A 144179-nucleotide genomic window follows, 5' to 3' on the forward strand; every position below is an offset into this window, starting at 1 on the left:
GGTGTTTTAACCCCCCCATACTATGATTTTGTTAATGTCTCCTTTCTTAAATAAATAAATAAATTTAATAAAAAAAAGAATAGAGGGGGGAAAAAAAGGAGACACAAGCTACCAAAGTATTTGGGACACAGCTAAAGCAGTATTGAGAGGGAAACTCATAGCCATACAATCACTTATTAACAACCAGAAAAACTCAAATAAACGACCATACTGCACACCTTAAGGACTTAGAGGAAGAGGAACAAAGGAACCTTAAAGCAACCAGAAGGACAGAAATCACTAAAATTAGAGCAGAAATAAACAACATTGAAAATAAGAGAACCATACAAAAAAATCAATGAAGCCAAATGTTGGTTCTTTGAAAAATAAACAAGATTAGCAAACCCCTAGCCAAACTACTAGACAAAAAAGGGAGAAGACTCAAATTCATAGAATTGTAAGTGATAGAGGAGATTTCGCAACTGACACTATAGAAATCCAGAAAATCATGCAAAACTTATATGAAGAACTATACGCCACTAAGCTAGAAAATCTGGCAGAAAAGAAAAATTTCTTTGAATCATATGACCCTCCAAAACTGAACCAAGAAGAACTACAAAACCTAAGTGTACCAGTTACAGACAAAGAAATTGAAACAGTTATTAAGACTCTACCCAACAATAAAAGTCCTGGATCAGATGGCTTCACAAAGAATTCTACAAAAACTTCAGGAAACATTTAATACCCATAGTTCTAAAGCTTTTCCATAAGATCAAAGAAACAGGAACAATGCTTTCCATCTTCTATGAAGCCAACATCACCCTGATTTCAAAAGCAGATAGTGACACAACAAAAAAGGAAAATTACGGGCCAATATCTCTGATGAACATAAACACCAAAATATTAAACAAGATCCTGGCCAACCAGAAACAGCAGTATATCAAAAAGATTGTTCATCACTTCCAAGTGGGATTTATCCCAGCAATGCAAGACTGGTTCAACATACGTAAGTCAATAAATGTCATTCACCACATCAATAAAAGCAAAGCCAAAAACCACATGATTATCTCAATAGATGCAGAGAAAGCCTTTGACAAAATCCAATACCCATTCATGCTCAAAACCCTAAAAAAAAATGGGAATAGATGGGAAATTCCTCAAGATAGTGGAATCCATATATAGCAAACCTACAGCCAACATCATACTCTATGGACTGAAGCTGAAAGCATTCCCCCTCAGATCGAGGACTAGACAGGGCTGCCCACTATCACCATTACTCTTCGACATAGTATTGGAAGTTCTTGCCATAGCAATCAGGCAAGAGAAAGACATAAAAGGAATACAGATTGGAAGTGAAGAAGACAAGCTCTCACTATTTGCAGATGATATGATAGTATACATAGAAAAACCTAAAGAATCCAGCAGAAAACTACTGGAAGTTATTAGGCAATGTAGCAAGGTGTGAGGCTACAAAATCAATGCACAAAAATCAGTGGCATTTCTTTATGCAAACAATAAAACTGAAGAAGAAGACATCCAGAAATCACTCCCATTCACTGTTGCAGCAAAATCAATAAAATACCTAGGAGTAAAGTTTACCAAAGAAGTGAAAGACTTGTATACAGAAAACTATGAATTACTATTCAAGGAAATAGAAACTGATACTAACAAATGGAAAGACATCCCATGCTCATGTATTGGAGGAATAAATATCATCAAAATGAATATTCTCCCTAGATCCATATGCAAATTTAATGTGATACCTATCAAAGTTCCACCAAACTTCTTTAAGATAATGAACAAAAACTGGAACCAGAAAATACCTAGAATTGCCAAAACAATCTTGAGGAAAAGAAACAGAAATGGAGGCATCACACTCCCAGATCTCAAACTATATTATAAGGACATCATCATCAAAACAGCCTGGTACTGGAACAAAAATAAGCACACAGACCAGAGGAACAGAATTGAAAGGCCAGATCTAAACCCCCACGCCTATGGACATCTAATCTTTGGTAAAGGGGTCCAAAGTATTAAATGGAAGAAGGAGGCCCTCTTCAATAAATGGTGCGGGGAAAACTGGGTTTTAACATGCAGAAGAATGAAACTGAACCACCTTATCTCACCAGAAACAAAAATCAACTCAAGGGGCCAGGCGGTGGTGCACCTGGTTAAGCGCACACATTACAGTTCACAAGGATCCAGGTTCAAGACACTGGTCCCCACCTGCAGGGGGAAAGCTTCACAAGTGGTGAAGCAGGGCTGCAGGTGTCTCCCTGTCTCTTTTCTGTACTATTTCCCCTCCCTTCACATTTTCTCTCTGTCTCTATTCAAAATCAATAAAGATTAAAACAATTTAAAAAAATCAACTCAATATGGATCAATGACCTGTATGTTCGACTGAAAGCTATCAAATACCTAGAGAAAAACATTGGTGGAACACTTTCCCACCTAAACCTCAAGAGTATTCTTGATTAAACAACCCAATTTCAAGGAAGACTAAAGCAGAAAGAAACCAATGGGACTACATCAAATTGAAAAGCATCTGCACAGCCAAAGAAACTATCACACAAACAAAGAGACCCCTCACAGAATGGGAGAAAATCTTCATATGCCATACATCAGACAAGATACTAATCACCAAAATATACAAAGAGCTTAGCAAATTTAGCACCAAAAAAGCAAATGACCATAGTCATAAATGGGCAGAGGATATGAACAAGACATTCACTCCAGAGGAGATCCAAAAGGCTAACAAACATGAAAAACTGATCCAGGTTGCTGATTGTCAGAGAGATGCAAATAAAGACAACATTGAGATACCACCTTACTCCTTTGAAAATAGCATACATCAAAAAGGACAGCAGCAACAAATATTGGAGAGGCTTTGGGATAGAGGAAACCTTCTGCACTGCTGGTGGGAATGTAAACTAGTCCAGCCTCTCTGGAGAGCAGTCTGGAGAACTCTCACAAGGCTAAACATAGACCTTCCATATGACCCAGTAATTCCTCTCCTGGGGATATACCCCAAGGATTCCATAATGCCCAAACAAAAAGATATGTGTATACCTATGTTCATAAGAGCTAAAACCTGGAAGAAACCCAGGTGCCCAACAACAGATGAGTGGCTGAGAAAGCAGTGGTACATATAAACAATGGAATACTATGCAGCTATTAAGAAAAATGAACCCACCTTACCTGACCCATCTTCGGCAGAGCTAGAAGGAATTATGTTAAGTGAACTAAGTCAGAAAGACAAAGATGAGTATGGGATGATCCCACTCATCAACAGAAGTTGAGAAAGAAGAAAGAAAGGGAAACTAAAACAGGTTCTGATTAAATTGAGAGTAGGGCGCCAAATTAAAAATCCTGTGGTGACGGGGACTGTGGACATTTAGCTTCCAGGGTGGTGGGAGGGGTGGAAGAGTTGGAGGGTGAGGGGATTGGGGAGTGGGCTTGGGTGTGGGGGTGGGTGGGTTGGATGGGACACAGTCATTTGGTGATGGGAATGGTATTTATGTACACTCCTATTAAAGTGTAGTCATATAAACCACTATTCTATTAATATGAGAGGGGAAAAATTGATCATGTCTAGAACTTTTTAAAATACAGACTGGGTCTTTTTAATACATAAGCTGCATCTTTGATATGTTGACTATCTCAAAAGCCTAGACCAGGGAGAACAGAAGCAATCAGTGGCACAGCTATATACAAGATTGTGGGTATTATACCCCAAACCCTAACAAAGGGACATTTCAAAGTTAAACCAATTACCAAATAATGTGATGATAACTACCCATTGTCTTCTTGAACCCTAAGACTGCAGGAGCCTCACATTTCCACTATAGAGGCTATATTTCCTCCAGTCCTGGAACCTTAGGGTGGGGCACACTTTCATGCATGCTTCTCTCAATTCATATCAAATAATAATTGCATCTGCAGATCGCAACATAATCAACACAATGAGTGCCACCCCAGCATGCTTCACTTCAGACTGTGTCCAGAGACTTCAGGTGTGGAATGACAACCCTTCAGCTTCATCACTCGGGTGAGACCTTTCCTTTCATAGTATTCTCTAATTCCATTCCAGGTGTTCCACTCTCCAATAAAGTCCCCAAACCTAGATATAGACCAGGTCCCCTGAGATAGAGCATATGTTCACACATGTCCATAAGCCAGGGAAAAATATATACCTGAAAGCAGAAGTACACAAAAGTCTACAGAGAGTACCCCCCAACACTTCATCTGCACTATTCCAGCCTTTAGGTTCAAGATTGTTCAACAATTTGTTTGGCTTTGTATGTTAACTCTCTTTTCAGCCACCAGGTTCCGTATGCCAGCATGATGCCGACTAGACTTCCCTAGACTGAAGACCCCATCAGTGTGTCCTGGAGCTCTGCTTCCCCAAGCCACACCCTACTAGGGAAAGAGAGGCAGACTGGGACTATGGATCAACCAGTCAACACCCATATTCAGCGGGGAAGCAATTACAGAAGCCAGACCTTCCACCTTCTGCAACCCACAAAGACCCTGAGTTATAGACTCAGACTCCCAAAGACATAGAGAATGGGAAAGCTATCAGGGTAGGGGATGGGATATGGAGATTGGGTGGTTGGAATTGTGTGGAGTTGTACCCCTCCTATCCTACGGGTTTGTTAATGTCTCCTTTCTTGAATAAACAAAAATAAATAAATAAATAAATAAATAAATAAATACACTTACCTGCCTCTTAAAGTATGAAATGTGCATTGGGCCTATCTTTGTCTGACACATATGAAATTAAGAAAACTAATTAAGATCATTCAGCAAGTCTCAGAAAATGCCAGAAATAAAAGTAATGTCTTATGATTACATTGCCTTACAAAGATTATAAAATCATCATAATAAATCTCTTTTATAGAACATTTCTTCACTAAGTGAAGACTGTCATTACAAAACTTATTTGTTCTCTTATGACCGTTATCATGGGGAAAAGTCATTACTTCCACCCTACTGTAGATTGAATAGAAAGGTCAAGTGAATTATTGAAAGACTGGCAGTGACACTGCAAACAAAAGCAAGGGCTTTCAAAATTAAATTTCAACTACTAGGGTAAAACTAAAAAGTAAAAGTCTGAATGAGAAGAAAATGTTGGATTTTTTCTTCTGTAGTGATTCATCTATGACGCAGGGAATGGTAGATGTACATTTGAATACCTCACAACTGAAGCTGATAATTCAATAAAATGAAGAAAGACAAAGCAAAAAAAAAAAAAAAACTTGTAACTTTTCAGATGAATTATACAATAAATAAATAATTAAAATTGCTAACAATTTGTAACACTTAACAATTGGTATTGCTGACCAACTAAAATTCTTAATTATTTTATATTATGTTATATAAATATTTGTATAGGGAGTTGGACGGTAGCACAGTGGGTTGAGCGCATGTCGTGCAAAGCGCAAGGACTGGCGTAAGGATCCCGGTTCGAGCCCCCGGCTCCCCACCTGCAGGGGAGTTGCTTCACAAGCGGCGAAGCAGGTCTGTAGGTGTCTGTCTTTCTCTTCTCCTCTCTGTCTCCCCTCCTCTCTCCATTTCTCTCTGTCTTATCCAACACCAACCACAACAATAATAATTACAACAACAAAACAACAAGGGCAACAAAAGGGAATAAATAAAATAAAATAAAATTTTAAAAAATTTCTTTAAAAAAATACTTGTATAAATATTTTAGCACACATAGAAAACATAGAAAAAGGAGGTCATATGTAAACTGGGAAGGAAATTGCCTGTGCTTAATATTTTTCTAATTTCTCAAGAGTATGATAGGTATTCCCAACATAGTCATTTCAATGTGTATTTTTATCAATTATTTTTTATTTTATATTGTTAAAGTATGAAAATTTGGAAGTTAAATTGTGTTAATTTTTTTAAAAAAATTTATTTATGAGAAAGTTAGGAGGAAAGAGAGAACCAGACATCACTCTGGCACATGTGATGCTGGGGATCGAACTTGGGACCTCATGCTGGAGAGTCCAAAGCTTTACCACTGTGCCACCTCCTGGACCACAAAATTGTGTTATTTAAGTAGTTGTTAGATATGAATTTTGCTGTGGCTTAATTTTTTTTTTTGACTCCAAGGTAATATTGCTGGGGCTTGGTGCCTACACTACAAATCCACTGCTCCTAGACGCCGTTTTTTCTCATTTTGTTGCCTTTATTGTTGTCGTTATTATTGTTGTCTTTGCTGTTGTTGGATAGAGAGAAATCGAGAGAGGAGGGGATGACAGAGAAAGACAGACACCTGCAGACTTGCTTCACCTCAGTGAAGTGACCCCCCTGCAGGTGGGGAGCCGGGTACTCCAACCCAGATCCTTAGGCCAGTCCTTATGCTTTGTGCCATGTAAGCTTAACCCGTTGTGCTACCACCCAATCCCCACTATGGTTTAATTTGTATACCTATTACTAATATTGTGAGGTATGTAGTTAATAGTTTGGAAACATTTTATTATATTTATCTACCACTCATAGTTCATGTTTTCTGAAACTCCTGTTTCATATTTTACCTAAACATTTCTTAGTGTTTTAAACTTGTGCAGATTATATGCATGTAGGCAGTTAGGAATATGTTTGTGTAACTTAAATTATAATACTTTGATGCTTATCAGTGTGACAACTATCAATTCTCAGTATCTTAACCTTTATATTTCCTTATTGTACCTCTAAATTTAATTGAAGTCTTTATTACACAGTAGTTAAGTATGTTATTTTTGTTCATATGGCCCTACTTTGTGTCTTAAAGAATCTTTTTAATTGTTGCATAGTGGTTTACATAATAATCTTTAATGCATACATACAACCTTTCATATACCCTTGATTGGGTTTTGGGAGACACAACAGGACCCCAATATTCCTTCCACAATATCCTGTCTCTTTCCTTCCTTCTTCAGTCCTTTGCTTTGGTGCAATATATCACACTCAGTCTGAGTTGCGTCTTAAGTTTTCCTTTACTCTCCTTAATTACATTATTATTATCATTATCTTTATCATCATCATCATCATCATCATCATCATCATCATCATCATCATCCTTAGGGCTTGGTTCATTGGGGAAACTGACGATCCTTCCTAGCCGACTGAATCCACATGGATCCCAGTCACTTTCAAAGCCAGCAACAAGCAGCTCCTGACGGCTTTCAACCTGACGCTGTTGACTGGCTATGGAAGAAGGGCAAACGCTAGAAGAAGAAGAAGGGCTTGGTGCTGGCACTACGAATTAATCACTCTGGCCACCATCACCCCCCACCCCTAATTTTTACTAGATAGGGCAGAGAGAAATTGAGAGAGGACGGGGAGATAGAGAGAGAAAAAGAAAGATGCCTGCAGAACTGCTTCACTGCTTGTGAAGCACCCCTCCCCACATGTGGAGAGCGGGAACTAGACCCCAGTTCCTTACACTTGGTAAGTATGCACTTAATCAGGTGTGCTGTCACCCAGCCTCACTGTCCTTAATTCCTAAATTCCACCTATAAATGATATCATTGGTAATGGTCTTTCTTTTTCTGAAATGCCTCACTGAATATACTATCTTCAATATTCACCAAAGTATTTCAAAGCTGATGACCTCATTATTTTTTACTGGTGCATGGAATTCCACTGTACATAAGCCACATTTCTTAGCGATTCATATGTTGTAGTATACCTGAATTGCTTCCAAGATTAAGCTATTACAAACTATGTTACTGTTAATACAGATGTGCATAAGACTTTGTGGATAGATATTTTTCATATTTTTTGATTTGTTTTATTTTCCTTGGATAAATACCAAGAATAAAATCCTTGGTAATAGATAATAAGGTAGGTCCATTTCAATTGCTGTGATGAATTTCTAGACTGTTTTCCACAGGGATACACAAATTTACATTCCCTCCACTAATGTAGGAAGTTCCCTTTCCTTTTACAACTTCTCCAAACTGTTAGATTCCAATCATCATAGAATCAAACACAATCAATTACCTAGCAAAAAAACCTAACAAGAGAGGTGAAAGAACTCTATACTGAAAATTATTAAATACTTCCCAAGGCAACAGAACAAGATACAAAAAGAAAAAGAAGAAAATGGAAAAATGTCCTATGCTCATGAATTGGGAAAGCTAATATTGTCAAAATGATGATTCTGCCCATGATTTAGAGCAATTCCTATGAAGATTCCACCAAATTTCTTTAAGAGAATAGAGGAAACGTTAGAGATGTTTATCTGGAGGCAGAAAATACCAAGAATAGCCAAAGTATTCCTGAGAAAAAAAAAGAGCAAGAATAGAAGCATAAGTCTTCTTGATCACAAAACTTATTATAGAGCCACACAGGCCTGCTATTAAAACCAAAAGAGACATACAGACCAGTGGAATAGAACTTAGAGTCCATTAATACATAGGCTGAGTCTCTGATATGTTGACTATCTCAAAAGCCTAGACCAGGGAGAACAGAAACAACCGGTAGCACAGCTATATACAAGATTGTGGGTATTATACCCCAAACCCTAACAAAGGGACTTTTCAAAGTTAAACCAATTACCAAATAATGTGATGATAACTACCCATTGTCTTCTTGAACCCTAAGACTGCAGGAGCCTCACATTTCCACTATAGAGGCTATATTTCCTCCAGTCCTGGAACCTTAGGGTGGGGCACACTTTCATGCATGCTTCTCTCATATCAAATAATATTGCATCTGCAGATCACAAACTAATCAACACAATGAGTGCCACCCCAGCATGCTTCACTTCAGACTGTGACCAGAGACTTCAGGTGTGGAATGACAACCCTTCAGCTTCATCACTCGGGTGAGACCTTTCCTTTCATAGTATTCTCTAATTCCATTCCAGGTGTTCCACTCTCCAATAAAGTCCCCAAACCTAGATATAGACCAGGCCCCCTGAGATAAAGCATAGGTTCACACATGCCCATAAACTAGGGAAAAATATATACCTGAATGCAGTCATACATGCATGGCATACCCCCCAACACTTCATCTGCACTATTCCAGTCTTTAGGTCCATGATTGTTCAACAGTTTGTTTGGCTTTGTATGATAACTCTCTTTTCAGCCACCAGGTTCCAGATGCCAACAAGATGCTGACCAGACTTCCCTGGACAGACAACCCCATCAATGTGTACTGGAGCTCCAATTCCCCAGAGCCCCACCATACTAGGGAAAGAGAGAGACAGACTGGGAGTATGGATCAACCAGTCAATGCCCATGTTCAGCGGGGAAGCAGTTACAGAAGCCAGACCTTCCACTCTCTGCAACCTACAACGACTCTGGACCCATACTCCCAGAGAGATAGAGAATGGGAAGGCCATCAGGGGAGGGGATGGGATATGGAGATCGGTTATGGGAATTGTGCGGAACTATACCCCTCTTATTCTATAGTTTTGTTAATGTCTCCTTTCTTAAATAAAAAAAAAATAGGAAAACTATCAGGGGAGGGGTTGAGATTCAGACTTCTGGTAATGGGAATTGTGTGGAGCTTTGTCAGTGTTTCCTTTTTATAAATAAAAAATGATAATAATAAAGAACTGAGAGTCCAGAAGCAGAATGGTGGCAGACCTGGTGTGTACACTTGCTACAATGCACAAGGAGCCAAGTACAGCTCCCAGAAGGAGGTCACTTGGTGGCACACCTGTTGAGTGCACATGTTACACTGTGCAAGGGCCTGGATTCAAAGCCCCAGTCCTCACCTGCAGGGGGAAGCTTCCTGAACAGTGAATCGGGGCTGCAGGTGTCTCTCTGTCTCTCTTCCTCTCTATCTCCTCTGCTCCTCTCAATTTCTGCTTAGATCTGTCCAATAAATAAATATAATAATAATAATAAAAGAGAAAGAAAAACTAACTTACTATTGATGTAGGGAAAATATGGTTGGAACATGAAGAATGAAACTTGACGATCTCAACATATACAAAGGTAAACTTCAAATGGACCAAATGTTTATGTTAGGCCATATAAATTCTTAGAAGGAATAATACAGGCAGAACCTTCTTTCATGCAAGTTTTAAGAACACTTATGCTGATTCAAATTCAATTTAAGGGAAAGGAAAAACAAAAATAAACCAATGCGGGAGTTGGGCGGTGGCCCAGTGGGTTAAAGGCACGTGGTGCAAAGCGCAAGGACAGGCATAAGGATCCCATTTCAAATCCCGGCTCCCCATCTGCAGGGGAGTCGCTTCACTAGTGGTGAAGCAGGTCTGCAGGTGTCAATCTTTCTCTCCCCCTCTCTGTCTTTCCCTTGTCTCTCCATTTCTCTCTGTCCTATCTAACAGTGTCGGCATCAATAACAACAATAATGATGACAACAACAATAAAAAACAAGGGCAACAAAAGGGAAAATAAATAAAATTTAAAATAAACAAATAAATAAATGAAAACCAATAAGACTATATAAAATTGAAAAGGTTCTGCATGGTGAAAGGCATCACCAACATAACAGATAGAGCCCCACAGAATGAGAGAAAACCTTTATGTATCATACACTGAAAAGAAGACTGTTAACCAAAATACATAAAGAAATCAATACAAGAACAAACAACACTTTTGAAAAATGAGGTGAAGCCATGAGAAGAATCTTCTTCAAGGAAGGGACTTAAAGGGACAACAGACACATGGAAACTTGCTCAGTCAATGATGATAAGGGACATGCAAATAAAAACAAGCTATCACTTTAAACCTGTGAGAATGTCATACATCAGAAAAGAAAGGATAGGGAGTTTGGCAGTAGTGCAGCGGGTTAAGTGTACATGGCACAAAGTGCAAAGACCCACAGGTATAGTTCCAGATTTGTGGGAGTGTGCTTCTAGTCTTTCTCTGCAGTGCCATTAGCTAATTTACTTAGAAATTCACATTCATTACAGGAATTCAAATTCATTTGATCTTCTTCAAGTATCTTAGCTGTTATTGCCCTGTCTTTTTCTATATAAACTTTAGAGTAAGTTTGTTAAGTTCCATTCAAACCTCTGCCAGAATTTAATGTTAGAGTTTTAAATCAGTGAATTGTTTTGACGAAGTTTTATATTCTTAGAATATTGACTTTACATATTCATGAAGAATTTTATTTCCTCCTTTTCTTATTTCATCCTTAATGTATTCCCAAAATTATATAACTTTCTTCAGCAGGATACGAGTTTTTATTCAGTGAATTTCTTATTTCCTTAATTTTTGTGGTTAAAAGTTTTATCTTTTTGTTACATTTCTAACATTCTCTTCCAGATCATATTCATACAATTATATTTTATTATTTGACTAATTATGTTGCTAATTTTTGCATATTAATTTCCAAAATTTTTAGTTCTTTTATTTTCCAGCTATGGTATATATTTGATTTCACTCCTTACTCTTTCCCCTCTTCCCACCTTCCCCATCTTCCTCCTCTTCCCCCTCTTCTTAATGATGAGTAGAAGGATTCAAAGTGGATGTACTTATCTTGTAATTTTGTATTTTAAAGGTAATGTTCTTACATTTCTGTATTTACTACTATTTTTTCAGATGTCCTTTTTCAGGATCAAGAAGGTCTTTTTTATTTTGGTTGTTAAGAGCCTTTTATCAGGAGTAATATTGAATGTTATTATGTGTATTGACTGCATCCTCTTAAATGATAGATTATTTTTCCCTCTATAGTCTTACAATCTATTACTCTACCTTACTGCATATATATATTTTATCCAGGCAAACTACTTTGTATTCTTGAATAACCCATTGTGTGTTAGTTAATTGAAAAATGTGATGGTGAAAGAATACCTTTTTTTTTTTTTTGCCTCCAGAGTTATCCCTGGGTCTCGGTGCCATCACTACCAATCCACTGCTCCTGACGGCCAGATTTCTTTCTTTTTTTTTCTTCCTTCCTTCCTTTCTTTCTTTCTTCCTTTCTTTCTTTCTTTCTTTCTCTCTTTCTTTCTTTCTTTCTTTCATTTCTTGCATAGGACATAGATAAATTGATAGATGAAATATGATAGAGGGGGAGAGAGACAAAGAAACACCTGTAGATCTACTCCATGGCCTGTGAAGCAGCCTCCCTGCAGATCAGAAGTCCAGGACTGGAATCAGGATTCTTGAGCAGGTCCTTGTGCTTCATAGTATTTGAGCTAAAACCTGCAAGGCACTGCTTGGCTCCGGTGAGACAGTATCTATAACAAATCCTTAAAAACTATTGGTATTGGCTTACCAAGTCTATACAATTACATATATAAATTTTATTTTTAACGGGAAAGTATAGCAATTTAATTTTATATTATATATCAGCTTCTGAAAAAATAAAAAGCATCTTCTTGTAAGTTATTCTGAAAGCAGTAATAATATATACTCCAATGTATAGAAATCCCACATTAAAGTAGACCAAGTAAATGTTTATGAAGTTTTCAGACATTATAACACTGAAAATGTGTAGTTATTTACAATAGTCAGGGTAGGAAAACAACTCAAGTATCAAGTAGCAGGTGAGAAGATAGAAAAGATATTGTGTATGTGCACAATAGTATATCACTGAATTATAACAAAAATTTACCTTTTGCTGCAACATGAATGGAACCATGCTGACTATAATGAGTCAGAAAGATAAAGACAAATACTGGAAATGGTTTATACTCACATGAAAAAAAACATATTTATAGATCACTACATTCTGACCAGAGGAAAATATTTTTAGATAATTATTATGTTTTAACATATTTCATTTTATTTTATTTTCTGTGTTAGATAGAGATAGGAAGAATTTGAGAAGGAAGGGGTACCTAGAGAGGGAGAAAGAGAAAGTGTACCTGCAACACTGTTTCACCACAAGTGAAGCTTCCCCCACTGTGGGTGGGGAGTGGGGGGTCACACTCTGTTCCATGGCAATAAGATAAACAGCTATATGACTGTCTAGACCAGAAAAAAAAATTAGTTAGTTATTGGCTAGAAACAGAGAGAAGTTTACATTGAAATGGGAGATAGTAAGGAAGAGAAAGAGAGATACCTACAGGAGTGATTCACTGCTTGTGAAGCTTGTCCCCTGTAGGTGGGAAAGGGGGGTTAAACCTAGACCTTGTACATTATAGCGAGTTCAAACCACTGCCTGGAGCCAGAAAAAAAATACTATATTGCTAAATACTATTTTCTGAAAGCAATGTAACTGGGCTAAAGGTATATTGTTTCATTCCTTCTCCTCCTCCTCCTCCTCCTCCTCCTCCTCCTCCTCCTCCTCCTCCCCCTCCCCCTCCCCCTCCCCCTCATTCTCCTCCTCCTCCTCCTCCTTCCCCTTCTCCTTCTCCCTTCCAGGGTTATTTCTGGGGCTAAGTGCCTGCACTACGAATCCAACGCTCCTGGAGGCCATTTTTTCCCTTTTGTTGTCCCCCTTTTTTAAAAATTATTGTTATTATTACTGTTGTTATTGCTATCATTGTTGTTGGATAGGGCGGAAAGAAATTGAGAGAGGACGGTATACAGAGGGGGGAAGAGAAAGACACCTGCACACCTACTTCACCGTTTGTGAAGCGACCCCCTGTCCTGCAGAGGAGGAGCCAGGTCTTGAACCAAGACCCTTGTTCTGGTCCTTGCCCTTTCCAACAGGTGCTCTTAAGCCGCTGCGTTACCGCCTAGCCTCCTGTTAAATTCCTTTGGATATTTTAACCTGTATCCTTGAATCCATCCCTATAATCTTTTCAGCAAGCCATCCCCTTTTACTACACCTGTTTCCTTGACTTGTTTCACGCATGAATATATATTTTAAAAATTAGGTGGAAGAGTAACAGATCTGAGTTAATAACTGTGGGGAATCTAACTTTGTGATTTCTGGCATGTAATTTTAAATTTTGCCAAGGTAGTTTCTTCATGCATATGTGAGTCTATCTATATGTTCATGTGAATACATATTTGATTTGAATATATCTCATTCATTTCATTCTCTATGAAAGTTAAACTAGTATCAACATGCACACAATCAATTCATAAGATTTTGATTTTTGGATCAACTCTAGATGTTATTTTTCTTTTTTTATCCCAAGTACATCATATTCCAGAGCCTTTTTGCTCCTTTGTATCCCTCTAAAATAAAGTACTATTGTTTTTATGTTGTCCTTCAAGGGACATCTTAAATTAAATAATTTTGCCATGGTTATACAAATACTATGGTGTGATATATGTATTCAAATGCAGTCAAATTAGTTTGAGTCATAGCTATTTTTTTATATTTTTAATCAAGACATAATTTGCATACATTAAAATGTACAAATTGTAAATGTTCTATCTGATACTTTCTGGCAGTTGTAGATACTGGTATAATTACAGACTAAAGAGAATTATAGAATATTTCTGGCTTCTCATCAAGTGTCCTCTTGCCTCCTTATAATCTCATGGATGTAACAACTGTTGTTATTTAGCTTTTGTTTTTTCTTACACTGTCCTTACATATGGAAATAGTATTTATTTATTTATTTATTTATTTATTTATTTATGATATGGGCTTCTTTCACTCAAAATAAAAGTACTCAGGCTTAACACATGCTTCAGAGTATCTGACTGTTCTGCATCAAAAAAATAATAATAACCTAACAAGTATCTTGTTGCATAATATGCCACATGATAGATGGCGTGGGTTGTTTCCCATTTTTGCTGAGGACAGGACACTGTTATCAAGAAAGATATTTTGAAAATATATGTACAGGATATTTTGTGAACCCATAGTTTTCTTCTCTAATATGTATAACTTGGAGTAGATTACTGAGTTAAGATAGTTGTTAAAAACTGCCATGTACTTCTACCTAAGTAGGTAAGTATATTGTTCAAGTTTTACATACCAATTAACAATGTCTAAGTCTTGATTGCTGCACATTCTCCTCAGCTTGTTACTTTCTGACTTTGAATTTTAGCCATTTTTAGAGACTAGAGTAAGTAATCTCATTTTCAGAGAGCTTTCTTTTTTGCTTTGTTTTATTTATTTATTTATTTATTTATTTATTTATTTAGCAAAAAAGGCCAAGAGACAGGGAAAGAATTTACATCAGGAAAGCTGCTTTCAGTACAACGGAAGCTGGGCTTAAACCTGGGTCGTGTACATAGCAAAACAGTGCACTGTTCAAGTGAGCTATTTCACCATCCCATACTTCTTGCTCTTATTTGTAGGGCTTTCTGCCCTCCTGTAAGATGCGCAGAAATCTTCCAGTTTCAGTCAGCATATTCTCATCTGAAAATTTGTGAAGATGGCAGCAAGGCTGTAAGACATGCTATAATTTCAGCGAGATACTAAAAGAAATCACTAAAATATACTCTAGAAATAAATAAAAACAAAATGTTGCTTATTGAGGATGTGACCATCATTGAACCTGAACTTTTTTTACAAAAGAAAAGCGGAAATATCTTTCATACAATGATCCAATTCTTTTAACAAGCTTTTAAAAAATATTTATTTATTTATTCCCTTTTGTTGCCCTTGTTGAATGATCCAATTATTAAAAGCATATTTTAAATGAATAAAGCCCAGATCATTTAAATTTGACCCCAAAAGTTAGCTTTATTTTCTTTTAATAGATGTTTGTCCTCAGGGGTTCTGTCAAAAATCCTGACTGTGACACTGCTTAAGTAAAAGAGTTGGAAAAGACACAGACAGAGGTGAAGAGACTAGCTCCATAAGTTAAATCCTCTAGGGTCCAATTACTAGTTGCAAAATTGAAGAAGTCAAATTCATTTTTTTTTACTTCAGATATTCCATTTTCAATATATTTTCTACCATATAAAAAATATTAAGAAACCATATGTTTTATTTACAGCCTAAGTTATGGTTTCTGATGCTGCATGTTATATTTTAAATTCATCATTTATTTTACTATGAATAGATATTTATAATTTAGCTTAATTGCTAGCCCTACCATTCATTGTTGAAATCAGAATCAACATTATAAATTGTAGGCTTTAAAAAATTGGGTAACACTGTCCAAAGTTTTAGAAGTTGCTTTCTAAACGAAAAAAAAAAAAGTTTCTCTAACAAACTTTCAAGAAGTTTTTCTTGAATTTAAAATTGATACTTTTCACAATTTGATAAGAAAATCAGTATAAACTTTTCTTTCACAGGACAATCACCTGAAAACTTCTCTGGTAGTTTATGATTGGAATTTTTATTACAGTTTGAAAAGATGAAGTAAATCTACTCTTCTGTATATTTACTAGACCAAATTTTTGTTTACTGTGATTCCATAAAATAAGATACAGAAATTATATTGACTGATTCATTTTTCTCAAATGAGTATATGAAATATATACAAGGAATTCTTCAATTTACATGCTGAAGAAGAAAAAAAAAGTAGTGTTCAATGTATATCAATGTATTTTAGTGGATTTGACAAGTATAAATAAAAACTAAAAGGTATTAAATTCTGAGCACAAATCAAAATATTGAGCTATAAAGTGAGAATGATGTAAAATCTGTAACAGTATATATACTTTAGATTAAAAATAGTAAAATGTGAATATTATACATTCAACTACCATTCCACTGAATATTTCAAAAACATATGTTACGTTATGGAGACTGATACCATCAATGTAAAGAGTCTGTCAATGAATCTATACTTTAGATTTCACTATTTGATACAAAATACATTTATGGACTTAAGCTATCAAGATATAAAACTGCCTGGTTGTAAACATCTTGCTTTCATCATTTTACTATCATTTAGGCAGCACCCATCAGGTAGACTGATGCCTTTTTTTTTCCCTATAATTACAATATAGAAGGAATTATTTCAATGAGTTAAAACTTCTGTAGCTGTAAAATGAGTATTTTGAAAAGAATTAAAAAATAATAAAACTATCTTGTTTGTTAAAGATCAACTAAATTAACTTCAGATGTTTTTGAAATAGTTCATAAAATTAATCTATAAAACAGTTGGTAACTTTAATAATAACAATTTGAAAAGGCCACATAAAGACAACTCCATAACACCCACCAAAAAGAGGTGTGTACTCCTATGTTCATAGCAGCACAATTCATAATAGCTAAGTCCAGGAAGCAACCCAGGTGCCCAACAACAGATGAGTGGCTGAGAAAGCTGTGGTATGTATACACAAGGGAATACTATGCAGCTATCAAGAACAATGACCCCACCTTCTCTGACCCATCTTGGACAGAGCTAGAAGGAATTATGTTAAGTGAGCTAAGTCAGAAAGATAAAGATGTGTATGGGATGATCCCACTCATCAACAGAAGTTGACTAAGAAGATCTGAAAAGGAAATTAAAAGCAGGACCTGACCAAATTGTAAGTAGGGCACCAAAGTAAAAACCCTGTGGTGAGGGGTAGACATGCAGCTTCCTGGGCCAGTGGGGGGTGGGAGTGGGTGGGAGGGATGGGTCACAGTCTTTTGGTGGTGGGAATGGTGTTTATGTACACTCCTAGCAAAATGTAGACATATAAATCACTAGTTAATTAATATGAGAGGGGGAAAATGAACTGTATGTCTCAAATTTTTTCAAAACACAAACTGAATCTTTTTAATATATAGGCTGTGTATTTGATATGCAGACTCTCTCAAAAAACCTAGACCAAGTAGATCAGAAGCATTCAATAGCACAGCTATATAGAAGATACTGGGTAGTGTACAGCAAACCATAACAAAAGGACTTTTCAAAGTTAACCCAATTACCAAATAATGTGATGATAACATTAACTATCAATTGTATTTTTGAACCCTAAGACAACAGGAAGCTCACATCTCCACTATAGAGCCTCTACTTCACCCAGTCCTGGAACCCTTGGATAGGGCCCACTTTCCTGTATGCCTCTCCCAATCCATATAAAATAATATTGCATCTGCTGATCACAACCTAACCAACACAATGATTGCCACCTCAACATGCTTCACTTCAGACTGTGTCCAGAAACTTCACGTGTGGAATGACAACCCTTCAGCTTCATTACTCAGGTGAGACCTTTCTTTTCATAGTATACTCTAATTTCATCTCAGGTGGTTCACTTTCTAACAAAGTCCCAAAACCTAGATATACACCAGTTTCTGTGAGAGAGAGCTTATGTTCACACATATCCATAAACTACTGCAAAATATATACCTGAAAGCAGAAGTACACTAGAGTTTGCAGTGAGTACCTCCCTAACACTTCCTGTCCACTATTTCAAGCTTTGGGTCCATGATTGCTCAACAATTTGTTTGGCTTTGTATATTAACTATCTTTTCAGTCACCAGGTTCCAGATGCCATCAGGATGCCGGCCAGGCTTCCCTAGTCTGAAGACCCCACCAATGTGTCCTGGAGCTCAGCTTCCCCAGAGACACACCCTAGTAGGGAAAGAGAGAGGCAGACTGGGAGTATGGACCGACCAGTCAATGCCCATGTTCAGTGGGGAAGCAATTACAGAAGCCAGACCTTCCCCCTGCTGCAACCCACAATGACCCTGGGTCCATGCTCCCAGAAGGATAGAGAATGGGAAAGCTCTCAGGGGAGGCGGTGGGATATGGAGATTGGGTGGTGGGAATTGTGTGTAGTTGTACCCCTCCTACCCTATGGTTTTGTTAATTAATCCTTTCTTAAATCAATAAATAAATAAATAAATAAATAAATAAATAAATAAATAAAGACAATTGCAGCCTAACTCTTCCCAAGAAATCTCTTCAGATCTTAGCATTTCTGAGTGGAAACAAGATCTGAAGCCAGTAGGAGAGAAGCAGCAGTGGAAAGAATACAATGAAACCACAAAGAACACTTGTGGCATGCATATGACCAGCAAATATTACCCAAAAGGAAAAAGGCAATTGATGAGTTTTCTGCCTTTCTCCCCACACATACCCCTAAACCCAGTAACTTGCTGATTCAGGAAGTCTTCTGCATTCCAGAGAACCCACTCAGTGGAGTTGACTGGCTATATTTCAGACCAGACATAGCTACACTCAAACCATCAGTCTTCAGCACAAAAATAGAGAGCTATTGTACAACCCTTTGAACTCTTTTAAATGAGACCTTGTCAGCCAACAGCTTTCTATCCCCCCAAAAACTTTTGGGGAGGTGAATTGTGAGTAGAACTGAGGAGAAAGTATAGCAGATTATTTGTGGCAGCCGGAGGTCAGGGGATTGAATCTCCTAGAGAGAGTTTTATTTGTCAAAACTATCCCTTGAAAAAATCAGGTAGCCACCCTGTTAACCAAATATTCATTACTGTAGCAGAGTCTTGCAAATATAAGTTCTTTGGAAATTGGAGAAACTTCATCAGACAAAAATCATCTCACCAATGATAATAAGATATCTAGTTTGACACCTACCTATGACAAGACCTCAACATATTAGCACCACTACCACCATGAGGTATGTTGAGTGCATGCATGTATACTCTTATTTGCTTTATTTCCTCTCTTTTCTTTCAGACAAATTTGTTATTCTTCTTGTTTTGTATATTTTCTGTTCATTTATCTGTGTTAGTTCATTCCTACACTGTGTAGTTCTTCTGTTCACTGACCCAGCTGTCTATTTCTCTCAGAAATTTGAACATAGGAGACCCACCTGCCTTTACAAGTGTGACCCCCCAACCTCTTATCTTCCAGAGGCAGTGGTGTCACTACTAGAACAACAGATCCATTCATTCCTGAAACACATAAAATTATGACTGGCTTCAGGTGTCCTGGAACCAACAGGATAGAGATCACATTAAGCTAAATCTTAACAACAATATAAAGGTCTAAGAGCTTCTGCTGCTATAGGGAATCACAGTGCATATTTACTGGTTTTCCTGGAATCTTTGGCAGCAAAACACTGATTTTCAAAGGCCTCTTGCTAGAAATTTCACCCACAACCAGTATGTACATCATAAGTGATTAATAGTTACCGTGGAACCTAATTTATGATTAAAGAAACACCACAAATATTACTCCTAGATACAGAATCTAATCTGATCCAGGATTCAGTGATAAATCCCACTTAACTGGTACATTATTGCAAGAGAAACTTGAAGATTGGTGTGTACTATTTTGTTACTTGGGAGTTGCTCACTTGAACTGATCTGTCTTTATAGACCTGCCTCAGTATACATCACTTTCAACCATTCTAAAACAAAGTCCTATCTCTGTAGGGTTCCTATAAGACACTTTCCTAGGACTCAGTTGCGTCTACAGAGGAAACAGGATAAACACATCCTGCACAGAGATAAATACACTGAAGATAACGTGAATGCAAGCATACATAAACATCCAGGACACAAATTTCAAAAGACACCGAATATAATGGCTAAAAAAAAAAAGATAGATAGAAAAGTTCTTCTGCAGAAATAAAACAGGATAGAAGGCTAAAACAACAACAACAAAGTCTCAATGAGCCAAAAGCAAACAAGAATGAGGAAAACAGCCAAGCATTAATGAATGTGATAACCACAGGAGTGGAAAAATCTTTTGGTAGAAATATTATCAGAAATGTGGAAACAACAGGTGAGAGTATGAAAAAAATAACTATCCTGAGGTAACTAAAGAACTACAAACTGAAATAGCAAAGAGTCCAACTAACTGAACCAGCAACTAATTGTTGTAACAAAATAGCTGAACTAAGGAATAGAGTTGAGAGAAGTGAGAGAAAAATAACTGAGGCAAAAAAAACAGAATTAATTAACTAGATTGAGGATCAATTTTAGAAAACCAAGGAAAAAAAATAAGAGAATTAAAAAAGAAGTTCAAACATTCACAATGGAGAGACAGGATGACCTCAAAAGAAATAGTATATGTATTATTGGCTTGTCAGAGGAAGAAAGAAAAAAGCATATTATAGATGATAATAACAAAGAACTTCCTCACTCTACACAACAGAAAGAAAATAAATACCCAAAAAGTTCAGATAGTACTAAACAGAATTGACCCAAACATAGACACCAAGACACATCACAGTTAAAATAGAAAGGATCAAGGATAAAGAAAGGGCTTTGTTGGGAGTCAGGCGGTAGCGCAGCGGGTTAAGCGCAGGTGGCGCAAAGCACAAAGACCGGAGAAAGGATCCCAGTTTGAGCTCCCCACCTGCAGGGGAGCCGCTTCACAGGCAGTGAAGCAGGTCTGCAGGTGTCTGTCTTTCACTCCCCCTCTCTGTCTTCCCCTCCTCTCTCCATTTCTCTCTGTCCTATCCAACAACGAAGACATCAATAATAACTACAACAATAAAACAACAAGGACAACAAAAGGGAATATATATATATAAAGAAAGAAAGGGCTTTGCAGGCTGCAAGAGAAAAACAGAGTCACATACAGTGGAAACCTCATAAGATTATCAGTAGATTTCCCCATGCAAACTCCAAAGAAGAGAATGGAAAAATATATATTAAGTGCTCAATGAGAAAAGCATTCAGCCAAGAATGTTGTATTCTGCTGGTCTGTGATTAAGACTAGATGGAGTGATACAACCCTCCATACACAAGCTGCAGTTGAACAGCTGAAGGAATCTACTATCACCAAACCTGCTCTGCAAGAAGTTCTAAAAAATATCTTATAAACAATGATAACATCACCAAAACATGCCACATATAAAAATACTCAGGGGGCCAGGTGGTAGCACATCTAGTTAAGCAATCACATTACAGTGAGCAAAGACCCAGGTTCAAGCTCCTGGTCCCCACCTTCAGGGGCAAAGCTTCATCAGTAGTGAAGTAAGGCTTCAGGCATCTTTCTGTCTCTCTCCCTCTCTAAGTACTCTCTTTTTCTCAACTCCTATTTATCTCTGTCCATTTATAAATTAATTAAAATATTTTAAAAATACTCAGAAAATTTTAGAATAGTGATATTTATATATATTAAATTCACAATATCATTCATTACCAATGGCCTGAATTCACCCAGTAAAAGGCACAGAATAGGAATATGGATTAGGAAACACAACCAATCATATGTTATCTCCAGGAATCCCACCTAACTCACAGCACATAAATAGACTCAAAATGAAAGGATGGAAAACTATCATACAAGTTAACAGACCACAAGAAAAGAAAAAAAAAAGATAAAATAGGTATTCTCTTATCTGACATGAGATTATAAAATAAAGTAATAAAATATAGGCATGAATATTACATAATGCTCAGGGGGTCAGTCGTTAAAGAGAACTTAACAAATTTTAACAATTATGCACCCAGTGAGTGTGGCCATAAAATCACACCAAACATCTACTGAAAATACATTTATAGCAATACAGTAATAGAAGGAGACTTCACTCTCTCAAATAATGTCTAAATGAATAAACTTGGTAACAACAATGCCATGACAGAAAATAGAGAAATAAAGCATGCAAAGATCTTGGGGGGCATATCAGGAACAGAATTCAGAAAACTTATGAAGGTGATTAAAGAATCTAAACCTGACATACAGATACAAATTCAAAAATTCAGAGATAATTTCACAAAAGAATTAAGAAATGCAGGGAGTCGGGTGGTAGCACAGTGGGTTAAGTGCACGTGACACGAAGCACAAGGACTTGTGTAAGTATACCGGTTTGAGCCCCAGGCTCTCCACCTGCAGGGGAGTCGCTTCACAGGTGGTGAAGCAGGTCTGCAGGTGTCTATCTTTATCTCCCCCTCTATCTTCACCTCCTCTCTCCATTTATCTCTGTCCTATCCAACAACAATGGCAACAATAATAACTGCAACAATAAAACAAGAAGGGCAACAAAAGGGAATATGTAAATAAAAAATTTTAAAAAAAGAATTAAGAAATGCACACACACATGCACACACACTGAACAGAGCTACAAAATTGTGAAGAACACTTTATATGTTGGTAAGGCTCACATTTCAGGCATAGAAAGTAGACTCAGTCAGGTTGAGGAAATAACATCAAGGCTAGAATTTACAACTACCATACTCTGTGAGTTCAAAGCTGTTGCAGAGGAAAGGGTTAGAAAAAATTAAGCAATTCTCTGTAAAATAAACTCCACCCAAAAAACGAATGTGAGAGTTATTAGGATTCCTGAGGACAAAGAAAGTTCTCCACACTTGTGCAATGTTCAAAATATAGGTAACCAGGAATCTCAATGAACACACATGTTCCCAAATCCAAGACAACTCACACCAATATAAATCACACTAAAGCTATCCAAAACCAAGAACCAGGAAAACATATTTCAGGCCAATATTAGTGAACCAGTCACATTAAAAAGTCTTTTGTAGATATTGTAAGTTAAACACAACATTATCAGTAACTCAGTGACATTTTCTAAAGAAATTAAACAACTTGCCCAAAATTTTATTTAGAACCACAAAAAACAAACAAAACTGTGACTAGCCAAAGCATTTCTGAGAAAAAAAAAGTAAATAAATGGAACTATCACACTCCTCAACTTCAGTTTATACTATAAAGCAACAGTAGTTAAAATAGTGTAGTATTGGGATAAAAATGTATACTTTGGGGGAGCTGGGTGGTAGTACATTAAGTTGAATGCACATGACGTGAAGCTCAAGAATCATCATAAGGATCCTGGTTTGAGACCCTGGCTCCTCAGCTGCAGGGGGGTCACTTAACAAGCAGTAAAGCAGGTCTGCTGATGTCTATCTTTTTCTCCCTCTCTCTGTCTTCCCCTCCTCCCTCAATTTCAGTCATATCCAATAATAATGACTGCAACAACAACAACAATAATAATAACAATAACAACAGCAACAATAATAAAACAACAAGGATAAGCAACAAGGACAACAAAATAGAAAAAAATAGCCTTCAGTAGCAGTGGATTTGTAGTGCAGGCACTGAGCCCCAGCAGTAAAACACGATTGAGAGATACTTCGATCTATAAAACACAATATGAGTCCACATATATACAGTCACCTATTATATGACCAATAGACCAAAGCTATTTAGTGGTGGATAAGCAGGTGTCTTCAATAAATGGTTCTGGGAAAACTGGAAGTCTTATGTAGAAACTAAAACTAGGCTACTACTTAACATCATGCGCCAGAATCTGTCAGGTGAACGTGATAACCACTACACTATGGAAACCTCATGAGCTAGAATCTGAATAAAAAAGATTATAGGTCTGCATATTTTACCAGAACCTCTAACATACCTAGATGAAACATTCCTCATCTTTGCCTCACCTTAGATGGGGCTTGAAGGGGTAGTTTGGAGTGAGACGATCAAAAAGGATGAAGGAATACTAGATAATCCCACTCAAAGGCAGAATTTGGGAGGCAGATATATAAAAGGAAAATACCAAGTTACACTTGGACTTGCACCAGAGCAAAGGACACTGGAAGGAGAGAGGATGAGAATGATCTAAGATTTTGGTCTTAAATTGGGGATGAGATTGTGTTATAGATGCCTATTATTGGGAGCTGGAAAAATGCATTCATGTGTCAAAAACTACTGTAAACTGTTAACACTCCGATGAAAGGAAAACAAACAAAATCTTCCTCTAGTACCCTGTACCCTTTACCAAAGTCTAAAGTTGCTTTATCATTTTAAATGTTTGTTTTAGAACCAACCCACATATTGGGACATCAATATATGTATTAATCAGCTCGAGTTGCCATAACAAAATCCCATAGATTGGAAAGTTTAGAATGGTATATGTAGTTCTGGTGGCAGGAATTGTGTGAAATTATGCCACTCTTATACGGTCTTACCAGTGTTTCCATTTTATAAAAAAAATAAAACTTTAAAAAAGAAAGTTATTGGGAGAGCACCAGAAAATGGCGGACTGAGGAGCTGCTAGTGGCTTGAGCTATGACCACATCCTCTGGAAATGGTAGGATTTTCTGCCTTTAGTAGGCCAGTCAATAAGGGGTCCTAGCGGTGACAACAAGGAGGTGACTATAACTTAATTTGGGTTAAAAAATAGAGTATAAAAAAAGAGAAAAAATTTTTTTTCTTTTAAATTATTATCTCCAAAGTGCACCTCCTCTCCCTCCCCATAACCCCCCCATAACCAGGCCCTGGGGACCAGCTCCTATCAAGCTCCCCTGCTGAGCTTCTTTCTTTACAAAGATCCCTGTCCCACCAGGGAGTATCATTCACTCTAAGTCTAGTCCCTACTGAAACCTCTGGACCTTTTTTCTTTCTAAGTAGCCAACACCTCCCCCCATAGCTAATTAAATATTTTAAAATTTTTTTTAAATAAAAAACTCTTTCCTTCCACCACTCTTTTATTACTGTTCTTTTTCTTTTTTTATTTATTTATTTATATATTTTTATTTTTTTTTTCTTTTTTATTTAAGAAAGGATTAATTAACAAAACCATAGGGTAGGAGGGGTACAACCCCACACAGTTCCCACCTCCCAATCTCCATATCCCACCCCCTCCCCCGATAGTTTTCCCATTCTCTATCCCTCTGGGAGCATGGACCCAGGGTCATTGTGGGTTGCAGAAGGTAGAAGGTCTTGCTTCTGTAATTGCTTCCCCGCTGAACATGGGCGTTGACTGGTCGGTCCATACTCCCAGTCTGCCTCTCTCTTTCCCTAGTAGGGTGGGTCTCTGGGGAAGCTGAGCTCCAGGACACATTGGTGGGGTCTTCAATCCAGGGAAGTCTGGCCGGCATCCTGATGACACCTGGAACCTGGTGACTGAAAAGAGAGTTCACATACAAAGCCAAACAAATTGTTGAGCAATCATGGACCCAAAGCTTGGAAAAGTGGAGAGGAAGTATTAGGGAGGTACTCACTACAAACTCTAGTGTACTTCTGCTTTCTTACTTTGGTGCCATACTCAAAAGAACTACTGTTCTTTTTCTTTTCTTTTCTTTTTTCTCATTCTTGTCATCCTTTCTTCCTTAATCCTACAGCTTCCAAAGACACAGGCCCCAGCACCCACACCACCAAACACTGTGCTTTCTCTGAATTCACTGATACACGTTTGGGAATTATTTTGGGGAAGAATTCTGACTCAGAGTGGACTCTCACTGCGAGTATCTCTGCTCAACTACCCTGCCTCCTTTAGATACCCCTAGAATATACAGTGGATAGTAGATTTGCATAACTGTCTATTTCAGCTATCCTTGTCTAGTCCTGAGGGTTTGTTTGTTTGTTTGTTTGTTTTTCTTTCTTAACAATCAGCAGAGGTTTGAGGTAATCTGGGACAGGTTTTTTTTTTACCATACTCTACTTTATTATTAATATTATATAAAGGCATATATCTCCCACCCCCCTTTAGGTTAATCAGAATTAACTCTTAGGGTATCTTTCATTGCTAGGGTAGTGGGCATCTTATCTATTGTGGGAGAAATTTTTCTCGATACTCCTACCTCCTCTACAGAATCTCTCTTTCCTCCTCCTCCTAGCTAATTAAAAAAAATAAAATATAATTAAACTGAATTAAATTAAAAATAAAGTAATAAAAAAACTTTCCTTTCACTGCTCTTTAATTACAGCTCATTTTCTTATCTTTTCTCTTTTCTCTTTCTTGTCTCTTTCCTCTTTTTTTAATCTTGTCATACACTTCTTCCTTCTTCTTTGCTTTCTGAATTTGTGAATTATTTTGGGGGAGAAATCTGACTCAGAGTGGACTCTCTATGTGTGTATCTCTGCTCTACTTCCCTTTATCCTCTTGTTACCCCTAGAATATACAGTGGATAGTAGATTTGCATAACTGTCTATTCTTGCTATCCCTTCTTTCTTTTCTCTTTCTTCTTGACTGGGATTTGGTTACTATTTCTTCATGGACAGGAGAAATTGTTTGGCTAACTGGTAACGATTAAACTACTTCAATACTTGCTTCAGTTGCTATTGTAATTACAGAGATTGGTGAGTGCAATTGTCATAAAGATATTTAGAACAGTGTTGCTTGTGCTCCAGACACAACAACTGAGGAACAACAGAGCATTAAAAAAGAAACACATGAATAAAAAAAATGGGTAGATCAAAAACAAATAAAACTGCTACTCCAATGAATGAAGACAAGAGCCCAGAAGAAACTACAAATCAGCCAGAAGTAACCATAGAAAAGAAAAGTATGCAAGCAATAATAAACTTATTAATCACAGAAATGAAAACAACATTGGAGGAAAGGAATGGCAGTATTAGGGAAACAACAGTTGAGACCCCCAAGGAAAATACTGATTATCTTGAGGCAATTAGAGAACTGAAAGCTGAAATAGCTGTAATGAAGAAAGAAGCTGAGGCAAGGGAAAGCAGACTAACAGAAGCAGAAGACAGAATTAGTCAGACAGAGGACGAGTTAGAGAAAATGAAGAAAGAGGTGAAAGAGCTTAAAAAGATATTGAGAGACACTGAAAACAAAAACAGAGACATATGGGATGATCTCAAAAAAAGTAACATTCGTATAATTGGCCTGCCAGAGGAAGAAAGAGAGGAATGGGAAGCAAACATTCTAGAGGATATAATAGAAGAAAACTTCTCAGACCTGAATAACAGAAAGGACATCAAGATTCAAGAGGCCCAGAGAGTTCCAAACAGAATCAACCCAGACCTGAAGACAGCAAGACACATCACAGTCACAATGAAAAGGAGTAAGGATAAAGAAAGGATCCTAAAGACTGCAAGAGAGAAACAAAAAGCCACATACAGGGGAAAACCCATAAGATTATCTGCATACTTCTCCACTCAAACTCTAAAAGCCAGAAGAGAATGGCAAGATATCTATCGAGCCCTAAAAGAAAAAGGGTTTCAAACAAGGATAATATATCCTGATGGCTTTCATTCAAACTAGATGGAGGGATCAAAACCTTCTTAGATAAACAACAGTGAAAAGGAAGCAACCATAACCAAACTGGACCTGAAAGAGGTTCAAAAATACCTCTTATAAACAAGAACATAACTATAATACTTGCAATATATCAGAGTAAACAATTTTTTTTGAACAACGGCACTACAATACATTAAATCCATAATATCAATAAATGTCAATGGCTTAAACTCACCCCTCAAAAGGCACAGAGTGGGGGGATGGATCAGAAAACATAACCCAACTATATGCTGCTTGCAAGAATCCCATCTGTCACAACAAGATAAACACAGACTTAAAGTGAAAGGATGGAAAACTTTCATGCAGGTTGATGGACCACAAAAAAGGGCAGGAACAGCCATTCTCATCTCAGACACGATAGATTTTAATTAAATAAAGTAATAAAAGATAGGCAAGGACGTTACAAAATGATGAGAGGATCAATCAGCCAAGAAGACTTAAAAATTATTAACATCTATGCACCGAATGAGGGACCATCTAAATATGTCAAGCACGTACTGAAAGACTTTCAAAAATACATCTATAGTAATACAATAATAGCGACTTCAATACCACACTCTCACACTTAGACAGATCAAGAAAGCAGAGAACCAACAAAGATACAAGAGAATTGAATGAAGAGATAGACAGACTAGACCTCTTGGACATTTTCAGAGTCCTTCACCCCAAAAAAGTGGAATACACCTTCTTTTCAAATCCATGTAACACATACTCCAGGATAGACCACATGTTAGGTCACAAAGACAGCATCAATAAATTCAAGAGTATCAAAATCATCCAAAGTATCTTCTCAGACCACAGTGGGGTAAAACTAACATTTAACAAGAAACAGAAAATTATTAAAAATCAAAGAATTTGGAAATTAACAAAATACTCCTTAAGAACCACTGGGTCAGAGATTAATTCAAGCAGGAAATGCAAATGTTCCTGGAAACAAATAAAATGAAGACACAACCTATCAAAATATTTGGGACACAGTTAAGCAGTGCTGAGAGGGAAACTTATAGTCATACAATCACATATTAAACACCAAGAAGAAGCTCAAATGAATGACCTTGCTGCACACCTCAAGGACTTAGATGAAGAGGAACAAAGGAATCCTAAAGCAACCAGAATGACAGAAATCACTAAAATTAGAGCAGAAATAAACAACAGCGAAAATAAAAGAACCATATGAAAGATAATGAAGCGAAATGTTGGTTCTTTGAAAGATAAAAAAAATCAACAAATCCCAAGCCAGACTCACCAAACAAAAAAAAGAGAAGACTCAAATTAATAAAATAGTAAACGATGGAGGAGATATCACAACTGACACCACAGAAATCCAGAGAATCCTGCGAAATTTCTATAAAGAACTATACGCCACCAAGCTAGAGAATCTGGAAGAAATGGAACATTTCCTAGAAGCATATGCCCATGCAAAACTGAACCAAGAAGAACTACAAAATCTAAATGCACCAATCACAGACCAAGAAATTGAAACCGTTATTAAAAATCTCCCCCAACAACAAAAGTCCTGGAGCAGATGGCTTCACAAATGAATTCTACAAAACTTTCAGGAAACAGTTAGTACCCATACTTCTTAAGCTTTTCGATAAGATTGAAGAAACAGGAATACTCCCTTTCACCTTCTATGAAGCCAACATCACCCTGATATCAAAAGCTGATAGGGACACAACAGAAAAGGAAAACTACAGACCAATATCTCTGATGAACATAGATGCCAAAATATTAAACAAGATCTAGGCCAACCAGATACAGCAACATATCAAATAGATTGTTCATCACGACCAAGTAGGATTCATCCCAGGAATGCAAGGCTGGTTCAACATCCATAAGTCAATCAATGTTATTCACCACATCAATAAAAGCAAAGCCAAAAACCACATGATTATCTCAATAGATGCAGAGAAAGCCTTTGACAAAATCCAACACCCATTCATGTTCAAAACTACAAAAAAAGTGGGAATACATGGGAAATTCCTCAAGATAGTGGAGTCTATATATAGCAAACCTACAGCCAACATCATACTCAGTGGACAGAAGCTGAAAGCATTCCCACTCAGATCAGGGACTAGACAGGGCTGTCCACTGTCACCGTTATTCTTCAAAATAGTACTGGAAGTTCTTGCCATAGCAATCAGGCAAGAGAAAGAAATCAAAGTAATACAGATTGGAAGGGAAGAAGTCAAGCTCTCACTATTTGCAGATGATATGGTAGTATACATAGAACGACCTAAAGAATCCAGCAGAAAACTACTGGAAGTTATTAGGCAATATAGCAAGATATCAGGTTCCAAATCAATGTACAAAAATCAGTGGCATTTCTTTATGCAAACAGTAAATCTGAAGAAGAAGAAATCCAGAAATCACTCCCAATTACTGTTTCAACAAAATCAATCAAATGCCTAGGAATAAAGTTGACCAAATAAGTGAAAGACTTGTATACTGAAAGCTATGAGTAGCTACTCAAGGAAATAAAACTGATATCAAGAAATGGAAAGATGCCCCATGCTCATGGATTGGAAGAATAAATATCATCAAAATGAATATTCTCCCCAGAGCCATATACAAATATAATGCAATACCCATCAAAGTTCCACCAAGCTTCTTTAAGAGAATAGAACAAAAACTACAATCATTTATCTGAAACCTGAAAACACGTAGAATTGCCAAAACCGTCTTGAGGAAAAGAAACAGAAATGGAGACATCACAGTCCCAGACCTTAAACTATATTATAAAGCCATCATCATCAAAATAGCATGGTACTGGAACAAAAATAGGCACACAGACCAGTGGAACAGAATTGAAAGCCCAGAAATAAATCCCAACACCTATGGGCATCTAATCTTTGATAAGGGGTCCCAAAGGATTAAATGGAAAAAGGAGGCCCTCTTCAATAAATGGTGCTGGGAAAACTGGGTTGAAACATCCAGAAGAATGAAATTGAACCACTTTATCTCACCAGAAACAAAAATCAACTCCAAATGGATCAAAGACCTGGATCTCAGACCAGAAACAGTCAAATACTTAGAAAAACATTGGTAAAACAGTTTCCTACCTACACCTCAAGGACATCTTTGATGAATCAAACCCAATTGCAAGGAAGACCAAAGCAGAAACAAACCAATGGGACTACATAAAATTGAAAAGCGTCTGCACATCCAAAGAAACTATTGAACAAACAGAGAGACCCCTCACAGAATGGGAGAAGATCTTCACATGCCATATATGAGACAAGAAACTAATCACCAAAATATACAAATAGCTCAGCAAACTTAGCACCAAAAAATCAAATGACCCCATATAAAAATAGGCAGAGGATACAAACAAAACATTCACTTCAGAGAGATCCAAAAGGCTAACAAACATGAAAAACTGCTCCAGGTCACTGATTGTCAGAGAAATGCAAATTAAGACAACACTAAGACACCATCTCACACCTGTAAGAATGGCATACATCAAAAAGGACAGCAGCAACAAATGCTGGAGAGGATGTGGGGACAGAGGAACCCTTTTACATTGCTGGTGGGAATGTAAATTGGCCCAGCCTTTGTGGAGATCAGTCTGGAAAACTCTCAGAAGGCTAGACATGGACCTTCCATATGATCCAGTAATTCCTCTCCTGGGGTTATACCCCAAGGACTCCATAACACCCAACCAAAAAGAGGTGTGTACTCCTATGTTCATAGCAGCACAATTCATAATAGCTAAAACCTGGAAGCAACCCAGGTGCTCAACAACAAATGAGTGGCTGGGAAAGCTGTGATATATATACACAATGGAATACTATGCAGCTGTCAAGAACAATGAACCCACCTTCTCTGACCCATCTTGGGCAGAGCTAGAAGGAATTATGTTAAGTGAGCTAAATCAGAAAGATAAAGATGAGTATGGGATGATCCCACTCATCAGCAGAAGTTGACTAAGAAGATCTGAAAGGGAAACTGAAAGCAGGACTGGACCAAATTATAAGTAGGGCACCAAAGTAAAAACCCTGTGGTGAGGGGTAGACATGCAGCTTCCTGGGCCAGTGGGGGTAGGAGTGGGTGGGTTGGATGGGTCACATTCTTTTGGTGGTGGGAATGGTGTTTATGTACACTCCTAGTAAAGTGTACTCATATAAATCGCTAGTTAATTAATATGAGAGGGGGAAAATTAATTGTATTTCTCGAGGTTTTTTAAAACACAGTTGATTTTTTTTAATATATAGGCTGTGTAATTGATATGCAGACTCTCTCAAAAGCCTAAACCAAGTAGATCAGAAGCAACCAATAGCACAGCTATATACAAGATACTGGGTACTATACAGCAAACCCTAACAATAGGACTTTTCAAAGTTAACCCAATTAACAAATAATGTGGTGATAACGTTAACTATCGATTTTCATTTGGAACCCTAAGACAGCAGGAACGTCACATCTCCACTATAGAGCCTCTATTTCACCCAGTCCTGGAACCATTGGATAGAGCACACTTTCCCATATGCCTCTCCCAATCCATACCAAATAATATTGCATCTGCCAATCACAACCTAACCAACACTACGATTGCCACCTTAACATGCTTCACTTCATACTGTGTCCAGAGACTACACGTGTGGAATGACAACACTTCAGCTTCATTACTCGGTGAGACCTCTCCTTTCATAGTATACTCTAATTCCATCTTAGGTGGTTCACTTTCTAACAAAGTCCCAAAACCTAGATATACACCAGTTTCTGTGAGAGAGAGCATATCTTCACACGTATCCATAAACAAGGGCAAAATATATACCTGAAAGAAGAAGTACACTAGAGTTTGCAGTGAGTATCCCCCTAACACTTCCTCTCCACTATTCCAAGCTTTGGGTCCATGATTGCTCAACAATTTGTTTGGCTTTGTATATTAACTATCTTTTCAGTCACCAGGTTCCAGATGTCATCAGGATGTCAGCTAGGCTTCCCTGGACTGAAGTCCCCACCAATATGTCCTGCAGCTCCGCTTCCCCAGAGACTCACCCTACTAGGAAAAGTGAGAGGCAGACTGGGAGTTCGACCAACTAATCAATGCCCATGTTCAGCGGGGAAGCAATTACAGAAGCCAGACCTTCTACCTTCTACAACCCACAATGACCCTGGGTCCATGCTCCCAGAGGGATAGAGAGTGGGAAAGCTATCAGGCGAGGGGGTGGGATATGGAGATTGTGTGATGGGAATTGTGTGGAGTTGTACCCCTCCTACCCCATGGTTTTGTTAATTTATCCTTTCTTAAATAAAAATAAAAGAAAGTTATTTTTTCACTGGTTTTCGATTGGAAAATCAATATCAAAATGTCAATGTGATTGCTTTCTGTTGAGTGTTCTTTTGCTCACTTGCAGATTATTACCTTCTTGATGTGCAGTCATGCCCCGGCCTGTGAGGTTATATAGAAACCTAGGGTAGGGGGCCAGAGAATGAGGGGACAAGAGACACAAAAAATGAGAGCAAGACAGGAGGTCTGATCAAGCTCTGAAGATTTTATTTTGCAGCCGCAATATAAGCACAAACAAGTAGGAAGTTCTGCTAAGGTAGTGGGGGGAGGGAGGTTCGTGAGCAACTTTCCAAACAGCTAGATGGTAATCTCAGTTCCAATGGTCGGAAAGTCCTCTCACTGGCTGTATGAGAGTCTTAGCTAAGGCCTTGGCTCCCAGCATGTCCTCCCTTTTTACAATTTAAGTGAGGTGTGCAAATGAGGGTAAAAGCTAGGAATCTTATCAAGAGATAAGCGGGTATTAACCAGAGGGGCGAAGTATTGATCTGATTCCTCCTGTGGTGTAATTATAGAACTGATCTTCCCGCATCTCATATGGAACTTGGTGTCTTTTGGGGAGGGGAGGCAGAGCCACTATTTCCAAGGTGAGGAAAACTCAGGGCAAAGAGTTCTGATGACTGACACCAACCTCCATGCAAATCGGGTTTGCTTCACGGGGGACTCAGTGGCGGACTATAGGGTCTTCATCCTGCAGTGCTTAGCCTTGTACCCCTTACCAGTGCCCACGCCATACCAAGGCTGGCGTGCATAAATCTGAGTTTTATGCAGCTCCTAAAAGAGGTCTGTCACCCTCAGGTTCAGCCAAGCCTCTGTCAGCCAAATCAAGTCTGTGGTAATATTTTTGTAAGGGTTTCAATGCCAAGGAGTTAATTTGTTGTTTTATAAAGCCAGTAATCTTATTAAAAATAAAAGGTCCCAAGGTAATCATTAACAAAAAACTAATCTAGGGTCCCATAAGGGCCATCAAAAGGGAGAACATGGAGGATTTCCACCAACTATCAGTGGCAGCAGAAAATTTTTGTTTTTGTAATTCAAGTTCAGCTTGTGTAACTGCTGAACCCGGGTCTCCACTAAACCAGCAAGTCTAAGGGGAACAGTCATTGGATGTGATGTCCAGGGGAAGAAACACAGCATGTCTGGTCCTCTAGTGGTCTTCAGCACCAACTGATGAAATTTTTCTTCTTCATAGAGGGTCAGCTGTGGAACAAGCAAAACTAGGAGGCAAGGACCACGTGGAGAAGAATTGACATGAAAATATAGGGTGGTGTTGTACCAAAACACAGAGGAGGTGCATACATATTAGGTGAGGTTCCTTGAACATGAGGAATATTGGTAGAAAAGTGAGCAGTCAATAAACATGCAAGGACGAAGTCAGCAGTGGTAGGTCAGATGAAAGAGAGGACTAGGATAGGCTGGTGAGGTTAGCTGGAGTATATACTGCCATAGCGTCCTTTGTGATAAGGACTTGCCAACAGGGACTCTGTGGATTTTGCAAGAGCAATAATGTCATCCACCATAATAAAAGGAAAACAAACATGGACATCCAGTGTTGAAAAAAAGAAAAAGGAAAAAATATGTCTCTATGAGTTACTTCATTGACACTTTAGCCAACTGAATACTGGGGGGTGCATTCCCCTTCTTTTTTTTTATTAATTGAGCTTAAGGGTTTTAGTTTTTCTTGTTTGAGCTGTAGTCCACAGAAATTTAGAAAAAGTACCAATTGAGAAAAAAACCAAAACAACAACATATTTTTGTTTACCAAACATGGGCAGGTGAGTTACATCAATCTGCCAGAGAGCACTGGCTTTTATCAATGGGGATTAATCTTAAAAGTCTGAATAGCAGGATCTTAATTAAACAATGCAGGAGCCAGTAAAGTGCTCTCACTATGGCAGGTCAAGCGTTAAAATTTTAAGAGGCTTGTAAAGAAATGAGGAAAATTTTAGGATATGAGTGACTTTAGGAGTCACCATACACCCATAAATAAGAAAGAAAAATGTTTAGTTTTAAATCATACCATATGAGCAGTTGGTTCTTCATCTGTAGATTGTACCTATAATTATTTACTTAGGGAGAGAACTTATACCAAGTTAATTGATGATATAATGGTTAGAATTGGCTTGAGTTCTTTTATATGATTTTACAAGGCTCTTTATTAAAATATACCAATATGTTATAGAAAGTCAATACCTAATGTGTTGAGATGATAAAATGTTTTCCATTTTTTGCATTATTTTAAACTGATTAGACAGTTTAAGCACACTACTATAACTTAGTTTACTAAGATCTTTACTCATCACAAGGCTATCATGAGTAAGTGTAGATATAAAACTCTTAATAGATTTTGTTCCTTAGAACTCTAATATGGCAATTTAAATGGCTAAAATAAAACCTCATAGCTTAAATGTTCAAAATACTAATTTTGTTAAATCATGATTTGCCAAAACAAATCAGACCAGAAGCATCATGTATTACCTTAATTTATCAAGAATAAACTTCTGATAGTGTCTTAAAACAAGCCAGATCATTTTTTACTCTCTAAAAGAACTAATTAAAGTTTGACATGTAGAATCTGTACTCTCAAAAGCCAATTATTTGATAATAATTTTTGTAGTCTTTCTAAATAAGGGAGTTATCTCAGTAACAACTTTATCAGAAGGAGTAAGTCACTGTAAAAGCAAAAGTAACTAACTCATGAGTAAGATTTAAAAGTCTCTTAACAAGTTTCAAAATAAAAGTTTTAACAGGAACATTTTCTTCTATATCAGACATAAAAATCTCTTACTTTTTACCTAGTCTCTCTTATGTTTTAATATCTAAAGTTTTTTCTCAGGGAAACCAGGGGCATACTTTTTGAATAAAATGTAAAAAGGTTAGCTAAAACATCTATACAGCTCTACATTAGGCCGCCCCATATTTATTTGATAAGTTTTTTTTGAAAAAAAATTTTTTTACATATCATATTTAAATTAAACCTCATTTATAAGAGCAACAACCTTAGGCATAAACATAACTATTGTGTTATCTTTCACTAACCCAAGCCAGTTTTGCCTGTTTATTTGAGAAAGTATTTTAAAACCATTTTTTTTTACCTATCACAGTCAAGATCTAGACACATATTCAGTGTGTGATACCTAATTTTAAGATGCTCTGTTTGAATTTTAAAGAACATAAATTTGAAAGTTATCTTTAGACAAATGCCAAATTTGCTGTGGACCAATATCCACAAAACAGTTCACAGGACATTTTGGGGGCCCTCCAGAATGTACTGGAACTTTTTCAGTTAAATACATAGATAATTTGCATATCAATTTGGAGAAGAAGAATTTTTACGTTAAATACTTAAGACTTTTACTTTAAAGCTTTAGCTGTCTTAGCAAATGAATTTTTACCTTTATGTTACCACATAAGAACTGTGTTGGAAACTTTTTTTTTGAGTCACTTAAACAATTTTAAGTAAAATGTTAAACTTTGTTAGGATCTTTGCTTAGCACAAAGCTATCACACCCTCAGGGAAGCTATGAACAAGGGTGGGAACACAACTTAATTGATCTTTCACTTTGATTTGGATAGGTAACTTAAAAAGCTAAGATAAACCTTCTAGCTGAAATGTTCAAAATAAATTTTTACTGTTAACATTTCTTTTAGATGACCATTTTGCACTAAATAATCTTGTTGAATCACATCTGCCAAATGAAATTTTTTTATCAGGCCAGGAATACCACATTTGACCCTTTTTTTCCTGGCAAGGCCACTGCTCTACCCAGACTGGGTTATTAGAAAGCCTGTCCAAACGTGGAATTTGTTACAAACAGTGGCAGTTGGTATTGGGGTGCTGGTAAGATTTAGAATTCTCACAAGAGTGAGAGAGACTGCAGGGGCGTCTTACCACACCTTGAGATCTCATAAAATTTCTAACTAATGAATTGATGTTGATATTAGCTATCAGAAGAACAAAACTGTCTTATATTTTAGTCTGGTAAAGGTGTCCCAACTCTATGAGTCAGGATCTTTAAAACCACATTTAGCTTAACTAAATCTTATTTAAAACTTAAAACAAACTTTAGTTACTTAGAGGTTAACACACATTAATGAAAACAAGGTTATCACACAGACTTAAAACAGACATTCTTGGTGAAAAGAAAAATTTTCCCTTTGAAAGCGGCTTTTGGATTTCTAACTCACAGCCTCTCCACCCCTCCCCCTGGGGACGTTTGTGGCTTAGGGGATGATTGACTGAAGTGTTTGCCAATCTGTGGAGCAGGAGCTCTGTGCCGTGATTGGCTGCACGGATGGAACAGGTGGGCTTAGTTTACCAAACACGGAGAAAAATCTTTGGAAGTTCTTTTTCTGGGCTAAGGTGCATTTTTAGAGTTTTAAAGAAACAAATCATTAAATTTCTATCAAAAGTGTCTGATGGTTCTCTGATTAATAGTTTTTAAGTTAGAGAGAATGTCTTATTTGATTGATTTCATTCTTTCTTTAAAGAATAGCTTGTTAGCCAGATAAGATCTCACTCAGAACTGGTTTAGTGCTTTCTGAGAGTAGAGGAAAAAAGCTGGATCTTTTTGACTGGCTAATTTTAAGATAATGTCAAATCAAGAGCCCACAGTTCTTTAACTAATTGTAACTGCTCTCATTTTTCTTCTATTAATTTACTAAGGGAAGCTGTTTTTTGTGCTAGTTGAGTTTTAGCCTTGTGGTATAGTCAGTAATGTCAGCCAAGTCATGGACCGGAGCACAAAATGGAGGGGCGGTGGTGTAGGGAGGCAGTCTGGACAAAGAAGAGCGTAGGGGTGGCCAGTCAGGATTATGATATTTGGCTATCTCTTCATCAAGGGATAAGGCCTCTACAGGAGAAAGACTATCATCAGGCCCATCTTTGGCGGGGGTCTTAAGGTTGTCAAAGAGGGGTAAATCTTAACAGGAGGGGACTTAGCAGGCGCCATTTCTATTATGGCGGCCTCAGGGGCAGGGTCTCCTGAATCAGGCATGGGAATAGAGATGGAATCACAAACAGAAAGTGGCTGGGAGTGTCGTTGTAAGATTTTTTTTCTCCCTCTCTCATGACTCCCTGTACATCAGAGCTATGTTTATAGACTTTGAGTATATCGTTTACTAAATTCCAATAAGAAAAAGCCTGAACTGGAATCTTTTCTGGACCAAAAGTCTCATAAAAATCTCTTAAACAGTTTCCTACTCTGGCCCATCTTTTTTCATCAATAGTCCCCTCTAAGGGAAACCATGGACAAACATCACTCACAAAATTGAAAAACTTCTTGAGATCCTTTTTCTTAACCCTAGTTCCTCGTGTCTTGAGGGACTCTTTGAGGCCCCTAAGAAATAAATCATGCTTGCTCAACGCTTGTCCCATAATTGTGTCGCTCTTTCTTACCTTAAAATGGATCAATCTCACAGACGGGCAAATCTGCGGTGATCACCACGTGGATCTTCACTCACTCTGGGCTAAAGCGGTGATCCTATCCAAACCTTCACTCACTCCTTCTCTGAAGTGGCAGTCCTATGCTCCTTGGTTGACCATTGGGGAGCGACGTTCTCTCAGACCCCAGACCCAAAAATGTCCCACATCAGGCGCCAGGTGCCCCGGCTTGCAGGGTTATCGACAGAAACCTAGGGAAGGGGGCGAGAGAATGGAGGGGACAAGAGACACGAAGAACGAGAGCAAGACAGGAGGTCTGATCAAGCTCTGAAGATTTTATTTTGCAGCCGCAATATAAGCACAAACAAGGAGAAAGTTCTGCTAAGGTAGTGGGGGAGGGAGGTGGGTGAGAAACTTTACAAACAGCTAGATGGTAATCTCAGTTCTGATGATCGGAAAGTACTCTCACCGGCTATATGAGAGTCTTAGCTAAGGCCTTGGCTCCCGGGACAGTCATATGGTGAAAATGTAACGTCTCTGGTTTCTATTATAAATATCAAATTTTCCGGAAGACTCCTGTCCTTAAGACCTCATCTAACCTTATTATTGTTCAGAATGTATATCTCAAATATCACAGTGGGGACTGAAGTTTCCAATATGAACTGCGTATGAGATAATTCAGTCCATATCAGTCACTTCTGAAGATAACTTGGCAGTTTCTTAGCAAGTTACCATGGAAGTGAAATATGCTCTGTGTTTGTTTGTTTTTGATATTTATTCAAATAAGTCGAAAATGTATACATATACACACATAGAAAGAATCCTGAACAAATATGTTTATAGTAATTATATATGTAATAGTATAATCCTAAAAGCAAATAAGTTGTCTTTATGTTTAGTAGGTGAATGGATAAATAGACTGTTGTATCCTAAAGAGATATAGAATTATATGGTGGTAAATTAAATAATAAAATAAACAGAATATGAAACTATAGCAAGACACCAAAGAAACTGAGACATGTGTTTCTAAATTGCATGAACTATTCCTAAAGGGCTAGACATTATATGATTCTAACTTTGTGATATATCGGACAATGTAAAAATACTGAATAATAAACAGATTTGTGGTTGCCAGGTATTAAGAAAAATGATATACTATAATATTTTTTGTTTAGAAACCTACAACACAGATAGTCGGTGCTTTTCATCACAGTATTTTTAATGTTATTAATTCAGTGGGTGTCAATAAATGTATAATGACATATACATCATGCTTTGATGTGGTATATTGACAGAGGGATGGTGAAAGAGTTATAAAAACTACTTTTTGCTAATTTTTGTATAAAAGTAAACCATCAAAAGTAAAGTATTTTAAAAATAGTTAATGGTGAAGTCTAGAAGGATGTTTACTATAATAGTTTAAATATTTTTTTTATTCTTGAGCTTTTTTTTTTACAATAAAACTTAAAGAAACTAACCTGTCATATCACTTCACTTACCTGTAGTAATGGTGTTTATCCTGTACTGCTTTCCTTATATCTTACCTCAACACGTACACATTCCTACACACATCTGAAACACACTGCCTTCTTTTGTAACATGAATTTTTATTTTAAACTTTTTTGCCTTAGATTTTCACATAGTTGAACTCACATTCATTTATATATTATGTTTAGACTTTGTTTAGTGAGGGGAAAACAATTTATATATTTTAAGGAAATAGAAGTTATTTTATGTTTGCTTTATTATTACTATTATAATATTATTACACTTATAATAAATGTTCTATTGTCCAATGACAAGATTCTTTTTGCATATTTAATTTTTTTGTCTGAGAGACTGAGATGCCATGAGTCAGGGTTAGAATAAAAAAAACCACAGCACCAACATGTCATTTAATGTGGTGGGGCAGGCCTGGAACCTGGGTTGCATACATGGCAAAGTATATTTCAAAATTTGGCCCAGAACAAGATTTGTTCCCAATTTTACCCACAGTGATTCTAAATAGTAGACCTATTGAGTCCTGCTTGCTTGCAGTTTCCACTTAAGAAGGTATAAGATCAAAAGAGTCATTTGCTGATGTTATATAACGTGCAAATTGTTCTTCTCAATCACTCATTAGTAGAACTTGTTTTTCAAGTCTTAATTTTTCTTAAATTTACATGCAAAGATGATGTTATTTTGTGAAAATCTTTGTCTGGGGGCTGGGCACTAGGTAAAAGGCACACCTGGTACAGTTCATATATTACCATGAGCAAGCCTCCAGGTTCAAGACTTTAGTCCCCACCTTCAGGGGGGAAATTCACAAGAGGTGAAGCAGTGCTGCAGGTATAACTCTTCCTCTTTCTCCCTCTTCTCCATAGATTTCTCTTTGTCTTTATAAAAAATATGTATGTCTGAATAATCCTTGTTCAGATTATTTAGAGATGCTGTGAACTATTGTAAGGCTCCATGTTAAACTATGTTTCTAGATTTCCATAGGATTTAAATTTATCACTAACACATGTAAGAAGATGAGTGTAATAACTTGTTTTCTTTTGACAAAGTAGAATAAATGGAATATTAGGTATATAACATATTAATATTAAATATAGTATAAAATGTATAACTGTAAGGGATAAATAAGTTTATAAGATTTTGCCTTTATATTTTAAATTTATTCTTTAAAAATACAACATACCTATTGATTATAGAGAAAATTCAATTTGTCACTTGTCTTCATGAGTTCAAATTATTGTTATTCTCTAAGTCTTCTTTTGGCTGCTTTTTCTCAAATTTAAGCTAAACCACATAAATAAGAACTTTGAAGTAATCTTTTAAAACTTTATAGATTTTTGAAAATAATATATCATTATCTAAAATTCATTTTCAGATCATATTTAAAACTATAGTTTCAAACTGAAAATATATGTTGTGTTTCAAGTAAAAATAGTTGTCTCAAAGTACTCTGTGGAGTGAAGTCATATATGTTAGGGCATTGACCAAATAATTTGAAGGTCCTTTTGCATTGCATTATTGTTATTTTCTTTTCATGACTAACCAAGTTGAACTGATTGTCTAAGAAGAGGTTAATGGAAAGCATCCATTGAAACTGCTGGTAGATTCAATTTTGTTGACTGATTCAATTCTTTTAAATAAGAATCGAACAAAATTAGTGAAAGGTATCATAATAAACAAAGAACATCAAATATGATTTCTGCCAACTCCACCAAAAATCTCTCACACAAATGACACACTGATTTCACAGAGGAATTATCCTCAGGTAGGTAAACATGATATTCATGCAGTCCTAATGTCAGTGTAACAGCCAAGAATAAGATATGCAAAACTAGTATATAAAGGCTTCATATTTTATTCTCTCAGTATTTATATGTTCATCTTTTTTCATGTGGTGTTTTCTCATGGCCAGGTTGCCTCCATTTAATGCCATTCCAGCATTCTCAGACCTTCATATTGTGAAAAACCACCACATGTGACTGGAAGTAAGAGACTAGATCAATGGCCAAACAGATGGTTAGGAACAGCTAATTGACCCTCTTGAGAAGATTACAAGTAACTCAGATTCTGTATTCATCAAGGGGAATGAATAATAAATTACATCTGTTTTAATGCATTCAAGAATGAAGTGGGTTTGTAACTATTTATTTTAAATAATGAATTAGGTGGATTATATACTTAAAGTTCTAGACAGTTCAGATATGTTACTCTCTTAATTCTGATGACAGGTTTTTTTTTTTTGGAGTAACAATACAATATTATTATTCTTATTTTCAAATGAAGAGTCTAAAGCATTAAATAATAAATTACCCAGACTCACATAAAATATAATGAGGTAAGTTAAGTATCAAAGCTAGATAAATTTCCTGCAAAATGCTTAAATAACTACACATTTATGCTTATAATATTAGAAAGTTACAAAATACTTTTAATTATGTTAAATTTATTAACATAACTAAGAAGCCATTTGATAAATATTCAAAGGTGAAATTATAGAAAACCCTCTGTAACTCTCCATCTACAGGAAGTATTATAGGTTTTTACAATTTATTTAAAGATAACTGCTTTATTTTTAAATATTATTTGGAAATCTTGGGCTTTTGACATTAGTTACAATAAGTATGGGACTTAAAACTACTATTTTTAGGACAATATAAAAATAAAATAACAAAAAATATCAATGACTTTTCTTAGAGCAGTCAAAGAACTGAAGTCACAGAGAAAACTGCTAGTCTGAAATCTGGAGACACAGGTTAATCCAAAAACTAGAGTTGAAGCCAGGTAACATGGAATAAAATCTGCTGGGATCATTAACAGTCTAGAACAAATTCGTGAAAATGGTGGTGCTTATTGTTGGTAGGGTAAGGACAAAGAACTTTGGCATGGGTGTAATATGGAACGATACCTTATAATCTTACAATCTTGTAAACCACTAGTAACCAGACATTAAAAAAAAAAAAGTTTTGGGAGTCTGGTGGTAGCGCAGCAGGTTAAGTGCATGTGGCACGAAGCCCAAGGACCAGCTTAAGGATCCTGGTTTGAGCCCCCGGCTCCCCACCTGCAGGGGAGTTGCTTCACAGGCAGTGAAGCAGGTCTGCAGGTGTCTGTCTTTCTCTCCCCTTCTCTGTCTTCCCCTCCTCTCTCCATTTCTCTCTGTCATATCCAACAACGATAATATCAATAATACTACAACAATAAAACAACAAGGGCAACAAAAGGGAATAAATAAATAAATAAATATTTTTTTAAAAATCTTGTAAATACAATAACACTTTTGGTGTAATTTTGAAAAATGGATGAAGGTTGAGTGTGGAATAGGAGGAGCTTGAGTGTGGAATAGGATGAAAATAAGAAACTTCTGGAGGCCAGGTGGTGGCACACTTGGTTGAGTGCACATGTTACAATGCTCAAGGACCTGGGTTAGAGCCTCCAGCCTCCACCTAAAAGGAGACATATTTGCAAGTGGTGAAATAGGGCTGCAGGTGTCTCTCTGTCTCTCTCCCTCTCTATCACCTCTTTCCCTCTCAATTTCTGACTGTCTCTATCCAAAAACTAGAGAAAATGCAAAAAAAAATTTTAAAAAGAAACTTCTGAAATCTGCATTTTTATGAGTACCCCACAGTTATATAAATTTTACCATCAGATGTTGTTGTGTGCAGGCCACAGAGAAGAGAGAGAGGGGGTCCGGAGTGAAGAGGAAACACAAATCTGTATTTGCGCTGGCACCTCAGAGTTGGGTGCTAGAGAGGCAGGTTGGGCCATGTGGAGGTAGTGAAAATGGCCGCCTCACACAGTAACCTTTCCTGCGTCTGAACACAGGAGTGAAGCACTGGCAAGAGAGTGAGGTGCAAAAGAAGAAAGGCTTTTATAGGAGCAGCTTTCATGAGAATGGGAAGGGGGAGGAGTAACCATAGCACTCCAGGATAGGATAATAACTCTCCTGAGAATGGGAGGGGGGAGGAGTAACCAAAGCACTCGAAATATCGCGGGGATATACACAATGCCCTGAGGGCACAACATGGCTGAACAGGCACTCAGAGAATGTCCCAACTCTCCTGGGAACTAGCAGTAGCCTGAGGGGACAACATGGCAGATGTGACTGCATCGGCACAATTTCCCAGAATCAGACACCCCATCACCTTGCATGGTGAAGGGTTTAAAAAAATGTATCAGGATGCTGGCCAGGCTTCCCTGGATTGAAGACCCCACCAATGTGTCCTGGAGCTCAGCTTCCCCAGAGACACACCTTACTAGGGAAAGAGAGAGGCAGACTGGGAGTATGGACAGACCAGTCAACGCCCATGTTCAGCGGGGAAGCAATTGCAGAAGCCAGACCTTCTACCTTCTGCAACCCTCAAGGACCCTGGGTCCATGCTCCCAGAGGGCTAGAGAATGGGAAAGCTATCATGGGAGGGTGTGGGTTATGGAGATTGGGTGGTGGGAATTGTGTGGAGTTGTACCCCTCCTACCTTATGTTTTTGTTCATTAATCCTTTCTTAAATAAAAAAAAAGAAGAAAAAAAATTTAAAAAAATTAAAAATGTATCACAAGTTTCTTTGCAAAAGGACAACAAACAGTATTGTGAAATAATCCACAAAATTCTCTATAACAAACATAACATAGCAAAAGTCTATTCTCCATGGGAAAAGGCTTCAACAGCATTATTGTTCCTGGCAAAAGGACAGTTACCCACTTCAACATCCCCCCAACACACACAAACACCCAGCCTTTCTGTCTTATCTAAGTTAGGAAGAAATAAAGGAAATAGTTAAATTGTCACCACACCTACAGTTAGATTTACACACACACACATACACACACACACACACAATGAATATGAAACTAATGAAAAGACTAATTTTATAAATCATTATTAAATTATTGAAATAGTGAATATAATGCAGGGAGAGAGAGAAAGGGTGACTAGGGGGGAGAGAGGCATTTGCACTAAGGCAAAGGACTGTGAGGCAAGAGTGGGTAGGAGGGTGTGGAGATAAGGCTTAGTTGTTCCAGTCAGGACCTAATTTGAGGTTGAAACTGTTTTTCAGATACTTAGCACATGTGTCTGTTGACTTTATTGTAAACGTTAATATAATGGCACAGCAAATAAAGGAAGATTAAATATTATTAAAAGATATATCTTATAATAATTTTGTAATATTTAATAATTGGATATGAAATATGCATACAGTTTATATGATGTATAGTTGAACCTTCAATCACTGAGAGTTAGAGTTGATCTCTTTGATTGGGATATAATAGAACTTAAAATAAACATAATGTTAAATTTAGACAATAACAGGAAATCAGTTTTGGATGATAGTAGCCTGAGTGGAGTAAGGTAAATTTAATGAAGTGTGAAGAGTATATTTGAGTAGATATGTATACTATACTTAACTGTTTTGAATTGATATCATGATAAAAAGTGAAAAAGCAAATAAACACTTGCATAAAACAACTTTTAAATTATTTTTATATGTATTTACTTATTATATTTTGTCACCCTTGTTGTTTTATTGTTGTAGTTATTATTGATGTCATTGTTGTTAGATAGGACAGAAAGAAATGGAGAAAGGAAGGTAAGACAGAGGGGGAGAGAAAGATAGACACCAGCAGACCTGCTTCACCACTTGTGAAGCGATTCCCCTACAGGTGGGGAGCCGGGGTCTTGAACCGGCATCCTTAAGTGGGTCCTTGTGCTTTGCGCCACCTGCACTTAACGCCTGACTCCCATTAATCCCATTTTTTTAAAAGTCTGATTTGTTTATTTATAAATATTAAAAACTGAAATGAAAATGCTGATATATTTAGCAATGGAAAATATCGAGGGAGGCTGGGAGGTAGTGCAGTGGGTTAAGTGCACATGGCTTTAAGCACAAGGACCAGCTTGAGGATCCCCAGTTCCTTACCTGCAGAGGGGTCGCTTTGTAAGCAGTGAAGCAGGTCTGCAGCTGTCTGTCTATCTCTCCTCCTCTCTGTCTTCCCTCCTTTCTCAATTTCTCTCTGTCCTGTTCAACAACAACAGTGATAATAACTACAAGGGGAACAAAAAGTACAGCAAAATGGGAAAAATAGCCTCCAGGAGCAGTGGATTCAAAGTGAGCACTGAGCACCAGTGATAACCATGGAGACAAAAAAAGGGGGGGGGGGATGGTACCAAGTACCCAAAGTTTAAAAAAAAAATAAGGGAGGGGAAATATTGAGTAATATACTCTAGTCAAAACTGTTGAAATAGTTTCTTTATACTAAAATGAACCTTAATATTTTTATAACTTTTGTTAATCCAGAAGATATAGTTACTCCTAAATCCAGTACTAATATAAATACATTCTTAACATGTGCTAGTTTTCTTCTATGTCTTTATTAACTTATTTAACATTCATATAGCTAAATGTAAGGACTATTAGTGATGTCATTGATGGAGAAGGTAATGGCTACAAAAATGATAAATAACTAGTTCCTCATAGCTAAGAACCATCAGAGTTGATATATGAGCTTGATTATTTTGATCTAGAAAACTACTATCAATCCTAATGTTTGGTTACTTGTCTAAGATTATATACATTCTTGTGAGATGATTCAAAGCCATTGGCCATCAAAAGCACTTGAATAAGATATGAATAAGTGAATATGCCAATTGTATTCTTTTTTTCTTATTTTATTTATTATTTATTTATTTAAGAAAGGAGACATTAACAAAATAATAGCATGGGGGGGTACAACTACACACAAGTCTCACCACCCAATCTCCATATCCTATCCCCTCCCCACTAGCTTTCCCATTCTCTATCCCCCTGGGAGGATGGACCAGGGTCATTGTGGGTAGCAGAAGGTGGGAGGACTGGCTTCTGTAATTGCTTCCCCACTGAACATGGGCGTTGACTGGTCAGTCCATACACCCAGTCTGCTTCTCTCTTTCCCTAGTAGGGTAAGTCTCTGGGGAAGCGGAGCTCCAGGACATATTGGTGGGGTATTCAGTCCAGGGAAGCCTGGCCAGCATCCTGATGGCATCTGGAACCTGGTGGCTGAAAAGAGAGTTAACATACAAAGCCAAACAAATTGTTGAACAATCATGGACCCAAAGGCTGGAATAGTGGAGATGAAGTGTTGGGGGGTACTCACTGCAAACTCTAGTGTACTACTGCTTTCAGGTATATATTTTCCCTAATTTATGGATACCTGTGAACATATGCTCTATCTCCTGGAATCTGGTCTATATCTAGGTTTTGGGACTTTGTTAGGAAGTGAACCACCTGGGATGGTATTAGAGAATACTATGAAAGGAAAGGACTAACCCGAGTGATGAAGCTGAAGGGTTGTCGTTCCACAACTGAAGTCTCTGGACACAGTCTGAAGTGAAGCATGCTGGGGTGGCACTCGTTGCGTTGATTAGGTTGCAATCAGCAGATGCAATATTATTTGATAAGAATTGGGAGAATCATACAGGAAAGTGGACCCTACCCTAGGGTCCCAGGACTGGGGGAAATATAGTGGAAATGTGTGGTTCTTGCTGTCTTAGGGTTCAAGAAGACAATGGATAGTTACTGTTATCATCACATTATTTGGTAATTGGGTTAACTTTGAAAAGTCCCTTTATTAGAAATACAATCAATTTTCCCCCTATCATATTAATTAAATGGTGATTTATATGACTACAATTTAATAGGTGTGTACATAAACACCATTCCCATCACCAAAAGATTGTGTCCCATCCCACCCCCCATCGCCCCAACCCACACCCCCCCCCACCAGCCCATGAAGACGCATGTCCACCCTCCCACTCTCCACAGGGTTTTTACTTTGGTGCCCTACTTTCAGTTTAGTCAGATCCTGCCTTTAGTTTCCCTTTCTGATCTTCCTTCTGACCTTCTGTTGATGAGTGGGATCATCCCATACTCATCTTTGTCTTTCTGACTTAGCTGACTTAACATAATTCCTTCTAGCTCTGACCAAGATGGGTCAGAGAAGTTGAATTCATTGTTCTTAGCCCACTTGGTCATGATGAACAATCTTTTTGATATGCTGCTGTATTGGTTGGCCAAGATCTTGTTTAATATTATGGCATCTATGCTCATCAGAGATATTGGTCTGTACTTTTCCTTTTTTGTTGTGCCCCTATCTGCTTTTGGTATCAGGGTGATGTTGGCTTCATAGAAGGTGGTAGGGAGTGTTCTTGTTTCTTCAATTTTATGGAAAAGCTTTAGAAGTATGGGTACTAACTGTATCCTGAAGGTTTTGTAGAATTTGTTTGTGAAGCCGTCTAGTCCAGGACTTTTGTTGTTGGGGAGATTCTTAATAACGGTTTCAATTTCTTTATCTGTGATTGGTGCATTAGGTTTTGTAGTTATTCTTGGTTCAGTTTTGGAAGGGCATATGCTTAGGAATTCTTCCATTTCTTCCAGATTTTCTAGCTTGGTGACGTATAGTTCTTCATAGAAGTTTCATATGATTTTCTGGATTTCTCTGGTGTCAGTTGTGATATCTCCTCTATCGTTTACAATTCTATGAATCTGAGTCTTCTCCATTTTTTGTTTAGTGAGTCTGGCTAGGGGTTTTTCAATTTTGTTTAATCTTTCAAAGAACCAACATTTGGCTTCATTGATCTTCTATATGGTTCTCTTATTTTCGATGTTGTTTATTTCTGCTCTAATTTTAGTGATTTCTGTCCTTCTGATTGCTTTAAGGTTCCTTTGTTCCTCTTCCTCTAAGGCCTTAAGGTGTGCAGTAAGGTCGTTTATTTGAGCTTTTTCTTGTTTAATATGTGATTGTATATGGCTATGAGTTTCCCTCTCAATACTGCTTTAGCTGTGTCCCAAATATTTTGATAGGTTGTGTCTTCATTTTCGTTTGTTTCCAGGAACATTTGAATTTCTTGCTTGAGTGACTCTCTCTATTCTTAACGTGTTTTTATTGCAAGCTCATAAGGTATCTGATAATGAATGATAATTCACAATCAATTATTATTAACAATCAGTCTCTCATTTCTTTGACTTTCTCACTTTGATGTTATGTCTTAGAAAAATGTGCTGTCTCCTACTAGTATATGAATATAGATCTATAGCTTCTAATTATAATTAAATTATTAATGAATAATTTATGTTTTTTCTTTTATTTCTTATTCCATGTGGATGATGGAAAGGTGGGTATGTGTTTTAGAATATTAGCCTCTCCCCACTCAAAGGTTTAGACAGTCCTTTTTCAACTTGTCCAGAATTTAACTTTCTTTTTTTAGTATCTTTTACTTTAGCCTGTGAAACTTAGGTCAGTTGAGGTCCTGTGGGCTTCTTAAGAAACTTACCAATGATGACCATAAAAAGTAAGGACTATTCACCGTTTCTGTAACCTTCAGAATATCTTTATTATCTGAAGGAGAGTGAAATACTAATTTGAGGAGACATATACACCCTTATGTCCACAGCTGCATCATTCACAGTAACTAAAGATTGGCATCAGCCTAAATGCTCATCGGTCTAAGTGCTCAACAGAAAATTACTGGATAAAGAAGTTATGAAATGAATATTCATGGAATACTACTCCTCAATCAAAAGATGAAATTGTGTCCTTTGAAACAAAATGAATGGAATGAGAGATAATTATTCACCGTAAAATAGATGAAAAACAACTACTAGATGGTTTCACTCACATGTGTAGTCTAGAGAACTGATACACATAAACTGAAAAAAAAAAAGCAGAAGCAAGTAACTTGTTTCTCAGACTCTTGAGAACTATGGTGGCTGTCTTTGGGAGGCAAGAGCATAGGAAAAAAAAACTTCAGTGGTGGATGTGGTATATAAGTATCCGCTGTAATCTTACAATTCTGTATAAACACTATTAATCACACACACAAAATAATTTAGGAAATAAACCTAACTGATAGCAAAGAAAACACTGAGAATTCTGAGTTTATTTATTTTTTATTATTTTTCTTTTTATCAATTTAATAATGATCAATAATCATAAGATAAGAGGGATATATTTCCCACCACCAGAGTTTTGCATCTCATCCCCTTTCCTGTTCTTTATCCCTCTGGAAGTATGGACCCAGGATACTTATGGAGTGCAGAAAGTAAAAGGCCTGGCTTCTGTAATTGCTTTTCCACTGAACATGGGCATTGGTAGGTCAATCCATACTCCCATCCTATTTCTATCTTTCCCTAGTGGTGTAGGGTTATGGGGAGGTTGGGTTCCAGGACACATTGTTTAGGTCCTCTCTGCTCAGGGAGGTCAGGCTGTCCTCGTGGTAGAACCTGCAACCTGGTGGCTGAAAACTCATCAAGATATAAAGCAGACCAAATTGTTTAGTAATCAGGAAACTAAATGTAAAAATAAACCAGATGAGATTTGGGGTTTTCATTTTGGAAAAAGTTAGTTGGTCTATTTTAAATATATTCCATTAGGCCCATGTCTTTACTATGAGTCATTCTCTCATAATTGAGGACCTCCCTTGACAATGAAAACCCTTTTCTTATCCAGTATCCCAAGAACCTAAACACTGTTTCATGTTCTCTAGAATTCAGAGCCTTGCAAGTTCACCATAGATACATGATTAAGTTTTTCCTAAATTCTTTTATAGGATTTTGGTCTATGATCATACCACCCCAAAAATGCCTGATCTCCACTGAATTTGTTCCTTTAACTAGGCCAGAAATTACCCTAGTGGGACAAGAGGGTTTCTCCTATAGTCCTACAGTGTTTTTTTTTAACATAGCAATACTAGAGCCCATGTCTCATGTGCATAAGGCCCTCAGTTTAATTCCTGGCATGGCCTTAAAATAGTTAACACTGGAGGTCGGGCAGTAGCGAAGCGGGTTAAGCACACATGGAGCAAAACTCAAGGACCAGCATAAGGATCTCGGTTCAAGCCCTGGCTTCCCACCTGCAGAGGAATCACTTCTCAAGCAGTGAAGCAGTTCTGCAAGTGTTTTTCCCCATCTCTTTCTTCCCCTCCTCTCTCCATTTTTCTCTGTCCTATCCAACAAGGATGACATCAACAGTAACAACAATAACTACAACAACAATAAAAAACAATAGGACGGGGAGTCAGGTGGTAGCACAACAGGTTAAGTGCAGGTGGCACAAAGTGCAGGGACCTGCTTTACTATCCGGTGGAGCACCCAGCTCCCCACCTGCAGGAGAATAGCTTCATAAGCTACTCTCTGTCCTATCCAACAATGACGACATCAATAACAACAGTAATAATTAGAACTATTATAACAAGGGCAACAAAAGGGATTAATTACAACAGTTACAACAAGAGCAACAAAAGGGATTAATTACAACAATTACAACAAGGGCAACAAAAGGGAATAAATAAATAAAAAGGGCAAGAAAAGGGAAAATAAATAATAATAAAATTTTTAAAAGTTAATATTGATTAAATTTATACTAAATGGTAAAAATAATATTGTAAATTCATACATATGATCCTACAAATTATCATCTACTCTGATTTTATTGAAACAGTAAATGATTTCACAAATATCTACAACTGCATTTTAAAGTACTTTTTACCTCAGTTTTATATGTCCTGACTTAAGATAGATTTCTCAAAAGGTAAAAGAAAGTGCATCGTTTCTGGAGATACCCTTAAGCCTATGCAATTTTCATTTTACAAGTAAAAGTAACTGCTTCTTACAAGCCTCACATTGCTTTAGTTGATCTCAGTTATCTATATTGAGATAACATATTAGAAAAAAGTTTACTCTGAACATAGAGAGAAAAAACCTGGCTGTCTATTTTTGGTAATTGAATCCTAAAATATCATAGTGGGCTGTATTTTAAAAATTATTTTATTGGGCTCTTTATGGTTTACAGTCCAGTTTTTGACATGCGTGTACAATTTTTCATCTTCCCATGATAGATGCCTGCAAATACTCTCACCTCAATTTAGGTCCTATTCCACTAGGATTCTATTGCCCTCTCTGCACCCTCCTCTCTACATTTTCCCCAAAGTCTTTAGTTTGCTACATCACATATATTCCATTTTCATCCTGCTTCTTTTTCTTTTGTTCTTTGTTTATTAACTCCATCTATAAGTGAAATAATTTGATATTCATCTTTCTCATCTTGACTTATCTCACTTAATATGATTCTTTCCTAAGAGATGAAGAAGGAAGTGACTCCATTGTTGTTAACATTACTGAGTAAGTAATCCACTATATATGGGTGCTACTATATAGCCACTCATCTGTTCTTGTATATCTGGGTTACTTCCAAATGTTAGAGATTACGAAGTATGCTGCTATGATCATATATATAACAAAGAATTCCTTGGACAAGTGTTTTTGTTTCCTTTGGATAGATCCCAAGAGAAATTGCTGGGTCTTAGCATTTATAGTGTTTTAAGAAATCTCTAGACTTGTTGTTTTTCTGCTACATCCTCTCCAACATTTATTGTTTCTGTCCTTTCTGACATACGAGATTATCACAGGTATAAAGTTGTATTCCATTGTTGTTTTTATTTGCATTAATCTCATAATCAGTGACTTTGAGCATTTTTATGTGTCTATTGGTGTTGCTATGCTTCCGAGAGATAGTGGTTTAGTCTTTGCCTTTTCACGCACTTCTCCCTTCTCCCCGCCCCTGCCCCCTACAGACTTCAAGAGTTCTTGCTGCTGCCTCCAGAGGAGAAGGAGGCAGGACAGATCTGTGTGGTGATTAGTTTGGGGAGTCCCTCTCTGCCACTGGAGCAGAAAGACAGGAGAGCACATGTTTGCCCACTCGTGAATAAAGATTAAACTGCGTTCTCAGCTCAGCCATGTGTCTCTGGTCGTCTCTGTTACCTGCCCATGAAGCCAGACCTGTTAAAACAACATATGGTGCCCGTCAGGTGTCGGGCTGCGCCGCGGAGAAGAGAGAGAGGAGGTCCAGAGCAAGTGGGGTATGCAAATTTTTATTATTGGATCAGGAGGGGGTGGCTCAGGCCAAAGTGACCTCAAGAGAGAGATAGAGAGAGAGAGAGAGACAGAGAGGGCGGGCACCGAGAGAGAGAACGAGGGGGGAGGAGTGAGGGCTTTTATTGGGCAACAACCAAGGGTGACGTGTCGGGACAGGATTGGTTGAAAAGGGCACTGCTAGGATATTGCAGGGGGGTGGTAAAACCTGGGGGCATAGACTGCATCTGAATAATTCCTCAACATCATATTGGCATTTATCTCCTTTGGTGATAAAAGTCCTAGTTCTTGCTCTTCTTTTTTAAACTTTTATTTATTTATTTATTTATTTATTTATTTATTTGTTGGAGAGAGACATCCAGAAATCAAGAAGGAAGGGAATGATAGTGAGGGAAAGAGACAGAAATGTACCTGCAACGCTGCTTCACCACACACAAAGCTTTCCCCCTACAGGTGGGGACTGGGGGCTCAAACCCAAGTCCTTGTGCATTGTAACATGTGCACTCAAACAAGTAAGCCACCACCCAGCCCCCCTTTTTTCTAATTAAAGACATATTTCATTTAAGGTGCAGTTTAAAATTTGGAAAGTTATATATTTCTAACTATGCTATATCAAAATTATCCTTTACCGAAACAAAAGACTTCAGTTCCCTTTTCTTTGTTTTCTTTTTAAAAATATTTATTTACTTATTTATTCCCTTTTGTTGTCCTTGTTGTAGTTAATATTGTCATCGTTGTTGGATAGAACAGAGAGAAATGGAGAGAGGAAGGCAAGATAGAAGGGATAAAGATAGACACCTGCAGACCTGCTTCACCGCCTGTGAAGCAACTCCCCTGCAAGTGGGGAGCTGAGGGGCTTGAACCTGGATCCTTATGCCAGTCCTTGCACTTTGTGCCATGTGAGCTTAACCCTCTGTGCTACCGCCCGACTCATTTCTTAACCTAGTTCAAAATGTCATCTTGTATCTTTCATTAAAAAACAAATATAAATAAATAAAATACTTAAAAAGTAAAAATTGAAATAGGATGATTTCAAGGACTTACTTAAGTCCCTTCAGTGACTTTGCTGAGAAGATTTTCTTCAGCAGCAACTAAATGAAAATAGCGATTTGAGTTAATTGCTGCCTGCTGGACTAGTTGTACCATAAAACAAAGACCTTATAGTTTTTCATGTCAACTAGTTTGGCCTTCATTCTCTAAGTTACATTATTTATTTTCATTTCCAGGATTTCAAAATTATGAACTTATTCTTTTGAAATTCTTCCCAACCTCTGAACACTAACTTGTTTTTAGTAAAAGTTCAGGTGAATTTTTCTTTTATCCATTATGGTATGGAATTAAATTTTGTCATTGACCTTAAATTTTGTTCTCACAATACTTACACAAATATGCAGATAAAGAAAAAGAGATACATATGAAAAAAAGAACTTTGTTGAAGCTAAAATTATTAGTACTAAAATAATACAATTCATCATAGAGAACACATTTGCCAAAAAAAAAAAAAAAAGCTGAGATAGTCTTCTCTCAAAATACTCAGAATAGATTTATTCTAATAAAGATCACTGTGGCACAGGTACTAAGGTCAAAGAAGGTCCTGAAGAACTCAGAAAACCTGCCATCATTATTAAAGTATACAAGGTCTTCAAGGCAGTCAATCTATTCCTTCTTATATTGATTAAATAGTGATTTGTAAGACTAAAAGTTAATAAGAGTGCATATTAACACCAATCTCACCACCAAGGGACTATTCCTCTCTCCCTATCCCCCTTATAGTGAAGATGAAAATCTACCCCCACCCTCCACCCAGAGTTTTTACTTTGGTACAATACTTCAAACTCTGTCAATTTGTGCTTTGTGTTTCCCTTTTCGTTCTTCTTTCTCAACTTCATGAGTGGCATCATTCCATACTCATCTTTCTCTTTCTGACATCTTAATATAATTCCTTCTAGCTCCATTCAGGTGGGTCAGGGAAGGTGGGTAAGTTATTTGTGATAGATGAGCAGTATTCCATTGTGTATATATACCACAACTTTCTTAGCCACTCATCCTTTGCTGGGCACCTGAGTTGCTTCCAGGTTTTGGCTAGTATGAATTGTGCTGCTATGAACATAGGTGTACACATAAATATTTGAACAGGTGTGTTAGAATCCTTAAAATATATTCCTAGGAGAGGAATTATTAGGTCATAAGGAAGGTTAATTTCTAGACATGTCAAGGAACTCCAGATTATTCTCCATTTCTCTATGTTCTGGAACCTCTGGGACGTGGCTTGCTTTACATCATGCTTCTCTCAGTCTACACTGTTTGATACTGCATCTGCTGATCTAAACCAAATCAATGTAACCAGTAGCACCTGGACAGGTTTCACTTCAGTCTGATTCCAGAGACACCAGGTATGAGATATCAACCCTTCAGCTCCATTATTCTGGTGAAACTTTACCTAGCTCATAGGATTTCTTAATTATTTTTCACATGGTGCACTTCCTAGCAAAGCCACATAACCTAGAAATAGAATAGAGCCTATAAGATAGAGTACATAAGGGAGTCCGGCGGTAGTGCAGTGGGTTAAGCGCACGTGGCACAAAGTGCAAGGACCTGCGGAAGGATCCCGGTTCAAGCCACCAGTTCCCCACTTGCAGGGGAGTCACTTCACAGGCAGTGAAGCAGGTATGCAAGTGTCTATCTTTCTCTCCCCCTCTCTGTCTTCCCCTCCTCTCTCCATTTCTGTTGGGTAGTTGCCACCTCCCCCTGGCTTCTGCTTAACCATATGCCTATATAGGGATTTTACTGATCCAAAGCTTTGGTCTATTTACATAAATCACTTTTACATAAAGCACTCCAGGGCATTGGTGGTTCTATGATAGGATTCTCTCCTGCTCCACCCCCTCCTTGTCACACACTGATCCCTTCTTTGTCACACTCTGATTTTCACCAGTCACTTTTCTCTCCACCCTCTCTATATCACATCCTGTTTCCACCCTACTTGGAGAGTATAAAAACAGCTGCTCTTCTGATTAAAGACACTTGGAAATTGCTTTCTGGCTCCGAGAGTTCCAGAGTGTATCTCCTGCGGATGTTGGTGCAGCACGAGTTCCTGATCCCTCTCCCACACAGCAGCCTAGATCAGCTCCAGTTGAGTTCTCTCCAACCCAGAGAGCACTAGCTCGGGAAGAAGTACCCTCAGGCTATCCCGGCACATTTCTCTCTATCCTATCTAACAACAACATCAACAACAACAACAATAATAACTACAACAACAATAATAACTACAACAACAATGAAAAAACAACAAGAGCAACAAAAGGAAAAATAAATATAATTTTTTAAAAGATAGAGTACATATGTACATATCCAAAAGTTAGAGGTGAATAGTATACCTTAAAGTAAAAGTGCACAATAGTTTTCAATGACTCAATAAACACAGCAAGCAAGAATAAAGACCTCAAAAAAAAAAAGACACCATAAAGTGATTAATCAAAATGCTTCTACTTAGACCTAGATACTTTCCTCACCTACTCCCTATTTCACTTCCCTCAATCACCCCAAGTCTAACTTTATCAGATAAAGTAAGGACTACAATAACTGGATAAGGACAAGAGACCACCATATTTTAATGATGGCTCTTTTGGTCACTACTAGGCAACTTCATTATCTGGATTCCCACATAGATATGATAGGCCTAGACCGCTAGCGGATTACTCTCTCCATGATCACTGGTCAACTCCATCAGAAATAGCATTGTGAAACTGCTTCTGGGCCTCTACAAGACTTTTCCTTTAATGTGAAACAACCATGGTAGGGACTGCTCCACTCTTTGAAGCCAGGCTGAGTCTACACACTCTGCCACTAGAGGAAGACTGGTCCTGAATTGATGTAGCAGAGAATATTCCTAGCTGTAACCACGGAATGCGAGCTCAGACCCACAGTGATACAGAGGTTACACAGGCTCCTGTGTTGACTATGGGCCCCAGATCAGATCAGTGGAGCCTATAGTTAATAGTACTTATATACTTTCCACATATTTGGGAACTATTCTCTTCCCTGATTCAGCTTTCTAGCCCTACTTCCAACTCTGACATCATCTCCCCAGACAATACCTTTAGCCCACCAGAATGCTGGTCGTCAGGCTCAGGAAAAAAATTAATAAAGTTATGGGCCCCTTGGAATATACCTATAACAGATTTCCTATATCTTTCCAACATGAGGACCCCAATTATCATCTGCTGCATTCTTACCTATAGGTTCCTGATTATTAAACAATTTATGCTATTTTATAGCTTAATGCTTTTCAGCCACCAAGTTGCAGATGCTACCATTACAACAATCTGACTTCTCTGGGCAGACAACCTCATCAATGTTCCTGGAACACCACCACTCCAGAGCCTGGCGCCACTAGGGAAAGAGAAATAAGATGGGAATATGGATCAACTTGCCAATGACCATGTCCAGTGGAAAAGCAATTACAGAATCCAGATCTTCCACTTTCTGCACCCCATAATGATCTCGGGCCCATACTTGGAGAGAGATAAAGAGTAGGAAAGCTTTTAAGAAAGGGGATAGGATAGGAAACTCTAGTGGTGGTAATTGTGTGGAATTTTACCACTCTTATTCTACAGTCTTGTTGATCATTATTAAATCAATATATTTTTTAAAAAGAATACACGTTCTTTTAAATTCAAAGCAGTAGAGAGTGATAAGAGCTCATAATCTTGACATAATTCTTTTTCCTTCCAATGATCAAGAAAGCAATCACTACTTTCTCTACTTATGATGTAGACTCAGAAAGTTTAGAGGATATTTTTTTGGTTGTAGGATTTAAAAAATATATTTATTTATTTATTTCCCTTTTGTTGTCCTTATTGTTTTATTGTTGTAGTTATTATTATTGTTGTTATTGATGTCATTGCTGTTAGATAGGACAGAGTGAAATGGAGAGAGGAGGGGAAGACAGAGAGGGGGAGAGAAAGACAGACACCTGCAGACCTGCTTCACTGCCTGTGAAGCAACTCCCCTGCAGGTGAGAAGCCAGGAGCTTGAACAGGGATCCTTACTCCAGTTTTTGAGCTTGGCACCACGTGTGCTTAACCAGCTGCGTTACCACCCTATTCCCAGGTTGTAAGTTTACTAGTGCCTAAATCCTTCTTGTCTAAGAAACTTGTCTTTTTCTTTTCAAGGGAAAGATGAAACCCCTCTTTCCTGTTATATGATGTAGACCTCTCCTTGCTCCTTGATGCCTTTTAATACAGGATGTTTATGTTCCTGGCTCTGATCATTTTATCTTAGAATTTTTAGCCACATAATTTCTCCAGACATATGTTAGTAGAGTTTGGTGTTTTCTGCTAATGTCTATATTATTTGACTTGTCAAACCTCAGATGATCCTAGGTGTGTTGAGTGTTATTCCCTGCACCTTGGCTATAGAAACAAAAGATGCTTATTGAACAACCTGATTGGATTAGTGCTTTATTTTTTAATTTTTATTAATTATTTTTAACACATAGGACAGAGAGGAATAAAGAAAGAGAAAGAAAGACACCTGTGTGTCCCTGCTTCACTACTTGTGAAGCTTCCCGCCTGCAAGTAGGGAGCAGGCACATAAATGTGAATCTTTGCACATGCTAACATGTGCACTCAACCATGTATACCACAGCCCAGCCCCAGTACACTCCCACGTTAACAATTAATTTATATAATTGGAAATAAGGGAAGGGATGATAATTGTTTATACATGCATGCATTTTTCATTTTTCAAATTTGTACAATTAGTTTTTTTATTAACCATATACTGCCTCTAGAATTAAAAAGTAAGGATGATTTTGGTATACTTTAAAGAGGTTTTTAAAAAGGAGGAATGCTATTGTATATATTTTATTTATTTTTTGTGTTTACTGCCATCAGGGTTATCGCTGGGGCTCAATGCCTGCATGATGAATCTACTCCTTAGAATAGCCATTTATTGCCCTTCTTCTCCTATTTAATAGGGGAGAGAAAAATTGAGAGAGATGTGGGAGATAGAGATAAATAGAGGAGTAAAGACACCTGAAACCCTGATTCACTGTTCTTGAAGGTTCGCCTTGCAAGTGGGAACTAGGGGACTGAATCCAAGTCTTTCCAAATGGTAATGTATAACGTGGTGTACCACTACTTGGCTTTATTATTGTGTTTTTATAATAAATACAAACGAAACCTTATCAGTGTGTTCTGCAAAGTTACCATTTTCATAGTCCTGATTAACATATTAGTAAAGACTTGAAGAAACAATTTAATAAATAAACTCAGTGCCTTTGTCCTTCTTCCCTCTATAGTGACTTTATTAAAATCTTATTTTTCTTCCTGTTCATTTCAATCCATAGACCTTTTTTCTTCTTCAAATAAAGGAAGCATAAAGTACTGTGTGAGTTGACAGCATTTTCTAAAGCTGCTTTCCTTCAAATAGCAAACCTTACGGTGTTTTCTGAAAACACTTAAAAATATGGGAAGTAGGGCTGTAGTCAAATAACAAGGTCCTAATTTTATGTGTAAGATTTATTTATATGACTCAGTTCACATTATGTACACACTATCTTTATCTATTAAAATTTGTGGCAAAATCTAGTCCCAAGTCCTGATATTTCAAGTAGCAAAAATAACCTTTTATTTAAGGATTCCTACCACCAAGAAATATTCCTGAATGTGAACAAATCTCTCACTTGGGTATTTCTGCACTATAATTCTTTAATTATATTGGAGGAAGTTTGTCAAAATGCATTACCTACTTAATTTTAAGGAAAAAAACAAATTGACTATCGCCCTAACCAGGGAAGACATAGCACTAGGGATTTTAGTAATCTAGCTGAAACACATAGAGCAACATCTGGACTATTTGCAATCTATTAGCTTCAGATCCAAAATAGCACTTTTGTTGCTATGTAATCACCACTGTGATTTTGTAGTGCTATCCTTATAGCTTGCAGTGAGAAAAAAAAGTGCCAATTTTTCAAAGAAAATGCTTAGATTTAAGTTATCACGGAGGGTTAGTGATTCTATCAGATAGCTAATTTTCTGCTGCTACCACTGTTATTTTTGCTAAACAATTTAGATATGAATATCATACCATGAACTAAAGAGTCCATACATAAAGATTTTTAGAAAAGAAACTACTTGGGTTGGGGTGGACATGGCAAGGTGCATGGTGTTTACATTCTCTCACTCATATGAAATCAAGTATTTTCCTTTAGGTTTCAAATAATGAAAAAACCTAGATATCTTCCTCACCTGCTTCCTATTTCACTTCCCTCAGTTACCCCAAGGCTAATTTTGTCAGATAAAGTAAGGATTATAAAAGCAAAGATTGGAAATTTAGAATTTCTGGCTAAGATATTTGATAGTTTGTGAGACTTTATCCATTTTGCCTTTCCTTCTTTCCTTTTTTTTTTTTTTTTTCAGTATTTGCTTCTTTTGTTGCTACTGTTTGTGTTACCTGTTATATTCATCCACCAATAATCTCATTTAGGATTGGAGTTCCTTTTCTTATTCTTATGTAGGGCTACTTCCAGTAGTTCTTGCAAGGCAGAGTTAGTGGTGGCTAATTCCTTCAGTTTCTGTAAGTTCGGAAAGATTTGTACTTCTTCATAATTAAAGGAAAATTTCATAGGACAGAATATTTGTGTCTGGAAATTCTTGACTTTTAATACTATGAATATGTTGTTCTACTCCCTTCTTGCCTCTAGGATTTGTGATAAGAAATCTGATGAAGGCCTGAAAGTTCTAGCTCTGTATGAAAGATTCTTCCTTATCCTAGCAGCCTGCAGGATGTTTCCTTTGTCCTTAGGTTTAGTTTTACTATGCTGTGTCATATTGTGAGCCATTATGGAGGCAAGAACTTGAGTGTGAGTGTTCATTGAGTTTCCTGGGTATCTATGTTTTTAGCACTGCCCAGTTGTGGCATATTTTCTGATACAATTTTTTTTAAATATGTCTTTGTTCTTCTCTAGTCATCTTTAGGTATCCAGATAACTGTCACATACTTTTTCTTTTTCTTTCTTTCTTTCTTTCTTTCCTTTCTTTCCTTTTCGTTCTGATAGAGTCTACTGTTTCACAGAGAATTATTTCATTTTTCATGGCAATCAAAAAAATTGATATTGTATCTTTTAGGGTAAAATGAAACTGAAGGCAATAATGCTTAGCAAAATAAGTAAAGAAACGAAAGACAATTAAGTATTGATTTCACACAAGTGTGGAATATAGAGAATTTAAACTTGAACTTGCAACAACAACAACAAAACTCTCTCTAAGATTTTGTGAGAAATGTGGTGGTAATCTTAAAATCTTAAAAACTACCATTAATCAAACATAAAGAAATAAATGTATTTTCAAAAAAAGGAAAGCTAGGGAATTTTCAAAAAATAATAAACAAAAATATTGGATGGATAGTTAAAATATCAGGGTTAGGAGATAACTCACCTAGTAGAGCATGTACATTATTATGCAGAAAGACTAGGTAGGGTTCAAGTACCAGGTACCTGCCTGCAGGTAGAAAGCTGCAGGAGTGATGGGACAGTAATATAGGTATTTCTTATCTCTGTCTATCTCTTCTGTGTCTTTTTTCCAAATATTAAAAAAATAGATAAAGAGAAAAAAACAGTAAGTGTTGGGAGTGATGAAGTCATTGAACAGGCAGTTTATTCCAGTAATGACCCTAGGGGCCAACATGCAGCTTCCTGGGACAGTGGGGGGTGGGAGGGATGGGTCACAGTCTTTTGGTGGTGGGAATGGTGTTTATGTACACTCCTAGTAAAATGTAGTCAGATACATCACTAGTTAATTAATACGAGAGGGGAAAATTAATTGTATGTCTCAAAGTTTTTCAAAACACAAATTGAATCTTTTCTCAATATATGCAGTGTAATTGATATGCAGACTCTCTCAAAAGCCTAGACCAAGTAGATCAGAAGCAACCAATAGCACAGCTATATACAAGATACTGGGTACTGTACAGCAAACCCTAACAAAAGGACTTTTCAAAGTTAACCCAATTACCAAGTAATGTAATGATAACATTAACTATCGATTGTCTTTTTGAACCCTAAGACAGCAGGAACCTCACATCTCCACTATAGAGCCTCTACTTCCCCCAGTCCTGGAACCCTTGGATAGGGCCCACTTTCCCGTATGTCTCTCCCAATCCATATCAAATATTATTGCCTGCCGATAACAACCTAACCAACACAACGATTGCCACCTCAACATACTTCACTTCAGACTGTGTCCAGAGACTACACGTGTGGAATGACAACCCTTCAGCTTCATTACTCGGGTGAGACCTTTCCTTTCATAGTATACTCTAATTCCATCTCAGGTAGTTCACTTTCTAACAAAGTCCCAAAACCTAGATATACACCAGTTTCTGTGAAAGAGAGCATGTTCACATGTATCCATAAACTACTGCAAAATATATACCTGAAAGCAGAAGTACACTAGAGTTTGCAGTGAGTCCATGATTTCTCAACAATTTGTTTGGCTTTGTATGTTAACTCTCTTTTCAGTCACCAGGTTCCAGATGCGTCAGGATGCCGGCCAGGCTTCCCTGGATTGAAGACCCCACCAATGTGTCCTGGAGCTCCGCTTCCCCAGAGACCCACTCTACTGGGGAGAGAGAGAGGCAGACTGGGAGTATGGACCGACCAGTCAACGCCCATGTTCAGCAGGGAAGCAGTTACAGAAGCCAGACCTTCTACCTTCTACAACCCACAATGACCCTGGGTCCATGCTCCCAGAGGGATAGAGAATGGGAAAGCTATCAGGGGAAGGGGTGGGATATGGAGAATGGGTGGTGGGAATTGTGTGGAATTGTACCCCTCCTCCCCTATGGTTTTGTTAATTAATACTTTCTTAAATTAAAAAAAATATATATATATATAATGGATAGATGATGAAAACAAATAGACACATAGATAGATAGGTAGATAGATGATAGCTAAATAGATAAATTATAGATAGATAATAGATATAAATCTTGAACATTCTGAAAACCACTATTTGTACTAAGTGAAAATGACTTTTAACCACCACCAAAATATCTTTCAATTAAAAAACTTAAAAAAAATTTCTTATATTTTAAAACCAAATAAACTTGATATTTCTCCATGTTTTTTGGAACTGATTTTCTCTCTTTGCATTGCTTGTCATAAAATATGTATTATACTATGAATTATTTGGGCATATTATTAAGTCTCATATTCTTTCCATTAGAAGACACACTGCAAATGATCTTATTTCTCCCTTTCTGATTCATTTGGCTTTAAATTTATCATTTTCACTACATTTTATAAACTTTGATTTTTTAAAAAATTTTTTTTGGGAAATTAATGGTTTACATTCGACAGTAAATACAATAGTTTGTACATGCATAACATTTGTCAGTTTTCCATATAACAGTACAACCCCCACTAGGTCCTCTGTCATCCTTATTGGACCTGTATTCCCTACCCCCATCATCACCACCACCACCTGCCCCAGAGTCTTTTACTTTGGTGCAATAAGACAATTTAAGTTCAGATTCTACTTGTGTTTTCTCTTCTGATCTTGTTTTTCAGCTTCTGCCTGAGAGTGAGATCTTCCCATATTCATCCTTCTGTTTCTGATTTATTTCATTTAACATGAAGTTTTCAAGTTCCATCCAATATCGGCTGAAAATTCCCAGTTAAGTCACCATTTTTTATAGCTGAGTAGTATAGTATAGATCAGTCACTCATCTGTTCTTGGACACCTGGGTTGCTTCCAGGTTTTGGCAATTATAAATTGTGCTGCTAAGAACATATGTGTACACATATCTTTTTGGATGGGTGTGTTGGGTTCCTTAAAACATATCCCCAGAAGAGGAATTGCAGGATCATAGAGTAAATCCATTTCTAGCCTTCTGAGAGTTCTCCAGACTGCTCTCCATAGGGGTTGGACCAATTTACATTTCCACCAGCAGTGCAGGAGGGTTCTTTTAACTCCACAACCTCTCCAGAATTTGCTGCTTCTACCTTTTCTGATGTATGCATTCTCACAGGAGTGAGGTGGTATCTCATCACGGTTTATATTTGCATTTCTCTGACAATCAAAGACTTGGAGCATTTTTTTTCATGTGTTTCTCGGCCTTTTGGATTTCTTCTGTGGTGAATATTCTGTCCATATCTTCTCCCCATTTTTGGATGGGGTTATTTGTTTTCTTGTCGTTGAGTTTGGCAAGCTGTTTATGTATTTTGGTTATTAGCCTCTTATCTGATGTATGGTATATAAAGATCTTCTCCCATTCTGTGAGGGGTCTCTTGGTTTCTTTTGCTATGCAGAAACTTTTTAATTTGATGTAGTCCCATAGGTTTATGCTTGCCTTAGTCTTCTTTGTAATGGATGTGTTTCACTGAAAATGTCTTTAAAATTTATGCGGATAGAGTTCTGCCAATATTTTCCTCTAAGTATCTGATAGTTTCTGGCCTAACATCCAAATCCACGTGGAATTTACTTCTGTATTTGGTGAAATATAGTGGTTCAATTTCATTCTTCTGCATATTTCAACACATTTTTTCCAACACCATTTGTTGAAGAGGCTCTGCTTTCCCCATTTAATACTCTGGGCTCCTTTGTCAAAGATTGGATGTCCATAAGTGTGGGGCCTTACTTCTGTGCTCTCAATTCTATTCCACTGGTCAGTGTGTCTATTCATGTTCCAGTACCAAGCAGTTTTGATGATAATGGCCCTATAACACAGTTTGAGATCTGGGAGTGTGATGCCTCCAGTTCTGTTCTTTCTTCTCAAGATTGTTTTGGAAATTCTAGGTTTTTTTATGGTTCCAGATAAACATTTGTAGCATTTGTTCTATTCTCCTAAAAAATGTGGTAGGGATCTTTACAGGTATTAAGGGGGAGAACAAGACAGAGAGAAGGTGAGACCCCATAGCACCACTCTATGACTGTTGAAGATTTATCCCTAAATGTGTTTCCAAGTGGTGACATGGGGCTTGAAGACAGTTTTTTGTGCATAATACTTTGTGTGCTTTTCTGGGTGAGCCACTGCCAGCCTCCCTTTGCTGATGGATTTTCAATAACTACCAGTAAAATGTTAAGTATAGTTGAAATCTTAGAAAGCAGATATGCTTTATGACATAGGCAAGCTTCAAGAGTAAAAGAATATATTGAAATTTAAATGCCCATTACCACTGAAGATATGTTCTATGTCTGAAATATTCCCAAGAGTGAGCTATTGATGATCATTTACAAGATTAAATTTCATAGTATCTTTCCCTCTGACAAAAGAACAATGAGTTTCTTTACTATAGCCACTAATTATAGGTTCTGATTTAAGTGCTTTTTAAAAATAGTGTCTATTTCTGGCTCAGATAATATAGATCATTAGACTTTTTCTCTGATTCAAATATTTTTATGCTCTAATGCTTTCTCCTAGGAGAGTTGGAGAGTTTTTCCAACATACTTCCTTTTTTCATCATAATATATTTTCAGTTTATAAGGAAATGAGCAAAATAATAGAATCATTTGTTAATGTACTTTAACTACTCTAGATGTAAAGAAAGAATATTTTGATTTTTCACTTCTGGTCTTATCTCCTAAATATTTTCTGTCTTCACTTACAAAATACTGCCAAAGTCATTGGTATTGCATGTTCAAATATAAAACTATTAGGATTAAGGCTTTCAGGAAAGGTTAAGTATAATAATGACGAGAACAAGCATGTTCAGGTATCTAGGTCTAAACCAAATAAAAACAACTGATCAGATGATATGACTAGTTTTAAGTATGCAACTTCTTACCAGTAATCAATATCTGAGAAACAGTTGGACAATATTGTATTGCTTGTTTTATTGCCACTTGGGTTAGTGGTTAATTCTGAGACTCAGAATTTGCACTCCAAATCCACTGCTCTTAACTGCCCATTTTTCCCTTATTTATTTTTTTATAGATACAGAGGGAAATGGAGACAGAAGACAAGTAAAAGGGTGCGGTCCGGGGGAGGGAGAAACAGAGAAATAACTGTTGTTCTGTTCACCACTCATGAAGCTTCCTCTTGTATGTGTGAACTGAGAGTATAAACCAGAGTCCTCATGCATGGTGATGTGTGTATGCTCCTGGGTGTGCCACCACCTGGATCATTAAACTTTTAATCTATAACATAATTATAATGTTTAATTGAGAAGTAGAATATTTTGTGCTCTAATATCCCTATACATAGGTGGTTTATGAGTGAATTAAAAAAATTATCGGGGGCTGAATGGTAATGTACTAGGCTAAGCAGACATAGTAGGAAGTTCAAGGATCCCAGTTGGAGCCTGGAGCTCCCTACCTGCCTACTTGCAGGGGCAGCCACTTCACAAGCTGTGAAGGTGGTTTGCATGTGTCTTTTTCTCTTCATCTATTTCTTCCCTCCCTTCCTCTGTCAATTTCTCTCTGTCAAGAAAAGAAAAAAAAACTAGCCACCAGGAGCAGTTGACTCATAGTGAAGGCACCAAGCTCCAGCTTAGATATATTTAAAAGAGATGTCCAGATATACAGAGGGAAGGGAGTGATAGAGAGAAGAGGAAGAGAGACATAGAGAGAGATAGAAATAGAGAGAGATGGAGAAAGTGAGAGAGATGGAGAGAGAGAGAGAGAAGAAGAAGAGAGAGAGAGAGAGAGATAGAGACTTGCAACTTCACCACCCACAAAGCTTTCACACTGTAGGTGAGGAATGGGATGCAAACCCAGGTGCTTGCACATTGTAACAAGTGCACTCAACCAGGTGTCACACCTCCTGGCCCCTGGATGAATTTCTCAGTGTTGACATTTTCTAGAAGCAAACTTCAATACTTGGGTAAAACTGATTTAGTAAGACTTTTCCCAGGAGAAGTAAGGAATGGAGTGGAGAAATCAGACTGGGGAAAGGAAAGATGCCAAAGTTGTGATTCTAGGTGATGTCCAGATTATGCTTGGTCTTCTAGTGAACTCTGAAAGATCACTTAAAATTAGGTCCAGATCTAGTCCTTTAACAGATCCCTCTTTTTACTATCGCTAGTCAACTCTATCAAAAATATCATCTTAAGCCAGTTTTTGGACCTCTCCAAGACCTTATCCTAACTATAAACTAGCAATAGTAAAGATTGCACCACTCTGTAAATGGAGGCTGGGTCATCCTGCCCTGCAATTCAAGGAAGACTAGTTGTGAAATGAGTGCAGCCTAAAATGTTCCTGCCTATGACCATGGACTGTGAGTTCAGACTCACAGTCCTGTAGGTTCTATAGGGTCCTGTACTAAATATGAGTATCTATGGGCCCCAGGTCAGGAAGATGCAGTAAACTATTTACATCAAGTTTAGGAACTACTCTGTGTCCTAATCTGACTTTCAAGTTCTTCTGTACTATGATACTATCCTCCCAAATAATATTTCTAGTACAACTTCATGTTAACTATTAAGCTTAATAAAAGATTACTAAATTTATGGGCTCCTATGAACATAAGTAAAATAGATATCCTAGCTTCTTTCCACACTAGAGTCTCTTTAGTTCCTCTTTCTTAAACATTTTTGTCCAGGTTTGTTTTGTTTTTTTATCTTACTGCCAATCAGACATCAAGCTGCAGATGCTGCTATGATCCATACTGATCTTCCTGGGCACATAACCTTGCCAACCTGTCCCAAAATCTTACTTCTCCAGAGCTCTATTAAAGGACAGTGTAGTGGTCCTGGAGATGGCATAGGGGATAAAACATTGAACTCTCAGGTGTGAGGCCCTGAATTTAATCCCCAGCAGCACACATACCAGAATTATGTCTGATTCTTTTTCCCTCCTGCTATTTTTCTTATTAGCTAATAAATAAAATCTTTAAGAGAGAGAGAGACACACAGAGAGACACAGAGAGAGAGAGAGTCTGGAGGAATGAAGTGACCAGCCGATGTCCATGTCCAGCAGAGGAACAATTACAAAAGTCAGAACTCCTTTCTTCTATTAAGAAAGAAGTTCTTAATAGAAGAACTTAATAGAAGTTCTTAAAAAATAATTTTGGTCCATACTCCCATAGGGAGTACATATTAGAAGATAACTAGAGTGCTCTGAAGTCTAGTTTTGTTGGGATTAGAATGTTTGTCACCAGGAGTCTTAGTTTTTATTCCATCACTAAAAGGGAACAGAGACTGGAAAATGCTAGAGAAAGTCAGGAATTGCTTGTGTTTTTGTTTGTTTATTTGTTTGTTTTTTCTGAGAGGGGAGAATAGAAAACATCAGAAGTGTAAGTAAGTACTTAGAAAGAAAGTGAGGGAGTCCAGCGTTACCACCGGTGTTGAGCGCACATGGGACTGGCTAAGGATCCTGGTTCCAGCCCATGGCTCCCCACCTACAGGGGAGTCACTTCACAGGTGGTGAAGCAGGTCTTCAGGTGTCTGTCTTTCTCTATCCGTCTCTGTCTTCCCCTCCTCTCTCCATTTCTGTCTGCTCTATCCAACAATAATAACTACAACAATAAAAAACAACTAGGGCAACAAAAAGGAATAAATAAATAAATATTAAAAAATGTTTTAAAAAAGAAGAAAGAAAGTGAAGGCAGGGCTGTAGAAGTGAATAAAAATGGTAAAAAAAATATATATCAATCACCAGATGATAGACAGACAGATCTCTATGACATTGGGAGAACTATGGCAGTTTCCCTTGGAGGAGTGTGGGGTCACAGAATTCTGGTTGTGGGAATGGTGTGAAACTATATCCTTAATATCTTATAATTTTACAAATTATTATTAAATCACTAATAAGAGGGGAAAATAGTCCCAGAGATAGGCATTGTCTCTGTCTCAAAGTTAGGCTATTAGCTGTATATTGATAGTAAGGTCAGTACTCAGAAAATTCTATTTTCCTTGCAAATCTACAATCTCTACTGGCCTGAAATTTGAGCTAGAAACTAAAGCATGAGGAATTCATGTCTAAGGGAAATGAAGGTGTACATGGGATGCAGATTGAGACAGGACACTATTTACTACCATGTGGTGCATATTGTTAAACTTTAATTGGTCCATAAGAGGTGTTTATAAACTCATACTAAGTAAATCTACTAGTTACTAGTAAAAGATATATTTCTCTATTTTCCAAATATAACAACTCTAAATATTTAAGGATATTACCATAAAATGTATAATTTCATCTATAAAAGTGTGCTGCTTCATATATAGTTGATATTACATAGATTTAATTTAAAATAAATGACTTGGAAGCCAGATAGTGGTGCACTTACTTGGTAGTGGTGCACATGTTGCCTTGGTGGTGCACATGTTACCTTTCACAGAGTTCCAAGTTCAAGCCCCCATCCCCACTTGCAGGAGGGAAGAAGTTTCACTAATGGTGAAGCAGTACTAAAGGTGTCTCTCTCCCACTTTACCTCATCCACCTGTCTCCCAGTTTTTCTCTGTTTTATAAAAAAATAATGAATATTAAAATAAAATAAATGAAATTTAATGCCATAAAAGTTAAATTATTCCACAAAAGACTAAGCTAAAACACAAATAAAAAACCAAAATATTGAAATATGTGGTTCGAAACACTTCTAACTCTAACTCTAATGTTGATTTACCTGCATAAATAGAAATGTCAGGCAGTGGGTAGAAAATTCCAAACAGAGAACTTCTTCAGTGAAATTCTGCAGTAGAAGTCAAATTAGTCTCTCTATCAGACTCCTGGAAAAAGACACCCAGATGATCTATAATTAAATTCCTGGAATCCAATTTACACTAGCCACCCCCTAGAATAAACATCATTAAAATGCACATTGCTCATCAAAGCAATACATAAAAGCTTTGTTGTTAGCAAGAAAGACATGAGCAAAGGCACAAATTATGTATAATATTTGGTTCCCTAAGTCTAATGAGCAGAAGCAGAGGGCATATCCAAAAAAGGTTATTTCATAAGCTGCTGTCTCTCGAAGAAAAGACATATAATAGAAAGTACACCATATTATCATTTTGGATACTCTTGAAATATCAAATTCTCATCTGTTCCTAGACTTCTATGCCACCTATCCTGCCAAACACAAATATTTAAGCCTGATCTCTCTCTGAGAAGCTCTGCTACAAGGTGGCATTTTTTGTTTTTATTTTTGGGGATAAGGTTGGCATTCTGTGATAGAGGCTCAATCTTGTACATCCCCACTGTTCTTGGACTGATTTTTCATTTTCTTGAGAAAAATGAAAGGGAAAGGGATCTTCTCTACAGTCTATGGAGCTTTCCCTCATATTTCAGGGACCTAAAGTCAGGTCCTATTGTGTTTTAACGTGTATACTCCATTAGGTGAGCTATTTTCCAGCCAATTCATTTCAAAGATTTAATGTCATTTCCATATTTCAAAATACATATGACATGTAATTTGCTTTATCTATATTCAATAGAGGCTAAATAGTGAATATGAATATGTGATTGCTGCCTAAAAATTATTTGAAGAGGAGTTAAAGAGTAGTGAATTTATTTCATTTGGATGATGAGTATTGTAAAGAAGTTTTGTAGGAAACATATATATTCATTTTAATATTCATCTATGTCTTATTTTACTTACATGTGCCTTATTATTATATGTAGCACACATGTTACATACATTCATATTTATTTTATACATACTTGGATGTTTAGTATAGATATATATATAATACACACATATATATACAATATAGCACAAACTAAATGCATGAATTTGTCATTTTTGTTGTTGTGATTGTTACTGGGGCTTCACTGCTCCAAGCTGACTTTAAAATTTTTAGTTGGGACGTTAATGATTTACAGTACAGTTGTTAACACATGGGTACAATCTCACATCTCACAAACATCTCACAGTGATAGTTATCTGCAAAACATTCTTACATCCAACTTTGACTTTTTATGATATATATCAGAGACAAAAATAGGCAGAGGGAGAAAGATAAATATATTAAAGAACTGAAGCTCCATCGGGTGTAGTCGGAACAGGTTTGAACCAGGGAAATGTGTGTGATCCAGCAAACGTGTGTCATATATTTAAGAAAGCACAAAAGACAAATGTTGCATATACGCTGTCACTAACATCATAATCAATTGTCTTATTTCACAGTAACAAATATATTTTAACTTCATATTATTTATAGTGGGAGGTGATTTTTGAAAATAGACAATAATTACAACTATGGCTAAGCTTTTGATATAAAAAATTTTTTAAATTTTTTATTTAGGGAAGGATTAATGAACAAAAACATAAGGTAGGAGGGGTACAACTCCACACAATTCCCACCACCCAATCCCCATAACCCACCCCCTCCCATGATAGCTTTCCCATTCTCTAGCCCTCTGGGAGCATGGACCCAGGGTCATTGAGGGTTGCAGAAGGTAGAAGGTCTGGCTTCTGTAATTGCTTCCCCGCTGAACATGGGCGTTGACTGGTCTGTCCATACTCCCAGTCTGCCTCTCTCTTTCCCTAGTAAGGTGTGTCTCTGGGGAAGCTGAGCTCCAGGACACATTGGTGGGGTCTTCAATCCAGGGAAGCCTAGCCAGCATCCTGACGACATCTGGAACCTGGTGATTGAAAAGAGAGTTAACGTATGAAGCCAAACAATTTGTTGAGCAATCATGGATCCCAAGCTTGGAATAGTGGAGAGGAAGTGTTAGGGAGGTACTCACTGCACACTCTAGTGTACTTCTGCTTTCAGGTATATATTTTACAGTAGTTTATGGATACGTGTGCACATAAGCTTTCTCTCACAGAAACTGGTGTATATCTAGGTTATGGGACTTTGTTAGAAAGTGAACTACCTGAGATGAAATTAGAGTGTACTATAAAAGGAAAGGTCTCACCCGAGTTATGAAGCTGAAGGGTTGTCATTCCACACGTGAAGTCTCTGGATACAGTCTGAGGTGAAGCATGTTGAATGGCAATCGTTGCGTTGGTTAAGTTGTGATCGGCGGATGCAATATTATTTGGCTTGGATTGGGAGATGCATACAGGAAAGTGGGCCCTATCCAAGGGTTCCAGGACTGCGGGAAGTAGGGGCTCTATATGAAGATGTGAGGTTCCTGCTGTCTTAGGGTTTAAAAAGACAATCAATAGTTAATATTATCATCACATTATTTGTTAATTGGGTTAACTTTGAAAAGTCCCTTTGTTATGGTTTGCTGTACAGTATCCAGTATCTTATATATAGTTGGGCTATTGGATGCTTCTAATCTACTTGGTCTAGGCTTTTGAGAGAGTCCGCATGTCAAATACATAGCCTGTATATTAAAAACATTCAGTTTGTCTTTTGAGAAACTTTGAGACGTACAATTGATTTCCCCCTCTCATATTAATTAACTACTGATTTATATGTCTACATTTTGCTAGGAGTGTACATAAACACCATTCCCACCACCAAAGGACTGTAACCCTTCCCTCCCACCCACTCCCATCCCACACTGGCCCAGGAAGCTGCATGTCTATCCCTCACCACAGGGTTTTTACTTTGGTGCCCTACTTACAATTTGATCAGGTCCTGCTTTTAGTTTCCCTTTCAGATCTTCTTAGTCAGCTTCTGTTGATGAGTGGGATCATCCCATACTCATCGTTATCTTTCTGACTTAGTTCACTTAACATAATTCCTTCTAGCTCTGTCCAAGATGGGTCAGAGAAGGTGGGTTCATTGTTTTTGATAGCTGCATAGTATTCCATTGTGTATATATACCACAGCTTTCTCAGCCACTCATCTGTTGTTGGGCACCTGGGTTGCTTCCAGGTTTTAGCTATTATGAATTGTGCTGCTATGAACATAGGAGTACACACCTCTTTTTGGTTGGGTGTTATGGAGTCCTTTGGGTATAACCCCAGGAGAGGAATTACTGGGTCATATGGAAGGTCCATGTCTAGCCTTCTGAGAGTTCTCCAGACATTCTCCACAGAAGCTGGACCAATTTACATTCCCACCAGCAATGTAAAAGGGTTCCTCTGTCCCCACATCCTCTCCAGCATTTGTTGCTGCTGTCCTATTTGATGTATGCCATTCTTACAGGAGTGAGATGGTATCTTAGTGTTGTCTTAATTTGCATTTCTCTGACAATCAGTGACCTAGAGCAGTTTCTCATATGTTTGTTAGCCTTTTGGATATCCTCTGAGGTGAATGTTTTGTTCATTTCCTCTGCCCATTTTCGGATGGGGTCATTTGCTTTTTTGCGGCTAAGTTTGCGGAGCTCTTTATATATTTTGGTGATTAGTTTCTTGTCTGATGTCTGGCATGTGAAGATCTCCCATTCTGTGAGGGGTCTCTCTGTTTCTTTAATAGTTTCTTTGGATGTGCAGAAGCTTTTCAATTTGATGTAGTTCCATTGGTTTGTTTCTGCTTTAGTCTTCCTTGCAATGGGTTTGATTAATCAAGATGTCCTTGAGCTGTATGTGGGAAAGTGTTTTACCAATGTTTTCCTCTAAGTATTTGATTGTTTCTGGTCTGACATCTAGGTCTTTGATCCATTTGGAGTTTATTTTTTTTCTGGTGAGATAAAGTGGTTCAATTTCATTTTTCTGCATGTTTCAACCCAGTTTTCCCAGCACCATTTATTGAAGAGAGCCTCCTTTTTCTATTTAATCCTTTGGGCCCCCTTATCAAAGATTAGATGCCCATAGGTGTTGGGATTTACTTCTGGGCTTTCAATTCTGTTCCACTGGTCTGTGTGCCTATTTTTGTTCCAGTACCATGCTGTTTTGATGATGATGGCTTTATAATATAGTTTAAGGTCTGGGAGTGTGATACCTCCATTTCTGTTTCTTTTCCTTAAGATGGTTTTGGCAATTCTAGGTGTTTTCATGTTCCAGATAAATGATTGTAGTGTTTGTTCTATTCTCTTAAAGAAGCTTGGTAAAACTTTGATGGGTATTGCATTAAATTTGTATATGGCTCTGGGGAGAATATTCATTTTGATGATATTTATTCTTCCAATCCATGAACATGGGATCTCTTTCCATTTCTTGGTATCAGTTTCTATTTCCATGAGTAGCGACTCATAGTTTTCAGCATAAAAGTCTTTCACTTCTTTGGTCAACTTTATTCCTAGGTATTTGATTGATTTTGCTGAAACAGTAAATGGGAGTGATTTCTGGATGTCTTCTTCTTCAGATTTAGTGTTTGCATAAAGAAATGCCACTGATTTTTGTACATTGATTTTGTAGCCTGATACCTTGCTATATTGCCTAATAACTTCCAGTAGTTTTCTACTGGATTCTTTAGGTCTTTCTATGTATACTATCATATCATCTGCAAATAGTGAGAGCATGACTTCTTCCCTTCCAATCTGTATCCCTTTGATTTCTTTCTCTTGCCTGATTGCTATGGCAAGAACTTCCAATACTATGTTGAAGAGTAACGGTGACAGTGGACAGCCCTGTCTAGTCCCCGATCTGAGGGGGAATGCTTTCAGCTTCTGTCCATTGAGTATGATGTTGCCTGTACGTTTGCTATATATAGACTCCACTATCTTGAGGAATTTCCCATCTATTCCCATTTTTTTGTAGTTTTGAACATGAATCGGTGTTGGATTTTGTCAAAGGCTTTCTCTGCATCTATTGAGATAATCATGTGGTTTTTGGCTTTGCTTTTATTGATGTGGTGAATGACATTGATTGATTTACGGATGTTGAACCAGCCTTGCATTCCTGGGATGAATCCCACTTGGTCATGATGAACAATCTTTTTGATATGTTGCTGTATCCGGTTGGCCAAGATCTTGTTTAATATTTTGGCATCTATGTTCATCAGAGATATTGGTCTGTAGTTTTACTTTTTTGTTCTGTCCCTATCAGCTCTTGGTATCAGGGTGATGTTGGCTTCATAAAAGGTGGAAGGGAGTATTCCTGTTTCTTCAATCTTATGGAATAGCTTAAGAAGTATGGGTATTAACTGTTTCCTGAAAGTTTTGTAGAATTCTTTTGTGAAGCCATCTGGTCCAGGACTTTTGTTGTTGGGGAGATTCTTAATAACAGTTTCAATTTCTTTGTCTGTGATTGGTGCATTTAGATTTTGTAGTTCTTCTTGGTTCAGTTTTGGAAGTGCATAGGTTTCTAGGAATTGTTCCATTTCTTCCAGATTCTCTAGCTTGGTGGCATATAGTTCTTTATAGAAGTTTCGCAGGATTCTCTGGTTTTCTGTGGTGTCAGTCATGATATCTCCTGCATCGTTTACAATTCTATTAATTTGAGTCTTTTCTCTTTTATGTTTGGTGAGTCTGGCTAGGGGTTTGTCAATTTTGTTTAATCTTTCAAAGAACCAACATTTGGCTTCATTGATCTTTTGTATGGTTATTTTATTTTTGATATTGTTTATTTCTGCTCGAACTTTAGTGATTTCTGTCCTTCTGGTTGCTTTAGGGTTCCTTTGTTCCTCTTTCTCTAAGTCCTAGAGGTGTGCAGTAAGGTCGTTCATTTGAGCTTCTTCTTGGTGTTTAATATGTGATTGTATGGCTATAAGTTTCCCTCTTAGTACTGCTTTCGCTGTGTCCCAAATTTTTTGATAGGTTGTGTCTTCATTTTCATTAGTTTCCAGGAACATTTTAATTTCCTGCTTGAGTGAGTCTCTGACCCAGTGGTTCTTAAGGAGCATGTTGTTTAGTTTCCAAATTCTATGTCTTTTAATAATTTTCCGTTTGTTGTTAAATGTTAGTTTTACTCCACTGTGGTCTGAGAAGATACTTGGGATGATTTCAATGCTCTTGAATTTATTGATGCTGTCTTTGTGGCCTAACATGTGGTCTATCCTTGAGTATGTGTTATGTGGATTTGAAAAGAAGTTGTATTCCAGTTTTTTGGGGTGGAGGAGTCTGAAAATGTCCAAGAGGTCTAGTCTGTCAATCTCTTCATTCAATTCTCTTGTATCTTTATTGGTTCTCTGCTTTGTTGATCTGTCTAAGTGTGAGAGTGAGGTATTGAAGTCTCCCACTATTATTGTATTACTATTGATGTATTTTTGAAATTCTTTCAGTAGATGCTTAATGTATTTATATGGTCCCTCATTGCCTTCCTGGGTGGAGGACAATGCCGGGCGCACTCGCCTTGCCCGCTGCCGCCTGGGAAGTCTGTAGCCACACTAGTCCGTGTCACCTTTACTCTAATTCTTAATCCAAATTAAATTATAATCACCTCTTTGGTGTCACGCCTTATTGACAGGCCTGCTAAAGGCAGAAAATCCTACCGTTTCTAGAAGATGTGATCAGAGAACATGCTGTTAGCAGTTTCTCAGGCCGCCATCTTCCCCTTCTCCCCTTGATATAAAAATTTTAAAGTCTTAATTAAAAGACTCTGGGAGAATACAGATCCAAGAAGGATGACATAGGACTTAGTGGGGGTTGTATTATTATATGGAAAACTGGGAAATGTTATGCATGTACACACTATTGTATATACTGTTGAATGTAAAACATTAATTCCCCAATAAAGAAATTAAAAAGAAAAAAAATTAAGGTCTCTCCATTTTAAAAGTATTTGTTCTTTCTCTGCTCCCTTGCTCCACCCCCCTACCCCATCTCTCTTTCCTTTGGCTACAAACTAGGCATAAAGGTGTTTGACCTTGATCACTTTACTTCACCTTAATTTTCACCATATACTATCATTTACAGAAACCTTAACTGAGCACTTTAGTCTTAAAGAGACACATAGTGAGGGACCAGCAGTGACACAGCTGGTAAAATACACACATTCCCATGTGAAGGAACCTGAAGTGGTGAAGTTTCACTAGTGGTCGAGTGGTGCAACAGATGTCTCAGTTTTTCATTCCCTCTGTCTTCCCCTTTTTTATCTCCATATTTTTCTCTATCTCTATCAGGGAAAGAAAGAAAAATGAGAAAAAAAAAAAAAACTACCAGATTTGTCCAATAGTTCTATGTGTGCTGATCTGGATCTCAAAATTCCAAACTCTAAAGCATCACTACTTATAAATTGATAGAACTAATTTTCTTTCTTTCTTTTTCTTTTTATTTGTTTATTTATTTTTCCACAAATGTTGTAACTGGAGTTGAGTGCCTGTACTATGAATCCACAGCTCCCTGAAGCTATTCTCTTTTTTCCTCCTATCTTCCCCTATCTTCCTCCTATCTTCCCCTTTCTCTCTTCCTCCCCCTGCCTCTTTGGAGAGAAATTGAGAGGGAAGGGTGGGGGATAGACAAGAAGAGAGAACAAGAGACTTCTGAATCTCTGTTTAATTTCTCATGAAGTTCCCCCCATAGGGGAGCTAGGGCTTTAAACCCAGATCCCTGTCCATGATAATGTGTTCACTATACTGGCTGTGATTCGATGTGGTCTCTGAAATGTGTTTATTTTTTCACTCTCTCTCTTTCTCTCTCTCTTCTATCATATATATTCCACTATTCCTAGTGACCAATTAACAGTTTACTTACTTTTATATTATTTCCTCTTTCATTAATAGAGATTAAAAGATAAACATGGAAAGTTAGACAGGAACATAAAGAAAAGACACTTGCAGCACTACTCAACTGCTTAAGAAGATTCCCTCTGCAGGTAAGGACCATAAGATTGAACCCTGGTCTTCGAGCATGGTAAAAAGTATAATTTTCTGGGTGACTCATCACCTGGACCCATTTTTACTTTTTATTGACTATAATATTTAGGGATTCATGGGCAGATACTCTGTATTAGTTATAGAAAGATAGAAGTATGAAAAGACAAATTTAATTCAATAGAATAGATAAACTTTGTATATATTAATCAAGAAATCATTATAGCGATAAAGATAAGAATAAAACCATATATAGAAGAAGTAATAATACAATAAATTGATAAATTATTCCTTATCTTTTTCTTTTAAAAGAAAAAAAAATTGTATGTGTGTTACAACACTAATTAGTAATTGTCATCTAAATTCAAGGTTTATCTGAGCTTAATGATATTAAATATGTTTAAACTAGGTTTGGGCTAACATTTCTGTCTATTATTATCATCATTATTTTAAATAGAGATAGAGATACTGAGGCAAAGATAGAGTGTGAAAGAGACCAAAGTATTTGTCCTTCAATGCAGAGGTGGGTAGACTTAAGCTTGAGTTGGGCAGCTGGTGATACAGTGCACTATCCAGACTTACATTTCTTTTATTATTATTATTATAAGGGATTTAATAATGATTAACAAGATTATGGGATAAAAGGAGCACAATCCCATACAATTCCCACCACTAGCCTTCCCTATCTTGTTTCCTCCACTGGAAGGTTCCTTATTCTTAATCTCTCTGGTAATATGTATCAGAGATCTTTATGGGGGGGGTGAGGTGGGAGGTCTGGCTTCTGTAATTGCTTCTTCACAGTACATGGTCATTGTCAGGTGGATCCATAACCCTAGCCTATTTCTATCTTTTCCCCTAGTGGGGTAAATATCTGGAGAGGTGAAGTTTTAGGACATTTTCATTGGTGAGGTCATCTGCCCAGGGAAATCAGGATGGCATCATGATAGCAACCCACAAGTTGGTGGCTGAAGAGCAGTGACAAATCGTTTAAAATCAGGAACCTAGATATAAGAATAGAATAGATGGAACTAAGGGTTCTTTGTGTGGGAAGATTCTGGGAAGTCTAGTTTAGATATATTCCAAGGGACCCATGACTTTAGTAATTTTTTCCTGATCCCATTAACTAACATATAAGTGGACTATAGTCTGGAAAGATGGTGTCAGAGCTGAAAGTAGGACTAGAAAGCTGGGTTATGGCAGAGAATATCTCCCAAATATAAGGGAAATATATAACTATTGTTAGCTGCAAAAGTTATCGTCTTACCTAGGGTCCATATCTATTTAGCACAGAAACCTAAGTTTGAACTGCATTCCATGGTCACAGCTAGGAACATTACAGGCTGCAGTAATTTCGGAACCTGCTTTCATCAAATGATAGAGTATGTTAAGCCAGCCTCCTTTCAGAGAGTGCTGCAGTCCCTACCCCTGTTGTTCTCATTGAAGGGAAGGGCCTGTAGAGGTCCACAAGAGAGCTTATGATGTTGTTCTGATGGAAATGACCAGTGATGGTGGAGAAAAAGATCCATTAGAGGGCTATCATATCAATGTGGGAATCCAAGGATTCCCTGAAGAGGGTCCCAAATAATGGAGTAGCTTGGAATTGATCAAAAAAGGCATTGATAGAACAACAACAAGGGCAACAAAATGGGAAAAACAGCCTCCAGGAGCAGTGGGTTTATAGTGCAGGCACCCAGCCCCAGCAATAACCCTGGAGGCAAAAATAAATGAATAAATAAAATTTTTAAGAAATTGTCAAAAAAAAGGGCATTGATAAATGATATCAGCCTCTTGCTCTTATTTTATAGTCCTTTTTTTATCTGACTAGAATATACTTGAAGTGGTTGAAGGAAGTGAAGTAGGGAATAGAGGAGGAGGGTATCTAAGCCTAAGTAGTAATTTTTTAATTATGTCCCTTATGGTGTCTTTTTTAGGTCTTTTTCTTGATTGCTGCATTTATTCATGTCAGTCATCAACCTTCTCTGAGTAATGTGTTTCCACTGTGTGCATTAAATTTATTTTGAATTTCTGGTATTAAATTCTCAGTTCTGTTTTAATTGTGATTAGAGCAGTTTGTGGTTAGATTCCTCAAATTATATTTTAGAATGCAATTAATCACTTCTACTGTTAAGCTCGTCTTTCAAACAGTATCTTCAAAGGAACCTTTAAAAATTTCCCCTGAACTGTCTGCTTCACATGGTAGTAGAAACTAAATTGGATGAGGCTTGACTTACATAACTGCTAGATATATTTTAGGGCCTCCTTATTTTCCTTCTTCTCTCTCCATTAATGAATTGTGGCAGAGAAGAAAATGTTTTATATTAATGTAAGTCCCTACTGAAAGTTAATTTCTTTCTTTTTCAGTTAATTATGTAAAATATTTAATGCAAGCAGACATTACAGCCCAGAGCTCAGGAGAAAGGAAGGGTGGGGAGAATGTTTCTATATGTTTATAAAATTTGTAAGGCATAATTTTCTGAAGTTGTAACATCTTTAAATTCTTAATTGTTACCTAATTATCTGCGTAGTTATCTGACACCACAGTTTCAAAATCACATTTTCACAGAGAGAAAATGCTTACTAAATTATAACAGTATAAACATGAATGCTTTTTCTCCATGTTGATAACAATGGTTCAAGACATTAACCTGAATATATTTTATATTTCATTATGAACACTTTTCCACTGTAGTTTAGTGAAATTCTACCCTATATGGATTGTGAACTGATGGGCATGTAGAAAATAAATTAGCAGTTTTCAAAATGTGACTACACATTGGCATTCATGTTAGTAATACACGAAAGTGACATTATTAAAATATGTTGATATGTGAATATTTTGACATTTTACCACTAAATTGTCAAAACAGTATCATGAGCACATTCAACTCCATATTTTCAGAAGTACTAACTGACAGCTATTAAATGCCTTTCTTAGTTCCAGACAGAAAATCAATGTTATAATCAATATCAGAATACACAAGCACTGAATCAGCTACAAGATAAGTAGATTTTTGTCCAAATATGAAAATTCACACAAAATCAATTGTTAAGGTCATTAGTAAGATCATTTGTAATCATCAATACTATCTATTATTCTACAACTTGTTTTAATAGGAGTATTTTATAGTTTGAGTATGTGGTTTCATTTCCCAAAAGGCTATTCTCAACCTGTTTTTTTTTTCTTGGTCATCTGAGTTCAGATATTAGAGTTATATAACTTAAATACTGGGAGGGTTATTTGACCATAAAAATATTGTTATAGCCGAAGGAACAAAACAAACTGCTTTTCACCACCTGGTGCACTGAAAAAAAAAAAAAAACTGCACTTAAAAAAAAAAACTATTCTGAACAAAACCAAAAAAATGTGTTGTGCATTTTGGATATTACAGGTGCTGGTTTATAAATAACAGATCATCATTTTAATTATATAAATTTTGATCTTTAATTTAAAAAAAGACTACTTTTATTTTTTTTCTATTTTTTATTGTCGATTTTATAATGATCAACAAGATTGTGGGATAAGAAGGGTACAATTCTACACAATTCCCACCACCAGAGTTCCACATCCCATCTCCTCCATTGGAATCTTCCCTACTCTTTATCTCCTCCATTGGAAGCTTCACAGTTCTTTATCCCTCTGGGATTATAGACCAAAGATCTTTATGGGGTGCAGAAGGAGGAAAGTCTGGTTTTTGTAATTGCTTCTCCACCGGACATCGGCATGAATGAGATCATCTGGTATTCATCCTTCTCATTTTGACTTACCTCGCTTAATGAAGTTCCTTCAATATCAAGGAAAGTCATGATATATATACAAGGGAATACTATCCAGTTCTTAAAAAAATGATGAAGTGATCTTAACCTTTCTTAAAAATTTTTATTTACTCGTTATATAAAACAGTGAAAAATAGAGGAAGGAAGGGGAAGCTACGAGGGGGAGGGGACCTGCAATACTGCTTCAGTGCTTATGAAACGTCACCCTTGCCAGTGGGGGCCAGGGACTTGAACCTAGGAACCTGATCATCATCTGTGTCTGCTTAACTAGGTGTTCCAATGCCCATCTTTATTTGTTTAAAAAGAAAACAGAAACATCTTTTTTATATAGTGTGCTGTTTTACTATGTATACAACATAAGATCAAGCCTAACCCCTACCACATTAAAAGAAATTAATGCAGTGGATACTTTCCTTCTCAGTGCCTCTGTGTCTCACATTTTCTTTTTGAACAAGTCAGTCCAGAGCATTGAATATCTAGAAATAACTAAAAGAGAAAATAAAAAGAGCAACACCAACCACAAACATTAGACTGAAATCTGATCTTCAAATTATTTATGTCAAGAAGATATGTGTAGTTCTGCTGTAAGATTAGACAACAAGGATACTCATCACATTATATTTCCTTTTATTATAATGGTAAAACATGGAACATCGTTGATATTTAAAAGGGATTTGTTTAGATAAACTATAATGCAGTGAAATGCAACATAAGTACTAAATTGTTAAATTCCCTGCATGATTTTATTTTATTGACAATAAATAGATGAACATCCATGAGTCACTGATAAACAAGTATCTGCAAATTGTTGATAAATGAGAGTAAAACCACAAAACTGGTCTGAATATAGGTTTGAATTTACTTTATTTTAATTTTATTGCCACTATGGTTATCAATAGTGCTCTGTGCCTGCACAGTAAATCCACTACTCTTATCATCCACTCTTTCACTCCTTTCTTTTTCTTTTGTCTTTTTTTTTTTTTAGGAAAGAGAGAAATGAGAGGGAAAGAGAGTATAAAGAAAGAGAGAGGGAGTGGGGCGATAGTGCAGTGGGTTAAGCGCATGTGGCACAAAGCACAAGGACTGGCATTAAGAATTCCAGTTGGAGCCCCTGGCTCCCCACCTGCAGGGGAATCACTTCATAGGCAGTTAAGCCGAACAGGTGTCTATCTTTCTCTTCCTCCTCTGTCTTCCCCTCCGCTCTCCATTTCTGTCTGTCTTATCTAACAACAACTAAATCAATAATAACAACAACAACAAAGGGAAACAAAAAAGAAAATAAGTAAATATTAAAAATATATTAAAAAAGAGAGAGAGATACCTGCAGACCTGCTTCTCTTCTACTGATGTTTTCTCTCTGCAGATGGGGAGCAAGGGTTCAACTGGGTGTGCTCAGCTGGGTGTATCATTGCCTGACCTAGACTTACTGTGTTTCATAGGCAAAATAAAATACTGAAGTAATAGAAATATATGGATATATTTATCACTGATTATTTGTGAATTAAAATTAGGGTTGTAAACTGTATATAAGTTGTTTATATATTTTTTTATCTTTATTACTTTTGCAATAAATATACTATAAAAGACAGATGCTTTCATACTCTAGTAAATGGCATGTTTATCTTTTTCTTTCTTTACTCTTTCTTGGTCCAGAATATAAAATATATTTTCTCAATAGTTCTTCTTACATAATAGATTGTAACAAGTTACTCTGTCAACAAATATCAAAGGGAAAACAAATCTTTTTGATAAGTACCTAGTGAAATGTCACTTTGGGGTATTTGATATTTTGATATGATCACTGATAATTATTGTGAAAAGCTCAGTAAAATTTTAAACCAGGTGCAAATAATGTGGCATAAAATGTTCATTATGCAAATGAGATGGTTTAAATCTTCCCATGTAGCTAATGTGTTTATTCTGAAGCTGAAGGCATTTATTTTCTTCTCACCTAGAAGAACTCAATTGCACTTCCTTCTAATTGTCTACATGTTGAGAAAACTATTTATATTGCTACAAACAAACTTAAAAGCAGAGTCTAAATAAAATGTGATCACTTTAGTCCTAATATCAAAGTGACACAGCCATAGAACATACAAAAAATACTTACATTTAATTGTAAAATGGGAAAGAAACTTTGTAAAATAAGTTGCTTGTCTTCATTAATCATTGAGAAAATTATAAGCTTAGCTGAATTTCTCACATAAACATTACAATTAGTGAAAAAATATAATGTTATTCTAGTGTCACCATAAACTTGTCTATATACCATGTTGCATATTTTGTATTCAAATAATTAGCATTTTATATTATTTATTGTATTTTTATTTTTCTGAAGAGAGATATCACAGCATCAATGTTTCCTTTAGTGCAGTGAGGACTGGCTTCAAACCTGGGTTGCATGTATGGCAAAGTAATGCACTTTCAAAATAAGATATTTTGCCCACTCTGCTATTTATTTTCTTTATTATTTATGCCTATTGTTAATTATATTTTTCTCACTCTTTATATGGCACATGAGTTGAGATGTGTGAGTGGGGATGTATCTCATAATCAGTTTAAGTAATATATATTCCCCTTACTATCATATTTTAACAACCCAGTTTTTAAAAAATTTTTTTATTTTATTTCAAAATACAGAATTCTTTCCTTCTGCTCCAAAAATAGAATTTTGGTCCATACTTTCAGAGAAGGAAGTACTAGAGGAAGATGACTAGAAGACCCTGAATCCCAGTTCCACCAAGACCAAGAACATTTGTGACCAGGAATTTTTATTTTTATACCATCGATGACAGGAAAACAATAATCTGAAGACATCTTGGGAAGTAAGGAATTATTTTTCTTCTCTGACAGGGATGAGGGAAAAGGAAGAACAACTGGAAAATTGTAATAATTGTAGATGTGGCCTAGAAAGGAAGGGAAGCCAGGGCCTTTGGAGTGAATAGAAATGGGCATCAGCTTCCATAAGGGGTCAGCCATCTTTGTCAAAATAGTCCATGTGCTTTCTAGTAAGTAAGAATGAAAATTATTAAAGAGGATATTTCTTTATTTTAATGCTATGGTCTATTGTGCTACTAGTGTCCCTGCCATAATTTCTGTGTAGTGGACATGTAAATGAAAATAAGTATAAATAATTTATCTTTTTACCTTGTCATTTACTGAAAATATCTATATATATAAAGAAGATGGTTAAGTATTATCAAGAAAATTTTACATTTAAGGGGTCAGGTGGTGGCAAAGTTGGTTAAGTACTCACAGTTAAGTACACAAGGACCAATGTTCAAGCCCCTGGTCCCTACCTGCAGGAGGGAAGCTTTATAAATCATGAAGCAGGGCTGCAGGTGTCTGTCTCTCTTCCTCTCTATCTCCCCCACTACTCTCAATTTCTGTCTGCCTCTATGGAATAATAAATCATATATATGTATATATATATATATATATATACATAAATATGACCTTTAACCTTAATGAAGAAGCTGAATAGGAATTTGATATTATAGAGAAAGCAAGTTAGTCCTAATAAAAAAATAGTGAAAAAATAATTATCAAGAGAATAGATGGTACAACAATCTACAAAGCTAGACATGGACCTTCCATATGACCCAGTAATTCCTCTCCTGGGGATATACTCCAGGGACTCCATGATACCCAAACAAAAAGATATGTGTACACCTATGTTCATAGCAGCACAATTCATAATAGCTAAAACCTGGAAGTAACCCAGGTGCCCAACAACAGATGAATGGCTGAGAAAGCTGTGGTATATATACACAATGGAATAGCATGCAGCTATTAAGAACAATGAACCCACCTTCTCTGACCCATCTTGGACATAGCTAGAAGGAATTATTTTAATGATCTAAGTCAAAAAGATAAAGATTAGTATGGGATGATCCTACTCACAAACAGAAGTTGAGAGAAAATAACAGAAAGGGAAACTCAAAGCAGGATTTGACTAAATTTGGAGTAGGGCACCAAAGTAAAAACCCTGAGGTGAGGGTGAGGGTGGATATTTGGCTTCCCAGGGCAGTGGGGGGTGGGGTGGGTGGGATGGGACACAGTCTTTTGCTGATGGGAGTGGTGCTTATGTACACTCCTATTAATTTGTAGTCAAATAGATCACTATTTAATTAATATGAGAGGGGAAAACTGATTAACTGTCTCAAACTTTTTAAAGCACAGAATGCATCTTTTTAATACATAGGCTGAGTCTTTGATATGTTGACTCTCTCATAAGCTTAGACCAGGGAGAACAGAAGCAGCTGGTGTCACAACAATATACAAATAATGTCAAAGGACATCATTGTGGTGATGTTGTGTGTGATACAGCAAATCCTATCAAAGGGATTTTTTCAAAGTTAACCCAATTACCAAATAATGTGATTATAGCAATAACTATCTATTGTCTTATTAACCCTAAGACAGCAGTAATCTCCCATTTCTTCTATAGAGCCTATATTTCCCCCAGTGTTGGAACCTCTAGTGGGGGGTTCACTTTCCTGCATGATTCTGTCAATTGATTCCAAATGATATTGCATCTGCTGATCCCAACCTAATCAATGCAACAAATACCATCTCAGCATGCTTCACTTCACACTGTGTCCAGAGATTTCAGGCATGGGATGTCAACCCTTCAGCTTCATTATTTGAGGTGATTCAATTCCTTACAAAGTCCAAAAACCCAGATGTGGGACTATGTGAAAGCTTGGTAGAGCTTAGGGAAAACTCCCCCCATCCTTGGATAGAGGTCTGGAAAGACACCCCCTTATTAGCCTCTCTCCATATAGAGATGAGTCAAAAGGGAAAAGTCTTCTAGACTCAGTTCCCCCTTGATAGACTCTCAAGCCCACATAAATATCACAGTTTCTCCCTGCTAGCAGCAGGCCACATGGCTGCCTGCTTTAAGGTTCATTCAAAGTTCACATAGTCCCCTGGAGTTCACATAACCACCTCACTTTTGATCATAAAGAAGAACACACTCCGTCAAACACCTCCTCAACACATGACAGTAACCTCAAAACTCTATTTCCTTATGCCTTTTGATAGCTATGATTTACATCAAGCCTTGTTTATCTTCTCACTATCTGACCCTACTGGTTTAACCTCTATGTTTCTCTCAAATGCCTCTAGATAATTAACCTGGTTGCATCATGGAGAGTAATTGTCTTGACCTTTATGTATCACATCAGTCAATTCTTGTCATACCAGCCCCCTATCATAGGGGCAAGCTGACCTTTAAGAAACCTGTAATTTATGATGTATTTGAAAAATGTTCTTTGTTTAACTTTCTCTAAATATACCCAAGCCCACCCCTGAATAAATTGAGAGTGTTCGTATCAGAATCCTCCCCGAGTCTCTTTCTTTATCACGTAGTCTCCTGAGCTAGTGATAGAGCCTCTGTAAGCTTACCTTCCTGGCTGGAGTCACTCCACATGAGCCCTAGCACCTAGATATATACCAGGTCCTGTGAGATAGAGCATATGTTCATATGTATCCATAAATTAGGGCAAAATATATACCTGAAAGTAAAGGTATACAATAGTCTGCAGTGAGTCAGTATAAAGTTCCTAATGAAATAGTATATAATTAGACTTAGAGACCCTCCTCACCTACTTCCTATTACAGTTCTCTCACTCACTCCAAAGCTAACCTTAGCAAAGCAAGGACTGCAAAACCTGAATAAGGGCAAGAGACTGGCATAATTTAAGGATGACTCTTTAGACACTATCAGGCTACCCCATCAGCTGGGTCCTATTCAAGGAGTCCTGAGATTCCCAAACAAACATTATGGGCCTCAAATAAACCCCTCTCTTTATAGTTACCGGTCATTTATTTTAAGGGCAACACAATAGACCCCTTTGTGGGCCCCCTATAGGACCTTGGCTTCAACTTGTATCAACAATGGCAGAGAAAGTTCCATCCTCTATGGGAGGATGGACAACATACTCTATGCTACACCTGAGGAAGATGGGTCAATATTGGGGCAGCATAGAATTTTCGTACTTATGACCACAGAATGTGAGCTCAGATCTACAGGGATACAGAAGTCATATAGGCTCCTAAGCTTAATATGGGCCCCAGACCACATAAAATTGATGGGGTTTACAGTCAATATTTATCCTCCTTTCCCATATTAGGGAGCTACTCTCTTCCCTGATCCATCATTCTGTTCTTTTTCCAGCCATGACATTATCTCCCCACACAATAACTTGAATCCATTTCAATATAAGATTTCAGGCTCAGGGAAAAACAAAAACAACAACAACAACAACAACAACAAAAACCTAGTATAGCCACAACTACTTTGGAATATAACTAAAATATGCCTACTAGCTATCTACAAAATGTAGTATCCCCCAACTCTTCATCTGCACTATTTCAGCCTTTAGGTATATGATTGTTCAACAATTTGTTTGGCTTTGTGTGTTAACGCTATTTTCAGACACCAGGTTACAGGTGTAACCTGTTACATGCTAACATCATGTCAAACAGACTTCCCTGGACAGATGACCCCACTAATGTGTCCTGGAGCTCCGCTTCCCCAGAGCCCTACCCAACTAGGGAAAGAGAGAGCAGGCTGGCAGTATGGATCAACCTGTCAATGCCCATATTCAGCAGGAAAGCAATTACAGAAACCAGACCTTCAACCTTCTGCATCCCACAATGACCTTGGGTCCATTGGAAAAGAATAGGAAAGATATCAGGGGAATGGATGGCATACTGAGATCTGGTGATGGGAGTTGTGTTGAGTTCCCCTATGGTTTTGTCAATAATTCCTTTTTATAAATAATAAAACTAATAATACTTCTGCATCACTTGGGTCAGAAAGAACTTGTGTTGAAACATAGTTATAAGAAGTTATTTGTTGCCACCAAGCTAGAGAATGTGGAAGAAATGGAACAATTCCTAGAAACCTATGCACTTCCAAAACTGAACCAAGAAGAACTACAAAATCTAAATGCACCAATCACAGACAAAGAAATTGAAACCGTTATTAATAATCTCCCCAACAACAAAAGTCCTGGATCAGATGGCTTCACAAACGAATTCTACAAAACTTTCAGGAAACAGTTAATACCCATACTTCTTAAGCTATTCCATAAGATTGAAGAAACAGGAATACTCCCTTCCACCTTTTATGAAGCCAACATCACCCTGATACCAAAAGCTGATAGGGACAGAACAAAAAAGGAAAACTACAGACCAATATCTCTGATGAACATAGATGCCAAAATATTAAACAAGATCTTGGCCAACCGGATACAGCAACACATCAAAAAGATTGTTCATCATGACCAAGTGGGATTCATCCCAGGAATGCAAGGCTGGTTCAACATCCGTAAATCAATCAATGTCATTCATCACATCAATAAAAGCAAAGCCAAAAACCACATGATTATCTCAATAGATGCAGAGAAAGCCTTTGACAAAATCCAACACCCATTCATGCTCAAAACTCTACAAAAAATGGGAATAGATGGGAAATTCCTCAAGATAGTGGAGTCTATATACAGCAAACCTACAGCCAACATCATACTCAATGGAGAGAAGCTGAAAGCATTCCCCCTCAGATCAGGGACTAGACAGGGCTGCCCACTGTCACCGTTACTCTTCAACATAGTATTGGAAGTTCTTGCCATAGCAATCAGGCAAGAGAAAGAAATCAAAGGGATACAGATTGGAAGGGAAGAAGTCAAGCTCTCACTATTTGCAGATGATATGATAGTATACATAGAAAGACCTAAAGAATCCAGTAGAAAATTACTGGAAGTTGTTAGGCAATATAGCAAGGTATCAGGCTACAAAATCAATGTACAAAAATCAGTGGCATTTCTTTATGCAAATACTAAATCTGAAGAAGAAGACATCCAGAAATCACTCCCATTCACTGTTTCAGCAAAATCAATCAAATACCTAGGAATAAAGTTGACCAAAGAAGTGAAAGACTTGTATGCTGAAAACTATGAGTTGCTACTCAAGGAGATAGAAACTGATACCAAGAAATGGAAAGATATCCCATGCTCATGGATTGGAAGAATAAATATCATCAAAATGAATATTCTCCCCAGAGCCATATACAAATTTAATGCAATACCCATCAAAGTTCCACCAAGCTTCTTTAAGAGAATAGAACAAACACTACAATCATTTATCTGGAACCTGAAAACACCTAGAATTGCCAAAACCATCTTGAGGAAAAGAAACAGAAATGGAGGCATCACACTCCCAGACCTTAAACTATATTATAAAGCCATCATCATCAAAACAGCATGGTACTGGAACAAAAATAGGCACACAGACCAGTGGAACAGAATTGAAAGCCCAGAAGTAAATCCCAACACCTATGGGAATCTAATCTTTGATAAGGGGGCCCAAAGGATTAAATGGAAGAAGGAGGCTCTCTTCAATAAATGGTGCTGGGAAAACTGGGCTGAAACATGCAGAAGAATGAAATTGAACCACTTTATCTCACCAGAAACAAAAATCAACTCCAAATGGATCAAAGACCTAGATGTCAGACCAGAAACAATCAAATACTTAGAGGAAAACATTGGTAAAACACTTTCCCATCTACACCTCAAGGATATCTTTGATGAATCAAACCCAATTGCAAGGAAGACCAAAGCAGAAACAAACCAATGGGACTACATCAAATTGAAAAGCTTCTGCACATCCAAAGAAACTATTAAACAAACAGAGAGACCCCTCACAGAATGGGAGAAGATCTTCACATGCCAGACATCAGACAAGAAACTAATCACCAAAATATATAAAGAGCTCAGCAAACTTAGCCGCAAAAAAGCAAATGACCCCATCCAAAAATGGGCAGAGGAAATGAACAAAACACTCACCACAGAGGAGATCCAAAAGGCTAACAAACATATGAAAAACTGCTCTAGGTCACTGATTGTCAGAGAAATGCAAATTAAGACAACACTAAGATACCACCTCACTCCTGTAAGAATGGCATACATCAAAAAGGACAGCAGCAACAAATGCTGGAGAGGATGTGGGGACAGAGGAACCCTTTTACATTGCTGGTGGGAATGTAAATTGGTACAGCCTCTGTGGAGAGCAGTCTGGAAAACCCTCAGAAGGCTAGACATGGACCTTCCATATGACCCAATAATTCCTCTCCTGGGGTTATACCCCAAGGACTCCATAACACCCAACCAAAAAGAGGTGTGTACTCCTATGTTCATAGCAGCACAATTCATAATAGCTAAAACCTGGAAGCAACCCAGGTGCCCAACAACAGATGAATGGCTGAGAAAGCTGTGGTATATATACACAATGGAATACTATGCAGCTATCAAGAACAATGAACTCACCTTCTCTGACCCATCTTGGACAGAGCTAGAAGGAATTATGTTAAGTGGACTAAGCCAGAAAGTTAAAGATGAGTATGGGATGATCCCACTCATCAACAGAAGCTGACTTAGAAGATTTGAAAGGGAAACTAAAAGCAGGACCTGATCAAATTGTAAGTAGGGCACCAAAGTAAAAACCCAGTGGTGAGGGGTAGACATGTAGCTTCCTGGGCCAGTGGGGGGTGGGAATGGGCGGGAGGGATGGGTCACGGTCCTTTGGTGATGGGAATGGTGTTTATGTACACTCCTAGCAAAATGTAGACATATAAATCAGTAGTTAATTAATATGAGAGGGGGAAATCAATTGTATGTCTCAAAGGTTCTCAAAAGACAAACTGAATCTTTTTAATAGATAGGCTACGTATTTGATATGCGGACTCTCTCAAAAGCCTAGACCAAGTAGATTAGAAGCTTCCAATAGCACAGCTATATACAAGATACTGGGTACTGTACAGCAAACCATAACAAAGGGACTTTTCAAAGTTAACCCAATTAACAAATAATGTGTGGGTAATATTAACTATTGATTGTCTTTTTGAACCCTAAGACAGCAGGAACCTCACATCTTCACTATAGAGCCCCTACTTCCCCCAGTCCTGGCACCCTTGGATAGGGCTCACTTTCCCGTATGCTTCTCCCAATCCATACCAAATAATATTGCATCCGCCGATCACAACCTAACCAAAGCAACGATTGCCATCTCAACATGCTTCACCTCAGAGTGTATCCAGAGACTTCACGTGTGGAATGACAACCCTTCAGCTTCATTACTCGGGTGAGACCTTTCCTTTTATAGTACACTCTAATTTCATCTCAGGTAGTTCACTTTCTAACAAAGTCCCATAACCTAGACATACACCAGTTTCTGTGAGAGAGAGCGTATGTGCACACGTATCCATAAACTACTGCAAAATATATACCTGAAAGCTGGATTACACTAGAGTTTGCAGTGAGTACCTCCCCAACACTTCCTCTCCACTATTCCAATCTTGGGATCCATGTTTGCTCAACAAATTGATTGGCTTTGTATGTTAACTCTCTTTTCAATCACCAGGTTCCAGATGCCACCAGGATGCTGGCTAGGCTCCCCTGGATTGAAGACCCCACCAATGTGTCCTGGAGCTCAGCTTCCCCAGAGACACACCTGACTAGGGAAAGAGAGAGGCAGACTGGGAGTATGGACCGACCAGTCAACACCCATGTTCAGCAGGGAAGCAATTACAGAAGCCAGACCTTCTACCTTCTGCAACCCTCAACGACCCTGGGTCCATGCTCCCAGAGGGCTAGAGAATGGGAAGGCTATCATGGGAGAGGGTGGGTTATGGGGATTGGGTGGTGGGAATTGTGTGGAGTTGTACCCCTCCTACCTTATGCCTTTGTTCACTAATCCTTTCTTAAATTAAAAATTTAAATAAAAAAAAAAAAAAAAAAAGAAGTTATTTGTTTTGTTTATATCAGTTTCCTATTGTTTCTTCAATTGCTTAAAACTTACTGATCCAGTGCATTTCAAACTCATCTCACAGTTCTGCAGGTCATAAATAAAAATGAGCCCAAAATGAAGTTATTGGAAGGAATAAATTATTTTGTGTATTGTCAAGTAGAAATCATGTCTTTGCTTTTTCCATCTTATAAAGTCTACCTATGACCTTCATCCCATGACTCCTTCATCTTTGATGTAAGCAACATAACAATTTCCAATCTGCTATCTCTGATCATTACCTGTGATTCTCTTATCAGATTTATTCCTCCTTCTCTAATTCTCTCTGCCTCTACTTTATATGGATCCCTATACTTACATTGTATTCATTCAGACAATAGAAAATAACCTCCTCAATTTAAGATCTCTAATCTGATCTGAGAAGTAGCTCTTACTGTTTTACATATTCAGTCCTAGAGATTAAAATTTAAATATCTTTAGGGAGCATTTATTCAACACATCTCCATTAATTTTTATTATGTAATATCTTGGTGTTTATTATAGTATGATGCCAATTGTTATCTAGAAAAATGTAAGTGGGGGTAAGAGGTATTGATAAATTTTACATTTCACAAGATGGAATTAAAGTATCAAAGAAAATGCCAAGTGAATATGTTTAATAGTATTATAATATATAGATCTGGAGCTGAGATAAATAAATAAACTATAAGCACCTCAGTGTATGACTTTATGACTTTAAATCTATACTTCTATTTTTAATTGTCACCAGCATTATCCCGGTGCCTGTATGAATTTTTTTTCCTTCTAATTATTTTTCTGGTAAAGATATAAAGAAATTGAGGGGGCATGGAGATATAGAGAAAGGGAGAAAGAGAGAGGTGCTGTAACACTGTTCACCACTCATGAAGCTTCCTCTCTGTGGGAGGGGACTGGAGTTTGAGTCTAAGTCCTTGTGTATGCTAATGTGTACACTCAGTCTGTTGTGCCACTGTCTGGCCATGCAGATTTTCAGTATTACTTCCTTAATGTTCATAGTTTGGAGGGGTTGCTAGTAAAAAAATATATATTTTATAATAAATAATTAATAATATAAATCTCTTTGGTGCACTCAAACTGAGCATAGTTAACAAAGGATATTTGAATGGTAATAAATAGAAAACATATGGTAAGAACAAAAGTTTCATAGGCAAAACAATGACTATCCAAAAGAGAACCTAATCAGAGTCTAGAAAAAGTTTTTGAATCACTGGAAAAACAAACAAAAATTTTACTCTCAAAATCAATAGGAAAATGCATTTTAAAATTACTATACCATCACCAAAGTAACATGCTGTAGAAAGGTGAAATGTGATAAACTCTAAAAAGCACTCACTGGCACAAAAAATATATGTGTCTTTGTGATTTGAACAAGAGTAGTTTTAACAAAGTGGTAGTTTATTTTCAGTATTGTAAGAATGCAGGGAAGACAAATACTGGAAGTTACAAATTCAAAAATTGGTTTCAACATCTTATTTGTAAAGAAGAAATAAATAAGTAGTTTTTCTTATTTGTTGGGAAATTGTGAAGATGTGGTTGAGCTTGGCAGGGCTTGACTTGAAGGGAAATTCATCCTGTCAGTCTCTCTCTCTCTACTGAGAGAGGTCAAGTGAGGAGGGACAAACCCCCCCCCTTCAAGGTTTGCCTCACAAAGCACTCTGCATTCCTGATACTATGGCCTGCTCCCTTATTATCTACATAATCTCTACACATTCCATTCCTCTGATCTGTCTTCTTTCTACCCTCAGGACATTTCTTGCCTACAGGGTATTATTTATCCTACCAGTTAAAACTCTCACAACAGTTGCTAAGGAAGTTGCTACCTTTCCCAGCCCTTTTTGCCTTTCTCTGCCCCTTTCCTAACCATTTCTATTTCTGACTTGCCACTCTGGGTCCGACTCTGAAAAGCCTTGGTTCTCTGATCAATAAAGAATTGAATCACCTCGCCACCACCAGCTCTGTTCCTGAATCATCTCTCTCATGTTGCTGAGTGAGTAGCAGACCAGGCTGTCTCCAGTTGCATTCTCTCCAACCCAGAAAGTACGCGCCAGAGAAGAGGCATCCCCACGCTAGCCTGACATTTGGCACCCAACTTGGGGCGCCATTCATCTGGGTAGTATATTAGAGCAGTGGCTCCTTTCTTGCCATCTGTGAAAATTGTGGGGGCAGAAGGAATGGGAGTATTGGGAAATAGTCTAGGCACCAATAGAGGCAACAGGGGCAGTGAAGCTACCCATTTTTCAGGAGGGTAATGATTATCTAATTGTCCTGAGAACTCCATTAAGCTTATGGCAAAGTGGGAATGATGATGTAAGAGACATTCTGTATCTGACAGGGAAAAAGGAATGACAGTGGTGTCTGGTTTTCTCCAAAAAACTTGTGTGGACCTGTCTCTTCCCTGAGGGATCATGGATGCCAGGGCATCAATTTCAGTGAGAAGGTGAGGAGCTCCACCTATAGGGGTGTGAAGCCACTCATTTATTGATTATTATCTTAGCTAAAAATATAAGTTGAGGAATATATTTTTAAATGTCTGATACTTTCAAACATTTATGGAAAAGATATGTACAAAGAAAGATATGGGATAGAACATTTGTTTAAATGGTGTCACAGGGAGATAACATTCCAATAAGGTGTTGTGGCAAAAAGTTAATGATGAGCCTGGGAAGAAAATTCTGTTTCTCTGAAATATTGCTTGAATAATGTGTTCATAAAGTGAAATAGATTATTTGAAAGCCCTAAGAAATATTTTGATTATTTACTGTAACCAGAAAAATAGAGAACATTACTTGTGCAGTATGATGAAGCCACTCTAACTAGAGATGTAATGTTTCTACAGCAGTATTTAAAAGTTCATGAGAAATAAAGAAAAACTAATATTAAGACTTCTGCAAAATTACAGTTTTATTGCCAGCATATAGAAGAAACTCAAATATAGAAAAATTGAGGATGTTGACTACAGAATTATTAAAATAATGTATCAGAGCATATAGAAAAACAGAGAAGATTGTATTACAGTAGTAGAGATCAGAGAAAGAAAGTAATCAATATGAAGTGGTTAGAAAAACAGTAAGTTCAAATTCTAGGCACGGTGGCAAAGTGTGTATAGTGGACAAGCATATGTAAAAGCTGCAATAACAGATCCAGGTAAGAATGAGGTACCTAGTTTCAAGAGTTCAGAATGTTCAGTTCTATATAGTTATGGAAACAGACCAAAACAGTGTCAAGATGAACATTTAAGAAATAAGATTGTCAAAGGGTCAAGAAAATTATTGTGCACTGAAATAGAGCACTACATGAAAGGTGCTGTAGCAAAGAAGGTCACTTCTGTGATATCCTCCCTCTCTCTCTCTCTCTCTCAGAATGAAAATTTAACCTGAAGCAGTGATGACTACTTATGTGAAACCCTGATTCCAAAAGTAATGCACAAACAACATTGTTAAGGGATTAGTAGTTAGCATGCTGAATTGTGGTCCATCATTAGAGCAGATATGTTACCATGCATAAGGACCCAGGTTCAGTGCCTCTCCACCTGCTCCCACTTGAAAAGGAGAGCTATATGAGTAGTGGAACAGTGCTGCAGGTGGCTTCTTTACTCCCTGAATCTATCCTCATCTTTGTGTTGGAATTGTTGTGTAGGGACCAGAGAACCGTGGTGGCAAAATAAATAAGTAAACAAATAAATAAGAAAATAAAATTGCACTATGTTTCTAAATGCATTCTTATTATAGACAGTGAGACAAAGAAACATTAAGACTAAGAAATCTATTTAATGTAGTCGGGCAGAGAGGAAATAGAGGATATTACTAAATTGAGAAGAAAAAAATGGGTATGATATATACTAAACAATTAAAAAGTATTCTACTACAGTCAAGTGACTTAAATGCCCAACAAGAGATAAAAATTAAAGAATTTGCAAGTATATATATATATATATATATATATATATATATTAAAAATAAATAAATAAAATTTTGGTATACATACACAATGGAATATTAGCCAGATGTAAAACATAATGAAATAATTCCTTTTACCTTCCTGTGGATGGAGCCTGAAGGAATCATGTTAAATGAGTATCAGCCAGAAAGAGAAGGATGAATACCAGATGACTTTACTCATTGGTGGAACTTAAGAAACAAGAAAGCAATAGCAAAACAGGTGAAACTTGGACTAGAGATGTCTATTGAATGTATATTGCCAAAGAGCTGGGGATAAGGATGAGGAAGGAGAAGGTGGCTGAGAGTACACTGGGAACCCGGAATACAATAATATAGGGAAGCCTACAAATTAACCTTCCAGTAGAGGATAACAGAGGAAGTTGGTGGTGGGAGTGGTGTATAGACACACAGCATGGGAGGATAAGAAATTGTATCCACATTACAACAACTGTCTTGTAAATTACTTCCCTAATAAAACAATTAAATGAGTACATATTTTCCTTTGCTACAGCAAAAATGGAATTAGAGAAAATCATCTCGAGCTATTAAAATAATCGAGGAGAATTACTGATACCAGATAGTCACACAGATGGGCTTTAAGAAATAAAGCAAAGGACAATGCATGGTGAATCCTCAATGGACTTACTCTATCAGACTTGGAGACTCAGAAAGGACTGTGGGGAAGCTGGTGGAATAAGATAACGATATAGGAAGATGGGATTTACTGATACCTACCTATCTTGGAGAAATGTGGAAAAATACCCTTGTAACAAAAATCCTTAAATCAAAATTTCCTTGATAAAGTCAAACTGGAGTTTGGTATCTTTAAATTAAAATAAAATAATACTACCCAAATCTTAAATATGTTTGAGTCTTGCATGGATCATATAGTAAAACAACTGCTTTGACATATATCCCATGATAAATTTACTTGAGAGTTTCTAAAGACAACAAATAAGATTCAAATAAACATTGTTTAAATGTGATGTATTATCTGCTGAAATAATTCATCCAATTAAACTTTCTGAAAATAGTTGAAAAGGGCCTCATTCTAATTAGAACAAATACTAGGTAATCTTAAATCTACTAAATTAAGGAAAAAATGATGTAGACAAATCTATAAGCAATAAAATCAGTTAGAGATAGTGAAGTTTTTAGATTATTTATCATTGTGTCTGAAATTCTTTCCAGAGGATTTTGTAATCAGACAAACAAATGTGAATGCTTTGAAAAAGACAAAAAAAAAAACTTCTTTATAGCAGCTGTGTGAATTACAGGCTTCATAGGTTATTCTCATCAAGAGCTTCTAGGTGATTTCTTTTGCTCTGATTCTATATGTATATAAAAATATAGAAAGAAAGTCTAGTTCATACATCAGTTTGAAAACTTGGAATATAGAAGGGGAGGAGGAGGAATCTTATGTGTGAAACTTAAGAATCAGATTCTTGCTTTTATGTTTCTATTTCCTTGTGAAGACCTGGTTTAGCATCTTCCTTGTTCTTTATTCTCTCTGTTGTCACTTTCACTGTTTAAGCAAAAAAAAAAAAAAAAAAAAGCTAAAGGAATGATGTATAAAACAAAATACGATGTTCAAATAGCATCCTTATTATTGCTATATTATTTGTAGATATCAAAAAACTCAAATTCCTAAGAAAACTTAACTTATATTTATACTAAGCCTAAGAAACAGATTGTAGAATTGAAGTGTACTGAATATGGTGTCTACAGGAACAGCTTTTTCTCAATTCCCTCTGTCCCATTCTACTGTGGTGCTGTGACACACAGTCTGTTACAAGAGAGGAGAACTAGACCTTGTATTTGAATTCCTTCCTCTTGCACTGTTTAAATAGTGTTGGATTCCACAGTGCCTCAAGTGTGCAGATCCCAGATGTCTTCTCTTTCCCCTCCTGGTATCTAAAGCCAGGGAAAGAAGGTAACTAGCAGCAGTATAACAACCTAAATCACCTCATCATAAGGCCTTGAAACAAAAGTCAGCTTCTAAGAGCTCTTTTGTTATCTTTTTATCATTGAATGCACTCACCTGCAATTGTTAAGAGGATTGCTTTTATGTGAAGTTGTTTAGATTAGACTACCTTGTCAAACCACATTGAATTTTGTAATCCAGTACAGTTTCTTAAAACTGGGAGTTTGAATATCAATACAGACATTAAAATAAAATAGGGCCATAGCAATAGTACAGTAGTCACACCCATGAATTGCATTCTAGTGGTCTCAAGTTTGATCCTCAATACTACAAGTAGCCAGATTTAAGCAATGCTCTGGAAAATAAACAGTTAAGAAGAAAGTCCATACTCCCAGAGGTTTGAAGAATAGGAAAGCTATCAAGGGAGGGGATGGGATACGGAGTTCTGGTGGTGGGAGTTGTGCCCCTCTTATCATATGGTTTTGTCAGTATTTCCTTTTTATAAATAAAATAAAATAATAATAAATTACACTGATAGTCCATCTCACACCTATGAAAATAGCTTACAGCAACAAAATGGAAAATAACAAGTATTGGTGAGGCTATGGAGAAAGAAAACAAATAAAAAAGAACTCTGCTAAACTGCTGGTGGGAAAGCAAACTTGCAAAACCCCTTTGGAAGACTGTATGAAGATATCTTTAACAAATAAAATGGAATTAACTTATGATTAAGCACTATCATCCTTAGGCATTTATCAAAAAAATTCAAGAGGCCTGCGTCATAGTGAGCTGGGTTATGTGTACATAGTACGAAGCTTAAGGACCAATGCAAGGATCCAGGCTCAAGCCCCCAACTCCCCACCTGCAGGGAGTTACTTCATAAGCAGTGAAGAAGGGCTGTCATGTGATAAGGACTTCAAAAGCTATGATCCATCTTTTTTTTCCCCTCTCTATCTTCCCCTACTCTCTCAAATTCGCTCTGCCCTATCCTATTAAAAAAAAAACATTAATTCAGAGGGACACATGCACCACTGTGTTCATAACTGCATTATTATACACAACAGTTAGAGTGGAAACAGCTTAAATGGCCATCAAGATGACTGACTAAAGAAGTGTATGGATACTCCTTAAGTTATGCAGTAAGGTCTTTTATTTGTACTTTTTCTTGTTCTTTAATATGTGATTGTATGGCTATGAGTTTCCCTCTCAATATTGCTATAGCTGTGTCCCAAATATTTTGATAGCTTGTGTCTTCATTTTCATTTTTTTCCAGGATTATTTAAATTTCTTGCTTAAGAGTCGCTCTGATCCAGTGGCTCTTAAGCAGTGTGTTGTTTAGTTTCCAAATTCTGTGTCTTTTAGTAATTTTCTGTTTGTTGTTAAATGTTAGCTTTACTCCACTGTGGTCTGAGAGATACTTAGGATGATTTCAATGCTCTTGAATTTGTTGAAGCTCTTATTGTGGCATAACATGGGGTCTATCCTTGAGTATGTGTTGTATGGATTTGTAAAGAATGTGTATTCCAGTTTTTTGGGGGTGAAGAACTCTGTAATTTGTCCAGGAGGTCTAATGTGTCCATCTCTTCATTTACTTCTCTTGTTTCTTTGTTGATTCTCTGATTTGTTGATCTGTCTAAGTGTGAGAGTGGGCTGTTAAAATCTCCTACTATTATTGTATTACTATTGATGTATTTTTGAAGTTCTTTCAGTAGGTGCTTAATGTATTTAGGTGGTCCCTCATTAGGTGCATAGATGTTAATAATTATTAACTCTTCTTGGCTGATTGATCCTCTAATCATTGTGTAATGGCCTTTCCTATCTTTTATTACTTTATTTAATTTAAAATCTATTGTGTCAGAGATGATAATGGTTGTTCCTGCCTTTTTGGGGGGTCCATTAGCCTGTATGATAGTTTTCCATACTTTCACTTTAAGTCTGTGTTTGTCTTGTTGGGTTAAGTGGGTTTCTTGGGTTAAGCAGCATATGGTTGGGTTATGTTTTCTGGTCTATCCTCCCACTCTGTGTATTTTGATGGGTGAGTTTAAGCCATTGACATTTACAGATGTTATGGATGTAATGTATTGCAGTGCCATTATTCAAGCAATTTTTATTTTATCTGATATATTTCAAGTATTATAGTGATGTTCTTGTTTATAAAAGGTCTTTTAGAACCTCTTTCAGGGCAGGTTTGGTGAAGGTTGTCTCCTTTAACTTTTGTCTGTTTAAGAAGGTTTTTATCCCTCCATCTAGTTTGAATGAAAGTCTAGCAGGATATATTATCCTTGATTGAAACCCTTTCTCATTCAGGGCTTGGTAGACATCTTGCCAATCTCTTCTGGCTTTTAGAGTTTGAGTGGAGAAGTCTGCTGATGGTCATATCGATTTTCCCCTGTATGTGACATTTTCTTTGTCTCTTGCACCCTTTAGGATCCTTTCTTTATCCTTGCTTCTTTTCATTGTAACTATAATGTTTCTTGGTGTCTTCAGGTGTGGATTGATTTCTGTTTGGTACTCTCTGGGCCTCTTTAATCTTAATGTCTTTTCTGTTGTTCAGGTCTGGGAAGTTTTCTTCTATAATTTCCTCTAGAGTGTTTACTTACCCTTCTTCTCTTTCTTCCTCTGGCAGGCCAATTATATGAATATTACTCCTTTTGAGATTATCCCACATGTCTCTGTTATAGTTTTCAGTATCTCTCAATCTCTTTTTGAGCTCTTTTACCTCTTTCTTAGTTTTCTCTAGCTCATCCTCTGTCTGGATAATCCTGTTTTCTGCTTATGTTAGTCTGCTTTCCCATCCCTCAGCTTCTTTCTACATTTCAGCTATTTCAGCTTTCAGTTCTCTAATTACCTTGAGGTAATTAGTATTTACCTTGAGGATCTCATCTGTTGTTTCCCTAATACTGTTAACACTTTCCTCCAAAGTTGTTTTCATTTCTATGATTAATAAGTTTATTATTGCTTGCATACTTTTCTTTTTTTTTATGTTTTTTTTTTGTTTTTTTTTTATTTTATTTAAATTTTTAATTTAAGAAAGGATTAGTGAACAAAAGCATAAGGTAGGAGGGGTACAACTCCACACAATTCCCACCACCCAATCCCCATAACCCACCCTCTCCCATGATAGCCTTCCCATTCTCTAGCCCTCTGGGAGCATGGACCCAGGGTCGTTGAGGGTTGCAGAAGGTAGAGGGTCTGGCTTCTGTAATTGCTTCCCCGCTGAACATGGGCGTTGACTGGTCGGTCCATACTCCCAGTCTGCCTCTCTCTTTCCCTAGTAAGGTGTGTCTCTGGGGAAGCTGAGCTCCAGGACACATTGGTGGGGTCTTCAATCCAGGGAAGCCTAGCCAGCATCCTGGTGGCATCTGGAACTGCAAACTCTAGTGTAATCCTGCTTTCAGGTATATATTTTGCAGTAGTTTATGGATACGTGTGCACATACGCTCTCTTTCACAGAAACTGGTGTATGTCTAGGTTATGGGACTTTGTTAGAAAGTGAACTACCTGAGATGAAATTAGAGTGTACTATAAAAGGAAAGGTCTCACCCGAGTAATGAAGCTGAAGGGTTGTCATTCCACACGTGAAGTCTCTGGATACACACTGAGGTGAAGCATGTTGAGATGGCAATCGTTGCTTTGGTTAGGTTGTGATCGGCGGATGCAATATTATTTGGTATGGATTGGGAGAAGCATACGGGAAAGTGAGCCCTATCCAAGGGTGCCAGGACTGGGGGAAGTAGGGGCTCTATAGTGAAGATGTGAGGTTCCTGCTGTCTTAGGGTTCAAAAAGACAATCAATAGTTAATATTATCATCACATTATTTGTTAATTGGGTTAACTTTGAAAAGTCCCTTTGTTATGGTTTGCTGTATAGTACCCAGTATCTTGTATATAGCTGTGCTATTGGAAGCTTCTAATCTACTTGGTCTAGGCTTTTGAGAGAGTCCGCATATCAAACACGTAGCCTATCTATTAAAAAGATTCAGTTTGTCTTTTGAGAACCTTTGAGACATACAATTGATTTCCCCCTCTCATATTAATTAACTACTGATTTATATGTCTACATTTTGCTAGGAGTGTACATAAACACCATTCCCATCACCAAAGGACCGTGACCCATCCCTCCCACCCATTCCCACCCCCCACTGGCCCAGGAAGCTACATGTCTACCCCTCACCACTGGGTTCTTACTTTGGTGCCCTACTTACAATTTGATCAGGTCCTGCTTTTAGTTTCCCTTTCAGATCTTCTTAGTCAGCTTCTGTTGATGAGTGGGATCATCCCATACTCATCTTTAACTTTCTGACTTAGTCCACTTAACATAATTCCTTCTAGCTCTGTCCAAGCTGGGTCAGAGAAGGTGAGTTCATTGTTCTTGATAGCTGCATAGTATTCCATTGTGTATATATACCACAGCTTTCTCAGCCATTCATCTGTTGTTGGGCACCTGGGTTGCTTCCAGGTTTTAGCTATTATGAATTGTGCTGCTATGAACATAGGAGTACACACCTCTTTTTGGTTGGGTGTTATGGAGTCCTTGGGGTATAACCCCAGGAGAGGAATTATTTGGTCATATGGAAGGTCCATGTCTAGCCTTCTGAGAGTTTTCCAGACTGCTCTCCACAGAGGCTGTACCAATTTACATTCCCACCAGCAATGTAAAAGAGTTCCTCTGTCCCCGCATCCTCTCCAGCATTTGTTGCTGCTGTCCTTTTTGATGTATGCCATTCTTACAGGAGTGAGGTGGTATCTTAGTGTTGTCTTAATTTGCATTTCTCTGACAATCAGTGACCTAGAGCAGTTTTTCATATGTTTGTTAGCCTTTTGGATGTCCTCTGTGGTGAATGTTTTGTTCATTTCCTCTGCCCATTTTTGGATGGGGTCATTTGCTTTTTTGCGGCTGAGTTTGCTGAGCTCTTTATATATTTTGGTGATTAGTTTCTTGTCTGATGTCTGGCATGTGAAGATCTTCTCCCATTCTGTGAGGGGTCTCTCTGTTTGTTTAATAGTTTCTTTGGATGTGCAGAAGCTTTTCAATTTGATGTAGTCCCATTGGTTTGTTTCTGCTTTGGTCTTCCTTGCAATTGGGTTTGATTCATCAAAGATATCCTTGAGGTGTAGATGGGAAAGTGTTTTACCAATGTTTTCCTCTAAGTATTTGATTGTTTCTGGTCTGACATCTAGGTCTTTGATCCATTTGGAGTTGATTTTTGTTTCTGGTGAGATAAAGTGGTTCAATTTCATTCTTCTGCATGTTTCAACCCAGTTTTCCCAGCACCATTTATTGAAGAGAGCCTCCTTCTTCCATTTAATCCTTTGGGCCCCGTTATCAAAGATTAGATGCCCATAGGTGTTGGGATTTACTTCTGGGCTTTCAATTCTGTTCCACTGGTCTGTGTGCCTATTTTTGTTCCAGTACCATGCTGTTTTGATGATGATGGCTTTATAATATAGTTTAAGGTCTGGGAGTGTGATGCCTCCATTTCTGTTTCTTTTCCTTAGGATGGTTTTGGCAATTCTAGGTGTTTTCAGGTTCCAGATAAATGATTGTAGTGTTTGTTCTATTCTCTTAAAGAAGCTTGGTGGAACTTTGATGGGTATTGCATTAAATTTGTATATGGCTCTGGGGAGAATGTTCGTTTTGATGATATTTATTCTTCCAATCCATGAACATGGGATATCTTTCCATTTCTTGGTATCAGTTTCTATCTCCTTGAGTAGCGATTCATAGTTTTCAGCATACAAGTCTTTCACTTCTTTGGTCAACTTTATTCCTAGGTATTTGATTGATTTTGCTGAAACAGTAAATGGGAGTGATTTCTGGATGTCTTCTTCTTCAGATTTAGTGTTTGCATAAAGAAATGCCACTGATTTTTGTACATTGATTTTGTAGCCTGATACCTTGCTATATTGCCTAACAACTTCCAGTAATTTTCTACTGGATTCTTTAGGTCTTTCTATGTATACTATCATATCATCTGCAAATAGTGAGAGCTTGACTTCTTCCCTTCCAATCTGTATCCCTTTGATTTCTTTCTCTTGCCTGATTGCTATGGCAAGAACTTCCAATACTATGTTGAAGAGTAACGGTGACAGTGGGCAGCCCTGTCTAGTCCCTGATCTGAGGGGGAATGCTTTCAGCTTCTCTCCATTGAGTATGATATTGGCTGTAGGTTTGCTATATATAGACTCCACTATCTTGAGGAATTTCCCATCTATTCCCATTTTTTGTAGAGTTTTGAGCATGAATGGGTGTTGGATTTTGTCAAAGGCTTTCTCTGCATCTATTGAGATAATCATGTGGTTTTTGGCTTTGCTTTTATTGATGTGATGAATGACATTGATTGATTTACGGATGTTGAACCAGCCTTGCATTCCTGGGATGAATCCCACTTGGTCATGATGAACAATCTTTTTGATGTGTTGCTGTATCCGGTTGGCCAAGATCTTGTTTAATATTTTGGCATCTATGTTCATCAGAGATATTGGTCTGTAGTTTTCCTTTTTTGTTCTGTCCCTATCAGCTTTTGGTATCAGGGTGATGTTGGCTTCATAAAAGGTGGAAGGGAGTATTCCTGTTTCTTCAATCTTATGGAATAGCTTAAGAAGTATGGGTATTAACTGTTTCCTGAAAGTTTTGTAGAATTCGTTTGTGAAGCCATCTGGTCCAGGACTTTTGTTGTTGGGGAGATTCTTAATAACGGTTTCAATTTCTTTGTCTGTGATTGGTGCATTTAGATTTTGTAGTTCTTCTTGGTTCAGTTTTGGAAGTGCATAGGTTTCTAGGAATTGTTCCATTTCTTCCAGATTCTCTAGCTTGGTGGCATATAGATCTTTATAGAAGTTTCGCAGAATTCTCTGGATTTCTGTGGTGTCAGTTGTGATATCTCCTGTATCGTTTACAATTCTATTAATTTGAGTCTTCTCTCTTTTTTGTTTGGTGAGTCTGGCTAGGGGTTTGTCAATTTTGTTTAATCTTTCAAAGAACCAACATTTGGCTTCATTGATCTTTTGTATGGTTCTTTTATTTTCGATGTTGTTTATTTCTGCTCTAACTTTAGTGATTTCTGTCCTTCTGGTTGCCTTAGGGTTCCTTTGTTCCTCTTCCTCTAAGTCCTTGAGGTGTGTAGTAAGTTCGTTCATTTGGGCTTCTTCTTGGTGTTTAATATGTGATTGTATAGCTATAAGTTTCCCTCTCAGTACTGCTTTAGCTGTGTCCCAAATATTTTGATAGGTTGTGTCTTCATTTTCATTAGTTTCCAGGAACATTTGAATTTCCTGTTTGAGTGAGTGTCTGACCCAGTGGTTCTTAAGGAGCATGTTGTTTAGTTTCCAAATTCTATGTCTTTTAATAATTTTCCGTTTGTTGTTAAAAGTTAGTTTTACTCCACTGTGGTCTGAGAAGATACTTGGGATGATTTCAATGCTCTTGAATTTATTGATGCTGTCTTTGTGGCCTAGCATGTGGTCTATCCTTGAGTATGTGTTGTGTGGATTTGAAAAGAAGGTGTATTCCAGTTTTTTGGGGTGGAGGAGTCTGAAAATGTCCAAGAGGTCTAGTCTGTCAATCTCTTCATTCAATTCTCTTGTATCTTTATTGTTTCTCTGCTTTGTTGATCTGTCTAAGTGTGAGAGTGGGGTATTGAAGTCTCCCACTATTATTGTATTACTATTGATGTATTTTTGAAATTCTTTCAATAGGTGTTTAATGTATTTAGATGGTCCCTCGTTGGGTGCATAGATGTTAATAATTGTTAAGTCTTCTTGGCTGATTGATCCTCTAATCATTATGTAATGTCCTTGCCTATCTTTTATTACTTTATTCAATTTAAAATCTATCGTGTCTGAGATGAGAATGGCTGTTCCTGCCCTTTTTTGTGGACCGTTAGCCTGTATGATAGTTTTCCATCCTTTCACTTTAAGTCTGTGTTTATCTTGTTGTGACAGATGGGATTCTTGCAAGCAGCATATGGTTGGGTTATGTTTTCTGATCCATCCCCCCACCCTGTGCCTTTTGATGGGTGAGTTTAAGCCATTGACATTTATTGATATTATGGATTTAATGTATTGTAGTGCCATTGTTCTAAAAAACAATTTGTTTACTCTGATATATTACAAGTATTATAGTGATGTTCTTGTTTATAAGAGGTCTTTTAGTACCTCTTTCAGGGCCGGCTTGGTGATAGTTGCCTCCTTTAACTGTTGTTTGTCTAAGAAGGTTTTGATCCCTCCATCTAGCTTGAATGAAAGTCTAGCAGGATACATAATCCTTGGTTGAAACCCTTTTTCATTCAGGGCTCGATAGATATCTTGCCACTCCCTTCTGGCTTTTAGAGTTTGAGTTGAAAAATCTGCAGAAAGTCTTATGGGTTTTCCCCTGTATGTGACTTTTTGTTTCTCTCTTGCAGCCTTTAGGATCCTTTCTTTATCCTTACTTCTTCTCATTGTGACTATGATGTGTCTTGGTGTTTTCAGGTCTGGGTTGATTCTGTTTGGTACTCTCTGGGCCTCTTGCACCTTGATATCCTTTCTGTTATTCAGGTCTGGGAAATTTTCTTGTATTATTTCCTCTAGGATGTTTGCTTCCCCTTCCTCTCTTTCTTCCTCTGGCAGGCCAATTATACGAATGTTACTTCTTTTGAGATCATCCCATATGTCTCTGTTGTTGTTTTCAGTGTCTCTCAATCTCTTTTTAAGCTCTTTCACCTCTTTCTTAGTTTTCTCTAACTCATCCTCTGTCTGACTAATTCTGTTTTCTGCTTCTGTTAGTCTGCTTTCCCTTGCCTCAGCTTCTTTCTTCATTACAGCTATTTCAGCTTTCAGTTCTCTAATTGTCTCAAGATAATCAGTATTTTCCTTGGGGGTCTCAACTGTTGTTTCCCTAATACTGCCATTTCTTTCCTCCAATGTTGTTTTCATTTCTGTGATTAATAAGTTTATTATTGCTTGCATACTTTTCTTATCTATGGTTACTTCTGACTGATTTGTGGTTTCTTCTGGGCTCTTGTCTTCATTCATTGGGGTAGCAGTTTTATTTGTTTTTAATCTACCCATTTTTTTTTTAATTTATGTGTTTCTCTCTTTTTTTTTTTTTTAATGCTCTGTTGTTCCTCAGTTGTTGTGTTTTGAGCACAAGTAACACTGTACTAAATACCTTTATGACAATTGCACTCACCAGCCTCCGGAATAACAGTAGCAACTGAAGTAAGTATTGAAGGAGTTTAATCGTTACCAGTTAGCCAAACAATTTCTCCAGTCCATGAAAAAATAGTAACCAAATCCCAGTGAAGAAAGAGAAAAGGAAGAGAGGATAGCAAGAATAGACAGTTATGCAAATCTACTATCCAATGTATATTCTAAGGGTAACAAGAGTGTAAAGGGAACTAGAGCAGAGATACACACGTAGAGAGTCCACTCTGGGTCAGATTTCTTCCCCAAAGTAATTCACAAATTCAGAAAGGCAAAGAAGAAAGAAGTGTATGACAAGATTAAAAAAAAAAGAGAGAGAGAGAGATAAGAGAGAGAAAAGGGAGAAGATAAGAAGAAGAGTTGTAATTAAAGAGCAGTGTGAGGAACTTCCCAAATGTGTATCAGTGAATTAAAAAAAAAAAAAAAACCCTGTTTGGTGTTATGGGGTATCCTGCTAGTAGCTGGTCCCAGGCACTGCTTATGGGGGGCGGGGGGGGGCGGCGGGAAGGATGTATGCTTGAAAATTAAAAGGAAGAAAAAAGAATTTTTTCCCCCTACTCTAATTCTTAACCCAAATTAAGTTATAGACACATCCTTGGTATGACCGTTATGGCCCCTTATTGGCTGGCCTGCTAAAGGCAGAAAATCCTATTGTTTACACGAGATGTGTCCGGAGCTCAAAGGCTGGCCGCTTCTCCGGGCGCCATCTTCCGGGAAACCCCGCCTTCCAGACTTTTTTAAAGGATTTCTCAAAAATGAAAACTAGCTCCAAGTTCTTTGATCCAATGAGAGCTATACTCAAGAAGTCTTTGGATCCACCCTCAGGGTCACGGTGGACCCTCGCGACTCCCAAGAGGCAGCCCCCGAGCTAAAGTGCTCTCTCCGGGTCCTCTGCCCGCCGGGCTCTGCAACCGGCGGAGGAGCCGCCTTCCCGGGCGGGCGGAGGACAATGCCCGGTGCACTCGCCTTGCCTGGCGCCGCCTGGGAATTCTGGAGCCCCGCTAGTCCGTGTCACCTTTGCTCTAATTGTTAACCCAAATTAAACTGTAATCACTTCTTTGGTGCTCCCCCCCTTATTGACTGGCCTGCTAAAGGCAGAAAATCCTACCGTTGCCGACGATGCTATCAGAGCATTCGCTGTCAGCGATTTCTCAGGCCGCCGCCATCTTCACATCACCATACTTTTCTTATCTACGGTTACTTCTGGCTGATTTGTAGTTTCTTCTGGGTTTTTGTCTTCATTCATTGTGGTAGCAGCTTTATTTAATCTTGATCTAACCATATTTTTCCTATTAATGTGTTTTTTATTTTTATTTTCTGTTTTTATCAGTTATTGTGTTTTGAGTAAAAGCCACACTATGCTAAATACCATTATGGCAAATGCACTCACCACCCTCAAAAATTACAATAGTAACTAAAGCAAAAATTGAAACAGTTTAACCAATACCAGTTATCCAACAAAGTCTCCAGTCCAAGAAAAAATAGCAACCAAACCCAAATTAAAAAGAAAGAGAAAGAAAAAAAGGGATAGCAGGAATAGACAATTATGCAAATCTACTGTCCACTGTAAATTCTAGGGGCAGCAAGAGGAGAAAGGGATGTAGAGCAGAGACACACACAAAGAGAGTCCGCTATGAGTTGAGTTTCTTCCCCAAAATAATTCATAAATGAGTATCAGTGAATTCAGAAAGCAGAAAAGGAGGAAGGAAGAAAGGAAGACAAAGGGGGAAAAAAAGAGAAAAGAAAACAGAAAAAAAAACAGTAAAAAAAAACAGCAATGATAGGAGAGTTTCTTTATTTATTTAATTAGCTAGGAGTAGGGAGAAGGGCGAGAGTGGGCAGAGGATGTAGGAAGAATGAAACAAGTTCTTCTCACAATGGATAAGACATTCAGTCACCTAACAATGGAAAATACACTAAGAATTTATTGTGGTAAACCTGAGGGAGGGGGGCGAAGGGCCATATGTATATATAATAGTAATAATAAAATAGAACAGAGTAAAAGCACTAACAGTGGAACTTCAGTTTGGATGGCTCCCGATTATCTCAGGCACCTTGAGCCTAGACAACCGATTGTTAAAAAAAAAAAAAAAAAAGGGGGGGGGGGTTCCCGGAAGATGGCAGACTGAGAAGCTTCTAGTGGCTTGAGCTCTGACCACATTGTCTGCAAACGGTAGGATCTTCTGCTTTAGTAGGCCAGTCAATAAGGGGTCCTAGCGGTAACACCAAGGAGGTGACTATAACTTAATTTGGGTTAAAAAATAGAGTAGAAAAAAAGGGAATTTTTTTTCTTTTAAATTATTAATCCGAAAGTGCATGTCCTCCCCCTGCCCCCCCCCCATAACCAGTCCCTGGAGACCAGCTCCTAGCAGGCTCCCCTGCTGAGCTTCTTTATTTACCAAGATTCCTGTCCCACCAGGGATTATCATTCATTCTAAGTCAATTCCCTTCTGAAACTTCTGATCTTTTTTCTTTCTAAGTAGCCAACCCTCCCGCATAGCTAATTAAATAACAAAAAATAAATAAATAAATAAAACCTCTTCCCTTTCACCGCTCTTTTATGACTGTTCTTTTTCTTATCTTTGTCCTATGCTTTACATTGGTTTGTTCTAGCCCTCCCCCGCCAAGAGAATTGGATCAGTCCTGTTAATTTCGTGGGCCTGCTTGGCCCCGCCCCAAGGGACCCCGAGAGAGGGTTCCTGAGTCCGAGAGTTCCAGAGTTCCTGAGTTTGAGAGTTTCAGAGTTACAGAGTAAGAGAGAGTTCCATAGTGGAAGAGTTTCAGAGGGTTCCCCAGTACGAGAGTTCCAGAGTTCCAGAGTAAGAGAGAGTTCCTGAGTTCCAGAGTAAGAGAGAGAGTGCTTGTGCCGCCGCAAAGAGACAGCAGAGTTCTGTTTGGTGATTAGTTTGTCTTAGTTTATGAATCGTTGTTCGTGAATAAAGAAATACAGCTTCCCTGCCCAGCCGTTGTCTCCGCGTCTCTGTTACCCGCCGTGAAGCAAGCCGGCCCGGCAAGAGCCTTCCGAATTTTAACAACATTCTTTTTCTTTTTTTTCTCTCTCTCTCTTTCCTTTCTTTTCTTTTTCTCATTCTTGTCATCCTTTCTTCCTTAATCCTACAGCTTTCTGAATTCACTGATACACGTTTGGGAATTATTTTGGGGAAGAAATCTGACTCACAGTGGACTCTCACTGTGAGTATCTCTGCTCAACTTCCTTTCCTCCTTTAGCTACCCCTAGAATATACAGTGGATAGTAGATTTGCATAACTGTCTATTCCTGCTATCCTTGTCTAGTCCTGAGGTGTTTTTTTTTCTTTCTTAACAATCAGCTGCCTCTGCTCATGAGGTTTGAGGTAATCTGGGACAGGGTTTTTTTACACTGCTCTATTTTATTATTAATATTATATGAAGGCATATAACTCCCCCCCCTTTAAGTTGATCAGAAATAACTCTTATGGTATCTTTCATTCTAGGGTAGTGGGCATCTTATCTATTGTGGGAGGAACTTGTCTCGTTACTCCTACCTCCTCTACAGACTCTCTCCTTCCTCCTCCTCCTAGCTAATTAAAAAAAATTAAATTAAATTAAAAATAAAGTAATAAAAAACTTTCCTTTCACTGCTCTTTAATTACAGCTCTTATTCTTATCTTTTCTCTTTTATCTCTTGTTTCTTTTTTTTTTTTTTATCTTGTCATACACTTCTTCCTTCCTTCTTCTTTGCCTTTCTGAATTTGTGAATTATTTTGGGGAAGAAATCTGACTCAGAGTGGACTCTCTATGTGTGTATCTCTGCTCTACTTCCCTTTCCCCTCTTGTTACCCCTAGAATATACAGTGGATAGTAGATTTGCATAACTGTCTATTCTTGCTATCCCTTCTTTCTTTTCTCTTTCTTCTTCTCTGGGATTTGGTTACTATTTTTTCATGGACTGGAGGCATTGTTTGGCTAACTGGTAGTGATTAAACTGCTTCAATACTTGCTTCAGTTGCTATTGTAATTCCTGAGGCTGGTGAGTGCATTTGGAATGACAACCCTTCAGCTTCATTACTCGGCTAAGACCTTTCCTTTTATAGTACACTCTAATTTCATCTCAGGTAGTTCACTTTCTAACAGAGTCCCATAACCTAGATATACACCAGTTTCTGTGAGAGAGAGCTTATGTTCACACGTATCTATAAACTATTGAAAAATATATACCTGAAAGCAGATGTTCACTAGAGTTTGCAGTGAATACCTCCCTAACACTTCCTCTCCACTATTCCAAACTTGGGATCCATGATTGCTCAACAAATTGTTTGGCTTCGTATGTTAACTCTCTTTTCAATCACCAGGTTCCAGATGCCACCAGGATGCCGGCCAGGCTTCCCTGGATTGAAGACCCCACCAATGTGTCCTGGAGCTCAGCTTCCCCAGAGACACACCCAACTAGGGAAAGAGAGAGGCAGACTGGGAGTATGGACCGACCAGTCAACGCCCATGTTCAGCGGGGAAGCAATTAAAGAAGCCAGACCTTCTACCTTCTGCAATCCTCAATGATCCTGGGTCCATGCTCCCAGAGGGCTAGAGAATGGGAAAGCTATCATGGGAGGGGGTGGGTTATGGAGATTGGGTGGTGGGAATTGTGTGGAGTTGTACCCCTCCTACCTTATGTTTTTGTTCATTAATCCTTTCTTAAATAAAAATTTTTTTTAAAAATGAAGGAAGGAGAGTCTCTTCAATAAATTGTGCTGGGAAAACTGGGTTGAAACATGCAGAAAATGAAAGTAAACCACCTTATTTCACCAGAAACAAAATCAACTCCAAATGGATTAAGGACATGGATGTCAGATCAGAAACTATAAAATACTTAAGGAAAACACTGGTGGAACACTTTCCCACCTAAACCTCAGGACATCTTTGATGAAACAAACCCAATTGCAAGGAAGACTAAAGCAGAAACAAACCAATGGGACTGCCAGCCATGACACCACCTCCCCAGACAATAATTATGATCAACCTTCATATCAGATTTCAAGCGGAGGCAAAGAAAATAAATAAATAATGTAAAGCCAAACAAACAAAGGTCAGGCTTCTGTAATTGCTTCCTGGCTGAACATGGGTGTTGACTGGTTGATCCATACTCCTAGCCTGTCTCGCTCTTTCCCTTGTGGGGAAGGGCTCTGGGGAAGCAGAGCTCCAAGGCACACTGGTGGAGTCATCTGTCCAGATAAAGATGAGTATGGGATGATCCCACTCATAAACAGAAGTTGAGAAAGAATAACAGAAAAGGAAACTCAAAGCAGGATTTGACTAAATTTGTATTAGGACAACAAAGTACAAACCCTGGGTGGAGGGTGAGGGTAGATTTTAAGCTTCATGGGGCAGGGGTAGGGGGACGGGATGGGACACAGTCTTTTGGTGGTGGCAATGGTGTTTATGTATACTCCTATTAATTTATAGTCATATAAATCACTATTTAAATGAGAGGGAAAAACTGATTAAATGTTTCAAACTTTTTAAAGCACATAGTCTTTTTGTTTTTTAGATGACTACTATTTTTTCTTTTTCTTTTTTTTTTTTTAAGAAAGGATTAATTAACAAAACCATAGGGTAGGAAGAGTACAACTCCAACAATTCCCACCACCCAATCTACATATATCCCACCCCCTCCCCTGATAGCTTTCTCATTCTCTATCACTCTGGGAGCATGGACCCAGGGTCATTGTGGGTTGCAGAAGGTAGAAGGTCTGGCTTCTGTAATTGCTTCCCCGCTGAACATGGGCGTTGACTGGTCGGTCCATACTCCCAGTCTGCCTCTCTCTTTCCCTAGTAGGGTGTGTCTCTGGGGAAGCTGAGCTCCAGGACACATTGGTGGGGTCTTCAATCCAGGGAAGCCTGGCCGGCATCCTGATGGCATCTGGAACCTGGTGACTGAAAAGAGAGTTATCATACGAAGCCAAACAAATTGTTGAGCAATCATGGACCCAAATCTTGGAATAGTGGACAGGAAGTGTTGGGGGGGGGGTACTAACTGCAAATTCTAGTGTACTTCTGCTTTCAGTTATATATTCTGCAGTAGTGTATGCATACCTGTGAACATATGCTCTCTCTCACCGAAACTAGTGTATATCTAGGTTATGGGACTTTGTCAGAAAGTGAACCATCTGGTATGGAATTAGAGAATACTATGAAAGGAAAGGTCTCAGCCGAGTAATGAAGCTGAAGGGTAGTCATTCCACATGTGAAGTCTCTGGACACAGTCTGAGGTGAAGCATGTTGAGGTGGCAATCTTTGTGTTGATTAGGTTGTGATCAGCAGATACAATATTATTTGATATGGATTGGGAGAGGCATACGGGAAAGTGAGCCCTATTCAAAGGTTCCAGGACTGTGGGAAGTAGAAGCTCTATAGTGTATATGTGAGGTTACTGCTGTCTTAGGGTTCAAAAAGACAATGGATAGTTAATGTCATCATCACATTATTTGGTAATTGGGTTAACTTTGAAAAGTCCTTTTGTTAGAGTTTGCTGTCCAGTTCCCAGTATCTTGTATATAGCTGTACTATTGGTTGCTTTTGATCTACTTGGTCTAGGCTTTTGAAAGAATCCGCATAATACATACACAGCCTTTATATTAAAAAGACTCAGTCTGTGTTTTAAAAACTTCAAGAAATACAATTAATTTTCCCCCTCTCATATTAATTAACTAGTGATTTATATGACTACACTTTACTAGGAGTGTACATAAACACCATTCCCACCACCAAAAGATTGTGACCAATCTCTCCCACCCACTCCCACCACCCACTGGCCCAGGAAGCTGCATGTCTACCCCTCACCACAGGGTTTTTACTTTGGTGCCCTACTTACAATTTGGTCAGGTCCTGCTTTTAGTTTTCCTTTCAGATCTTCTTACTCAACTTCTGTTGATGAGTGGGACCATCCCATACTCATCTTTATCTTTATGACTTAGTTCACTTAACATAATTCCTTCTAGCTCTGTCCAAGATGGGTCAGAGAAGGTGGGTTCATTGTTCTTGATAGCTGCATAGTATTCCATTGTGTATATATACCACAGTTTTCTCAGCACTCATCTGTTGTTGAGCACCTGGGTTACTTCCAGGTTTTAGTTATTATGAATTTTGCTGCTATGAACATAGGAGTACACACTTCATTTTTGTTCAGTGGACCAATTTACATTCCCACCTGCAAAACAAAAGGGTTCCTCTGTCCCCACAGCCTCTCCAGCATTTGTTGCTGCTGTCCTTTTTGATGTATGCCATTCTTATAGGAGTGAGGTGGTATCTTAGTGTTGTCTTAATTTGCATGTCTCTGACAATCAGTGACCTAGAGCAGTTTTTCATATGTTTGTTAGCCTTTTGGATCTCTTCTGAGATCAGAAGCTTGGTGGAACTTTGATGAGTATTGCATTAAATCTGTATATGGCTCTGAGGAGAATATTCATTTTGATGATATTTATTTTTCCAATCCATGAGCATGGAAAATCATTCCATTTCTTGGTGTCAGTTTCTATTTCCTTCAATAGTGACTCATAGTTTTCAGTATACAAATCTTTCACTTATTTGGTCAACTTTATTCCTAGGTATTTTATTGATTTTGCTGAATAAGTAAATGGGGGTAATTTCTGGATGTCTTCTTCTTCAGATTTAGTGTTTGCATAAAGAAATGCCACTGATATTTGTACATTGATTTTGTAGCCTTTAGGATCCTTTCTTTATCCTTACTCCTTCTCATTGTGACTATGATGTGTCTTGGTGTCTTCAGGTCTGGGTTCATTGTGTTTGGAACTCTCTCGGCCTTTTGAATCTTGATATCCTTTCTGTTATTCAGGTCTGGGAAGTTTTCTTCTATTATTTCCTCTAGAATGTTTGCTTCCCCTTCCTCTCTTCCTTCCTCTGGCAGGCCCATTATATGATTGTTACTTCTTTTCAGATCATCCCATATGACTCTGTTGTTGTTTTCAGTGTCTCTCAATCTCTTTTTGAGCTCTTTTTCCTCTTTTTTAGTTTCTCTAACTCATCCTCTGTCTGACTAATTCTGTTTTCTGCTTCTATTAGTCTGCTTTCCCTTGCCTCAGCTTCTTTCTTCATTACAGCTATTTCAGATTTCAGTTCTCTAATTGCCTCAAATTAATCAGTATTTTCCTTGGGGGTCTCAACTGTTGTTTCCCTAATACTGCCATTCCTTTCCTCCAATGTTGTTTTCATTTCTTTGATTAATAAGTTTATTATTTCTTGCATACTTTTCTTATCTATGGTTACTTCTGGCTGATTTATAGTTTCTTCTGGTCTCTTGTCTTCATTCATTGGAGTAGCAGTTTTATTTGATTTTGATCTACCCATTTTTTGGATTTATGTGTTTCTTTTTTATGCCTTGTTGTTCCTCACTTGTTGTGTCTTGAGTACAAGTAACACTGTACTAAATACCTTTATGACAAATGCACTCACCAACCTCAGCAATTACAATAACAACTGAAGCAAATATTTAAGCAGTTTAATCACTACTAGTTATCCAAACAATGTCTCCAGTCCGTGAAAAAATAGCAACCAAGTCCAAGTGAAGATGAAAGAGGAAAGAAAGAAGAGATAGCTAGAATAGATATTTATGCAAAACTACTATCCATTGTATATTCTAGGGGTAACAAGAGGAGAAAGGGAAGTAGAGCAGAAATACACACAGAGAGAGTCCACTCTGAGTTAGATTTCTTCCCCAAAATAATTCACAAATTCAGAAAGGCAAAGAAGAAGGAAGAAATGTATGACAAGATATAAAAAGAGAAACAAGAGAGATAAAAGAGAAAAATAAGAAAAAGAGCTGTAATTAAAGAGCATTGAAAGGAAAGTTTTTTTAATTGATTATTTTATTTCTTATTTTATTTTATTTATTTATTTATTTATTTTTATTTAGCTAGGAGGAGGAAGAAAGGGAGAGTCTGTAGAGGAGGTAGGAGTAATGAGACAATTTCCTCTCACAATAGATAAGATGCCCACTACCCTAGCAATTAAAGATACCCTAAGAGTTAATTCTGATCAACCTAAAGGGGGGGATGTATGCCTTTATATAATATTAATAATAAAATAGAGCAGGGGAAAAAACCCTGTCCCAGATTTCCTCAAGCCTCCTGAGCAAAAGCAGCTGACTGTTAAGAAAGAAAGGAGAAAACAAAAAAAAAAGAAAAAAAAAACCCTCAGGACTAGACAAGGTTATCAGGAATAGACAGTTATGCAAATATACTATCCTTTGTATATTCTAGGGGTAGCTAGAAGAGGAAGGGAAGCTGAGCAATGATACACGCAGAGAAAGTCCACTCTGAGTTAGAATTCTTCCCCAAAATAATTCCCAAACGTGTATCAGTGAATTAAGAAAGCAGAAGGATTAAGGAAGAAAGCATGACTAGAATGAGAATAATAAAAAAAAGAGAGAGAGAAGAAGAAAAATATAAGAAAAAGAATAGTAATAAAAGAGCGGTGAAAGGAAAGAGTTTTTTATTTATTTATTTTTTATTATTTAATTAGCTATGTTGTGATTGGGCTCTCCTCAATCGCTATCGAACAGGCCATGGCCAGTGGGCCACTATGTTCCATCTCTGGGGAGCCAGAGACGACCCAAACTGCCCCTGTGGCTACAGACAGACTATGACCCACATAGTCAACGACTGCCACCTCTCCAGATTCAAAGGAGGTCTCGAAACTTTACATCAGGCTCAACCTGATGCTGTTGACTGGCTATGGAAGAAGGGCAAACACTAGAAGAAGAAGAAGCTATGTTGGGGAGGGAGGGAGGGAGGGTAGCTGCCTGAGCAGAGGCAGCTGGTTGGCTACTTAGAAAGAAAAAAGGCCAAAGGTTTCAGAAGGGAATAGACTTAGAATGAATGATACCCCCTGGTGGGACAGGAATCTTGGTAAAGAAAGAAGCTCAGCAGGGGAGCCTGCTAGGAGCTGGTCCCCAGGGACTGGTTATGGGGGGGAGAGGGAGGGGTTGCACTTTGGGAATAATAATTTAAAAGAAATTGTTTTCCCTTTCTTTTTGATCTTTTTTTTAACCCAAGTTAAGTTATAGTTACCTCCTTGGTGTCACCACTAGGACTCCTTATTGACTGGCCTACTAAAGGCAGAAAATCCTACCGTTTCCGTCATAGTGGTCGGAGCTCAAGCAACTAGCAGCTTCTCAGTCCGCCATCTTCCGGGAACCCCAGAAAGAGTCTTTTTAATACATAGGCTGAGTCTTTGATATGCTGACTCTCTTAAAAACTTAGTCCAAGGAGAACAAAAGCACCCGGTGGCATAGATATGTGCAAATAATGTCAAATGACATAAAATATGGAGATGGTGCTTATGATACAGCAAATCTTAACAAAAGAATTTTTCAAAATTTACCGAATTGCCAAACAATGTGATTATTGAAATAACTATTTATTTTCTTAAACCTTAAGACAACAGGAATCTCCCCCATCCTCTATAGAGCCTATGTTTCTCCCAATTCTGGAACTCTGGGGTGGGGCTCACTTCCCTGCATGCTTCTTTCAATTCATACCAAATGATATTTCATCAGCCAATCAATGCAACGAGTACAATCTCAGCATGCTTCATCTCAGACTGTGTACAGAGATGTCTGGCATGGAATGCCAACCCTTTACCCTCATCACTTGGGTGAGACCTTTCCTTTCATAGTATTCTCTAATTTCATTCCAGGAGGTTCACTTGCTAACAAAGTCCCAAAACCTAGATATAGGCCAGGTCCCATTAGATAGAACATTTGTTCACATGTATCCATAAATTAGGGCAAAATATATACCTGAAAGCAAAAATACACAATAGTCTGCAGTGAATCAGTATCAAGTTCATAATGAAATAGTATCCTCTTAGACTTAGATACCCTCCTAAACTACTTCCTATTACAGTTATCACACTCACTCCAAAGATAACCTCATCAAAGTAAGGTCTGCAAAAGCTGAATAAGGGCAAAAGACTGGCATACTTTAATGATGACTCTTTAGTCACTATCAGGCCATTCCACCAGCTGGGGCCCTAATTGGGGAGTACTGAGTTTCCCAAACAGACTTTATGGGTCTAGAACTTGAATAAATCCCTCTCTCCATTGTTACTGGTCTTTCCTATCAGGAACAACACCGTGTGTACACCCCTTTCTGGGTCCCCATAACAGCTTGCCCTTAACTTGGATCAAAATGGTGGAGAATCATCCATCCCTTGAAGGGAGGATGCACAACATACTCTATGCTACACCTGAGGAAGATGTATAGATACTGGGGCAGCATGGAATATTCCTACTCATGATCACATAATGTGAGCACAGATCTAGAGGGACACGGAGGTCACACAGGCTCCTAAGCTGATTATTTGCCCTGATCACATCAAATTGATGGGGTTTACAGTCAACAATATTTATACCTGTTTCCCATATTAGGGAGCTACTCTCTTCCCTGATCCAACTTTCTGGTCCTTTTCCCAGCCATGACATCATCTCCCCAGACAATAACTTGGATCCACCTGCATATCAGATATCAGGCTCATGCAAAAAAACAAAGAAATAAACAAACAAAAAACCACTAGAATAGATAGATAGATACAGGCCCTTAGAAATATAACTAAAATATGCCTACTAGCTATCTACAAAATGGAGGAACCCCCAACACTTCATCTGCACTATTCCAGCCTTTGGGTACATGATTGGTCAAAAATTTGTTAGGCTTTGCATTTTAACTCTCTTTTGAGCCACCAGGTTCCAGATGCTAGCAGGATGTGACCAGACTTCCATGGACAGACAAACTCACCAATGTGCCTTGGAGCTCTGCTTCCCCAGAGCCCCTCCCCACAAAGGAAATTAAGACAAGCTGGGAGTGTGAATTGACATGTCAACACCCATGTTCAACGGGGAAGCAATTACAGAAGCCAGACCTTCAACCTTCTGCATCCCACAATGATCTTAGGTCCATACTTTCAGAGGGTTAAAGAATGGGAAAGCTATAAGAGGAGGGGATGGGATATAGATGTCTGGTGGTGGTAATTGTGCAAAGTTGTACCCCTCTTATCCTATGGTTCTGTCAATGTTTCCTTTTTGTAAATAATAAATAAATAAATACATGAAAAACAGTTTGAGACATACAATCACTTTTCCCCTCTCACATTAATTAAATGGTGATTTATATGACTACAAATTAATGAGTGTACATAAACACCATTCCTACCACCAAATGACTGTGTCCTAACCCACCCACCCCTGCCACCCTGGGAAGCTGAATACCCACACTTACACTCACCCCAGGGTTTTTACTTTGGTGTCCTACTGCCAAAGTTAGTCAAATCCTGCTTTTAGTTATCGTTTCTGTTCTTCTTTTTCAACTTCTGTTGATAAGTAGGATCTTCCCATACTTATCTTTGTTGATTGTAAACCCCATTGGCTTAATGTGATCTGGGGCCCATATTCAGCTTAGGAGCCTATGTGACCTCTGCATCCCTGTAGATCTAAGCTCACATTCTGTGGTCCTAAGTAAGAACCTTCCAAGTTGCCCCATTATATGACCCATCTTTCTCAGGTGTAGCATAGAGAATGTTGCCCAACCTCCCTTCAGAGGATGGACCACTCTCTACTACTGTTGATCCAAGTTGAGGGCAAGGTCCTATGGGGTCTATTGTGTTGTTCCTGATAGGAATGACAGGTAAAAATGAAGAGAGGGATTTATTGGAGGTCTAGGCCCATCATGTCTGTTTGGGAATCTCAGGACTCCCTGAATAGGGGCCCAGCTGATGGGGTGTCCTGATAGTGACTAAAGAGTCATTGTTAAAGTATGCCAGTATCTTGCCCTTATTCAGCTTTTGCAGTCTTTGCTTTGATGAGTTTAGCTTTGGAGTGAAAGAACTGTAATAGGAAATAGGTGAGGAGGCTATCTAAGTATTATGAACTTGATACTGACTCACTACAGTATCTAAGTATTATGAACTTGATACTGACTCACTACAGACTATTGTGTATTTTTGCTTTCAGGTATATATTTTGCCCTAGTTTATGGATACATGTGAATCTTATGGGAACTGGTCTATATCTCATTTTTGGGATTTTGTTAGGAAGTGAACTTCCTGGAATGAAATTAGAGAATACTATGAAAGGAAAGTTCTCACCTGAGTAATGAAGGTGAAGGGTTGACATCCAATTCTTGAAGTCTCTGGACACATTCTGAAGTGAAGCATGCTGAGGTGCTACTCCCTGCTTGATTAGGTTGGGATAAGAGGATGCAATATCATTTGGTATGAATTGAAAGAAGCATGAAGGAAAGTGAGCCTCACCCTAGAGATTCCAGGACTGGGTGAAATAAAGGATCTAAAGAGGAAGCGGGAAGATCCTGCTGTCTTAGGGTTTAAGAAGACAATAGATAGTTATTACTATAATCACATTATTTGGTAGTTGGGTTATCTTTTAAATATCCCTTAGTTAGGATTTGCTGTATAATACACTACATCACCATAATTTATGTCCTTTGACATTATTTGTATAAAGCTGTCCACCGGTTGCTTCTGTTATCCCTGGTCTAGGCTTTTGAGAGAGTCAACAACATATCAAAGACAACCTACGTATTAAAAAGACTCAGTCTGTGACTTAAAAAGTTTGATACATTCAATCAATATTTTTCCTCTCATATTAACTATATAGTGATTTATATGACTACAAATTGATAGGAGTGTACATAAACACGATTCCCACCACCAAAAGACTGTGAATTCTTAAAAAGGGAATTCTTTAAAAAGTGGAAGAATATCAAGCATTACTATAGACTTGTTACTTTATAAATGTCCACACTCACAGTTTATTTCATCTACCCAGTTCCAGAAAGAAAAAAAGAAGTCACCATCAAATTGGATAATCTAAGGGGAGTTTAGTAAAGAAGTTTATTTTCAATATGTAGATATTTAAGCAGGGCCAGGTGGTGATGTACCCAGTTTGAGTGCATATGCAAGGAACCAGGTCTAAGGCCCCACTTCCATCTGTAGAGGGCAAACTATAGGAGTGATAAAGTAGTACTGTAGGTTCTCTCTCCCCTTACTTGCCCTCACAATTTCTCTCTTCCCGGTCAAATAATACAATTAAGTCATAAGTAAAGTAGTGAAAATAGAATTTAGGCAATTTGTAAATGATCCTTCATTTGCATGGAACTAGTAAGAAGTAGGAATCAGATACTGCTGCTACTCCATTCTGGAAATGAGTGAGACATGAGAATCTAGGTAAAACTGAAAAGATAGGGTCTTATATAAAGCATATCATTGGCAGGAGCTATGAAATCTGCAGCACCGCGTCAAGTAGAAGATCAAAAGCCTAACTTCCCTGACTTTATACTTTGCTCTACTGGGTAGATCTTCTAGATTTCTTGCTAGTGTTCACCATTAAATAAACCAAATTAGATGTCATGTTCCATGGAGATTAATTTTATGTTTCAACTAGACATTACTGCAGTACAAATATTGTATCATATACCAGTCTATTTGTTGCTGGGGATGTGTGTATGTGTGTGTTTGTGTGTGTGTGTGTGATTAATATATTCATCAGTAGAATTTCATCCAAGTAGATAGCCCTCCGTAGTATAAGTCACTTCATTTCAATCAGTCTAAGCCTTAAAAGAAAAGTCTTAAGTTCTCCTAGAAGAAATAAATTACCTTTAAATCAAAACTGCAACATCAAATCTTACTAAAATCTCCAGTCTGTTGACTAGAGTTATGTATTTTCAATCTATCAGTTCCAAAATAAAAAATCATATAAATTAGGACTTTAAAATAATTTTAATCAAAATATATATTTGTGTTCTCCTATTTTGTCTCTCTGTAAAGCTATGCCTAATACAAAGAGTAAAGCAGTGCCATCCAACTTTTCAAACACAAGATTTCTGTACATGCCTTTGCACATAAATTAGAAAGTTGGTGATATTAGAAAATTTTGAAATCTTCTAAGAAATACTCAAAGCCATCTAATTTTTTGAAAACTACCTTGTTAACACTTAGCAAAGCTTAGTCTCAGATGAAGCTGTCTTTCTCTTGGTCTCATAAAAGTGTACAAACCAAACCTCATTATTTTGTAGCAATGATATAGCAGATTCTCTGGTACAATGCTAGATGTACAGAGTCAGCAATTCTGGAGTGAAAAAACATGCGAATATGCAATTCTGGATCTTGTCTTGTAGTAATCTCTGTGTAATTATGATGTAGGCAGAGCTTGAAAATCTTGGTTAATTAGTAAAAAGGGAAACTAAATATATATTTAAGTCTATATAAATGTGTATTGTTAGTTTTTAATATGTCAGAATAACAAGAAGCAAAGATCAGCTGAATATATTCTATCATAATGTATAATTGCTTTAAGGAAATGATAAATAGTAAACTAAAAGGTTTAAGTTATGACTATTGTTCTAAGCCTATTATAGGAGATGTCCAAAAAAAAAAAACCCATGCAAATATATCAACAATCATTCTTGAAAGTGTTGGAAAGTGCAAACTTCTAGTTATAAAATAAGTCTTAGAGTCATAATGTACACTATGATAAACATAGGTAATATTATACAACATATTTTAGATAGCTTAGAAAATATTTCTCATTCCCCTCCCCCGCCGGAAGAAAAAAAAAGTAACTATGTGTAGTGATAGATGCCAGCTAGATTTGTGGTGACCATTGTGCAATATATTGAATCAAATATATTCAGTCACAGTACGGATGAAACATGTCAGTTAATGGCTCAGTAAAAAATGAATAATACATTTCTAGGGCCAGGCACCTGTCAAGCACACATGTTACCATGGACAAGAACCCAGTTTTAAGTCCCCAGGCCCCATCTGCTGGGGAGAAGCTTCATGAGCAGTGGAGCAGTGCTACTGGTTTCTCCCTCCGTTTCCCTCTCTCTGTGTCTCTATTGGAAAAGGAAAGAGAGAGGGAAAGGAATCAGGAGGAGAGAGAGAGAAAGAGAGGGGGAGAGAGAGAGAGAGAAAGAGAGAGAGAGAGGAAGGGTGAAAGGATATTGGCAAAGGGGAAGCCCCAGCAATAAGAGTGATATAAATAAATAAATATTTTAATGTTATTTATTTATTTAATATTGGATAAAGAGAAAGAGAAATTGAAGAGGGAGAAGAAAGAGAAAGAGACAGAGAGACACCTGCAGCCCTATTTTACCACTCATGAAGCTCTTTCCCTGCAAATGGGGACCAGGGGCCTGATCCCTGGTCCTTGAACACTGTAATGTGTGTGCCTAACCAGGTGCGCCACCACCTGGACCCAGTAAATATTTTTAAATGTTCATCCTTGATGAGAAAGACCAAAGGCACTTCTGAGCGGTAATAGAAAGGAAAAGTCAGTAGAGTGTAAGGAATGCTAATATTAGAATTAGAAGCCAGATGTATCTTTAGAGTCTGAGTGCAATATACCAGCTGAAATGGACAAAAAATTCAAGGCTAGCCAAATAAACACACAAACTCAATGCATACACTAACATTAAATGAAGGAAGAATGCTGTGTACAGCTGGTAGCCAGTTCCATAGCACAGCATCAAGCCTATTATATAGATCACCTACTATCTTAAATTGAACAAAATGGCATACGGAAGTGTTTAGTCACACCACACGAACATATCAATTGTCAAAGTGGCTAATCTCATCATGGAAAGCCATGCAGTAGAAAAACAGATCAAAACGATGAGGTTTATAGTCAACAATATTTATATTTGGGAGCTCCTCTCTTTCCTGATCCAGCTTTCTGGCCCTCTTTCCAGCCATGACAGCATCTCCCCAGACAATAACTTGGGTCCACCAGCATATCAGATGTCAGGCTCAGGCAAAAACAAAGTCATGGGCCCTTCGGAATATATCTAAAATAGACCTACTAGCTATTTCCAAAAGGGAAACCCAAAAAATTCATCTGCAATATTCCAGCCTTTAGATTAATATTAATCAACAATTTGTATGACTTTATATGTTAACTCCTTTTTCAGCCATCAGGTTCCAGATGCTAGCATGATGCCAACCAGAATTCCCTGGCTGATGATCCCACCAATGTATCCTGAAGCCCTGCTTCCCAGAGACCTGCCCCACTAGGAAAAGAGAGAGACAGGCTGGGAGTATGGATCGACCTGTCAAAGCCCATGTTCAGCCAGGAAGTAATTACAGAAGCTAGACCTTCCACTTTCTATACCCCATAATGACCCTGAGTCCATATTCTCAGAGGGTTAAAGAATAGGAAAGCTATCAGGGGAGGGGATGGGAAATAGAGTTCTGGTGGTGGTTATTGTACCCTTTTCATCCTATGGTTTTGTCAGCTTTTCCATTTTATAAATAAAAAAAATTAAAAAGAAAAGAAAATTAGATAATTGAGTAGTATAAACACTCTTAAAATTAAAGTGATGAGATGAATATGTAATATTCTAATATGAATATCTAATAGATTCAAGGAAATTATAAAGATATTTCAAGTAAATATCAGCACCAGTTTTCTTCAATGTGGTTGAAGCTGGAGCCCAAACCCAGTTCTTCCTCATAGCAAAGCAGGTGCGCTCTCCTAGTGAACTATTTTCCTGGTCTTTTCAGTCTTGATGAGTATAAAAAAGTAGCATGGCTTAGCGTATACTTTGTATCACATGCAAACATAATTTAAGTCCCTGAAATATGTAGAATATTTTAAATTTTAAAATTAATATCCTAATATGTAGTGAGTATATTACTGTCTTTTAAATACATATGAACTATTTTACTTATATTTTTAAAGTTCTTTATAGATAGGATTATTAACACATCAGATATTCATATTACTTACTAATTTTGTGCCCATGAGTTTAGGAGGATTTAGAATACTAATGAAGAACATACTTAGTTTTCTGTCCCCAAAGAAGTTTGAACACATATGTAGTTTTACCTCTACTTAACTAATTCCCAATGGTTTGATCATATATGACATAGAAAGCTGCCATTTTTATGGCACACAACAAGGTATCTGTATATATGATTTTATATTTGTCTGTATTATATAAATGGATATACATGTATACACATGCATTGTATAAACACATACACAAACACACGCATAGGTGTTGGTATGCTTCTAATTCTGCTTCTAAAACCCCTTCTGTTTCATTGGCTTAATCCCCCCTGCTTAACACTGTATTCTATTTACATAACCACTGTTAACTAAGCACTACCCTGCCTGCAGGGCATTGGTTTAATCCCCACTGGTTCATGATGTCTTTTTGCTCTGCCCCCTCTTGTAGTACACCCTGATTTGCATCAGTCTCTTTTTGCTCCAGCCTCTCTATGTCACATCCTGTTTCCACCCTACTTGGCAAATATATCTAAGGACAGGATTGTGATTATATATAGTTTTAGATAGCTTAGATTGTGCTGTGCTCCACATGAATAGATACTACTGAGTACAGCTCAGCCATGAGTCCCTGGTCGTCTGTCTCCCGCCTGAGAAGCCAGCCCAGCACATATATATATAAAAATGTGTTAGGCTGCAAATGTACAGATGAATTATTTCAAGTAAATATCAGAAAAAAATGTTTAACTAGGTCCAGAAAAAAACAGAATTAAACATCTCCCTGTTACCCCTAATGGATAACTATGTGCTCTCTTATAAAAAAAAAAAAAGATAAGTGCATTCTGTATTTCATCAAATCAAAGGACTTGGGGGGGAAAGAGGAAGCAAGCAGGGTAAGAGAACTATGGGGTCCTGGTGCATAATGAAATTGCATTCCTGGTAAGTCAAGTGGTAGCACAGTGGGTTAAGTGCAGGGGCGCAAAGCACAAGGACCAGCATAAGGAACCTGGTTAGAGCCCCTGGCTCCTCACCTGCAGGGGAGTCGCTTCACAGGTGGTGAAGCAGGTCAGCAGGTGTCTATCTTTCTCTCCTCCTCTCTGCCTTCCCCTCCTCTCTCCATTTCTCTCTGTCCTATCCAACAATGATGACATCAATAACAACAACAATAACAAAAAAAGGGACAACAAAAGGGGAAATAAATAAATTTTAAAAAATTTAAAAAAATTACACTCCTATATTAGTGACTTCACTATAGTGAATTAACCCCCTCAATAAAAAAATAAATTGAATTAAAAGAGGATAAATGTTTCCCTGACCTCCAACACAAAGTTATGTTGTAATCTTTTTCTCATCATTACCAGGGTTTCACTGATAACTTTTTCAGAGAGATGATAGTGATAGAGATAAACAGAGCTGGAAATAGAGATAGAGATGAGAGAGAGCTAAATAGATAAATGATAGATCTATAGATACATAGATGATAGAGATAGATGATGATAGATAAATAAATAGATGATAGATAGATGGATAGATAGCTAGATGATAGAAAAGGAACGAAAGAGAAAGACCGATAGAATTTAAGACGGAGGGAAAGACACTACAACACTGAAGCTTATACCAATGTGGTGAAGGCTGGGATAAGGCCTTGTCTTCATGTATGGAAAAGCAAGTGACATCCTAGGTGAGCTATCATCTTTCCTATATGTTCTGTGATTTCTGTGTTTTATCAGTATTTGTCATTCTAAGGTAATTAAGATATTCTCATTGATTTTTATACCTAAGAAAATTGTTTTGATATTCGTATTTAAAAGTGCAATCTATCAGACATGATATTTTTATTTATTCTTTTCAGCCTTTTAAAGTAGTATTTTATGCTTCACAGAAAACTGACCGTAAGAGATTGCTTAGGGTACTGGATGGTGGATCACTCAGTACAGTGTACATATTACCTTGTGTGAGGCCCCTGCCAAGCCCCCTGGTATTGACTACAAGATAGAAAGCTTCATAAGTAATAGAGCAGTGCTGCTGGTGCCTCTCCTTCTGTCTCTCCTGTTTCTACTTCCCTATTTGTCTGTGTCTCATTGCCTATCAAAAAAAAAAATTTCTGGGAATGTTGGAGTCAGGTGGGCACTGAGTCTCAGTGATAATGCTGATGGCAAAATAAATACATAAATATGTAGAACTCTTATTTATTTTTTAAATTTACTCATAAATTAAAAATATGAAGACCACAGGATAAGAGGGGGTACAATTCCCACTACTAGAGTTCTGTATCCCATACCCTCCCTGGAAAACTTTCTTATTCTTTATCTCTCTGAGAGTATGGGCCCAGGATCATTATGCAGGTCTGGCTTCTGTAATTGGCTCTCTGCTAAACATGGACATTGGCAAGTTGATCCATACTCTCAGCCTGTATCTCTTTTCCTAGTGGGGCAGGGCTCTGAAGAGATGGGGTTCCAGGACATATTAGTGAGGGATGTCATAGTAGCATCTGCAAATTGGTGGCTGGAAAAGAATTAAGATATAAAGCAGAACAAATTGTTTAATAATAAAGAACTTAAAGGCAAGAATATAGCAAATGACATTTGGTGTCTCCATTTTGGAAAAAGCTAGTAGGTCTATTTTAAGTATATTCCACGGGGCCCATGATTTTACTAATTTTTGCCTGAGCCTGACAGCTAACATGCAGGTGGGCCAAAGGTATTGTCTGGGGAAGATAGTGTCAGAGTTGGGTATAAGAGTAGAAAGCTAGGTCAGGGCAGAAAGTAGATCCCAAATGAGTGCTTCATTTATTATCTGCCACCCACATCATATATCTAAACAGCTTTATTTTGCATTTTCCTACTTTGTAGGAAGTTGTGATAATAATTGTGGCTTTTCCAGGGATCAAATATGCAACATAGGTAGTAGATTAGAAGGAAAAGACTGGGAAATTTAATGATTACTTTATTTGTAGATATAACTCATCAAAATTATATAGTCCATTCATTTCAATCTCCAAGTTGAATGAGATGAAATGATCTTTGATGATTTTTCTACTCAATATTCTATACGTCACATATTGTGTGAGTAGACAGTGCTTCATGAACAGTTAAAGCAAAAATGATAGTGTTTTCATGTAGGTAGAGGTACAATTGCTTGATGTTTTATTTGGTGAAAGCAAAATTTTTTGGTAATAAAAATAATCTCTACACAATTTTCCAGTCATTTGGTGTGCTATAAAGGAGCTATTGTCAATAAAAGCGGTGATTATTACTATCGTTTCATTCCATTTCTTTGGTAATTAGTTATTATCATTATTTATTGCTTTGTGGTTATTGTTTGCAATTTCATATTTTAAATACTAAAAGCATAAACAGTGCTAATTTAATTACTGTGTTAGAATTTTGAAAAGTACATGCAGCGCTAAGATTAATAAGTATATTTCAGATGAATATTCTAATAGGAATTTGCATTTTTTACCAGATTTCTTGTTTATCATAATCTTGAACAAATTGAAATGTTTGTAGACTAGAAAATTTGTCGTGCTGAATTGAATGTCTTTCTCATGGCACTAGCTATGGTAACTAAATTTTTATGATGGATTTGTAGTTAAATATGACACCACTAATAAAATAAATTTTATATCTTAAATTATACATCCACTACTTAGAGACATCATCTAAGAGAGGTCTAAAACCCAATAGTTGTGTAACACATGATATGAGCAGCAGGAACTAAAGATGACATTCATATCTTCATCTGCTTGTTTTCTTTTTGATAAGAAATGGGCTTCTGTTAAGTTAAAGATAAGTATTTTTAAGATTTACCTTGAGCCTTATGATTCTACCTAGTGTTTTACTTCTCATTCCCTTTTAATGTTTATCAAAGCACCAGTGATATGCATCATCAGAAGGCTAAGGCACTTTTGTATGAGAAAAGAAAAAACAAAACAAAACAGAAAACAGGGAGTTCGGTGGTAGCACAGCTAAGTGCACATGGCGGAAAGCCAGGGATCAAACCGGTATCCTTACCCTGGCCCTGTGCTTTCTGGTTCAAGCCCCTGGCTCCCCACCAGTAGGGCAGTCGCTTCACAACTGGTGAAGCAGATCTGCATGTGTCAATCTTTCTCTCCCTCTCTCTGTCTTCCCCTCCTGTCTACATTTCTCTCTGTCCTATCCAACAACGACAACATCAACAACAACAATAATAACTACAACAGTAAAAACAAACAAACAAACAAAAAAACTCCTCTTTGAGCAAATGAAAATTAGTAGGGAAGAAATATGGAGACAAAGTATACTTAGTATGTTTTGAAAAGTTTTCTTGCATACCTTGATAAACATCAGTACAGTGAGAGTAGATACATGAACTTGTATCTACTATGTTACCTGGTTCCAAAACTCAATTTCCTTATTTTTCAACTCCAGCTAATAATATCCATTTTCTTTCTGTACACTATAAATGGAGTGTTTTCTTGAGTTTAAAATAACAAAAGTCAAATTTTAATATTTATACATTAAATCCTGAAAGGCTCTGAATGTTAGACTTATAGGAAGTGACCAATTTTTCTGTTACTATATTTGAAAATAGTCTTCATTTTAAAATTAGACTTTATTGTCTTATAAAATTCCCCCAGATATAGTAATAAGTTTATGACATTTTATTGAAATAAAATGTTTTTTATTTATAATACATAATGTTACTGCTCTCATTTTTTTTAATCTGGTCCTTCCAGTAAGAGTATAGCATCTCTTTGCTCTGTCAACAACAGGTTTTGTTATATAATTCATGCTGACCTGTGGAATCTAAGCAAGAATGAGGCATTCTTGTTTCTTCTAAGAGAAAGTTCTTCCTTTTTTTTTGAGAGGGAGAAAGAACAGAGCCCACCTCAGTATATGTAATAATAGATTTGGAAACCAAGGTCTCAATCATGCAAAGAAGGAGTTCAACCTCAGCAGCCTGCCAGGGTCTTCTGAGAAGAATTTTTAGATTGCAAATGTGGATTCTATTGATCATGAAGCTCTTTCCCCAGAATAGGAGTGTTTCTTTAGCCTTCCTCTTTGAAAAAAAAAAAAAAAAAGCTTCAGAAGAGCATGAGAATAAAGTAAAACTTTATGGCTGTTGAAAGTAAATGAGATATAAGTATTTTTTACAATACAATGTGATAGACACATCCATTAGCTTGTTTCACAAGCAGTGAAGCAGGTCTACAGGTGTCTTTCTCTTCCCCTCTCTATCTTCTTTAAATTTCACCCTACTCTACCCTACCCCACCCTACCTTACTCTACCCTACCCTATCCTACCCTACCCTACAAAATAAATAAATATGGGGCCGTGTGATATCATGCTGGTTAAGCACACATGGCTTCACAAGGAACAAAATAAGGATTCTGGTTGGAGCCCCTGGCTCCACACCTGAAGGGGTCACTTCACAAGTCGTGAAGTAGGTCTGCAGGTTTGTTTCCCCTCTCTGTCTTCCCCTTCTCTCTCAGTTTCTTTCTGTGCTATCCAACAACAATTACAGCAGCAACAACAATAACAACAACAACAATAAGCAACAAGAGAAACAAAAGGGAAAAAATATCCTCGGGGAGTAATGGTTTCATAGTGCAGGCACCAAGTCCGAATGATAAACCTGGAGGCAAATAAATAAATAATTTAAAAAATTACAGTGAAAATTTAAAATATGGAAAAAATTGCAGGAGCAGTGGATTGATTCATAGTGCTGGTACTGAGCCCCAGCAATAACTCTGGAGGCCTCTGCCAACCCCACCCCCCAAAAAAAAGGAAAGACAAAGAAAAGTCCACTAGCAAGAGAATGAGCTATTAAAAATAAAGCTATCCTTTGATATCATTTGTATATAGCTGTGCCACTAGTTCATTGTGTTCTCCCTGGTCTAAGCTTTTAAGAGAGTTAACATATCAAAGACTCAGCCTATGTATTTAAAAGACTTAGACTGTGAAATAAAAGGTTTAAGACATTCAATCAATTCTTCCCCTTCATGTTAATTTAATAGTGATTTTTATGACTACAAATTGATAGGAGTGTACATAACCACCATTCCCACCACCAAAAGACTGTGTCCCCATCCGAACTCCCTCCCTTCCCCCACCATCTCTTGCCCCCTCAAGCTGAACATACACCAACACCCTCAACCCAGGGTTTTTACTTTGGTGCCCTACTCTAAATTCAGTCAAATCCTGCTTTGAGTTTCCTTTTCTGTTATTCTTTCTCAACTTCTGTTTATGAGTGGGATCATCCCATACTTATCTTTATCTTTCTGACTTAGCTCACTTAACATAATTCCTTCTAGCTCTGTCCAAGATGGGCCAGAGAAGATGTATTCATTTTTCTCAAGGGCTTCATAGTATCCCATTGCTTATATATGCCACAACTTTCTCAGCCACTCATCTGTTGTTGGGCAACTGGATTGCTTCCAGGTTTTAGCTATTACGAACTGTGCTGCTACAAACATAGGAGTATACATTTCTTTTTGGTTGGGTATTATGAAGTCCTTGGGATTTATCCCTAGAAGAGGAATTACTGAGTCATATGGAAGGTCCATGTCTAGCCTTGTGAGAGTCCTCCAGACTGCTCTTCACAGAGGCTCTACCAGTTTATATTCCCACCAGTAGTGCAGAAGCTTTCTTCTATCCCAGCAGCCTCTCCAGCATTTGTTGCTGCTGTCCTTTTTGATGTATGCCATTCTCACAGGGGTGAGATGGTATATCACTGTTGTCTTAATTTGCATTTCTCTGACAATCAGCGACCTGGAGCAATTTTTCATATGTTTGTTAGCCTTTTGGATCTCTTCTGTAGTGAATGTTCTGTTCATATCCTCTTCCCATTTTTGGATTTGTTTTTTTGTTGCTAAGTTTGCTGAGATATTTGTATATTTTAATAAGTAGTCTCTTGTCTGATGTATGGCATGTGAAGATTGTCTCCCATTCTGTGAGGGGTCTCTTTGTGTGATAGATTCTTTGGCTGTGCAGAAGCTTTTCAATTTGATGTAGTCCCATTGATTTGTTTCTGCTTTAGTCTTCTTTGCAGTTGGGTGTGTTTAATCAAAAATGCCCTTGAGCTTTAGTTGGGAAAGTGTTCCATCAATGTTTTCTTCTAAGTATTTGATAGTTTCTGGTCTAACATCCAGGTTCTTGATCCATTTGGATTTGTTTTCTGTTTCTGGTAAGATAAGGTGGTTCAGTTTCATTCTTCTGCATGTTTCAACCCAGTTTTCCCAGCACTATTTATTGAATAGAGACTCCTTCCTCCATTTGATACTTTGAGCCCTCTTATCAAAAACTACATGTCCATAGGTATGGGGGTTTAATTCTGGAATTTCAATTCTGTTCCACTGGTCTGTGTGGCAATTTTTGTTCCAGTACCAGGGTGTTTTGCTAATGATGGCCTCATAGTATAGTTTGAGATCTGGGGGTGTGATGCCTCCATTTCAGTTTCTTTCCCTCAAGATGGTTTTGGCAATTCTAAGTGGTACAGCTATACACAAATAATGTCAAAGGACATAAATTATGTTGACATTGTGTATGATACAGAAAATCCTAACTAAGGGATATTTCAAAGTTAACCCAATTGCCCAACAATGTGATTACAACAATAACTATCTATTCTCTTCATAAATCCTAAGACAGCCAGAACCTCCTGCTTCCTCTATAGAGCCTATATTACTCCCAGTCCTGGAATCTCTAGGGTGGTGCTCACTTTCCTTCATGCTTCTCTCAATTCATACCAAATGATATTGCATCTGATGATCCCAACCTAATCAACACAAGGAGTACCACTTCAGCATACTTCCTTCAGAGTGTGTCCAGAGACTTCAGCTGAAGAAGGTCAACCCTTCATCTTCATTACTCAGGTGAGAACTTTCCTTTCATAATATTCTCAAATTCTATTTCAGGTAATTCACTTCCTAACAAAAACCTAGATATAGACCAGGTCCCATAAGATAGAGCATATATTCACATGTACCCATAAATTAGGGCAAAATATATACCTGAAAGCAAAAATACACAATAGTCTGTAGTGAGTCAGTATCAAGTTCATAATGAAATACTGTCTACTTAGATAGCCTCCTCATCTATTTCCTATTACAGTTCTTTCACTCCAAAGCTAAACTCATCAAAGCAAAGACTGCAAAAGCTGAATAAGGGCAAGATACTGGCATACTTTAACAATGACTCTTTAGTCACTATCAGGTGACCCCATCAGCTGGGGCCCTAATCAGAGAGTCCTGAGATTCCCAAACAGACATGATGGGCCTAGACCTATAATAAATCCCTCTCTCCATTGTTACTGATCATTCCTATCAGGAACAACACTATAGACCCCATAGGACCTTGCCCTCAACTTGGATCAACAATGTTAGAGAATGTTGCATCCCCAGAAGGAAGGCTGAATAACATACTCTATGCTACTACACCTGAGGAAGATGGGTCCTGATATTGGGGAAGCTTGAAATGTTCCTACTATGACCCCAGAATATGAAATCAGATCTACAGGTATGCAGAGATCACATAGGTTCCTAAGATGACTATGGGCCTCAGATCATGTCAAATCGATGGGGTTATAATCAACAATATTTATACACCTTTCCCATATTTGGAAGCTACTCTCTTCCCTGATCCAGCTTTCTGGTCCTTCTGCCAGCCATGACATCACCTCCCCAGAAAATAATTTGGTTCCACCTGTGTGTCATATTTCAGGCTCAGGCAAAATATAACAAAACCCTACTATAGCCACAGGCACTTTGGAATATAACTAAAATATGCCCACTAGCTATCTACAATATAGAGACCCCCTCCCAACTCTTCATCTGCACTATTCCAGTCTTTAGGTACATGGTTGGTCAACAATTTGTTTGGCATTGATTATTAACTCTCTTTTTAGCCACCAGATTCCAGATGCTAGCTTGATGCCAACCAGACTTCCCTGGAAAGACAACCCCACCAATGGGTCCTGGAACTCTCCTTCCTCAGAACCCTTCCCCAAAAGTGAAAGAGAGAGACAGGCTGGGAGTATGGATCCACCGGTCAATACTCATGTTCCATGGGGAAGCAACAAAAGCCAGACCTTCTACCTTCTGCATCCCACAATGACCTTGGGTCCATACTCCCAGAGGGTTAAAGAATAGGAAAGCTATCAGGGGAAAGGATGGGATACAGAGTTCTGGTGGTTAGAATTGTGCAAAGTTGTACCCCTCGTATCCTATGGTTTAGTCAATGTTTCATTTTTATAAATAAAAAATTTAAAAAATTGCATGTCAATTGTATTAGTTTTAATTCAATTAAATACTTATTTTTCAGGGGTCTGAAAATGTTCACATGGGAAGATGCTTGCTTTTCCACATGTGCATTATTCCTGAGGCACTGTGGGCAAGATTTCATGCTCTAGTTTGGGCTTGTATCAGTGGAATTACCTACAGTGAAGTGGGTGACAAGATAGACATATTTAGTTCTCTTACTATTTAATAACCAGTTTCACATATTTTATGGGGATTTTTGTTTGGAGTATTGAGTAAAAATGAAAGACAAAACTTTAGTTTTTTTTTTGTTTGTTTGTTTTTGGTACTGGAACTTCCACTGAACCTGGTAGATATGTTTGTTGTTGATTTGTTCAGTTTTCCCTTTTAATTTCAAATACAGACTGAGAGAAACTGATAAGAGAGAGAGAGAAGGCAAAGCACCATAGCACTGGTTCACATTTCATGAAGTTCCTCCTGATACTACATAATCATGTTCCTAAATCCTAAACAGGAGTTCAGATTAGGTTTTTGCACATGAGAGGGTGTGAACTCTTCCCACTGAACTATCTTCCAACACCAAAAATATGTTTTTTTTGTTAGTAAAATATGGTAACATTTTAATCTGATGTCAGCCTTCAATATAACAGAAAGAAATTGAAAGGGGAGGGATGAGGGAGATAGAGAGGGAAAGACAGAGAGGCACTTGCAGCCCTAGTTCACAACTCCAGAAGCTTCCCCCTGCAGGTGGGGATTGGGGGCTTGAACCCGGATACTGGGTACATGTAATTGCTTTGTCTAAAGGAATATACAATAATTAATATCCTCCAAAGAAATCAGATCTATTTCCATGAAAAAAAAAGAATTTGAAATAACTTGCTTACCTAATCCATTGTTCATTCATTTACATCAGACAAGATAATTGAGATTAGCTTAGAAACATTATCATGCTATTTTAAATGCTTTATTTAAATTAATTATTATAGCAAAACTAGTAGGCCCTTTCACAGATATCATAATCATGTTTTCACTGTAATTAAGCTTTCTGTATTTGTTTCCAGAGTGAATAATCATGGTGTGATTTTGATAAATGATAAATTAAAGCATCATTATCTATTATTTAATTTGCTGGCAATCATCTTAATAAGTAAGTTAATTAAGTCACAAAGCTAAGCAACATGTTTGACCTCACCACTCTTTATACCGAGATACTTTGCCAGATGTTCTCATCTCTTCATACATGTGCCATTTCATGTGTCTTCAACTTTTGTTCTATGTTTACTCTGTAATTTTACATATAGAAATGATACAAAGTGTTTGTTATTTTCATTATATAAAATAACTTGTTATGGAAATTCTGCGAAGCACTTGTGATGATCTGACACATTATGCTTTGAGATAGAGCTTTATTAATTTAAAATGACCCTTTTTGTATAGGGAAAAAATAAGCAGAAATCACTTATTTAGGTTCCTGCATAGTTGCCATGCACAGTCGCATGACTTGGTTACAAAGTGTCTAAGATTTATTTAAAAACTATATTTATTATTTATTTGGGATAGAGACAGAGAAATTGGGAAGGAAGGGGGGTAGAGAGGGAGTAAAAGAGATACCTATAACACTGCTTCACCATATTTCTAAAGATTCCCCCCTAAAGGTGGGGATCAGGAGCTTGAACTTGGTCTTAACTCACCCTAGTGTGTGAGCTCAACAAAGAGCACCACAAACCAGAAACCCCCATGCATAATTCTACTAGCTTATAAATGCCATTTAATAAAACAGTTCAAAATAAGCTTGACTCAATAGTAAAATATAAATTAAACAATAAAGATTTAATTTTAATACAGGGTGAATAAGATATTGTAAATAATTGCAGAATTGTATGATTCATACCATATCACTTTATGATCAAAACTCTACAAGAAATAGGAAGAGATGGAAAATGGAGTCTATATATAGCAAACCTACAGCCAACATCATACTCAATGGTGAAAAGCTGGAAGTATTTCCCCTCAAATTAGGTACTAGACAGGGCTACCCACTATCACTGTTACTATTCAACATAGAGTTGGAAGTTCTTGCCATAGCAATCAGGCAGGAAGTTCTTGCCATAGACAAGGAAGTACAGGGATACAGATTGGAAGAGAAGTCAAACTCTCTCTATTTGTAGATAACATGAGATCATACATAGGAAAACCTAAGGAATCCAGCAAGAAGCTTTTGGAAATCATCAGGCAATATAGTAAGGTGTCAGGCTACAAAATTAAGATTCAAAAGTTAGTGGCATTCCTTTATGCAAACACTAAGAAGAAGGTGAAATCCAGAAAGCAATTCCTTTTACTATAGCAAGAAAAACAACAAAATATCTAGGAGTAAACCTACCCAAAGAAATGAAAGACTTGTATACTGAAAATTATGAGTCACTACTGAAGGAAACTAAAAAAGACACAAAGAAGTGGGACGATATTCCATGCTCATGGGATGTAAGAATCAACATCATCAAAATGAATGTACTATCCAGAGCCATATACAAATTTAATGCTATCCTCATCAAGAACCCAACCACATGCTTTAAGAGAATAGAACAAATGCTACAAATGTTTATCTGGAACCAGAAAATACCTAGAATTGCCAAAACAATGTTGATAAGAAAGAACAGAATTGGCGTATCACACTCCCATTGTCATCAAAACTGCTTGGTACCGGAACGTGAATAAACACACTCACCAGTGGCATAGAACTGAGAGCCCAGAAGTAAGCCCTCACACCTATGTACATTTAATCTTTGACAAAGGTGCCCAGACTATTAATTGGGGAAAGCAGAGCCTCTTGAACAAATGGTGTTGGAAACAATGGGTTGAAACATGCAGAAGAATGAAACTGAATCACTGTATTTCACCAAATATAAAAATAAATTCCATGTGGATCAAGGACTTGAATGATAGATCACATACTTAGAGGGAAATATTGGCAGAACTCTTTTTTACCTAAATTTTAAAGATATCTTCAATGAAACAAATACAATTACAAAGAAGACTAAGGCAAGCATAAACCTATGGGACCCTATCAAGTTAAAAAGCTTCTGCACAGCAGAAGAAACCACTACCCAAACCAAGAGACTCCTCACAGAATAGGAGAATACCGTTACATGCCATTCATCAGACAGGAGGCTAGTAACCAGAATATATAAAGAGCTTGCCAAACTCAACCACAAGAAAACAAATAACCTCATCCATAAATAGAGAGAGGAAATTGACAAAATATTCACCACAGAATAAATCCAAAAGGCCAAGAAACACATGAAAAAATGGTCCAAGTCTTTGATTGTCAGAGAAATGCAAATAAAGAGAACAATGAGATACCACTTCACTCCTGTGAGAATGTCATACATCAGAAAACGTAATAGCAGCAAATGCTGAAGAGGATATGGGGTCAAAGGAACCCTCTTGCACTGCTGGTGGGAATGTCAATTGGTCCAGCCTTTGTAGAGAACAGTCTGGAGAACTCTCAGAAGGCTAGAAATGGACCTACCTTATGATCCTACAATTCCTCTTTTGGGGATATATCCTAAGGAACCCAATACACCCATCAACAAAGATCTGTGTACACATATGTTCATAGCAGCACAATTTGTAATAGCCAAAATCTGGAAGCAACCTAGGTGTCCAACAACAGATGAATGGCTTAGCAAACTGTGGTATATATACACAATAGAATACTACTCACCCATAAAAAATGGTGACTTCACCATTTTCAGGCATTCTTGGATGGCCTTGAAAATTTCACATTAAGTGAAATAAGTGAGAAACAGAAGGATGAATAAGAGATGATCTCACTCTCAGGAAGAAGTAGGAAAACAAAAATCAGAAGAGAAAACACTATTAGAACCTGAACTGGAATTAGTCTGTTGCACCAAAGTAAAAGACTCTGGGGTGAGTGGAGGGGAGAATACAGGTCCAAAAAGGATGACAAAGGACCTAGTGGGTGTTGTATTATTATAAGGAAAACTGGGGATTTTTATGCATGTACAGACTATTGTATTTACTGTTGAATGTAAAACATTAATTTCCCAGTAAAAATTTTAAACAAAACTAATGGTACTATAAATATTTTATTGATGTTGCTCCTTAAGTATTATTTATGGTTGTATAATTTCACATTATAAAATAACTATATGTGAGTTTAATATATGTATATAAATGTTTATAAATATGTGACTTATTGGAAATGGAATTTAAGCTATTATACCAACATATAATAATTTGTGTTGTTAAGAAAATTAAATACATACACATGAATCATGAATTTTACTCTTAATTGTCAAATACAGAGTTATTAAAACTTTTATTGGTAAAAATAGGCCTTCTGAATATCAATACAGGATTTATTTATATATATATATATATATATATTTTGTTTGTTTTTTTTACTCACATGGGACACTGGGAAATGTAACAAGTGGTGACTGAAGTATATACTCTTCTAAACAGTGGCAGGTTTTTATTATCATTCCTGAAATAATAGCCTATGACCATACAAGAGTGGTATGAAATTTAGTATTTTGAAACTTGAAAACTGAGTAATCAGTACACTAGTTTCAGGAGAAAAAAAAAACAATATTTTGGGGAAGTGGGATGAAAAGAGAATGATGTAAACATAGATGTCAAAGCACACCGATTCTCCTGCAATAGGTTAGATCTTGATTATATCTTTAAAAGGTTAACATTCCTTGTGGGTGGTTCCTGTTTTGGGTGTAAAAACATTCTGTTTTAGAATTACCCATGGTAAAAACTTACATGTCCCATATAGATAAGCTTTCTGAGATATTTAGGTAAGCTATTATTTGGAGAAATCTCCAAAATAGAATCTTTCTTGAAGTTACACTAAATGTTCAGAAAAATTATTTTAACTACCTCTTTGCAATTCTACCATGAAATAACATAGTTTATAAAAAAGATCCTGAAGCAAAACTTAGAAATATGGGGGAGGATACATATTGTTTAACCAGCTGCTATAAATTTAATACAGTAATATTATTGCTACACTAAATTTTATTGATATTTTTCCAAGTTATTTATCTACACATTTATTATGTCAGTTCTCAAATTTATTTTACTCTGAATTCCAGTAAGGATATATTAATTAAGTGCAATTTAAAAAGATGCAAAAATATGATTTAAATTGAGCATAGCTTAAGTGAACAGAAGTATTATGCTGACATTTGAATGCTTTATTTCTGCCTGCATTTCAAAAATGTAATGTAATTTAAAATTTAATTTATTTTTTCAACACAGGCAGCATGATTCTCTTTGAAAGAAAAATTCAGGATTTTTGTTGTTCTACATTGTTAGTATATTTATTAAATTAAATGTTTATTACTTTGATGAATAACAGCCCTGTTAAAACATAAAGGTTCCTGTAAGCTTTGTCTGTTTAATATGAGAAATCCAACATTACCTGGCACCATAACAAATAATGACAAACCCAGCAGACAACCTTTTTTTTTTTTAATTTCTTTGTCATTTTACAACAGGAAATTGAAAACACTAGTGTGGAAACCATTTTAGAGATGTGGCTCACAATAATAGTTTTACATTTCTTAATTCACAGTGGACTTTGTGTTTGAATCTACAAGTATTTAAATTTAAGCCCCAGGGTTGGGTTAGAGAGTATACTGATGATGCAAAACGACATTCTGCCTGGGGTTCCAAAAAACAAGGTTCAGTTTCCTTCACCATCATAAGGCAAACTGAGAAGAGCTCTAGGAAGAGAGAGAGAGAGAGAGAGAGAGAGAGAGAGAGAGAGGGAGGGAGAGAGAGAGAGAGAGAGGAAGGATGATTAATCCAAACCAAAAATATTTTAATTCTTCAGAATAGTACCTTTACTGAAAATTCTGGGAAGAGGAAGAAGAGGTTAGGATGCGGATGTTGTAGTTTAAATTTGTGACCAATAAAGTGTTTATATGGTAGTAATGATTTGAGGTATATACTTGTAATTTTGGCATTTTTTAAATTTTACATGTACCTGAAAAAATGGCATAGATTATATCTATGTTAGTCCAGTTTTCTAATACTTCAATGATACCTAATAACGAACTTTGTTTTACATGGCTTCTGGACCACGCTTTATATATCGGTACTTATGAGGGTATTTATAGCTATATACACACAAATATGCACACACACACACACTTACATATAGATATACATAAACACACACACACTTACATATAGATATACATAAACACACACACATCAATATCATCTATATCATCTATCCTTTATAATGAGCTATTGCTATAAGGGTGTACAATATAGTATGGATGCAAAATAATCATATATTTGTGTTAGAAATGTGAAAAACAAATGAGGCATGGAGAGGAGCAGACAAAGCAAGCTTTAATATTTCTTAACAGTGAGAAAGCTGCCAGTGATATTTAGTTCAACAAGAGTAAAAGAGAAAAAAGAAATATATAAACATGTGACATTAAATCATATATATATATATATATATATATATATATATATATATATATAGAGAGAGAGAGAGAGAGAGTAGGACAATTTTATTTATTGCCACCAATAAATATCACTGGATTATATGACTCCACCATTTCTGGTCCCCATCATGTTTTATTTATTTTATTTTTTAAATATTTTATCTTGATTTATGTATTTCCTTTTTGTTGCCCTTGTTGTTTTTATTGTTGTTGTTATTGATGTCATCGTTGTTGGATAGGACAGAGAGAAATGGAGAGAGGAGGGAAAGACAGAGAGGGGGAGAGAAAGATAGACACCTGCAGACTTGCTTTACCGCCTGTGAAGTGACTTCCCTGCAGGTGGAGAGCCAGGGGCTGGAACCAGGATCCTCATGCTGGCTCTTGCACTTTGCGCCACATGTGTTTAACCCACTGAGCTACAGCTCTACTTCCCATGTTTTATTTTCTTGATTGACAGTAAGAGAGAAGGGAAGCGAAAGACAAAGAGAACAATCATCTACAGCACTGCTGTGCAGCTCCTGAAGCCCCCAAACCCCCTGCCCCTGCAGCTGAGGATTGGAAGGTAAACTCAGATTCTCATACATTATACTATGCGTGTTACTGAGTCACTATCTGATGCGAAGATTATTTTTTAATATGTAAACTTAAAGTTCTTCTTTCATTTGGAATGTAGAAAGCCACAAAGAAATGACACTAACAAACATATGTATCACTTAGATATTGTAATTATTTTAGTATGACCAAGTGCTGAGTTCTCAAGAAACAGAGATTTAATTCTGAATTGAATTTCAAGGACTAATGATTGTATTGTAAGTAAGAAGCAAAGATGTAAAGATACATTTTGAAAACATCTTTATTCAGCTGATATAACTGTCACTGAAAAAATACAGATCTGAAGACATGGTCAAGTCAAGCATGACAATTTAGATTTGATACAGGACAATATACACTTACATAGACATTCACAGCATGCTTATAAGAAAAACTAGGGGTATCATAAAAGACTTGAATGACCCTCTTGGTGGTGGTGCAAATGTCCAATACTTATCAGTATTTGAAGTTGGTTACTAGATTTGTACTCTAAGTTGTGCTTTCTTGCATGCAAAGGGAAGACTGGCTTTCACTGATGCACAGGCATGAAACCAATCTCCACTCTAGTCTCTCACCTGATGACAATCAAGTGTTGCTAGCTTCTGGGGGGAAATGAAGACCATTAGCTAATCCATCACAGCCTTTGGTTGTCATTAGAATGGAGCAACCTACTGCTTGGCAAAGCAGAGGAAACTGACTATGAGCCCAGATCTCTGACAATTCAGAGCAAGAGTTCAGCTGCGAAAAATGAGTGGGGCAGGAAATAAATGCATGCTAAAGACTACAGCAAGGTAAGAAATTGTAACCTATGAATCACCCCATTATTCAGGCTGGTTTTCAGAGATTCATGAGTTATGGATATAGGTGTGTTTACATTTTAAGAGGACTAAGATTTTATTTTAAAAATATATTTTATTTTACTTATTTATTGGATAGAGGCAAAGAGAAATAGGGAGACAGAGTGGGGGAAAGACACTGCAGCACTGCTTCACCACTTGTGAAGCTTTCCCCCTGCAGGAGGGACCTGGGGTCTTGAACTTAGGTTCTTATGCATTCTAATATCTATGCTCAACCAGGTGTGCCATCGCCAAGCCCCAAGATTTTAGCATATGTAATGCAGTGTATGTTTATTATTTGATTCTTTGTGGAAAGTGATTTAGTATCCTTATCTAAAGCCTAGTTCTACTTTCTATTTCTTCTTTTCCTTCCTCCCTCCCTTCCTTCCTTCCTTTCTTCATTTCTCTCTTCTTTCTTTTTTTCACATTTCCTTACTCATTTATTTGACAGGCCAGAGAGAAATTGAGAGAAGGGGAGATAGAGAGGAAGTGCAAGAGTCATCTGCAGCATTGCTTCACCACTGCTGTCGAAGCTCTCCCCCTACAGATGGGATCCAAGGGCTGGAACCTGGGTCCTTGTTTAACGGAAACGTTTTAATGTTTCCATTCAACAGTTTGTGTCACCAGATGGACCCTTAAAGCTTATTTTTAAAAAATGATGAGAAGTTTGGAGAAAAGGTTGTCTGGGCAGGGGAGGGGGCTGGGCAGTGGTGCAGTGGGTTAAGCACATATGGTAAAGCTCAAGGACCAGCGCAAGGATCCTGGTATGAACCTTCAACTCCCCACCTGCAGGGGAGTCGCTTCACAAATGGTGAAGCAGGTCTGCAGGTGTCTCTCTTTCTCTGCCCTCTCTGTCTTCTCCTCTCTCCATTTCTCTCTGTTCTATCCAACAACAATGACAGCAATAACAACAATGATGATGATAAACAACAAGGACAACAAAAGGAAACAAACGAACAAAAGCCTCCAGGAGTAGTGGATCCATAGTGTGGGCACCAAGTCCCAGCGATAACCCTGGAGGAAAAAAAAAGAAAGAAAGAAAAGGTTGTTTGTGAAGGCTGGATACAGAGTACTTAAGTTTAAGCCAAGGAGAAAAAAAAAGAAAGGAAGGAAGAGAGAAAAATCACCAGAAAAATTCCCAAGTACTGCTCATGATGATTCAAAAGTAAGTAGCATATGTCTTTCAAAAGAAATTTCTTGATTGTATGGATGTACTTTGGCTGCTGAATTTGACTATGAAGCAGGAAACTGAAAATATTTCTAGCATATGGAGCTAACTGATGTATATTTTCTTTGTGATTCTTTTGGTGAAGTCTAAGGTATGCTGAAGGTTAACATATAAATATAGCCAGTTATTATTATGGGTTCTATATTCACAAATTTGCCTACTTGCTAGAATTTTTTACAAGTCTAAAGTCAAAAACTGTAGCACATCTGTGGTTATTATTAGACACCCAGAGATCTTTAAAAGATTTGAGTCATCCAGTAAGTTATTCTTTTACTGAGACTGGCTTTCCAATGGTACATAAGAATTTCATTGTCATGCATTCTTTTCTTTGAGGATTTGACTGTTTAAAATAATATGCAAGTATAGTGCCAAAGTCTTGTCTAGTGTTCTGAGCATAAGAAAGCTATGTGTGATAACATTGTTTGAAGATCTCTGTTTTTAGATATAATATATACATATTATATAATGTATGCAATATATATTTATATATTGCTGTTTGTCATGCTGCCCCAGTCTCCATAGGGAAGCTGTGGTATGTTGTCCTGCCACTCAAGGAAGACTAGTCCAGAATTTAGTGCAGCCTTCCATGTTCCCAGCTGTGAACATGAGCTTTGAACTCAGACCAATAGAAACTCAGAGGCTACCCAGGTCCTAGTGCTAAATATAAATAATATGAATATGTATATGAATATAAATATAAATGCCCTGGGTCAGGTGGATGGAGGTAAATAGGTATTTCTATCCACAGGATATTTTCAAGAATGAGAGCTATTACCTGCTCTTATCTGACTTTATGGCCTTTTTCTCTACTCTAATACCATTTTCTCCGATAATGTTTTTATCTTAATTTCTTTACTGAGGAATTGATGTTTTAAATTCCACAGTAAATACAATAGTTTATGCATGCATAACATTCCCCAGTTTTCCATATAATAATACAACAAATAACTCCTTCTCTTTCAATCTGTATGCCTTTAATCCTTGCTCCTGCCTGATTGCTATAGCAAGAACTTCCAACACTATGTTGAATAGTAATGGTAATAGTGGGCAACCCTGCCTAGTACCTGATCTGAGGGAAAATGCTTCCAGTTTTTCTCGATTAAGAATTATGTTGGGGAATCGGGCTGTAGCGCAGCGGGTTAAGCGCAGGT

The sequence above is a fragment of the Erinaceus europaeus genome, chromosome 3 (genome assembly GCF_950295315.1).
Source record: "Erinaceus europaeus chromosome 3, mEriEur2.1, whole genome shotgun sequence".
In the NCBI taxonomy this organism is placed as follows: domain Eukaryota; kingdom Metazoa; phylum Chordata; class Mammalia; order Eulipotyphla; family Erinaceidae; genus Erinaceus; species Erinaceus europaeus.